Here is a 144,179-nt window from a genome sequence, read left to right on the forward strand (position 1 = left end):
CTGACACACATTGCTGCAGTATTTTTAAATTGTTAGCACACAGTCAGCGCACAGGGTCTTAATCATTTATTCCACATTATCACAATTAAACTGTCACTTGTTTTTTTATATATTACATTTGTTCTATATTCTCTCTCCCTCTTGGCTCCTCTCTGTGTGTCAGTACTGACAGATACAAAGATTTATTAACCTTTTGTCTAGGATGTAATGTGTGTCAGTGAGAGCTCTGGATGGCAAATGACAACAACCCTGAGAATAGAGAGTGAACTTTAGTCTGATTACATACAAACCCCTGCATGCACATGCACATTCTCAAGGTGCCTGGACAGAACTGAGCTCACCACATAGTCAGTCTGAGATTGTGACATTAACCCTTAAAATCCAGATGAGAGTGAGAGAGTGAACGAGAAGATAATGAGTCAAACAGGAGGTTGTTGGGGAGAAAGAAATGTATAGGGTTACTTAGAGACCTGGTGGGGCATGTTTATCAGCAGATCTTAATCTGAGCAGAACCGCGTTCCCCACAATTCATCATCATTACCCACCCCATCTGGCACATCCCACTGACTGCCTCCCTCCACCGCTCCTCTCTTTCTCCCTGTCTCCAATTCATGCAAACGTCAGTGGGAATCTAGCTGGAGATCCACCTTGGGGTGGTCTGGGTGTCAGCCATGTGATCTGTTTTGCACACATATTCACATGTACATACCTGCAGGCAAGCATAGCAGTGCCACCTGAACTCACCTATCACCTGTCTGACAGAACCTTCAATATGTTAGCAAGCCTTTCTGCTCTGTCACTCATGACCACAAAGATCATGCAGATGTACAAATGTGTTTGTGTGTGGTGGGTAAGTTTAGCCCTTAGGGGCAGTAGAAGGTGGAGGCTGAAGGTGGAGTCTGTGAGGTCAGAGGTCATAAACTTTAAGCGTAATCAAGAGAGAACCTTCAGCACTATGAATGGCCACTGCTGATCTGGCGCCTACACCACCTAAAATTTAACAGCTTGTGTAGCTAAACTTCTGACTGGCCAGCAATGTAGTAAACCTAGTCAGAACACCTGCTTTGCTGGATTCAAATCTAGCCTAACAGTTAGCTGCTTACAGTGTCAACCCTTTCATGCATCTTTCATCTTTTTGCTCTGCCTCTATCTGACAGGGTGGGTGTCAGCCATTAGTTATTAGGAGGTGTAGCTTTGTTGGAAACAGGTTTTGGTTGTGAGGCTGTGAAAGCAGCAGGAAGTGCAGATTTGTTAGGGAGCTCAAACTAATATTTACGTAACCTGCCAAGCCCCTAGGGGTGTAGAGACAGAGAGGGAGAAACAGTACAGGTATGAATTACATTGTCTTGGGGGGAAAGGGGGATTATGACATAAAACATTTATCTTCTGTAGCAAAAATCATCCTCCTGCTCTCTACCCCTGAGCCTTTTTCCCCACAACTCCTCCCCACCTTTACCAACTGTTTCCTTTGCTCTGTCATTTCCGATAATGGCTCACAGTAACACGTCTGGTAGACATTACAGTACAGCTCTGCTGTGACAACGATACTCTGGTCAAATCAATTCTTTGATCTGGAAAGTTGTAGCAAAAGATTATCCTGCATTGCTGGAGCAGTACTCCAGCACTCACTCAGGCAGGTTAAACATTTCCTGTACTTCTATAAAGGCTCCTACTTTTGACGTACAACCGAATGCAGGCTGACCTCAATGAATTTTTCTTGAGTAGATACCCTGTGTGACCTGACCCGGCACACATTTGTCAGCCGTAATTACTATAACTCATTCACTGCTGGGCCAGAAAGCAGAATATTCAGTGGATCTACCTCACAAACAGTCACAATGAGGGTCAAAGAGCGTCAGTGCTGAGCCAGTGTCAGACAGTGAGACAGAATATCGCAGTGAATTCTTCACCGTACAAGGTGTGGGCTGTGATGTGATGAGGTTTGTATATGTGTGTGACAGTGTGAGTGTGTTTATCTCCCTCCCTGTGTGGGAATTTACAGGCACACCTCGCAAGGCACAAACAACAGTGACCTGGAAAAATAGTCGAAATTCCACCAACATACCAGGGAATCTGGGGGTTTGGGCTGACAATACACACGCAGGACAGAGGTGTGGGAAACAGGAGAGATACAGGGTCAGGGTCAAACTGTGTAGGCCTCACAGACACAGATACCAGTGAGTGATACCAGCTGACACACACTGATGCTGACACTAACAGTGATACCATGGCTACCTGAGTGACATTGATAGATAGTACTGAGACATACGGTGTGCTGTGCACACACATGCGCACACACACACAAACCAAAATGTTCAATCAGCATATGGTGACCAAAGAGATGTAAACTGCCAGACGTCATTTTAAAAGCTCAAAGATTGAACAAAAACTACTCTTTTTCTTCAGTGACATAGAGATGAATGGTGAAAGCATCTGCTGGGGCGTCTACCTGTACTCAGACATGTTCACAAGTGTGGGTTTATTGTTGGTTAGATGTGTTTATCACATCACTGGAGCCAATGTTCCTCTCTCAGTCTGCTAGTCTCCTCACCTTCAAAAACACAAACCGCTAACGATACACATAAAATCACTCATTCGACAAATCCCAAACTCAGACCACACAAACAAACACTCCTAGTGTGGAATGTGGAAGACTGTTTTGTTTGTGTTTTGAGATGCAGCTTTCTTCATTTCCCTTTTCCTCTTCCTGGAATATTCAGTATAATCTCATTTAAAAGACTTAAAACAACCAGACTAGAAATACACAAAACGTTGGCCTATCTTTACAATCACATGTCCTATTCTCTAGCTACACAGCGACAAATTTACACAAATCCCCGCTGGACTATGGCCTTCACCTACCAGCACTCAGACAGCTGATGCAGAACAAGGACACAGTACAGTAGCCTCAGTTGCTCAGTAAACACTGGTAAACAGAGCAGGCGCTCTGCATGAAATGGAGGAATATGACACACAAAACATTTACACAGAACTGCCACAGGAACAATATCATTTCAGTTTTACAATAAAGTGCTGGTGTAACAAAAACAAGAGCAGAGAACTCATGTGTCCGTCTCCCTGCCCAGAGTGAATTGTTTGTGCTGAGGCCTCCCACTCGGACTAAGGAGATAATTCAATCAAATATAATAGAGCTTTCACCAAGCTTAACCCAGCTGTAATGCTAATACTACAAGACCCAAATCTGGAGCCTGATCTCATTTATCTAGTATTTTATACTATTGCACAGGCTAGCCTAACTCATGACTCATATTTGAACTTTTATTATGAATCTACAGTTACTCTTTCAACTGGATAATACAGACATACATTATTAAAACAAAACAGATCATTGGAACCCTATAAATTAAAATGCTCTGTGTTGAATAGTGAAGTATCTATTTATAAAAAGGTGCGACTATAACTTCAACGGGCTGACTCCCCTCTCATCTACAGCCTTCCCAAAATTATATTGTTTTATTTTAATCAGTTGTTTTTTAATTTGGGTTTTATTAATCAAATATACATGTTTAGAAAAGTTATAACAGAAAAAAGAAAAGATTTCTGTCACATAGGGACTCTATGCTTCTACTCAGTGTGACTGGTCATGGCAATTGTTGTACACACTAAAACCCATAAAGAAACTGCAATAGCTTAAAAAAGACGACATAATTATGCAAAATATGATGAAATAAAATAAACTGCCTCATTGTAGACAGAAGGTCAAGAGAGAAGAGAGGCCATTGTGTAGTGTAACATCATAACACCATTTTTTGGTACACTCACATATCCAGTATGGCCAACTACTGACCGTGTTTTGATCCAATTTATAATTAAAAACTGCTCCTCCTGTGCAGATAGTGTGGGGGCCGGCAGCAGCACCAGCTTCACTGTAACATATAGGTCACAAATAGAACATGTGAAAAAAACACATGTACACTGCACAGGCAAACACATGATCGGTATGAATCACGATACCCAGCTATTCCAACACACACAAATACTAAATCAACCTTTTCAAAGACTGTTTAACCTCTTTTAAAGATAAATGTGTCAGTATAAAAGTAAAGAGTGTTAAATATGGTTGTGTTGCATGATTTTGTCCACACTGTGTCTGCTCACGTGGTACTATAATGATGCTCACATTTTCATTATTGGCTCAGAGCTCTATATCTATCAAGTGTTTGAACTGGGATAGTTTGGAGGAGAATAAACAACAGTCTAATGTGTTTATCAGACACTAAAGCACACACCAACAGCTGTTTACTGCACAGAGGTCCAAACCAAATACAACAACAACAACCATACGAGGAACATGATGCACGCTTAAAAGGGAAGGTAATCTTGAAAAGTGAGAGGTTGTGTTTTGGAGAGGTATTGAGGGGTCTGACAGTATATTCACCCAGCATGTGGACAGCCAGCTGAGGCATGCTAAGTTTAGACTGAGAAAGGGAGAGTGAGAAAGTGTCATACAGCTGGGTAAAACGTTTCACTCTCCTGGTATCAATCAATCATCAGATCAATAAACACACTTGCAGAAAAATACACAATGCTTGACAAAACTACATGCAGCAATACACAAAGGAACATTAACCATGTATAGAGTGAATGATATGACACAAGCCTAAAAGTGTTATAGTGCTTTTGCCAATGGTAAATATACTGCACAATTAAAAACAGAGTGTACAAATCAGTCACTAGCATCAACGTAAAACACTACTAACATACAAATGAGAATAAGTAAAGGCCTTATATTTCAGACAAGCAGCTGTGACTGTGGTAAGATCACTGCAGCAATTTCCAGCTTAATCACTATATAACAAAATAATGTGTTGCCTTAACTGTATTAAATGTAAATGCTAAATATAATATATATAGGCCTCTTCCTCATCATGTTTGTCAACTTAGAATAACTAGGATCTTTAGCGACATTTCTAACATCATGCCAATGACCCTTCAGAGTCTAGTCCTCACACAGAGAGGATAATTACCTTCAGAATCAAGCAGCTGACTGTAAGAATGATGTTTGCCTGAGGTGGTCTGAGTGTGGGACTGAGAAGAGAGAGGCCTCTCTGCAGTGAGTAGGGCAGGATGAGTGTGGCGCTCAGTGCTGTCTGGATCTGGCAACGAGTGAGATGTGAGAGGGGATGGTAGGAGATAAGTCCACTTCAGTAAACTCAACAGGATACTTCAGTACAAAAACAGTGGGTCTGAAATAAAACTTGTACAACTCTACTTGTTTAAGTTATTTTTCTGGTCTGAGTAGAAGCATGCACACAGTATGACTTATATCACAGGTAACACAGAGGTGGTCATTTCATTGTGTGAGGGGAGCTCATCAGTGTGAGATGTGTATGTGTACGTGTACGGTACATGTACGTGCACAGGCTGTACAAACAGTGACAAAGACGGATTAGGTGTCTGAGAGGGACAGATTGCCTTACAACCAACCTCCACTCACTCATTGAGTAAGATAAAGAGCAACATTCACACACACACACACAAACATACACACACTCCACCACTGGCAGCTAACCAATTGTGTTGAGAAATAACTCAACCCTTAACATGGACAAATAGGTGTGGATAAGGCCTGCGCTGGGTCTGCTGAAAATTGCAGATTCATCACAAATTTCAAACAAATAGATTAGAAGAAGACTGTTGTGGTATTCAAATGGTCTTATAGGATTTGTCCGTGTATACACTGTGTCGTGCTTTGTGAGATTTGGGAGGGTATGCCTGTATGAGAGTGTGTGATGGTGCCAATACAGTGACAGGCCATTCTTCTGCAAACATGTTTTCAACAAGCTCTTATCAGTCTTCTTCTCTCTCCTCACCCATTCCCTTCATTCTTCCTCTTACTTTTAGAAGAAATACCCTTTGATTATTTCCCTCACAGTATACTGGCAACATGCAGAATATGGTCAAAGACACCGTTTAATTATAGGTAAGACAAGAAAAGCAGAAACTGTTAAGGTGAGCTTCTGGAGCAAAGCTTTGCGTGTGTGTTGGAAGGTCTGTGTTTCCGGGTGACCTCAGTGGCCAAGGCTGTCTATTAGTGTGGGGGGCTATTAGACCATCAGAAAGTGGGAGCATCCCCTCTTGCTATGGTGATAAGATCAAGGCATTCCGACAGCCAAAGTGGTCATTACCCTGTGCTCTAGCCCATAATGTTCCTCTATTAAAATACCCTGTTACCATGGTAATGCAGCTGTGGTCATTTAAGTCATTTCTGGGCCCTGCTGTCTCTGGGTCATTGACACGCCTGCACACAATACATCGACGTGTTGTTTGATAAACATTTACACGTGTACATTGCTGTCAGGCGCACTGTCTTACTTTTACTCTCACACACACACTTACATGTAAGCTTAGGGTGTCATGCGCTTGCCGGGTCATGGCTGCCAGGACAGCAAGATGGTGAGTCACTATGACTGCGAAACAATCTGGTCGACTGAGTCATCACACAGTCTGACAGATTTTAGCTGCAAACACAGACAGATAGGAGGCTGACAGAACACTTAACAGATGCATGCACAGCACAAACACACATCAGAATAAACAAACACCTCTGGTTGTTCTGAAGTTTTTTTGTCAAACAAACTCAACCCCCTGTCCTTTTAATCCTCATCTGGCCACTTGCAGACTTTCTTCAGAGGCAATAGTAGAGACCTCTAACGCTCAGACAGAGGAAGACAGACAGACAGACACACAAGTATAATCTATTCTATTCTATTCTACACACACAAAAGCACTTCTAAATCTCCAGAATAATTGGATACAGTTTATAGCACAGATCTAATCTTTTTTTAATTTGCCATTATTGTGTGTTATTGATTGTACTGCTGCCTATAACACAATTATAAGATATCACATCAAAGCATATTTCATACTTTAAATTACAATTAAAGACAGACGAAGCAACAATTAGTCTACGTTTCCCTCTAGTGGTCAAAGTCTGAATACAACATGAGTCACACAGACCTTTTATATCTTTTATACACAAGCAGCTGTTTCCCTTCCAATGGTTCCTGCTGTGACTGGCCTTCTCATTTGCGTGACAGTTTCAAGACATTCAACAACATATTACACTCGCATGGCTTTGTAGGGTGAATTTATACTCAACAGAAAGTTAGACCAAAACAACTGATTCCATATTTTATGCTTTTGTTACATATATTTAGACATTTTTAGCCATGACTGCATATACACTTTTGAAAAACACTTCCTGTATTTTGATCCAGCAGTGGAAGATGTATTCAGATATTTTAGTAAATGTAAACTAAAATGTAGTAAATTTACTGTGTCTGTGCCTCATGGGATAAAACATTTGCATTTTCTAAAATCAAAGTACAGAAGTAGTAACAATAATACCATGTAAAGATACATGGTAAAGCTTTTTACACAACCTTCATCATGTCTAATAAATGTCATATAGTGAAATGTATGCTGTGAAATATGTGAATAAAATAAAAGCTGAACTGTGAAAATTGTTGTAAAGTTACCTGAATAAACAAGTACTTTCCAAAAGCTAGTGTGGTTACTGTGAAAGTGAACTCTGATAACTGGAACTGGAATAACTGGAATAACTGGAATTACCGTTTACACCCATCCACGCATATGTGGATCATTCAGCCACAATTTCAATTTGCATTAAACCGTGGTATTGGATCTTGGTTATATACATAGTTTCCACCATCTGTAGTGTCTCTACTCAACAGATTCCTCTAACTTTATATCCTGAGTGGTCTCAGACATTTCACTCATAATGTAATTTCTAACACTGAAACACTGAAAGAAGACATGGCGTAACAGACATACAATGAACAGAACATAAAATACTGTGCAGATGAAATGGTAAACATAGACCCTTATATGTTCCATTCGATCATATAAGGGTCTATGTTTACCATTTCATCTGCACAGTATTTTATGTTCTGTTCATTGTATGTCTGTTACGCCATGTCTGTCATGTAAATTTAGCCTTACTTTAGTTTATTTACTTTATTTTAGTTTTAGTTTTTATCTTATTGCATGTTAATTGTTATATGTTCTTTGTATGCACCAATCACTAAGGCAAATTCCTAGTAATGTGAACCCCCTTCACTTACATGGCAATAAACATGATTCTGATTCTGATTCTGATGTGAGAAAAATACACACATGCACACAATATTGATGCAATTTCAATATTCAGACCTGCATATATACTATATAGTATTATTAATGCTAGTAATGAATTATTAAACAGCTATATTTTTGAATCTGGTTTGAGAAAACTTTTTAGAGCTATACATGCAGCTTGGAACAAGACCTACCTGTGACTCAACTGCACTAATACTGCAAGGCAGTGAAACCTCACCAGCCACTGATGTGATTAAGGTTTGTGTGTAATGGCCCCACCTCAACTTTCAGTCTGCTGCTTTTTTTCTGTGCTGACTGCTGTTACCACTTCTTCCTTTGTAGGCTGCATCTCTGCAACTGACCCTGAACATTCTTGACACCCAAAGCAGGAAGGAAGTCAGTGTAATCAAAGCCTTGCAGCTGCAATGCTGTAGAGTCTGTTACTCCACTTTATTAAAGACATTAAACAATCCTTGTTTTCAATCATGTTATCTTCTTTAACAGATACCATCAATGTGCTTTAATACTGGGATGACCTTGTATGGCCTTCCTATCTAGGGCAGATTTTTCCCACCATTTCCAAAGAGCTGAGCCTGATGGTGACTGGAGGAAGGAGGATTTAATTTGTGGGTGTGAAGATATGCATTTGCCAGTTTGCAGACTGCAACAATAGGTTGTGATGATTCTATTGCTAACACACCTACAAAGCTTCCTCTTACCACATAAACAACACTGTTTCCAAATGTTTCCAATTTCTTCATTATTTCATAACATACACACCAAACAGCATGGCTGGATGCACATTTAACTTTGTATAAAACAATTGTGAAACCAAAACGAAGACTTAACCAAATGCATCATATATCAGATATGCCAAAAAGGGTGAGACTGAATAATTCAGAGAGTAAGACACTAATTCTTTAAGCTGTAGTTAGAAACAGGATGATAATAGTCACTGGTTAGTCATAGTGAAGCATGCCATGTGTATTTAAGTACAGTATGAGCCATTTTCTATTCAAGACAAGTTTCTGGCAAATGCCTCACAAAGCTCCTACTAGGTGTCATTTCATACCACACAAACCAGTCATTTGATAATAAAAATGTGCAACAGATGTTGCTGTTAATAAATGTATAATTTAATGTATAAAATGATAAGGTTTCTAATTTTTGCAAAATCTACTTTTTAATTCCTGTTTACAAAGTAACATATATCTAGTCTAGTATCAAGTGTTTCCTGTCTGTTATCTAAAGAGCTCTTCAGTATATTATAATGCTGTGCCAATGCTGTGCACACTGTGCACACTGTGAAAGGGTACTAGATGATTTTACCAGTGTGAGTTAAATAAAGCCAAGCTCAGACCTTAACCCTGAATTTAAGTTAAACTTCACTGTGAATGGTTAAAAAACAGGCAACTTTATAATGTAGTATGTGTTTTAATAACTAGAAGTGCTTATATTTCTATGTTTATGTTTTATAAAGTATTGTAGAAATCAAAGTGAGTCAAGTATGGTGAAAGTATAAAGATGTGTACGTTTTATTAACGTATTAATGTATCATATAACCATGCTCTGCAGCTCAGGTCTGTGACCGACAAAAGGGAGGCCCCCACCCCCTGACATTATCTTACCCTGTCCTCCTCTTTCCACTTACCCCTAGACCTGGCCAACAACCTATGAGACTCAAAAAATTGACATTTCCACCTTATTAGGCAGTAAACAACAGTGGGGATACCTCTGTCTGGTACGGAACTGGGTGGGAGAAATCTATCTGACCTTGGGGTAACCACATGTGTGTGTGCGGGTAGTAGGACCGCCTCTGGCCCTATATCAAAGTGTGAATACCATAGTGAGTTGTTTTATAATAAATTTTAATCTTGTGACCAGAAATTATCCACTTCATCAAAAGAATTCAGGGAGGAGACCAGAAGAATTCTAGGGGGTCCTCAACAATTGATAACCAAATAAACTCTCTGTACTAACTGGAGCAATGTGACAGACAGCAGTTTCCTCTAACCAGAGGCCTTTTGCTTTGTATTATATACACAACATAAGACATAAAATCTAACAATGGCTAAAACTATATTTTTCATCAGATTGCAAATGCGTAAGCAAAACTACAAAAAGAGTGTTTTGTTGAGGATGAAGAAGACTTAAAAGGGAATCTTCTGGGACATGTTATAATACACGCCTGCAACACCAGCTTTGCGTACCACAGGCTGCTCCAAAGTGTAAATACAGTTTAACATTAATATAAATAAATAAGTGCAGTACAAGAACAGGTATGACTGAACTTGAATGCAGGCTAATTGAGCATTTAAAGGAGAGCATGTGTTTCAGTTTATTATCAATGGTATGCCACTGCATATCAGCGCAGACCAGCAGCACTAATGCACAAGGCAAGCAGACACTGAGGGACAGCCTGTGACCTTCTGGGAAAAAAGTTTTTCCCACCAGTTCTTCAAGTTCCAGAAAGAAAAATATCAAACAGAATAAAACTAGTTTCCCTGACTGGCACCTCTGTATCTCTGCCATAAAGGCTGTTAGAGACAAAGTTGGCTAAAGTCAGCTACATAGAAGATATTCCCCATACCCTCTACAGGCCAACACTTTTACCGCCTTTCTGCCATAAATTATCCTTTTGAAGCAGACTACCAAACCAAGAAGGTATTCGTTTAATGACTCCAGAAAGCCAGAGCCACTTATCACAAGGCTTTAGTGTGCAGATGGGAGAGAGCAAGCAATAAAATCTGAGAGAAGAATGAATGGAATATAGTTAAACCTCATCATCATGATCAGCCCAATCTAAAATGAACAATTTCAACAACTGTCAGTCCCTGCTGACCAAATAACCTCTTTTTGGAGATTAAGCAGGCCTCCTATAAAACCATAAATGTTGAAGGTCTGGTGTGTGCTGTTTTTTCTTCCAGAACCATTCCTTTCATTCCTTTCTTTTCACTTGCAACTAAAAAACACCAAGATTACTGTGAGATTGATCATAGATGTATGGTGTCAGGGTCTAAATCTATAATCTGTAAGAATATAATATTATTTTATTTTGCAGTCTTTTTCAAAAAGCAGATAAAGCCGCGAGCATCACCACAGTCCAGCACCTGGCACAGACACGCATAACTCTATTATCTTATTTATTTACTTATTTAGCGGTCTATTTGCTTTACTGTGTGGTCCACTTGGTAAAACGAGTATATCATAGACCGGTAATCTAATAGTGTTTATTCGCCTGACTCATCCCGGTCACCTGCTCTATGACTGCTCTGATCTAATGCGTTTATAGTTTCTTCCTGTTGTTTTATAATTAGAGTCTCTAACACGTTAAGTTTCGTTTCTCCGGCCTGACGGACTGCCTGGGTGCGCCTGCTTTTAATCTCCGCCCTTGACCGCCTCAGCTCCGTTTAATCGAATATCAGTGAGACACCGCCCATGCTGACTGTACAGGAATGGAAAGCGATCAGACTTCTCCGGGATTTCCTGCAAGACGCACCAGCTGTGTGTTGATGAGAGTGCTATCCCAACTCGATCTTTTTTTTCTTTTTTGATAACTTTGATCACATTTACTATTGATCATGGTGAATATGTCAATGTCTTCACGATGCCAGATTGGGCTGGACTTCTTCGAGTTTTTAAAGGAAACAGATCGAACATCCATCAGAGACAGAATTCAACTACGAGACATTTACAACAACGAGTTCAGGAGCAGGTGAGTTCTCTATCGCATACTATTAGATGTCATTTATAAATATCAAAAGCTTATATTTATGCGATTTATTTTAGGAATGTGGGTTCCAAAGATCCGAACTTTGGCTCGGTGCTCTATGCCCTGAAAACGTTCAATAAAATAACAAGACGCAGAGACAACATAAGCTTCAACTCCACGGTAAGCGCTGCACTGACAAAGTGAACATTTGGGTCTTAGCTTCGCGGCTTAGGCTGCTGCCCCCGCGACCCCGGATAGGCAGAGGAAAATGGATGTACTTTATATTTTTTGTATTTTCCATAATCATCTAGCACGAGTTAAGTTTAACAGAAATACCTATCTTACATAACAGCATTAACCGTAGGATGGATTTAACATGTATTTATCTATTTAGAAATGTCAAATACAAAGTGTGAGTTTAGGTGCTTTGAGTCACTGTATCCATCACACAGGCCACTAAGGTTCATCACTAGTTGTTATTCTCCTCCCAGGGATTTTTTCACACCCCTGATCTAATAATGACACACAGGAATTGTTCTGGTGTGTGAAAAATATCTGCCTCAAATCTGGATCAAAGGACTACAATATATATATATATGTTTTATTATTTATAGATTTATCAGACACGTATAAGATAAATAAAAATGTACACCCTATTCATTAATGTTAGTATTTTTCATGACTCCAGAAAAAAAGATCTTTATTTATGTCGTAGCCATCATTAAACTAAACTATTTCTCCAGCAATTATGTTAAGTAGTGAACTTAATATTTGACATGGTCAATACACCCACAGTCAGAGAAGGACATGTTTAATGTGGACTTTTCTGACTGGAATTTGGACTTCTGTAAAAGAGGCTAGTAAAACATGATAATTAATCTTGGAAAGATTTCTTTTTTTTAATTACGTGAGATATTTCTGCTGTTGCATCATACATGGGAGGAAATGCTTAGTGGCATAAGGTTTGCCTTCAGGAATTTAGTTTTTAAGATCTGCCATTAGTGGCTATTAACAATAAACAAAAGCAATAATCAATATTAAAAGGCAAACATTTGGCTCAAGTACCAATGCTTTAGACGCAAAAAATGTGGAATATGTGAATATGTTAAAGGAGGAATTAGTAAATAATAATCTATTTGCATACAATATTTGTGGAACCATCAATTAAAACTGGGCTAAAACTGTCATAAACTAACAATCTGCACAGGTCAAAGCTCTTTATGTGGACCAGTGGCAAACACAGAGGAGCCGCCACCCACAGCCTGTCCAGAATGGAGAAGCCAGTCCAAGCACTGAACAAGTCTTAGTCTCTGCAAGTGAGGCAGACATGGGAGTGAGAGCCCGAAGGAAACTGGCCAGTCAACTAATGAACAAACTCAAGACAGACAGGTACTGTGGATTAGTTTTATGAAAGCATGTTTGTTTGAGTTCTGTTTTTAATGTTTATGGCAAGATGTTTCCAACAGGTCTCACGTAACATTTTAGGTAACTCAAACAAATGTAAAAAAAGAGCATGGCTACAGCAGTCTGACTGCGGTATTGTCATAATGCTTATCCTCAGAACAGTTGTCTGTTTCTGCTGCCTTCAACACATGAATATACTTTCATTTTTGCTCCTCCTTTGAAGTTGTACAGGTACAGCTGCCTCTAATAACAGTACAACATTTTGCACCTACAGAGTTCAGTTCATCTCTGATAAACAGGGTATCTGCATCACCTCCGACCAGCCATTTGAGAATGGAAAACTTGGCTTGTGTGTGGAAAACACATATGAGGTATTTATGCTCTGTAATACAAAATGTCTCTGCTGATATCCATGTTGGTGCATAAGTATATTTTTTTCCAAACAGTATAAGATAACTCTGACAGTGAAAAACACTGGCAAAGAACCAGTACATTTCACTTACTACACACCGCTGCACTGGATCAAGTACTTAGCCCTGCTGGATGATTACAAAGTGACCAAACAGAACCCTCTCACAATAGGACCAGGTAATGTGTGTAACACTCTACCTATGGGCACCATAAATCATATGATTACATAACTTAACATGAATGTTATGTTTGGTTCTCTCAGGTGACAGCTATCAAATCAAGGTTCACTTCCGGTGTGACTTCGTTGGTTTTTATGCAGCTACTCTGGCCTTTGAATTCAAACCAGATCTGCAGGCCCCCTCCAACGAGTTCTACATTGTGCGCTTTATTGAGGCTCAGTGCATAACGTCTTTAGGGTTAGAGCTGGCGCCTGTAGCCCCCTACAAGCCTACCTCCATCCCTGTCTGTGCTGCTGACACTGCTTACACAATTGTAGATGGACAGAAACCTGACGGGTACTACCAATGAATCCACACGCTCCTAAATGTGTATGACATACAGTACATTTTGCTTTACATTGTCTACACAACATTTTCCATTTCACTTTTCTTAACAGGCAGTTCATGATGAGCCTAAATTATGAAGTTATCCTAAAAAAGTACCTAATACCATCACAAATGAACCAGTTCATCAATCTACTGAAGCAGTGTCCTCACTACTCTGACCGAAGGTAAAGTCACTTCATTTTCCAGTCGAAGTTTCACACTTAAGTAGCAACTAATGTAAATGTGCCCTATATATCACCATTAGCCAGTGCCCAGTAAGTGGAAGAAAGCAGCAGAAACACAACAATTAAGTGTATGTATTGTCCATGCTACAACACGCAGCACACACTGCCATACACTTCTCACATGTCTGTTTAGAAAGACCATACTGGAGAGTCCCCTGAGCTGGGAGAACTACACAGAGAAGTTCCAGTTGCTGTTGTATTTGGAGGAGCTTCAGATGGAGGTGGACATCAGGAGATACAACATCCCCAACAGTGAAAGAGACAACGCTGTCATGACCAAAGACAAATCTAACAAGAAACTTCACATTTTGGAGGTGAACACAGCACACCCTCATCCACCCATCCAGCTCTCATTTAATATTTTAATGTTTTTTTTTTTTTTACAACACCTTTGTTTGTCTGATGGTGACAGGTCTTTAAATGGGTGTTCTAAGATAGCATTTCAGTGGCTTTGTTCTAAGTTTGTGAACAAGCAAAAGATGAGAAGAGAACAATATGCTGAAGCAGAATTCTGGTTTGGTCTCATGGTGGCAATGTCATCTCACTAACAATGCCTAACCCAGACACATTCATACAGCCTTGTACGTTGTCAGAGTAATGTATTTATGCTACAGCATTATTATGCAGCTCTCTAACTGCAGATGATCCTGGAGACAAATATACAAAATCTTGAAAAAATAACACCTAAGATGAAGATGACCAATGATGGTCACTGTAAGCCTTGCATATTCACAAAACTAAAAATAATTTCTTTTTTTAATTCTTGCTGACCTGTCAGCTACCTGGTGTGTCTGAGAACCGACCATCTGTGCTACGAGGAGATGAGATACTGGTGTATCCCCAAAAAGATAAATCGGTGAAGTACCGCGGCTACGTCCACAGTGTGCTGCTGGATCATGTTAAACTGGGCTTCAGTTCACAGTAAGTCTGAAATATACTATATATTTTTTTATGTTGGATGAGAACACAAAACTGTTTGTCTTCATTTCTTTGCAGGTTTCCCTTTATTGAGGGCATGAAGTTTAATGTTGAGTTTACTATCAACCGCCTGACACTGCGTCTGCAGCACAGAGCAGCAGAGTTTGCAGCTACACACAATCTGGAAAATGTCCTGTTTCCTGCCGCACCCCCCTCCAATTTCCAGCAACTGGAGCTTCCCAAACTCAGGTTAGGCACATTAGATGCATCTTTCTGCTTGTACAGTAGGGTTCCTTCTCTACATATGACCTGACTAATGAAAAAGAAAGACGGTTTTCCAAAGATACAGTTTACAGGTATTAGGACAGTGTCAACTTACTCCACCTCTTTCTTCTTTTTTTTTAACTGACAGACTGTTTGACTCCAAGTTGGAGAATAATCCAGAGCAGTTTCGAGCAGTACAAAACATTGTAACTGGCTCATCCAAACCTGCTCCCTACTTGGTGTTTGGTCCACCTGGAACAGGTACTGTAAGTCTGGAATTGTGCTACACCTTTCATCTTCTTTAGCACTGTACTGTTTAATCACTTTTAGCCATTACCCTACCGACTGCTCACCCACCTAACATTCAATGCACAAGACTTATTCTCTGATGTTTCTCTGTTAAGGAAAAACTGTGACAATGGTGGAGGCCATCAAGCAGGTGGAGCAGATGCAGCCCTTCTGCCACATTCTGGCCTGTGCACCCTCTAACAGCGCTGCAGACCTGCTCTGTGAGAAGATTGTGAAACATGTGGATATGCGTCATGTGTACCGCATGTATGCCACCAGCAGGGACCCAAAATTAGTCTCTGACAAAATAAAGGTCAGTGTGGGACACCTAATACTTGTGACTTAGTTCACTCACACTGACATTAAATGACAAATTGGCTGAAGTAGCTACAGTCTAGTGTATTACAGTGTGTGAAGACAAAGTGTATCAGAAGCACTCGCCCACTTTTTTGCTGCTTTGCTTCTTGGTGCTTCACATGTTTGATATTGTTCATAATCTCAGCTTCTCTAACCGTAATATTGTTTGTTTTGATTAACACTTTGGCACTTTACAGGAATGCTCTAACCTGGTAGGTGAGTGTTACATCTATCCTGCTAAAGAGAAACTGATGGAGTACAGGATCATTGTCACCACCCTATTAACTGCTGGCAGGTAGAGAATGACTCACACTGCACTTTGCTCACTTGCATCACACATGATTTGCATCCTGTTCGTGGGCATCCATAATACTAACGGCTTATACTGTGAAATGACTGACCCTACCTGTGTACTGTTTGGTGTCTGCAGGCTGATCACAGGAGGCATTCCTGTAGGACACTTTACTCATGTGTTTGTGGACGAGGCTGGACACGCTGTGGAGACCGAGTGCCTAATCCCTCTGGCAGGTAACAAAAACAAACAGCATCTTCTGTTAACAGTGATTGAGGTATTTTTAAGACTGATTTCCTCGTTCTGTGGTACAAAGGGCTGCTCAATGCTGTGTCTGGTCAAGTTGTTCTGGCTGGAGACCCCAAGCAGCTAGGACCCATTCTCAGATCTCCCTTTGCAATAAAATATGGCATGGGTGAGTACAGAAGCCCTCTTAAACTCATGCTGCCTTGTGCATACCATTATACAGTATGTATTAGACAGGGTTATAATTTAAAAAAATGTGTATAGTAAGTTGATTAGCTGTGCTTTTTGCAGGAGTGTCCCTCTTGGAGCGCTTGATGAATGATTTTTCTGTGTACCAGAAGGATGAGGAGGGGACGTTCAACAGCCGCTATGTCACCAAACTGCTGCGCAACTACAGGTGAGGAAGAAAAAAAGGTTTTGAACACTTGGTGCTTCATTCCCCAGATTGCACCATTTAGTAGTTACTTTTTCCATTACTTTTTGTCCCTCAGGTCCCACCCGGCCATTCTGAAGATTCCAAATGAGCTCTTCTATGATGGAGAGCTGCAGGTCTGGGCTAATGAAATGACTCGCAACTCCTACTGCAGATGGGAATGTCTCCCAAAGAAGGTAATGATCCCCCATTTAGGAAACGCTTACTGCACAGTTCTAAGATAAGATAAGATAAGATAAGATAAAACTTTATTAATCCCGAAAGAAATTCTTGTGCCAGAGGTATCAAGTTACATTAAATGCAGTACAGAGTATATTTTATCAGAACATCTTTGTTGGTCCAACTGTTGATGATAATTGATGTCAACTAAAGCTATGAATTCCTTTAAATATATAACTGAGTGACCTTTCTAAGAAACTCAGAAAGTCTGAGAAACCACCCACCCACCATAAACTGTCTCTGTTGCTAGGCCCGTATGTACAAGGATGGGACTATGCACAAAAAGCATTGAAATAACTGTATTTAAAAATCAGTAACAAAACTAAAAAACTAAATTACACGAGTTAGCCAGATAAATTGTTTAGTATATCAAAAAGCCATGCAAATAATGCAAATACTTTAACAAAACCGCAACAGCAGTGTCTTGATTGAATCATCATATATGGTGGTTGGCCATACCCGGATCAATCAGGATTAAACTGCAAATAACATTGTGCATTTTTTAATCTGTGTGCCAGGTCATTTTTCCTTTTCATTTTACACCTTTCTTGCATACCTTTCAGGGCTTTCCATTGATCTTCCATGGGGTGATCGGGGTTGACATGCGTGAGGCCAGCAGTCCATCATTCTTCAATGTGGCAGAAGTGGAGCTGCTGATGTTCTATGTGAAGAAGCTGCTGGAAACACAGGGCAAGAAGGGCCTGGCTACCCTCAAACCCGAAGATATAGGCATCATCGCCCCCTACAGGAAGCAGGTTGAATTATTTTCCATCTACAATCCAATTCAAACTATTGATGTTGCATTTGTTTTTGATCCAGGATAAAAACTGCAGCTGTGTTTTATAGGTGCAGAAAATCCGTAAAGCCTTGGAAAAAGTTGGGGCAGAGCTCAGAGTGAATACCATAAATGATCTTAAGGTAACAATACATTTTACACTGAAACAATATAAAATTCAGTGTAGACTATGTGGTTTCTGTATATAGTATATGTGTATGTGCATCAGGTTGGTTCAGTGGAGGAGTTCCAAGGCCAGGAGAGGAAAGTGATCCTTGTGTCTACAGTTCGGAGCAGCCACAACTACACAGAGATTGACAGAAAATTCAGCCTGGGCTTTGTCAAAAATGAGAAGGTAAACAGCATGACAACAACATGTGCATGTACAGACTGTGTATATTTACATGTTATTCTGACATTCCTTTCCTGTCCAGAGATTTAATGTTGCTGTGACTCGTGCCAAAGCTCTGCTGATTGTGGTGGGAAACCCTTTAGTGTTGCAGACTGATCCTACCTGGGCTCGGTACGCATTACATTGTTACCTTTAAATTAAGACCAATTTAAATTTAGTAGAGCGTTTATATTAACTGTGCCCTAACTGTCTCTGTGTCTGCTTATCTGCAGCTTCATCCAGTACTGCAGAGAAGAAAAGGGCTACACTGGCTACGAGCGTGCAGAGGAAGATGATGATGTGGTCGAAAGACTAGCTGCTCTCAGCATCAAAATTGAAACTCAAGGTCACAAACATACATTTATATTCATTACTATCTCACTATTGTTAACATCTGAAAAGAAAAAAGGTTCTAGTTATTTATCATTTCCCACCAGTGGAGACTGCAGAGAGTGTCGTGCAGCAACAGCTGGATCCAGAGTGGAGGAATGACATTTGAGCTGAAGGAGAGACTGGACTCCCATCATTAACACTGGGATGGATTCAGTGTAGTTTTACTTTGGTTTATTATTGGGGCACAGCCATAATTCAGAAAAAAAAAACATATCGAATGACATTTTTGATGTCACATATAGAAACTATACCAAAGAAGAAGCTGATTCACATTTAGAGTAGTTTGTCTACAGCTACCTCAGTGTGCTTCAGTAACACTGTTGTGCACTTGAAATTGTCTATCACACTGTGACAATGACTTGAATTGTCAAGTATAACTTAGTCAATTTGACTAATCATAATAGTTTGATTGTGGTAGTAGTTTTTATTCAGTCATAAATGTTTTTACATTTAATAATGGTCTGTCAATATATAAAACATACAGTGTCATTTGGAATCACTGTCCTTTAATCAACTGCATTTTCCAAATTAAAAATATTTTTCTGAAGTAAACATGGTTTTGGTTATCACTGTAGTTTAAAAATCCTGAGTACCTTCATCACGTCCCTCAGTGAGACACAGCTGGACCTGGATTGAATATCCAACCAAAAACCTACTTTGCAGCAGTCCCCAGCCAGCAGAGCTAAGAGGTTTAACTCTAAGTAGCACCACTGTTAGCCTTACCTGCAGGTCACTGAACGACGATTCTCTGAAAAGATGCAGTAGTCTCGAAACCCCTGCTGCTTAGTGTGCTCCGCTGATTTATTGTTCAAGGAGCAGGATAGACGGAGCCAGCACTGGTCTTTTTCTTTTGAGTTTATTGGCGGTTAGCAGCTAACTTCCTAGGTCCATTACCGCCACCTGCCAACATTGTTAGTGTTTTACGAACACGTGACGTGTACTTCTTACTCTCTTGATAGATTAAGGACAGACGACCTACGACTCACTAGCCCATCTAGTGGCTCAAAATGGTACACTACATGAGAATACGGTCCACAGCGATCTGGTTAGCATATTTTGCCAACACGGATGCGCGGAGTATGTCACTTTTCACTCGACATGCGTCAGTCTCGTAAACAAAAAAATTAGCACAACAGCTCAAAAGCAGCCAATGCGAACAGTATAGCTTTTCTTTCCTTTCTTGTACTTCAGTCTCAACTGCTTTCCGTCATTTAGAGCACTCAAAAATGGCCTCTGATTTCCAATTTTCCTGATGTGAATCAAATCTAACAGGTTTTAAGTTGTCTCAAATATCACTTTTTCCTCATCAAAACAGATCGGGGCTACGAGAGAATCGATGTGCACATGCGCGGCATTACAGAACAGACACTTGTCTTGACTTGTAGTTATGAATGTGAATTGTTAAGGCAGCCAATTTGATATGCGTTAAAAATCTTTTTGCAGTCATTCTACTACAAAATAAACAGAGGTACTTCCGGTTATGTAGTATTTCAAAAATACTTTATTCACACAGTTCATCTCATCCCACTCCTGTTTGTAAAGCGCCATCACAATCAACATGTTTTCTTGATTTATAGGGTTGTTTGACATTGAAGATGGAGGCACTGTCAGGCACAGGCCCACTGTGTTATCTGAGTGTGTAGGATAAACATAGTAGCTTGTAATAATGATCGGATGACCTTTAAAGAAAACTCACATACAGGATGTTCAGGGCTCTTGCTGGGCAATCACATTTTAGGTGTGGTAAAAAAAGCACAAACTAATTGCATCAGAAAGAGGTCTGTTTAAAGATACAGTGATTTCATGATTCCTGTTGTCTGAAGTGTGGAAGCAAGCAGTGACAATGTTTCCAAATTTGCTTCAAATTCTTCAAATCTACTATACGCAGAAAAATCTGAAAATATTTTAAAATTTATCGTTTCAGACACCATTCACACCAACACCTGGACACAGCACATTCTGTTTAAACTCTTTGGACCCTATTTGTCAATCCTTTAAATGGCTACTGGGTATTCACTACAATGTCAGTCTCTGTTTGTCCAATCACGTTTCAAGTAATGCCCTTATAGTGTCAAATAAAAGGGCGGTTGCATATCATTTCAAAACAGCCAACAGGACCCCTTATCTTGGTGAGCCAAACTGAACAGATGGCACATTTGGGCTCCCAGTTGAATTATGAATTGGGAATATTATGAAAACATTTATACACGGAATAGGCCTATGATATCAATATGGCTGTACACAGCGTGCTCTCGGAAACGTGAGGACTACAGTGTGCATTCATGCCCAGTTAATCTAGTACACAATGATGTGCAATGACTGCATACTGAATCAGAGTTCAGACAGAAGGCAGGACTTGGTGACGTCTGTGAGCATTGTGCCCACCACAATAAACCACTGTCTCCTGTGCCAGTTTAAGCTATCGCCATGGATGAGAGACCAAGGTGCAGTCCAAAACCTCTCCATACAAATAAGCACTGCTGCTTCTGTTGATGTAGGATTCTGTGGATTAATGCAGTGTGAACAGGCTCTAAATTTAGTCCATTGTGACAGAAGAGAAAGCTGTGGAAAATGGAGCTCTGCTGACACAGCACCTTTTCAGGGTGAAAAATTAATAGGAGGTATAACAAAAAGAAAAGATGAAGCTGATGTATAAAAAGTAGACCGAGTGGTACATGCACATTCATGAGAAGCAGCAAATCTAAAACTGTCTGCACCTCAGAACTGTGGGAGAAAGACAGCTTGTGGGCATGTACACAAGTCACACAACCCTTCACTGTAAACAATCCTAATACAGAGCCAGAGGCATGACGTATCTGTAAAGTATATGCACATATAAATACAAACATACATTCATACATAGAAAGGGAAAGGCAGATCCATCACACTGAGACTGGTGTGCTGGTGAAGATAAACAACAAAAAAAGGAACAAGCAATAAAAGAGTGAATAGATTTGTGGTGCTTTTTAAACAGGTGTGTCAGTCTTTCATATTTGTCTGTGGCATTTCTGCATCTGTGAAGTAGGTATAGTCCATGGAAGCCATTGATTTAAGGTTTCTCTAAGCCTCGCTCTGTGTGCCACACTCTGGCCTTTCACAGCAGCTGGCAGCGGTTTGTATTCTTGCGCTTGCGGACCTGCAGCGCCGCTCTGGTGGCCATCTCAAACACGTCCCGCACGCCGTCCTTGGTCTTGGCTGAGCACTCCAGGTAGCCAAAGGCACTGATGCGGTTGGCCATGTCTCTGCCCTCCTCGGACTTCACTGGCTCCTGAGGATTTCATATACCGACAGTGGGTTACATTTTTTTTTCCTATGCGTACATTAAGAAAATGATTTAACGCAAAAACACACACACCTGTTTCATCTTAGCCAGCTCTCTACGTGTGTGTTCATCATTCCTGAGGTCCTTCTTGTTGCCCACGAGGATTATTGGGACATTGGGACAAAAATGTTTCACTTCAGGTGTCCACTTCTCGGGAATGTTCTCTGAAAACATTAAAAAATACATTTTAAAAAAGTCTCACAGTACATTCAAAATACTTTGCCTTACAAGGACAGTTGGAGAGTTTCCCTTGTGACTGTGCATACAAACATTAAGAGGCCACTGACCCCTGGCAGACACGTGGTCCGAGCTTAGCCAAAATCAACAGTTGTGAAGTCTGAAGCAAGATGCCATGTTGTGCTATAGCAGGAATACCACTTGCATCACTGTTATCAAACGTGCTGTAGCTGGATCACCATCATAAATGCAGCACAATATATGCGAGTCTTACATTTTAAACCTATTAGGAAACCCATGGATTCATAAAATGTAGCCTCCATTCTGGTTGAATAAGTGTTCAGTCTTACCTAAACTGTCTGGGCTGTCTATGGAGAAGCACATGAGGATAACATCTGTGTCTGGGTAGGAGAGAGGCCGCAGTCTGTCATAGTCCTCTTGACCTGCTGTATCCCACAATGCCAACTCCACCTGAGAGAGAAAAGCAAAACAAGCAAGTCAAGCGGCTGCTAGCACACAGCATAAATCCAGTCACATACACACATACATATTTAAAAAAGGCAGGCAAATGCATTCCTTATTGACAGCAAGACGAGGAGTAAACACAAACATAAAATATGGACAATAAGAACAAAACAAATTGATTAAACAGGAAAAGGAACATTTATTCCTCCACCTAAAAAGCACCTCCCAGAGGCGGAGGTGGTTCTCACGAGCTTTAGGCTGTTAATCAAACTGCTAGCAGTCCCTCAGTGTCTGACCTGCTCCAGATAAAACAAATGCCTAGCAAAAGTTGCAGCACTTGTTCTAATGTTTAGAACACAGTAGCCTAGAAGTGTCATCTCATGGCTTTCAGTGTCACTGTCTCCTATCTGCAGATTTAATTTACTATCATTACAATCACAGCTGGAAAACTGTTTGTGCTTCTGCTAATCGTCCCCCGGGGAACAACTATAGAATCTCTGCAGTTAATCTGGACTGACGTCTCACTACACGTATGTCTTGCCAAGTCTTTCGTGTTGGCTCACAAACTACTTACATTGGCAAGTCTGGCTAGACATAACACTTTCTGACTTATAGTATACCACAGGCTGGGCATTTTCCATGGTACATGAGCTACAGCACATCTTCTGTCTGCAAATAAAACTTCACACCTTGCCGAACATTCATCTGCTGCTTTTGATTCCTCCTCCACTAGGTGTCTCTCAAGAGTCAGCCTCCTGACACTCCCGTTCTCATTTGCTGTAGCCACAAATTTAATGCAAGGCTGATAAACAGGCAGTGGCTGTAAGATTAACAGTAGGGTTTTGTTATGAAACATATAATACAGTTTTTAAAGCTGTATGACTCAGCTGAGATATCTGCTTTATATTTCATCAGCCAAACCTCAGCCAGCTGATTGGAAGTTTTGCAGTGCAGGAAACAGGAACAGGAAATAGGACATTAGTCATGATGTATGAGGAGGGAGATTTCTAACCCCGCACAGGAAGGTGGCATTGATCCATTTCCTGTTGTTGACTGGAGGTCTGTGGCTTTGTAACAATTAACTGCTCGAATATTTGGTCACAGTTCGCACTTATTTTCATTGGTTATGATGATGTGTGGTTTTCAATGGACGGGGCTCAACAGGGTCATAAAAACACAGTCTTTTGGAGGATTATCTCTCATTTTCAGGTGACCAAACCTTCAGTCAAATACCACAAGAACTAGAAGTAAAAGCAGCAAAAATAATACATTCTACTTAAGTTGTAACACTTTAATATAGAAACTAATAATATTTATTCCTTACCTATTAAATACACTGACACATGTAACAAACATTCGTCTCTTCGAGCTGAACAGAAAAATGTATCAGTACATTCTGTTCTGTTTGATGAAATAATTCATATTTTGACCTCTTTTGACCTCAAAGTATCGCCTAATTGAGACCATATGTGAAGTTTTGAGAGTGGACAATCTCATTCTAACAATGTATAAACATATGAAACAATGATCCAAAGTTATTGAACTGAAACAAGAAAGCTGATATTTGAATTACCTGTTTTCCATCAACTTCAATGTCAGCAATGTAGTTTTCAAACACAGTAGGGACGTAGACCTCCGGGAACTGGTCCTTACTGAAGACAATGAGCAGACAAGTCTTTCCACATGCACCATCTCCGACTATCACCAACTTTTTCCTGATCGCAGCCATCTGCAAACAGAACACACCCTGATTAGTCTATACGTTTGGAGACATAAGTCTTTTCAAAGAGCAGAGGGAGGTGAAAGAATGAAACCATAAATAGAAGCAGTGAGAACAAGTGAGGGGAAAAAAAGAGATGATCTGTTTTAGAGCCACACCCTTTTCCCTTTCCTGGGCTGCGTCCTGTGTGTGGAGTGAAAAAAAACAGTCGGGCTGAGCACCATTTAAGAAAAATCAGTGGGAGGTAAGGGATAAGGAAGAGAGCCACAGACTTGGTGCAGTGCTCCACATACTAACATGCTGCCTGACCCCTGTCACACATTCACATCATTAATGATCTTTAATGTTTCACTTCTACATCCCTGTGGTCAAGTGATTTACAGCTCCTACTGCTTTTGTCTGACACCTCTATATTGAACACATTTTTCTCCACATCTCTTTGCTTGAAAGGTGTGCATATGTGAGTGAACTGTGGCTTGCCAGAGAGAGAGAGAGCGAGAGAGAGAAAGAGAGAGAGAGAGAGAGAAAGAAGGAGAGAGAGGTGGCCACACACACACACAAACACACACAGATCAATAGCCATCTCCCACAGGCTGACAATAATGGAGAGAAGGCAGTAGGAGATGAGACAATGTGCTGGCTGTCTGCCACCAGCACCAGCTTCCACAAACCACCTGGAACAAAGATCAAAACCTCTGTGACCACTCAGACACACACATTTAAAGAAGTAGCACAGAGTGATCAACTCATAAAGAATTACAGCACTTCCCCTCAGCTTCAGTATTTTTATTTATAGCTGGGGTGGAGTGATCGCAGCTAATGTGATCTTTTATGCTCTCTGTGTTCAACCTTTATTATTAATGAAAATAAATATTGCTCTACAAATTGCTTTCCTCTAGTACTTGTAGGCACCAGACACATGATAAAATACATAACATTAACAGCTGCTAGCATCGACAAAAAATGTTAATAATGGTCACACATGTTGAATCATCTACTGCCAATCGAGTGTAATGGTGATAATTAAAGGTAGGGTAGGAGATTTTGAAAATTCAGTGAGAGTCAGCCAGATTTTGAAAGTAAACACACGCCCTTTTCTCTCGGAGCTCACCCCGAAGCCACGCCTCCCAACCAGTCTGTGACTTCAGCCATCATGCACGTACCTCTCTGGTGCGCGCAGAGCAGGAAGAGAGTGACAACCAGCCAACTAAACGCGCAGGTGCGCCTCGTAGGATTGGCTGATGTTTTTAGCATTTTATAGCTTCCACAGATGATTCATATTCTTCGTTTTAAAGCAAAACTGCCAAACTAATTGGTTGCTATCGGATTGTAAAGAGAAGTTACACTAATTTAACAAAAAGTGCATCAGAATGAAATATCCTACCCTACCTTTAAATGTAGCCTAAAAGAGTAAAATCTAAAATATATTATAGTAAATAATAAACATTTTACAACCTAAAACAAAATGTGTGTTTACTAATTTAATGACAAGAAAGCACTGAGGTCATTTCCTTTTGGATAAAAAGCAGAAATGTTCCAGAGAATGTGAGAAATTGAAACATCTATTTCAGCACTCAGTGACTCATTAGTATGCATCTTCAGCCTATCAAACACTCACACACATATTAACACAGGTCACACCGTGTTGATTCTGGATTGTAAACAGAATTTTGCTTCCACATGACTTTGTTAGCTAATTAAAGTCCACGAGGAAACAAATGATTCTCTTATTTAAAAAGGAGAAAATATTTATCCTATCCAGGTTCTGCCCGTTTACATCAGTTTGCGATTCTCCAGTGGGCTCAGTCATTCACCCTCAATCACTACAACAACAGCTACCATTTTCACCACAAGAATAAAAAGACAATTGTTCAGTTTGCTTTTTTACATTAATTCGGGCCAGGGTGTGTTGTCGGTTTGTCTCTGGAGATAGCCACCTGTTCTCTGTGATAGCAGGCTGCGACTATGCCATACATCATACTGTCATTGCCAGAGGGAAGACACACTGAAACACACGTGACTAGTAGCTACAGTGCCATCACAGAGCGCTTCAGAAAATTGGGTCTAGTCCTGCAGATTTTGTGCTGTGATAAAATAATGCAGCTTGTTGATGACATTGGCTCTCACAGCAGGCTCCCTACTGCACATGGCGCTCAGTGGGGATAATGGCCTCTTTACTTGGCATTAATGTGTCTGTGTTTGCACACTGTGCCAGGACAAGGACAGCATAAGAGCTGTGAAGGACTTATTCTTTTATTAAAGTTCATCACCGAGCGTGTTCTGCTGCATTTGAAAGTAGCATAAAGCTGCTCACTAGTATCTATATAACACAAAGGAAATATTCACATAACAGCACCGGCAATCCAAATCAGATTACTGCACCAACAAAAACTTAAATCCTGTGTGCTATATGAACTAAAGTTCAGGAAGGGTTCATATACAGACACAAAACAATCACCGGTATATAAGGAATCTTTGTCTTTTTATGACAACAATCTGTCATTCCTTTACACTTATCTATGAGACTTGGGTTAAAGAAGACTGGATGAATGTTCCTGCTGCATTGAGCAGGCATAATTAAAGTCTTGTAGAAGTGGACTATTTAAGTTTTGAGCCAACTGAGATGATGTGTGTTTCAGGAGGTGCAACCAAACAAATATTTTAAAAAGTTAATTTTAAGTTAATGTGTTGCATACAAGGTAACATCAGAAACAAAGACAAGATCGTTTCTGATTTCTGACATTAATGCAAATCTCACTGTGAAAGACAGAGCCCTATAAGAACTTACTGCACCTGCACACACACTCTTGACCGCAGGTAACTGTAGAGAAGTCTGCATGTTCGCACGTGTCTGAGGAGGAATGATCCTGCCTTGCATAATGTTTGTGCTTTTTAGGAGTAGAAAAGTACAAAGTTCTTATTCCCAGCACATGTGGTACAGCTACCTCGTCTGTCTCCCTCATTTCTCCTCCCTGGCATGTTGTGAGTTTCACCTACAGTGGTAACACATTAGCCAGCCTTATTCATTAGAGGTAGCAGGGGGTAGAAATAACACAGTGCACCTAAATGAGCTCCCCAAGGGGCAGCAAGATAAAAAACTTGTTCCTCTTTTTGAAGTAACAACGAGCCTCATTTAATATAGATCAGAATTTACACAAACTCTCCACTTAGTCACTCATTTACTGGCTAGTATGTACAAGGCATAAACTTATTATTGTAACAGTCCTCAATTACAAACTCCAGGTCAACAAGGGGAGTTCCAGTTAAGTCATAAAAGTGTGGGTCATTTAGTCTGATGTTTCAATTACATCAGACTTTCATAAAACATTCAGCTTTCTACTGACCCATTTTCTTGTAATGTGGCTTTTTGTATGCTAATAAACATGTGATTGATTCTGATCAGGAACTCCAGGGGTGGAGAGTGGCTTCTGGTTTGGAGTGTGCAGGGACCATTAACAGGCAGTGCATTATCAGTAAGTTTCTGAGTAAGAAAGACTAATATATACACCACAGGCTGTAGGAATACTCAAAGTAAGGCCAAAAATGAAATTCTGAATTACAATAAGATAAACAGTGTTTTAGCCACATGTTAATCCTCCCTGTCTTCCTTCTCCTTAGAAAGTGACACAAGCAGCTGTGCCGGGATACCCCTGCAACTGTAAACTAACTGTACGCCTGTGACGTACAGACAAGCTGTTATTAAAAGAAAAATATTAACTGAGTGTTTGCAGATCCGATATTGACACACTGATTGGTCAAAGAAGCAAAGTGCATTCCATGTGATGATTAATGACGGGTCACCAAGCACTCATACACAGCCCTGTCTGACTGTGTAAAAATGTGGGACGACATAAGCCATGAGGAATCTCTCACCTACTTTCAACAGCTCTCACCCTTTTCTTCTCAACACACACACAACATCCCTCCCCCACCGGCATCTCCTCCATCTTTTCTTTCTCCTGGTTGAAATATTCAGGGCACATCTTACACAAAGCTTACTCATTAGAGAACATGTGTTCAATAAACATTTATGCACATGAGACAACAAGTGGAACTTGTTCTTGTTATGTAGTGCAGTACAGTTGTTTTTCAAAGTTTTAATGCTGCATGTTAAAAATATTAACCCTAAACTCTGAAACTGAATGGGTGGAGCAGCATAATGTTACAAACAGGTTGTTTCTAGTCCAGCCCTGTGCTCCACCTTTTTAAATGCTGTTGATAACTAAAAACTGTAGCAGCATCTGTGTTTTATTCATTAAATGAGCCATGTAGACAGAGAAGGCATAGCTTCTGCTGCACAGGAAAGTGAACGCATTGTATGTGTGTGTGTCCAAACCAAAGTCCATACTGAGTAAAAATATGACAAACATACTAGCAGCGGTTTAAGAAAAATATTTAGGTAGATCCAGGAGGTATTGCGTGCAATGTAACAAGATGATAGTCTGATTGCTGCTTAATTAATTTTAATGTGGACCTACTTAAGGCTGTACATGTACAATGGAGTTATATAATGCATAAAAATGCAATATATAATTAAAATATATGCATGCAGGATCAGTTTCTAGAGTTTTTCTAGAGTCTAGAGTTTTCTCCATCCCCCCATTTTCTTAACCAAACATGGATTAGAAAATGTTTGGTTCAAAGTTACAGCCAAGCTTAAATTTTCAAGGTTGAATCAAACTCAAGACCAGAAGTGGCTGCTCAGGATCCAGGCCAGGGAGGCAGCAAAAGTCAGAGAACCGAGCTGGAGCCCAAAATAGGACAGAGCCATCGAGACTCCCCCAGCCCAATTTATCACAGTGCACACAGCTCAGCTCTGAGCAGAGGACGAAAGAGACAAATATCACAGAGAATTATTCCTTCATCTGCCTCTGAGCCTCCTGGTTGCAGCACAAACAGACAGATGGTGTGAAGGAAGAGGTAGAGAAACATGGTGGTCACAACTAAAACATGGAGGTAAAGCACCAGCAATGAAAAAAAGTTACAGTTTGTAATAATTTAGTCTTCGATTAATATTACATAAGTATAAATCATCATTAATCACGGGCTGTATTGAAACAGCTATTTGGGACTTTATGCTCTCCAAGTCTTTGACAAAGGCTGCTGTTACAAGATTATAAAGTGTGCTCATGCACAAACACACACCACCAAAGCTGGACATAGTGTAGCACCAGCTGACTTGATTGTTTTCCTGCAACTGTTTGCTCCTCTCTTCTACCCGTTCTCTTCCAGGCTCTTGTTCTCACTCTGTCCTCCTCTCATCACTTTCTTCGCTCTCTCCCTCTCTTCCTGTGTTGCAGTGTGATGTCACCATCAGGGAGCTAATGGTGCGTATCCTTAGGGTGCTGCATCCCTCCTTTTCCGATTCCCATACACAGCACAAATGAAAGCAGAAAATGAAAGCTGACTCACATGCTCACAGTCTCAATAGAGTCAGATCCTCCAACACCAACACTGTTTTCCCTCATCTGTCCATGTGTGACATTGTGTGAAACTCTAAGGCACATTTAGCACACCTAGTGCTTCTTGTCTTTAACAATGTGAGTAGAGCCCCACCCTGCAGTTTATCAGACCTACTCAACTAACTTTTTATTCTCATGTTAAAACACACGGCAGATTTGGGAACATGCCACTGCCCCACCTTATAATGGTCTGCTAGTCCCCACAGAGGAAATACACCCATGTTTTATTAATAAAAAGAGTAAGAAGTCAAAGAGTGGGGGGGGACATGGTGAGCTTCACAGCTTAAGGACCCAGGTGTTCTGCACAACACGGTGCAGAATGAAACCGGATATTTAAATTATCCTTTTAAGGCTACTTTAAACTGTAAGCCCTAAGATCCAAAGCGGAAACTCTTGCAGAGATTTTCTTAAACCTTTTCTTCAAGCTGCCCGTGTGTGATACACCCCACAGCCTACCGACACAATTTTCCATGTTTGTCAGTCACAGATATATGGCTAGAAAATGGGAAGGGCTAAGAGCCTCAACTCAACTGAATTTTCCTCTGTTTAACTGTGTAGAACAAGCTGCAGAGCTGCATTAGCTTTCAGAGGGACACCGGCCTCCATGGAAATCACTGCTGATGGAAAGTTGCCCACACTAGTCTGAGACAGGATACAGTGAAGCATGGTGTTTAAACACCTCAGCCGATAAACACCTATAGCTTAACAATGGACAAACACACAGCTCTCCTAAGAATATGATTATAAGCAGGGCGGATGGAAAAATCCCATCTGAGCAACCACTCTCCTGTCCACACACTACTTCCTAAATCAGTACTAGTGTATTTCCTCAACTGTAATCTGTGAAAAGTAAAATACGCCTTATAGGTCAGTCACTTGCCAAAATAGGATGCAGCACCAGGGTGAAATGGCCTTTGGCTATCAAAGCATGCATGCAGCTTTTGATCCGTTAACAGTCTTTTATGAAGGCTTTGACCTACTGTGCTATTCATCTGCCTGACCTCAATACAGAAAGAAGACAAAAATGACACCGACTACACTCATCATCGACACACATACACTGTAGTTATACTTTTGACATTAAGGACTAATTAAATTACTTGTGATTTTCTTGTATTACTTAAAGTCCTATATGATAAAGCAGTTCTTAAAATGGCTACATAAGGCCTAAAGCCTAAACCTCTGGTGTCACCCTATTGGGGACATCGTGCATTATTCATCCCACCACTTATTGTACTGTATGTGGAAATCCTACAATTAAATGTACTAGATTTACAAGCCACATACAGTCTACATCTCTCTAATTTACAACACTTACAGCCAAAGATGTAGTTTAGATTGGGGATTTCCACTGCTCAGTCAGCTGTTCAGTCACAATGACATCATATTTTTCTAAACATATATTCATATACAAGGGAGGATAGAGGACTACATCCTGCACACGTGTCTGACCTGCAACATCCTGTGTGTGTGTGTGTGTGTGTGTGTGTGTGTGTGTGTGTGTGTGTGTGTCAGCACAGAAACAGAAATAGGAGTAGTCATTTGAAGCATGCCAGAGTTTTGCAGGTTTGACTTTGGTTCACACTAGATGACAGTTTTGTTTCGAGTATGATGCCAAACCAAAAGAACAAGTCGCTGTGACGACATGAGGGTCTGCGCTACGGTAGCCGAGCAGCACAACAAGGGTGTGGTGACTCGGGGAAAGGAATTTCCTCGGGACTGACAAACGTTTGAGCTGTTTGACACAGGCGAAGAATACACACTTGTTTTGACTGCATAACTAAATAAAAGATGTCACTCCCTCGATAACTGAATAGTGCTTTGATATTTTAGCTTTCCAAGAATTCCTGTCAAGAAGGCAAAAGAAATACACCCGATACTATCAACACCCGCTGACTGGTCGAACAGGTTCCTGTAGAGAAAGACACGGCAAAAGTTTGTTTGTTTTTTTGTTGTTGTTGTTTTTTTACAGCGACTAAAGATCATCTCGTTGTGTTTCTACAGCTAAAGTCCAATAATTAAATTACGCGATGAAGTATATTATGGACAGATACAGGGCTGGGTTTACCGATATGCTCCACATCCTCAGTAGGAAGGAAACAGGTGTGTCCATAGCGCATTTTTATTCAAACGTCTTACCAAGCAGACCTCGAAACGCTGCTGGAAAAACTTCTGAAGCAGTAACAGGTTTCAACTCACCGAGCTGCTTCTGGCATCTCGGATCATTAACGAGCGGGGCGGTGCTGCTTTCAAGTACTTTTACTCGTATTGTTATTTCCACAAAAACACTCTAATACATGTTTTGGGAGAAAGAGTAATATTATTTCCTTACCTGGACTTAAGTAGTAGTCTGCTTTCAGATACCACTGAGCTCTGTGTTTCCCTCCTGCCCTTCCCAGAAAGCAGCTGTAATCAGAGTGAACCACGGCCGAGAAGCAGTCAAGATGATACTCACTAGACCCTCCCAGTGTGGTGCATTCAGGGTCCCTACAGAAATAACTACACCCGGAACTATTAGTTCAGTTAACAATTAGTCAACCCACTATTGTCTAAATAATAATAATAATAATAATATGAGATCGGAACGGCTATTCCGTTTAGCATCATGTGACAGAAAAGCATCAGACTCATATCTGAGAGTGTTGTTTTGTTGCTTTTTGCTGCACATGTTGATGTTTTTTCTTATTTTTTATGCATTTCTGTAGTAGCAAGGCTGTGTGCTCTGTCGCCAACAATAGAACACATTTTTATGACGGGTAGCCTATTTTCCGACTAGCATCTACTTTGCAACATGTTATATAAAAAAGTAAATCTCTAAATCTGTAAGTTTATCCCATTATTATCATGCATTTTCAAGCTGTGAAGGGCTTATGTGGTGTGTAGGAAGACAAAAAATAGTTTCTATAAATGTATTATCATTAAGAGAGCGATTTCACAAGATCAATCAACCAAGATTAGACACGAAACCAGCTTCTTAACTTAAAGCACTTAGTTGGTGTATAGAAGTGAAAAACTCCTAACTACACATGAACGCACCACAGAGCCTGTGCAGTTTGAGATTTCAGCGCCTGCTCCTTATTGGCTGAAAGAGTTTAAGCGTTTAAAAAGCCCCCTCCCCCTTTACGGTTAAAGTACAATGACATCATATATATAAAGACGCTGTTTGAATGCTGATCTGTGTTTTATTCCTTCTCTGTTTTTCTCCATCATTCTCTTGTTCTTCTTCTTCTATACTTCTGTTATAAGTTTTTCATTATTCTCATCAGAGTCATTGTTTTCTGTGTGTTGTTGTTTCACTTCTTGTTGTGTAAGGAAACAGACTTTGACCCAAGTGCTTTTCTCCCACAGTGCAACAGGAAATCACACAACAGGGATTTGAGCTTTTTAACATGCCATTCCCTCAGTGAGGTCATAAGTTCATTCACTGCAGAGTGCAGTTCACTGTACAAAAAACACAGCAGCACAAGCTCTGGGGTAGAGAGAACATTTCATGACCTACAGTACGGTATTAGTAGACCACAGTAGCTTATTATAAGTACTCACAATCATATCATCATTCTTTTAAAGTTAAACCAGTAAGTTTTATTGCGCCCAAAGAAAAACATCTGGGAGCACATTTCTAACATAACAAAGACTCAGTTGTTGTAAGACTGGAACCACAAGCTTCTACAACATGCCTGCTGTGTGCGCCTTCTCTGCATCCTCCTGGCTCTTTGATAGTCATTTGGACAGTCTTCTGCAGTTTCCATGGTAATACCCACATACTGTACTGTTCAAATAAAACACTGCACACTGGCACCTCTCAGTGCCACAGAGGTACTGATGCTATTTCTGTGTCGCTGTCTGGAATTAGAGCTTCTGGCTGATGTGGGGCCATAGTGGAGTATAGGATGAGTGTTTGAGGTGGAGCCACAGTTTGTAGATTTACAACACCGCAGTTACACTGTGTTAGTCTCCTGCTGTCTCTGGATAAACTGCTAAATTCCACTGACTCCTTTAATTTAACGGCTGTACATTTGGAGCTTTTTTATATGGAGTCAGGTTTGTAGGACCAGTGGGTGGATTTGGTTGAAGAGGTGAAATAAATTTTGTCAAAGAGTTTAACTTTTTGGATTCTTGCCATCAAACAATGGTAATTCATCATGACCATGCTAAGTTCTGTGGGAGCTAGAGGGTACTGAGTATACACACTAAACAAGCTTTTGGCTCCATATAGGCCTATTAGGCAATGTAAGTACATTTTAGTGTGTGACATGTTTGCTGCTCTTTAACAAAAATGCAAAATATTTATTACAAAATACAAAGTATCTGCTAGTTGCAATAAAATACATATGTGCCAGACCTCAAATATTTATTGAAGAGCACAGGCTGAGATGGGCCTCTTCTTTTTGTATAGTTTAAAAGAAATTCCTCCCTCGAACTCTGTTCAGATAAGAATACAAACATACCAGTGTAGACACTTGAGATGACAAAATTATAGAATGTAAACATATGAAGAATATGATGCAGGATATCAGAGACAGATAAGAACATAAACCCTGAAATGAGTCCATATCTCAGGTCTGCAGTGTGGGCTCAGAACTATGAAGCACAGATTCATGTATGTCATGTCATTGTTACAGTTGCATCGTCATCTCCTTCACCTGTCTGCATGGTGATGCAACAGGCTCTGTTCTGTTATAACAGCAGGATGATTAATAATGCAGATACATGGCTGCACACACTGAATACAAACCAGAACCGGACTATAACTAATTTTTTAATTGTGTATTTTGTATTGATGCAGTGCACTTTGTGATTTATTATCCATATGAGGTGTACAAATGGGTATTATTTACACTTCCAGCCAAGTAACTCTGCAGATATATTTGTTTTACTTTTACCTTCTAGGGGCACCATCTGGTTCTGTTGTTTCTAAATGCTCTGTTGTGTGCATGCTGTGAAGTTGTGTCTCTATATCTGAAAAATGATGCCATGAGAGTAAAAAAAAACAGTAAACAGTAAATTGAAGCTCACTGGAAGCTGCATCAAACTAGTATCTCTTTTCTGTCAGTTTTTCTACTGTCACATCTATATTACAGATGGTGTAAACACAAAAACAAACACTAACGAATTATTAAAGCTTTGGAATCAACATCTAGATGATTTTCCTGCTAAAATGGTTAAACCTCTTTTGGTTAAAATGAGTCTTACATGTTTTCCAAAATGTGTATTCTTAGTTGAAGTCACTTAAACAGTCAGTTGTTAGATGATTTCTACACAAGACACAATCCTCTGTCGCTGATGTCCATGTTACATGTAAACCTTAGTTTACCCTCTAACAGTATTACACAAAATGTGAGTGATGGTTCTCAGTCATCCAGGTCATTTTTTTCAAGAGTTTGAAGCAAAGCAACTGAACTTTTTTAGAGTGCATCTCAGAAGATACCAGTTACCTTGCTTTAAACATTTGGGTATTACACGAAGTGCAGCAAGCTTGTTAGCATGCTAACTTTTAGTTACAATACCAAGTTGTCTTTGCACATCATGTGTAGGCTGTTGACTTTTTTTAGACAATGTTACTAAGTGACCTTTTAAAACAATTATTAGGAGACAACATCTATAGATTCTTGTTAAAATAAATAAAATTTCTTCTTTGATAAAAGTACACAAGAAGTTGAACACAGCAACTTTATCAAAGCCTAGATAATCCAGTGCTGTGGTCATAGTGTCAGCCTCAGAATATCGAAACATCAATCAAAGCCCAAACGTGGCATTTCTCATCTTTTTCACCCCAACACTGGGCTGCATGGATCAGTGAGCACACAAACAGGGAAACAAGCTCGAGGCTGCTGTGAACCTCTGAGTCACCATCTCATCCCAGAGGAAGTTTACTTGTGAGAGCAGAGTCAGACTACATGTCCTGACTTTACCTTGATGCCAATAATTCTGCTGAAATGTGAAGACACACTGACCCTCAGTGGTGTTACATGTGTAGTACAGCCAGCATGAAAATCATTAGAAAGTGTTGGAAGGATGAGGAATGCTGATGATAAGGGAGCAGAAGGGGATCTCATCATCCTCCGCTTGATGCTGCTTTTGTTGTTTGTTTGGCTGCTGAATGAAATCATTACAACCTTCTGACATGGTCTGGTTAGAAGAATGCCACTGACATCTGGGCTTATTTTCATATCAAACACTTTCAAAGAAAAGGTCCCACATGCTGTCCCCATCACAATACAATACAATACATCTTTATTCTAAATAGACAATATGTAATAACACAACAAACACGACACCTGCAAAAATTTACACATCAATGATTGAACAAAAAACATCTCAAAATCATACAACATGAATACAAATAGAAACAATACAGCTATATTTTCTATTACTATTTAGAGCCACTTATTAAAGCAGTATAAATAAAATGCACAATATTTATATGGAGGATCTCAGTACTGTAACTTACCAAAAGATTAAAGGGAATATAAAATAAGTTGTCCAATATTTTGTAGCCAATACTTAAAACCTTAGCATTTATCAGTGAAAATACAAACTAATTACATTTTAGGGGATTAACATTTATATTACTTTGCCAGCAACATCCAACCTTTAGTAGAAGTCAGTGTGTGTACAGGTGTGACCACTAGAGGGCTCTCAAGTCACACCAATGGTGATTTACCACTCCTCTGCATTACTTGTGTTTCTTAGAGACTGCATAATATTTTTTTTCATATATAAATTGGGTGTTTTATAGAGACTAATAGAACTAGTACTGACATTTCATGAGCCACCATTGCCTACTCTTCAGAAGATGTATTTAAATAATCATATTCAAATATAAAGAATCCACTCTTTGTTGACTAGGTGACATTTATAACCACCGATCCCATCTGCCTCCTCCTGCTCCTGCTTGGAGCTGATTTTTCTTCAAAATAGTCCTATTAGTAGCAGGGGATGTGGGCTTACCCGTTCTCTCCTCTCCAAAGTGTCTTTTATCTTGGCTCCCTCTGGTGTCTTTTTCCTCAGTAAGCTGGAGTCAGTTGAGTAAAAGACACTACTGGGAACAGAAAGGGAGAGAGAGAGAGTGAGAGAGAGAGAGAGAGAGAGAGAGAGAGAGAAAATTCCCTCTGCTGCCTCTCATATAAAAAGCTCCCGAATCACAGCCAATGGCCTGCATGGATTATTATTAATCATTAGAGGATGTTGTCATCGGGGGAGAAAACGAGCAAAAGAAGTCAGAGGTGGGAGAGAAAGAGTGAGGGAGGGATGAGATGGATGAATGAATGCTGTGTAGTCCCACTGGAAGCTTATACAAACAGACTGAATTACTTTCAGTGTCCGTGCTTTGCACAGCGATGCCTCCATAGACACACATCTGTATGGGTGGGATGGTGTGTGACTATCGGGCAATTGAAACCTGTATGAATGTGAATCCATGCTGGACCGACTGTTGTTTATGAGGCCGTTTCTGCAAGGAGTTAAGAAACAATTGTTCCTCCTCTTAGTCAGGCTTTACAGGGATGAGAGTCACGCAAACATAAAAATGAGGAATCGAGGAGACAGTAAAAGTTTGATCCCATTTTACTCAGGCCTGATATCCAGCTGCTCAAATATGTAAAGCTAAAGGCATGCATACTTGTGTTTGTGTCAGACCATCTAATCCAGCTTATGTACACTGAGCCACAGTGCAGCAGGGTGTTGGATGCAGGGATGGGTTAAGGGCACAGTATCTACTAATACTTTTCAGCCTCTAAACCCATGGAAACTACATTGTCTCTGCTACACCCCCACCCCCACTTTCCTTTAACTGTACTACAGTACAGTATAAAGCTGACAAATGCATCAAGAGAAAACTTTTCTAGTCAGCCTCCAAATGGAATGCTTTCTGTCTGATCCCATCCTGATAAGAACTAAAGCTGTTTACGAGATTTAGAGAAGGAAAGAGAGACAGAAAAACTGAGAATGTGAGAGGATTAAAAAAAGAATGAGAGGAGGAACGAGAGATATTCCTTTCCCTGAACCGCTAGCGTGGAACAACATAATCCCAGATTTTTATGGCTCTTGTTTTTCCTGAAAAGCTCTTGGATTATGAGTGGCTGTTGCATTCTAACGCCTGTATTTGGTTGTGCTCAGCAGGTTATAAAAATGACCTCATGGCCCCAGTACTCAGATGAATGGAACTTCCAGGTAAAGGTACAAGGATGGTCAAATGGGAGGTAGAATCATACCTGTAATATTTCTAATATCATACTGAAAAATAAAAAAAACAGGTTTATTTGCACTGTTCCAGCCTGATTACCTCCAAGTAGCGCCATAAATGTCACCTTCACCACTGAATATTTTAAAAAGCCATGGAAACAAGGCTCGTTACACCCTCTCTCGTTGCACCACCAGAGCTTTCCAGCTGGTGTGCATATCATCCTCCGTGTATGGGTTAACTGACTCCAATCCACACATGGGATATCTGATAAGTTGAAGGATCATCACAGTGTGTGCTCTCCTTGTTACAAAGTGACTCAGGCATAACAAGGTGTCATTCTAACAAAAACATCTTAGTGTTATATCTCTGGTTATGTAGTTATACTGACAATGGATGAAATGACAGTGCTTAAAGAATGTAGTTTTCCCTTTGTAGGGCTGTATAGTGACTTTATTTAGGTAATATGCCAGAGAATTAGCAGCAAATCCACAATACCAGCAAAAAATGGTAGACAGACATCAACAGCAAGTGGCAGGAAAAGACATTTAGAGACCAGGCTCATGTTGCTCAGCTGACACAACATCTGGTTGTGAAAAAAAAATTGTTGTTTACTAACAATAGGTTTAAAATATAGTCTCCCCCTTCTGACAGAGAGAGAGTAATTACACTAACACCATGAAAAGATCAGCTGAACTCCTGTCTGATAGATCACCATGACAGTCACCCTACATTCCAAAGTGAGGATGGTTGGTGATGTGTTTGGAGTGAGTGACACTAGCAAATTGACCATGTTAGCAAGTTACATGGCTTTTCCTTGTCAGTGAGTGTTACACAAAAATACACTAGATATAAAACTATACTACAAAATAAAGCATTGCAGCAATTAGTGCTGAGGCTTAATCAGTACTGTGTGAACATATTTGGCAAAGACCTGAGTGTAACAGGCTCTGAAAAGTGCATCAGGTTTTGGTCAAACATAATTCCTGAAAGGAAGACAGTTTGGTTTAATGAAACAATGATAAATGCTACAAAAAAGTCACACACTCTCCAGATTTGTCCCAACACTGGTCACAGGACTGCCTTGTGTATATAGCAGTTTTATTTCAGCAGAGGACAGCCTGTTCTTGCAGAGGTATCCCTGCTGCATTTCTGTTCTGTCTGCATTAGTGAATAGCCTGACAAGGTGGCATAAAGAAGTGTCATTCTGAGAACAGAGGAGAGCACAGCATCAAACGCTGACACAATTCTCTTCCTCCTCAGAGATGGGCTACAACGTGAGTACCATTTGTTTATCAAAGCCAGCTGGATGTGAAGACGTTGCAGTCCAGAGTATCCTTGAGCCTACACATACACTACATGCAGTGAAACAGTGAGTGTATTGTGTAGATTGTTGGCTTGTGCACCTACACAATCAATGGAAATGGAAAATAAAATATTATCATCACATTATTATATGAAATGTAAGATTTGCTTCCATATAAATGATTAAAATTGGTGAAGACCAAAAACAGCAAAAAACGAGACGACTGACTGCTATTTATCAAGTGAATGTGTGCCGGTAACGGCTTTCTGGCACATTCGATGAAGATGCCACTGTTGTGTTTACAGTTGGTTTCATTGGCTTTTATAGCTTAATTATCACTTTCTTTATTGTATTTTCATTATTTAGTCTATGTTTTAATGAACTTCCACAATAGTTCATGGAATAGAAACTTACACACACAGTGACATCACTGCTGCACAGTACACACACACGCACACACAAAATCTAAGTATGGATGATCTCCTCATTGTCTCACCATTTGCCACACAGTGATCAAACAACCTGAAGTACAGCTGATACTCCTACAAAATGCAGTTTGTGGAGATCCCCACTTCTTTTGGAAACCAGTGAATCTTATGATAGTTTGGAAAAAGGCCACATTTGAAGGAGCCTTGTTAGAGTGCTTGTCAGTATTTAAACACAGCCTTCTAGCTTTTGTCAAACTAGGATAGTATGATATTATTCTTCAGTGCAGTATGCTAGTCATCAGTCTGTCTGTTCTGGACATGGCAGGCTCCCTGAAAGCGGAGCCTCCCTGTGTAGAACTGAACGGCTCTATCTAAGCTAATGGAAACACGGTGTATGATTACACTAATGAAAGCACAATTATGCATACTACATTCAATTTCTGTTAATAGATCCCCTAAATCCAAGACTCTGGTCCTTTAAAGTGAATGAATTACACTGAAAGGGGATCAGTATAAGGTGTGTCTAGAATGTCTGTAATGTAATTTTAATGGAGCTAACAGTAGTGTAGTTACCGCTAATGAGATTCTCAAGTAAGACTCATCGAGCTTTCATGCTGAGATGCAAGGCCATCAATTAGGAATGAGGGCGGAGACTGGCCTTTCATGCTCATCATAGCTTTGAAGGAATTAGTCCGTTTGAACATTTACATCTTCCAGTGAAAAAGTGAAGCATACAAGAGGGGAAAGAGAGAGAGAGAGAGAGAGAGAGAGAGAGAGAGAGAGAGAGAGAGAGAGAGAGAGGGGATAGGTTGCACCCTGCTGCTCTGTGAAAAAGTGTTCTCTGCTGAGGGCAGCTCTGCCTTTCAACTTAATTTACAGTCAGTGATAAGTGATCTACTGTAACTTTTTTACATCGTCACTTGTATTATTCTGAGTTCTAAGAAGCACCACTCCAGTAAGAAAAAGGGTCTTATCAGCAGTTTTAATTGAATTAGTGAAAGCACAGGATTTACTAGATTTAAGGAACTTTTTTTAGGAAATTATACAACACACACTAATTCAGACAGTGGAAACTGCATCAAACTGTATGTAACAAGTCCAGTTTCAACACTGATACACAATGAGACACACACTGAGAGAGGGAAAGCGGCAAACGTTAGCGAAGTGGGGGATAGCAAGTACAGAGAAGCTGCCATCAAAACGGATAACAAGTAACAAAAGCACTGACAGCTACACCTTCCAGCTGCTGTCTTTCATATGCAAATGGTAAAATTGCTGTCTGCCAATGCAACACAGAAGAAAATGTGTGTTTTCGTATATATGCGTGCAAGTGTTTGTGTGTGTTTATTCTAAATGAAGCAAGGCACTCCGCACCCTGTGCCACATATGGTATTGCTAATAAGAGTCATCTGGCAGGGCTTTGAAACGTGTGCACAAGTGTGTACTGTGTAAAAAGCTTTCATCTTCACTTTGTTGTTCCTACATGTGAAATTAAATGTTACACAGTATTATATTGTGGTGTGACGACAGTGAAACAGGTGGCAGTTCCATATAACTGATGTGACTGATCAACTAATCCTGCTAACAAGCAGTGATAATGGAGTCTATAATATGTATTCTTATAGTGTTTTCTCTTCTTAGATCATCATTATGATAAAAATATTATAGTATTTATTGAAGAGTTATACTTTATTGTTTCTTCATTGACATGAAGATGGGCACTGGAGTTTATGAGTTACATTTAAATTTAAATGATTGTTAATCTTGTTAATAAAACATGTTATTTTGCTAGTGGCAACAGCTGTATGACAGTCTATTATAATTAATTTCTCTGATGATGAGTTGTAGTTCAGAGCATGTGGCGACATCCTCATGTCTGTGAGGATTATCTCATGGTCCGTCTGCATTTGTCTCCATTTCAGCTGTTTTAGTGAGCTGATTGAAGTAAATGCATGACAAATGAATACGATTAGACAGTTTTAGCTGCTCTATTATTATGTCCGCATGCTGCTGTACGCGTGTGCTCCACACACCATGCCTCTCTCTAAGAGTGTCACGTGACCTATAAAGCTCCTCTCTGAGGGAATTGACTATCTATTCTGTGACAGAAATTCACTGAGGTCTCTGATTGGCACATGTTAAATCCCTGTCTGTGTCATTGGGAGGCCAACTGGAGCATGTGTGTGGAGGTGGTGCGGGATGTGTGTGTTTGTGTAAATGCCACAGATCCCAAAGGAATTAGGTTGATTTTCAAGCAGCCCTGGGATCTTGCTTGCATTTGTGTCTATTTGTTATCTTTCAGTCCACATGCTGAGTTAGACTGTGCTGCCAGAGAACAGCACAGCAGACGGTTAGGTTATCTATCCATGATTCACCTGTGTTACTTGGGAAGAGAGAATGAGAGAGTGAGAGGAATGAAATGACAGAGGAAGATGCTGTATACCAAGAGAATCAAATAGAGGGATCAGGGTTTGATAAATGAAAACATGGAAAGGGTAGAAAAAAGAAGAGAGGAGGGTGTTAAAGGGTGGAGAAGGAGAAGAGAAAGGAGAGGAGAGTCAGTAATCTGAACTCTTTGTCAGAGTAACAGATTAGCTCACTGGGTGAAATGATATATGACTGGCAGCAGGCCTCCTCACATGCACATGTGCACAATCACTCCCCCACTATGGATCAATTACCCTGTCATCCATGTGTGCAACCATACATCATCACAACGATTACATCTCACACACACACACAAACACATACACACATGTATACTGACTCCAATACGTACTACACACCACTAGAACTTTAGCTGAGTGTTTATGTGTTTAGTGTTTTACGAGCAGGTTTCTCTACTGCCTGATTTCTGTGGCCTTAATACCTATTACTGTCTATCGGTTTCTCTTTCCACCAGAGGACAAACTGCACACTTCATGAAACACACACACACACTTCGACTACAGAGCCATGGGGCTATACTTCCTCAAATGAACTGCACTGGCCAGAGTGACTGAGTCAGGACAAAGTCATTTGTTGTGAGTAAACTTCTTTGGGCAGCTCAGGTCATTCCAGGCAGTAGGACAGACACACACATACACACCCACATGCACACACACACATACTTAGGTCAGTTTGGTTGGCATGGTGTCGATCACCCCTCTGTTCCTGTTGGTGTAGTCTACTGGGAAATGCCTGTAGCTCAGCTAAAGTGAGTTCAATTTAATTTGAACTTCTCACAGCAGAGAGAGGGAGCCACACACATACACATACACACACCGTGGGTGAGTGGGAGAGAGGAAGAGAGAGAGAGAGAGAGAATATTGTTTTGTCCTTCTTGAAGTGACACACACATTTCTGATTTTCCTGTTGTCCACCATCCAACGCCCAAGGGGCATTGCTGACGCATCTGAAGTATCTGTGTGTGTGTTTGTATTTTGTGCTGATGCATTGGCTCTTGCCTCTTTTTGTTTGACTGCCAGTCCACGCTGAAAAGATAATACTAATATCGTATGTCCAACAAGTCTTGGCGCAGTCCATATGGCCTTCTTCACATTACTGTACAGTATCATTTACGTTTATTGCATGCGCCTCTCCGGGCAGTAGTTTCCTCATCTTGCCGCTGCGGGGCGCTGCTCCACTTCAGAGCTCAGAGTCCAGCAGCACTCTCTTCCAGGCGCACAAGCAGAAGCGCAACATTAGTCTCCGTGACTCTCCGACCGCAGCGCACCTCTGTCCCGCCGCTGGGCTACTTTCTTAACATTTCCCGTGAAGAGGATAAAAAAGGAGATTCTGAGGGTGTAAAACAAAACTCGATTACAAGTTGGGGATTCCCTTTCTGTCGGCATGGCTTAATAACTAAGTTTCTGTGCAAAGGAGAAGAGGAGAGAGGGACAGAACTTTCAACGGATCTTTTGCTGTACCGGAGTAGTCGCGGGGGCAACACGCTGGTTTTACCCCAGGAGGTCACATCTAGACACCGGGTCTCTCTCTCTCTCTTTCGCGCGACTTTGGAGGTAGATGATATGGTATAACTTTTAACGCTCCAGCAGAACCTGAGCGGCCGGTGTGAGCGAGGAGCCGTTTCAGGGTTGTGGAGAGGGGGATGCGAGCCTCTCCTCCGTCTCGGATAGCAGAGCGGCTATGAGGAGAGAGGTTCACCTGCTGGACTAACAGAACAAGACCACACCGCACCAACAGGTATGGATCACCAGATAGCCTTGGGGGCATGAACAGCCTTTTCTTAACTGTGAGCGTGATAAAAGTCCACAGGCCCATCTGATTTGCCTGTACAGATGTATAACAACCCTCTGATTATTTGGTCTTTGACAGCCTTTTACGCACGAAATGGATTACACTTCATCCATTCCATTTTAGGAAACAAAGAGGGATTTGATATTATTAAGGCATAGGAGTTATGCAAAAAAGATTTCTTCTCGTGGTAACACCACATCAGCCGGGTCTGGTCTGGTCTGGTACCAGTTTTATTTACGCGGTTGTGGTTTCTAACAAAGACAAATGATTGCGGTTGTTTCAGGTGTTGCACAGCCTATGGGATTGCCCCTCTCTCTGTCACACACTCGCGCAAGCACACTCGCAGGTATAGCTGTGCGTATATGGGCATATGGCGCCGGGCTCCGCGCGCTATTTCGGGCAGAGCTGGTGTTCAGCGGTCGCCTCGCTTCTTCCTAATCGATTCTATTAGCTGCGACATTTCCATAGTTGTTAAATTAGTGTGCTGTCCTTTTATTTGACAGAGAACCAACTAAAAAGAGAGGGAAATTTCTTTCCCCCATGACGCACAGTCTCTCATTTAGAAGTATGTGCTCCGAGTAGAGAATAGTTTTGTCTCTACGTGGCAGAACGATTTTGTGCCCCTTTTTAAATCTTAAAAGCGAAGATCTCTGAATCCAGCAGTGGGCGTCTTCTGCGCAGCACCATGGATCATCTGATGTACTGCTGGTGTAGGATAACTTTGCGCTCATAACAGTCACACTGAGTGGAAGCAGTGAGCTGAATGTACTATAATTTTACCTGAACATTTTTGAATTAATATAGTTATTAAGTATATTTCTGTCAAAGTCTGTAGTTGTGTATAAAGCACCATATGCATAAGCTGCTACAATTCAAACCACGAGACTCACCCCACTGTGTATATACAGTATGTTAGACTTGCTGCTGCTCCATCTGTCTGTCTTAGTCTCACTACTGTTTGACACAAGCCTTTGTGAATAATACAGGGGAGGCGAGGCAAAGAAGTGTAGTGAGGGAGGTACAAAATAAAGAGGAAGAGAACTGACAGTGAGACACGACTGACAGAGGGAGAAAGATGCAGGGAGGTGGTGAAGAGAGCAGCAAGGGAGCTTGGAATGGATTGCTTGGGTTTATGAGAGAGAGATACAAGAAAGGAGGCCACTGATGTAGAAGAATGTTTTTCATATCATGTGGTTTAATACAAATCATCACACACTGTTAACATCACCAGTTTTTTCTAATAAACAGGTTTGGTGTTTGCTGATTACATCACAGGAACACAGATGTGATAAAGAGAGGAGGTGGAAGGTAGAAATGGAGAGACAGAGAGGAAAATGAGGACAGAGAAAATTCAGTGCAGCAGGAGATAACACTGTTTAGATTTTATTTATAACTAATTCGATAAAGAGCTGCTCACAACATAGCATCGGTGCAAAGCGCATTTTGTGCTTTGTCATGTAGGAAACATGCTGCAGCGGCCCACCCTTCCTGCAACATGCTCTGATTCCTTAAATATGAACTGCCACATTGGTTGAATCACATTACGTCCTCCAGTATGAGGTAACAAATGAAATCACATGAGAGATGGAGATATGGTGGCGGGAGCTGAACAATCCAACTACAAAAAAAAGTTAATAATAAAAAACAAGTAAATTAAGGAAACATCTTCATGAAAAACAATGCCTTTACTCAACACATACAAACAACAGCCAGAGTGTTCCTTAGGATCAGAAAAAAAGTGACTTGGTGACTTGAAGAAGTGAGTTCAAATGAAGTTGTTTTGGTTTAGTGCAATGTTGTGGTTGTATTATGTATTTCGATTGTTGCTGACTTTGCCGCTATACAAAATGGATGATATGGCAAACGTATGTGTGTGTTGCTGTCCTGAGGATTGAGAACACATATTTTCAGGTTCAAGGTTTTGTTTAGTTCATTTAAGGTTATGGACAAAGGTGTTGTCTTGATGTTTTGGTAATGCAGGAACAAAAATGAGCACAATTTGGGTTAAGCAAAAAATAATGAGCAAAACACAACTAAGACCATGGTCACTGACTTAACTTAACCTGTGTGCCTCAGGGACACCATAGTTTATGCTTGCCTTTTGGAAAATTAATAGCGGTGCATTGACATGAGCAGGGTGGCAAATAATAGGCTGTTAGACTACATTTTGTATTTCCCTTTATTTGGCCACTCTTTGTTTTGGACATGCAGGGGGTGAGTGCTGACTGTAGAACTTCAAATTGGACCATTTTACTTCAAATCCCTATAGCACCATGGCTAAAGGCGTGCACACAATAAGACACAAACACACACGGTCTTTCTTAACAAGCTTTGATGTGTCCACAGCTTTATGTCTCCCAGTGCCCCTTTAACACACATTGCCCCATTTCCGGCATCACTCTCACTCGCTTCCTTTATCCATCTCTTCGACCAGTAAACCCTCTGTGCCAGGGGAATACTGTCAGAGCTGCTGTCCACAGAGAGAGCGAAAGAGAGATAAGGAAGAAGCATTAGCAGAAATAAAAAGTACAGTATGTGTGCAATAGAAAGTGATCTTTTTTTGTCACCTCCTGTGTGTGATGAGACAGGCAAGACGCAGAAACAGGGATGAGAGGCAAAAACCAGACATAGCAAGAGAGAGTGTAGGGAAAAAAAGGAAAGATGCAGGGGATAAATAAAAATAAATAAAAAGCATGTGTCCTATAAAAGGGTGTTCTGTATTTCATTGGCCATCTCCAGTAGCTGTGTGTGGTGAGGTGAGGCCCTGGGGAGGCGAGTAGCCACTCTAAATGTGTGTAACCCACATAAAGAAATTGTTTCTGGGAGATCGGGCCCTGTAAATTCATTCCTAGCCGCCAGCCCTGTTCTTATCCCACCTCCCAAAGGTGAGCTATAACATCCAAACACATATATTTTTTAGATTCTTTCTGTCTGACTTTTTTTTCCAGCAAGAATCCACACACACACACACACACACACGTCTATCTGTATAGATACACCTAATTCTATATGCATGTTTTTGCTCAGGATGCGCAAAGACACACACACAAACACACACACACAGGCACACATTTTTGGCAATAAATACACATTCACAACATTGCTTTACTCCCAAACGGCTTGTGTGGGACAGTAACAGTGACAGCTACAACAACATCAGTACCCGCTGTGGAACAGAACAGAAACAGCAGCAGATTCTGCGCTCACAGCTCCAGGATTACCTTAGCCTGAACAAACTCCATTACTGCCTCTATTACCCAGGTATACAGAGCCCAGGAAAAAGCACTTTGCAGAACCACTGTTTACCCAGCACCTCTCGGCCACACACTGTTTCCCCCGACTACAGAGCAAAGAATGGGTGAAGACCAGAGGATGAGGGGAGATTTTCATGCAGGGAGACATGACGCTTATATCTCACTGCCTGTCTGGGACTTGTTCAGGTTAGGGTGCAGTGTAGAAGCAATTAGCAGGCTAAAATAGCAGTTAAAAGGGGAAAAATGACTTAATAGTCCATTTTTGAATTCATTACTAGAAAATTAATGCTAATATTTTGGATAATTAATTTTATTTTACCGTGTAAAAAGATCACCAGGTCACAATTATCCATCTTGTTTTCTTTAACATATGTGCATGAATTTGAACACAGGGGCACTACACGTGTGTTTTAGAGACTGTGATGATGAGAAGAAGTAATGTGCTTGGCTGAAGTTGCTTGCATACACATATGCTTCATCAAATCACCTGCCAATTGATTAGAGCTTGCAGAGTTGAGTAATTGTTTAGCCAGCATGTCCTGATTCTAGATTCTCAAATGTGAGAATTTGACCCAAACATAAAGCAACTGATGTGAACCCTTATGTTAGTCATTATATAATGGTTCCAAACCTGGTCCAGTTATAGCCACATTAGACATGTTTGGGATGTTTTTAAGACTAAGCTCTGTCATTCTGTCAGCAAATGAATCAATATACTGAAAATGATAAGTGATAGATAACAGATGATAGAGATTAATCTCAGACAGACAGAGGAGTCAGAGGTGCAGGGGGAATACTGCAAGGCAATGATCTCCCTCTCTGACTAATTAGAGTATGCAATCCGAGCAATGTTCAGTGATGCCATGTGTTTTCCAAGGCTATATATTTAATTGCAGTGCCAGCAGTACAATGCCAAAAGGCTCGTGCAAAACAGCATGAGTGGACATGCAGAAGGTTAATAAGGAAGAGGCTCTCAAGTGCGATTCTGTGTGTGGAAATACACTGTAAGAACCTGTGTGTGTGTGTGTGTGTGTGTGTTTATGTCTGCGGTGAGTGATGAACTGCCATGTATTTGAGTTGAAAGCCATCCATCTCCCTCATCAGTGACTCTGGGGTCCTGTCATTACATGTTTCCCTTCATTTACACCGTTAATAGTCATCTCTCTCGACCAAACTCCAAACTGTCTCAGCGCTGTCTTACTGTCTCACATTTTTCTTTTCCTAAGCAAAGCAATTGCTTCACTGTTTAAATGCATTTAGGACACACACCAATAAGAGAACATACTATGGTCTAAATGCTGTAATGTTTACATTCAGCAGTGTGATCTGCCTGCTCTTAGTTCCATTCCAATCAGTTTGACACAATGAGGTGATTGATATGTTTGTAGCTTCAGGTGGAAACATGCGCCTCAATTTATGCACATAGTCTCTGGCATTTGGGGCTTCCAATCAGTGTTCAATAGCAACAATATGATATTGTCATCGTCAAAATGGCAACTATTGAGCTCCTTGATTATTTTGAGGAAAAGGCACTGGTCCGAGGGGCAAATCTACATTTGTGGAAGCTATATGCCAAAGATTCCCCATTTTCATCCAAAGCTATACCTAAGGAGATCACACCAGATATATTCCCATTGCATTTCAGAAAATGCAAGAGATCTCACTGCCATCTATCTATAGATCTCACTTCTTTGGTTTAACTGGGAGCTGAAGACTCAAACTTTTATTTCTGATTGAAAGTGTCCCGAATCTCCTTTAAAAATGGCAGATTGTCCCTTGATCTGTCAAATCAACTCTATTCCATTCTATTTGGGTGTCCATTGAGCTGATACCTTGGTCATTTGGTTTAGATAACTGCATGGACATACTCAGCTCTGCTCCAATGAGCTGCTATTCACCCCCTAGAATATTGTATTTTGCAGTCCACTTGTTTGTCATGCTGCTAGACGGAGTCTCCTCCCCTAGTGTTCCCTACATGAACTTCCTTGAGGTCAAGGCAGCATATGATTCCAAAGAAAATTCAAATTTTCTTTGACTGTTTAGTTTTTAACATAAACACAGCAAAAGGTATTATCTTCAAACTTTCTTCATAATCACCCGGAGACTTGAACTGCACACACATGTAACCAGAGCTGTAAAACTCATCCCCTTCTAGGCCACCAACCCCTCATATTCATCATCTATTATTCATGATTGAGTTATCATGTAATGAGTGAGTCTATGGTTTTAATAGGCTCTTAACTGTGAATCAAGCGTGTGCTCTCAGTCGCCAGCGAGGGGAGCTCCACTGCTAAAGGCTATGTATTCTTTCAGTGAGTATTGTCAGTTAAGTTTAAAGTAAGTGAAAAAATGTTAAAAACAAAACAAAAAACAGTAAGTGGTACCAGTGAGAGAAAAAAAATGGCACCATGATGAGCTCCTTCATAATCACTCATGTCATTCTCATTTATTATTGCGGCCTAAAAACAAACAACACAGTGTCTTAGCACAACAGCACTGAAAGCTGATGTAAGCATTGCAGATATACAGACTCAGTCAAGACAGACTGAGTTCTCAATCTCTAAACTGATATAGACAGAGACCAATCAGGAGAAAGCAGCTAAAACAAGCTTTTACCTTAAAAACATACTTTATGTGCTTCGTACAGTTCGTACAATGCAATTTCAAGTTTGAGTCTATAAATTGACACTTGCTTTACTTTAATTCCAATGAGTTCATATTTTAGCCATTATTTCTTATGGTGGATAATTCTACATCAGTAAAGGTAAATTCATGTAGTGCAGATGTTGCTGTGACATGCAGCTTATTGAGAAAGTGATTTGATTTGTTGACTGTTGGCGTAGTTACAGCTCCTGCTAATGAGTGTGCAGTGACAGAACTCTAAATAGTGTGTGTGTCTGTGGGCTGGAAGGTGGTATTACTTTCAGCAGCCATTATAAACGAAGCAATGCAGACACTGTATAGCTTTGGCAGTGGTGTCAGAACTGACTCATTACGACTGATAGCAAAGAAGAGCTGTTGAGCTGTTAGCCAGAAGTCAGTGCTACACTGCACATGCAACCCTCTGGCAGCTTTCTTCATCAACAACTAGACAGCAATCACTGTGGTCATTAGGCCAGCAAATTAGGCCTTGCCTTGCATGTCTGTGCCTGTGTTTGTGTGTCTTGTCTCTGCTCTCCTGAGGCAGGATTGTGAGATTCTTTCCTTGGTCAGTCTTACACTGATGAAGTGAAGTAAGGAGGAGGAAAATCACATCCCCAAGGCTGTGACATGGGAACCACAGAGGCACTTACAGTGCCTGATGAACAGAGTGACTGTTGACAGAGTATAATGACAGCATTAAATTCACTCTCCCTCTCCCATATCTTTTCTTAAATAATTTCAACTCTTTTTATGCCTGTGTGTAGCTCTGGGCTTGTCTTTCTGGCTGCCTGTGTTTATCTGTGTGTGCCCTTTTATCTTGTAGTCTTTGATTATGTTCTTATAAGTGGAACCACTAGCTATTTTACAGCAGCCTCATTAGGTTGTCAGGCAAGCCCACAGCCCATGCAATTATATCTAATTATGCAATTATAAATTCAGTGTGAAGCATTATATACTGACTAGTATGTTTGAGCTGAAGCACATGCACAGCAGTAATTAGTGCAGTTTTGTGGGTGGTTGTGGTGTCTGTGTGTATACCTCACTAATGGTGGAGATAAAGGAGATGGTAGAAAAATATACAAGTGCAACATTTTAACACTTGCAAACTTACATGCAAAAAAACTCTTTGGACGGAAAGGACCACATCAGAAAAGTCAATTCTACTCACACACAAACACACACACACACATGCATTATATTTGTATCTATATTTCTGGGCTATTATTATGTGCCTTTGTGTATGTTATGTTTGGTGGATTGTTAGCACAGATGCAGGTGTCACAACATTTTAACAATAAGTTGTTAACACAAAGCTTAAACAACTCAGACTTGGTCACCTTACATTCTGTACACCGGCCTTTGAGCTGCTTAGAGAAGCTACACTGTTTGAAATCTGGCTGCTGTTGTTTATAACTTGTAACTGTCACACTAAATGCTGTTTCTATTCAGCATGTTATTTTACAGTATCTGCAAATCTTCAGTTTCAGTTTTTTTCAGTTTTTCCTAAAACTTCACACTGGAAAGTTAAAATAATAATAATAAAGGCATAAAGCAGCTGATCTACTTTGAACAGTTGGAGCCAGCTGAGCTGGTTCAGGCATCTGATAAGGATGCCTCCTGGGTGCTTTCCCATGGAGGGTTTGTGGGAACACACTGCTGGGATGAGACCCTGGGGTGGCTCCAAAGTTTGCTGGAGGGATTTCATATCTCATCTGGCCTGCAAGTGCCTCAGGATCCCCCCAGGAGGAACTGAATAGGGATGTGTGGAGCCTGCTGCCACCACGACCTGACAGTGGATTTGCAGTAAAAAAAAAATTCAATTTGATACCCACCTATTCTTATTCTGTGACACCACTTGATATAAAAACATCAAACGGCTTGACCATTCAATCATTCTCTTTATTCCACAGAGAGAAAGGAAAACATTTTAGAGTTTAAATACTGTACAAACATTTAACTTAAATGGACACATGGATTCTTAATTTTCATGGACAGAATAAAAAAATGTCCAGCTGTAATATTCTGCCTAATACTTTGCCAATGCTTGCTAGTGTAAACATTTAAAGCCCATATTTAATTTTTTGGATATGTAAAAAATATTTTTTGAGCTCTTTGACATTGAATTGATTTGGCTGATATCCACACTGTATTTTTAGATACATACTGTACCCTCATACTGTGATGTTCTTCATTGAGAAGTTTGTCACCTTGACTTCATCCATAAAATGACACAGACGGAACACCTTGTTAAGGAGCTTCTTCTCCTAATCTGCACGCCTCAACCTTCCAACACAGCTGCAGCATTTCTGTTTTTCTACCACACACGTTTCACACCAGCACTTCAATAGATGAGATAAAAACGCACACACACCGTGAAAGAAGGGAATGAGCTACAGTAGGTGGTGCGCTTCAGTGTGTCATGTTTCTCTACAGATCCTATTGAGAAAAAGCAGGCAAGGCTGCTAGGCTCCCAATGTGTGTGTGAGACAGGGCTGACAGTAATACAAGCAGTATCTGGCACCCCCTCCCAGGGATCACATCCTTAAGACGGTTTCTCTTACTAATCCCCTCCTAATATGACTAATATTATGACACTGCCATTAGCCACAGCACTCCAAGGGCACATGCAGGCAGGAAACTATTGCTGAGCAAATGTGCACAAAAACACATGATCTTTGAACAGGTTTCTAGGTATTAAGATGCAGCATTTTCATTTAAATAATGCTCTACCTCTGATGAAAACACAGTAAGGTGTTTATGTTTAATATTACATTTAAGTGATTGGACTAGAGGGCAAGATTGATGTCCTAATGGAAGAGCAGAGTTTACCAACAACTTATACAATATCTTATAAAAGTCAAAATTAATCTGTGTACTGGTGCCCCTGTTATAGAGCAGCACTCCATTTGTGTCTAGAAAACAGAGGCAATTACCTCAGATCTCAGGGTTTCATGGACAGCCAGGTGTTTCAATGGTTTGATTGTTCTTTCAGCTCAGGTTGAAAGTGACAGACTCAAGTCTCACCCACGGTTGGTGAAAACTATTGTCCTTGATGTGTTGTGTTGAATTTTCAGAAGCTCCATGGATAATAAGCCCTTGAGACTGAGGTAGTAGATGACTACACAAAGGCTGATGTCTGTTTTCTCAGATAGTGTCAACTTGAATTTGTCAAAAAAATGAAACACTGCAAACGTTTTTGACTTTTAAATTTAGAGTCCAGACATTCAGCACCAGTTTGGCCATTTCTCATACAAATTGTGACCAGGAAGACAAAAGAAGACAAAGATTCAACAGAAAACACTGATTAATCAACAAATATTGCAACTTTAACAAAAAAAAAGATTAACATCTGCTAATTTATAAAACTAAACATCAGGAATGTGTGTGTGTTTGAAGAGTTGTTTATGTGTGATTAAAGTCAAATAATGCCCCACACATCCGTCTGTCAGTGTGTAACACAACATCCTTTCAGGTTGAGCCAGGATAAGACTCTGGTTGTGTGGGAGAGACAGAGAGGGGCTCTGAATGCAGAACAAGAATTCTAATTTTAAAGCCATGAATTACCAAAAGACTGCTTTCAATTTGATTGAATCCAACTTTATTAGCATTCCGCTTGCCTTTATGTGATGAGGCTGAGTCGGCCTTGTGTCCTTTCCCAGGCTGCAGCTGTGGCAGTGAAGGGCACAAAGAGGAGCTTAATTTGGGATGCCTAAGGCTTTGGGGCTTTCAGCTACAAGGAATTACTTTGTCAACAATTCTTGTCAAAATGTTTTCTACACATTTTTTTCTCTTATCTTGTAAAGAAATGACTTTTGTTTTGACCCGTCGTTCATGTCTGTCATATTGTGTAAAAATCAAACAGCAGCAAAGTACTTCTCTTTTTAAAAAAAAATCATATCTTGTGAAACTTAACCAGGCAGTTAAAGGTTTGGAATGACAATGTGTTGTATGTATGTAACACATAATATTATCATATGTGGTATTTATAATTTTTTTATTTGCAAAGATATACATATTTGCAAGCTAATATGTAACTGTAATGAGCAAAAAGGGGTTAGGGTCATATCATCATCGTCATCATCATCACCATCATTGTGTTGTGTGCTGGAGTCACTGCTCAAATTAAGCTGATGACATTTTTCTTAATTATACTTTGCTTGGAGGTGTAAATATTCTGCAGTCTCCAAACACCTGATTGTACTAATGAGGCACCTGAGGGCCCTGGGATCCCTCTGAGTATATTTGTCCTTTATTATTGGACTGCACGACATTCAGTGAGGAGCTGTCCATGGCGCTGACCTGTGTAGCAGCAGTGTTCACTGTGGGAGCTGTCCGTGGTGCTGAGCAGTATAGGTTGGAACATAGCAGCAGTGGTCACTGTGGGAGCTGTCCATGGTGCTGCAGCAGTACTAATATGTAGGTTGGAACATAGCAGCAGTGGTCACTAACATCAATTCATCAGATCCTTTCTCTTTGTGCTGAATGTGCCACATGGTCACCCACATGACAGTGCTGCCCCGACCAAAGCAGAGGTGGTGAGGTTCGGCTGCTTTAAGGACAGATCTTTTTCACAGTTACGACTTCCCTGTGTGGAGGCATGGTGATCTTAAGAATCTCCTTGACATAGCATGGTCCCTCTCAACCCCCCAAAGGTGTTTGGAAAAGAGGAGATAATGCAGTGAGGCATGGTGTAGAGAAAATCCATCTGACGAGGACTTGTTTGTTCATGGGGAGAAAGAGGAGAGGAGAGGGCAGCGGGTCACTGCAAAGGAAAAACAACAGCTGAAAAGGAAACACAAAGGAGAGACAAGAGATGAAGCCCTGTGTGGTTTTCCTCTGTGTTTTGTGTAGCAAAAATCATTGGAGTGGTGTTTTTAATAGTAACTCTGTGTCGTCCTGTGCCATCTTAATTCAATTTCATCTTTAAAGCATCCTGTTTAAATATTAAAGAACTCCTCTCCTGCATGCACTCTGAATCTGTGTGTGCGTACGGGTAGGATTGAACACGTGTGCATGTGCTGAATGCACATGGATGTTCAAACTTGTGTGTGGCACCTCATTAACAGAAGCTAAATTTGACCAGACAGAGCTGTGCTAATGGTGGTCTCTCAATTAACCAGAACTGCTTTGGACTTGACGGCTGAAATGGAAGTTGGGGATAGGGTTGATTCGAGGATCCTGTGTGTGTGTGTGAGTATACATGTGTGGGTGTGTGCGTGCAGGGTAAGCCTAGGGGTAAGCTTTTAGAGGTCTGAGCAGAAGGGTGTGAGTGAGAAGGGGAAGACAGATTTGAGCAGTTATCTCTCCCTGCAGACCTCCTGTCCTGCCTGCCCACATATCCACAAACATACACAGACACACACCAAATACACAGACACACACATACACCATTCCCATCTGTAATCATGTTTAGCATGACTCTCTCAAACACACATACACACACACAGAGTCCTGTCTGAATGGACTATCACATCCAGCTAGAACAGAATGTCTATGCAGACCAAATGAGTCTTGCTGCTCTGTATTTGTTGTGCAGCAACAGCAAAAAAAATCTCTCCACTGTACCTCCTATTGCTCACCAGAAACCAGCCCAGAGCTGCAAGCAGACAGAACATTGCCTGGGATTGTGGGGTTGATGCTATTTTTGTAGCCAGTGTGATGAGGGATGTGCGAAAAGAAAGCTTGGCTCTGTTCCCCTGCCGGATACTTTAATTAGAAAGCTCACACTTATTGCTCTCTCACCTGGTTGTTACAGGAAATAATACACATTAAGGAGAATGAGGTAAAAGGATAAATGGATAGATAAGCTGGCTTCAAATACAATTTGCACTCACTTTGTATTTTGCAGAGCCTGATTTGCAAAAAAAAGCTGCTTTCAGGACACGTGATGAGTGGGTAGGTAGAGGTATGAGTGAGTGAGTGTGTGTGTGTGTGTGTGTGTGCACATATATGCAGCTCAAATCAATGCAGAGAATACAGCGGGAATTACTACAACAGCCTGCAAGTGAACCTACTGGAACAAACTAACTAATACATGAATAAATAAGCACAGTGAAATGGAGATGTGTGTGTGTGTCTGTGTGTGTGTGTGTGTGCAGACAGGTCTGTAGATCGTGGACAGTGCTTCGCAATGCCAGCCAATTAACGAAGTGTGTAAACCGACCTCATTAAAGAAACACAGCTTTGGCCACCCACACACACACACACACACACCCACTTTCATAAACAGAATCACACACATGGTTCTCAGTATCAAGTCAGACTCTCTCCTATTTCAAGAATACCATGTAGAGGAAGTAAATCACATGGCCTCAAACAGAACAAAGTGCCTGTTATTGTCTGCTTGTTTATAGTTTCTTTTGTGTGTATGTCTTCTGTGTCCATGTGTGTGTGTCTCTCCGTGGGTCTGTTTGGACAAGCTGTAAAAGATTGATTTAGAGTTTGTTGCTTTGAACCAACTGCCAAGTGCTGCCTCACTAACCCTCAGTGTTCAGAGAACAAAAGCTTTTCAAGGTCCCCACCTACAAACTATTTCTCTGTCTCTGTCTGCCCTCCTCTCACCATGACTCTCTGCTTCGTGCTGTCTTTTCTTGTCTTACACTCATCTATTTTAATCTGGGTTCTCCATTCCTCTGACTCTGTCCCTGTTTTCAAATGTTGGACGGGCACAGCACAAACTCATGCTCTTTGCTTCCCTGTGTGATAATACTGAGTCATGAAGATGCTGTTTTGTTGGAATCTTGAGTGAGCACAGCTCTCTATCTCTGCTCAACAAGACTGCGAGAAATCAGCAGCCAGCAGACTTAAGTGAGAATATTTTCCCTTAAACTGCTTAACCATGAACAGTGTAGACTGTTATTAGGCCCTCCGCTGGGAGAAACTGTAGTGGATTTGATCAGACAGTGACGGTTTGTGATGTGTTGAATGGTGCCCATCTCTCCGTTTTCTGCACCAGACACACGTATCTCAGTTTAAATGAACTCAGTTTAGTCTAATTTAATTCAGTGTGTGATTTATTGGCATGAATATTAATGAAGACAGTTTCCCAAGCTTCAAAATAAGATTGCAATTATAGATGGTGTGTATTATTAAATATTGAATAAAGTACACCAAACCGAAGACATGTTTGATCGTTTATTATTTATTTACTAAGTTAAAATATCAAATACTTGTTTGTAGGTTTTTGTGCTGGAAATGTTTGATTCATATCACTCAAGTTGAAGACTTTTAGGGGAATGTTTGTTGGTCAGATCTTTTGAAGAGTTCTTTTTGTCATATCCAGATTGTATCCAGACTATTGTTGTTAGATAGTCTGAGCATAAAAAGGAAAACCACATGAAATGTTATTGATGCACACAAAAATGGTAGGTGGGTTGAACTGCCAATTGGATTTCTGCAGATACTACATCACAGTCCAGATGCTCTGAATGCTAAATGTGACTTTTGCTTCACTCACAATGCAACACACAGATAAGGTCAAATCCAGAGTGACAGATGTACTGTGCAGAATCCAAGCTGCAAAAAGAGAAGTGTTATTGAGAACAACATGGAGCACACAGTGTTAGAGTGACTGCTCAGTGCGATCGCATGACGTACGAGGTGATGGAACTCACACCTCTGCATCCAGTGTAGATGTATAGATACATAGTTAGTGATACTTATGTTGTTACCACAGTGGCCCATGCAAAAGTCTCATCTGTGTTTGGTCATTGCCTGCAAAAAAACAGTGTAGACAGTCTGTCCGAAAGATCTGATCAGAAATAAAGCTCATGTGGCTGCAGGCCACTTGCAGTCTTTTTTTTCACTGACTTTAATGTTGTATACTCTTCTGGGAAATAAGCATTTGTATTTGAAGAAATGATACTAGTGGTATTCTAAATGTCATTGTTACGTTCCCCAGTTAGTCCAGGGGATGAGGGGAAGCAACAGTAACAATAATGTTACCCAGGCCTGAGGAAGAGACAGCAGTCGGAAACAGTGACTATTAATTAAATTTATTAACTTAAACGAATAACAAAATAATAAATCAAACACAAAAGCAAAACTAAAAGAGATCAGCGCTGAATATCATGCTCTAGTCCCTCTGGACGGAGCAAAGACGCATGGTGTGTGCATCCACAAGTTGGCCCACACTGGCCCTGGCCATGTGCACACCTCCAGTTGATATACTTCTGTTGATGAGGACCAAGTGGACTCAGGTGTGAATCATCCACTTGGTTCACTGGAAGCACTTGGAAACCTGCACAGAAAGCAGAGACACAGACATACACACAAGTACCGGCACGTAACAGTCATTTGTTTTATATATATATATATATATATATATATAACAAATTAATAATTAATAAAAGCTAAGCTTATTTTGCAGCCCTAATTAAATTGGTTATATTGTTTTGTGTGCTGACATGGAATAAGGAGTTTTCGTAGCAAAGCACTATGAAGGCTACTACTTTTGTGTTTGAGATGGCATTCCTTGTCTGTTTGACTGGTAGATTCATACACAGTCCACATATATACGTACATAAATATATGTACATAACATTTATGTATTTTTGTGGGTTGTAGACAGTGTCTGCATATTTTGATTTGTTCAAAATGAAGCTAAATGCGTCAGATTCTAGTTGGTTATGCAATGGTGCCTAACTTAATATCCAATCTGATCTTTATTGTTTAAAAAATCAAGCAAAATCATTTTTTATCAGTCTTATTGGAGCTAAAGCATACATGTCTAACCTCACACTCCATTCAGAGACATAAAACAAGAGCCAAGTGGGCAGCCAGGCCAAAGTGCTAAGCCCTCTTCCAACAGATGGAGGATTTGACTACAAGCTACATGCTATATTGCTGAAGGGGACTCTAACAATTGTGTCATTTTGAAAAGCCTGACTGCAAACTGGTGGTAATCAAAGACCCGGGAGCAAATCCTCCCCTGAGGCAAACGATGTATTCACACACACTTATGCAGCAGTATAGCCTGCGGGTCACCCGTGGCTCTGACAGCACCCAGCACACAGCAGAGCTTATCGGTGAACTACAGTAGGTGATGCGTTCAAACAGCTTCAACAGACACAGGTTCAAAAATAGATTGCATGTCCTATGGATATGAGTGTGCTCCATCCATCCATCCATCCATCCATCCATCAGTTTCCACTGAACCCTCAGCACTATAACAGTGGCAGTTGGCAGATTGTGGGGCTGCAGGGCTTGGTGTGATGCCAGTAGAGACAGGTGGTGGGAATCTGTTGGAGATTAAACTGCTTGGTGACCAGCTACCCAGCTCACATTGGCCCTGACAGACGTGGCTCCCCTGGCTGATTGACCTGCATGTCAGGTGTCAGGGGTATGGGTGGCTGGTTAAAGCTGGCCCTTATCTCCTATGTATACTGGCCAGGGAGAACTTTGGGGAGGTCAGGCAGTTTGGTAATGCTGCCTTATGATTAAAACACTATAATATCAATAATTATGATGCATACTGCAAACCTTCCCTGAATACTCCCTTGCATCTTGAACAATTTAATTTTATTAATCAGATTAGGAATTTCACACTTCTTTCACACTACTGGTCACATGCAAAACAGAAACAGACTTTCTATCAGAGGAGGCAATGCAGGTCTGCATGTCACCATTTATTTGTGCAGATAGCTAATTAATACATTAATACATGATTATAAGTGGCCATGAATGGATAAATGGAGTGGATATGCAAAAAACTGAAAAAAATGAGCTGCTTGTTGAAAAATTAGCATTTTAACAAAAACATAATGACCCCTGAAAGTAACCACACACTGACAAAAAGTGACAGTGAACTGTAACCACTAAAAACATAAGGAAAGGAAGGAAGGCAGGGAAAAAAAAATCAACTCACAAGTGTCTTAGGTGAAGGTCAGCAGATTTACTGTATGTACAATAGCTGCTTGCTAATTACATCCTTTAGTCACTAGCTGTGTTCTCTTGCCTTTTATATTCTCACTGATACATGATGATGCAATCACATTCCACACGTTTTGTGAATCTGTTAAATGGGGCCTTGAGTAGGGCCAACTATTCAGCCCATTGAGGACCCATTGTGAGTTTATGAATATACATTCGAAGCTGCAATAGACAGAATAGTCCGGTGAATATGTAGATACTCCGAGGTGAACTTTTGCTAGTCTCCCATTGCTCTTTTGAAAAAGATGGGAATCTGAATGAGGGATATTGAAAAGAAAGAGGGAGAAACCTACTTTTCTTTGTACTTAATAGGTTTATATTCAAGGACTCCATTTGTGCCACTGCTCTATCTCTGTCCTGTCTCTCCTTTGCTCTTGTGTGCAGTATCAAATCTATGCAAGTCACAGGGGAGCTGTAGACCTTTACCTGCTCTGGTCTGGCTGTGTTAAAGGTCAGATATGAGAGGATCTCATACACTGGTCTCAGATGTCAACACCGCCCACCTCCTACTGCTTGGATTAAGAGGCAAGGAGACAATGGCTGCCAGGAAATCACTTGTCCTCCAGCCTGGCAGGAACAGTCTGTATCTCTGTCAGGGGTGGTGTGTGTGTGTGTGTGTGAGAGAGAGAGAGAGAGGGTAAGAAGTGCATTTGCAATATCAATACCCCACTGATCTGCTTCTCCCTGCTGTGAGTCTCTACACATCTCTGATTGCCAGATGTGTTTATAGAGAGAGAGGGATTGTGTGTGTGTGTAGATTTATGTTTGTGTGTTTGGGTGTGACGCCCAGGTGTGTGTCTGAATCTCTAGCTTGCAGTGAGAGGATTCTGTGTTGACAGGGCTGATGCTGTTTATTTTGGCAATATGCTATCAGGGGCGACGGGATACTGGATGTGTGCAGTGTGTGTGTGTGTGTGTGTGTGTGTGTGTGTGTGTGTGTGTGTGTGTGTGTGTGTGTGTGTGTGTGTGTGTGTGTGTGTGTGTGAAGGAATGGGTGTATTACTGGTGCAGTAGGGTGTGCTTTGCTGAAATGTACATGTAAACTGCTGTCACATGCTGACTGTATGTCTGCAGTCAGCTATAATCAGGTGAATGGGTGTATATCTATACACTGTATGTTTGTGTGTGAGTGAGTCTAAGTTCAAGGCATAATTACAGACAACCCCCCCCCACACACACACAAACACACGTACAAACGTTTCATTCAGCTGTGCACAAACTGTATCCAGTACATTGTTTTGTTGTGTAGCTAAGGAACAGACTGTTCTTGTATTTTTTCGCATCTCAGTGATCACTTAATTGTTTGTCCGCTGTTGCTCTTGATGTTGTCTTGTCTGTGAGATTGCACCCTACAGCTATCTACAGCTGCTAGATAGTAAAACCAGTGAGGGGGCAAATGCAACACTGTCATTTATTGGCACCACAGGGAATTCCTTTAGGTGTCTGTTGTTTAAGGCAAGTGTTCAAACACGACACATATGGTGCTGAAAAAAACAATCTGCCTGAATAAACAGGTAAAATAATCCTGATAAAGTGAAAAGCAAAAAAACAAAACTTTTCCAGGATTATTTTTAATGTCCAATTTGTACCAGCTCAGTGAATCTGTGTAACTGTGGATTTTTCCAGTTCAACCAGCCATGAGCCACAAATCAATGTGAATGAGATGTGAATGTGTAGAACAAAAGGCCAGTCAACTAAACCCATTGTTCTTCGAGGGCAGTCTTTTCCTTTATTTAGTTATGGCTATGGCAGTTATGGCTCCTAGGGTCTTCTTGTAGCTACTAGTAGCCCAATACATACAATAATTCATCATGATGAGAAAGTAACACAAATGTCCTTTTAAGGCCATGTGAGTGCATGCTGGTGTCTCTAAAGAAATTAGTAACCCTGGTAACCAAGAAAATGGGGGAGAAGACTGCATAGCGCCACTTTCATTACTTATAAATGATGACTGCTCCTGAACTTATTGGTTGGTAGAAGAGGGCCCTACTGTAGAATGCCCGCGTAAGAGGCTTCCAGATGTTTTGGCTTCATTACTGAATAAGCACCCTGCTCACTTTTTGGTAAAAATTGAAAAATTTGCCTTTGAAATGTCTGAGAGGCATAAAGTTGGTAAAAACTTCAACATGCAAAATGTGCAGGACTGCAGCGTACATCATTCATTTTACACATGCTATCCAGGAAAAATACAAAGCATGGTTAGAAATCTGCAAGTTCTATGAAACTATGGCTGTTTAAAGATTTACCTGTGAGGGATTCTCTGAGTGTTTTCTGTTGACTTATATCAATGATAATAATCCATTCTCTCTTCTCACTTCTGTCTCCATTCTATTTCAGTAACGCACATCTGTGTGCAGCAGATACTGTAATTTTCAATGGTTTTCGACCTGGCTTGAACAAACCTTCCTCTTTTGCCTGCGAGTGAAACAGCTTATATGACTGACTAAAAATGAACTGTTTGAAGTCTGCCTGAAAATGTAGAGCGGTTTGACACTGAGGCTCACAGCGATAAGTCTTTGATGAAACATAACTGTGACCTGCAACAAAGGATGAGAAATAACTAGTTGCCTCAATTACCACACATATCACATGATACAATGTTGGACTATGATGCAAGGGTATCTCTCTGTTTTCAAACGGATTGCCAAGCTATCTATAGGCAAGATGCTCCCAATGCTTAAAACATTCTGAAAATTAATCCATGCAAATTTGATTAAAAGGCTGTGAAAACAAGTATTTGAATAAGAGGGGTTGTGTATGGCAAGCGTGAAGATGAATAACATGAATACATTACGGCTCGGGCGACTGACACATTCCAAATCACCTGTGATGTTTGAGAATTATAGATTTGTTTGTCTAATTTGTCGATGCAGAGGTGACAGCACAGTCACTTAGAAGACGTGCCATAGTGACTTTTGCTAATGTTTTAACTGACTGAAAGCTGTCTGTGATGACTGGTGTGTGCAGATGGGAGGGGGGGGGGACTTTTTATTAAATTAGTTGCGTTGCTTTTTGCAAAAGGTATTTTTGTGCACAATATGTGTGTGCATGTATTTCACAACTATCCAATGTATGAGTGATGCACGTCAAGCGCCACAGGAATGCAAATGGGGGGGAAGAGAGGGATAGAGAGAGATATGGTAAAGGTATCAAATATAAAAAAAAAACATATAGGGAGAGAAATCCCAAGTGTGAAAGCAGCCTGTTCATTAGCGGTGTAGGGACGTGTGTTTGTGTGAGTATGCATGCTTCTGTGTGTGTGTGTGTGTGGGAGCAGCAGAGTATTAACTGGGACACATTTCCCAGAATGAAGCAAAGCCAGATTTTGAACAGGATTCTTCTTATCTAAGTGTTTTTCTCGTCACTTTTTTACCTCTGCGTGAACTGCTGTGTGATGCATTTCTCAGCAGATCAGCATGCAGATCTACCTCAGCGCTGCTCAGCTTTTGTGTGTGTGTACACAGCATACACAGTACTTTGAGTTACCATGCTACATCTCTAGCTTGTCAATTACACCATCACTTGATAAAAGTGAGCACATGATAGTGTCCGTCTCAGGACTGAAACAGGCAGGATGTACAACCTGGCAGCCATTTGCTTTTTTGTTACCCCTCTCTTACCCCAATTTTAAAATGTCGACCTCTTTGCTTTCCCCGCTGAATATTACATGTCTTTTTCTCCCTGCTGCTTTGTATTTGCTGCAGCATTTGTTCCTCTTTGTTTTCAATTTTTTTCTAAGCCAGCAATTGTTTTATCCATCCCCAGGCAGATTTCTTCTGCTGGTTTTTGTGCAGGACTTCCAAAAGGAAAACTCTTATATATTCATAAGACAGTCATACTCACCTCAGATTGTTCCAAATTACATTCATGTTCTTGGCTGCTCATGTTTTTGGTGTTGTGTTATAAGTTAAAGATTGAATTAGACTCAAGAAAGGGAATCACTAGCAGAGAAACATAAAGGATGAGTGTGTGTGCATCTATGTGCTGCGTGCCTGTGTGCATCATGGATAGTGTGAGGGAGGGATGTGTTCCATTTGAAGAGACCAGCTTTCTGTGATCACAACTCTGATAAGAATTGTGGGAAACCACACTCACAACAGGCCACCCTGGAATATCAAGTAGACATGCACACACACACAGATTCAAACATAGTCAGGCATGCACTCAAGGGCATAAAGATGCAAACTAACACACGTGACAGGAGTGTGTCCATGTTTACCCTTCCTGTAGATGTAGCTCTGAATTTGATTAGGTGGCTTGGCTAAGTTTTCTTTTGCATATAATGCATCCATGGCAACACTGTGTGTGTGTTTATCTGGTGTGTGTCTTGCAAGCACACTCGTGCATGAGGCAAGGCATTATAAATGATTTACTGAACCCACAGTGATAGTGCAGGAACATCTGCCCTGATTAACCGGATGTATAGAAATCATTCTCAAACACAGACATAAAATCCGTTTAACTCTCTCTATTCCAGCTTATTCCAATGCTTCACTAATGCTAACAGAGCAGAATTTGTGGCGGTTTTGTAAACAGCAATGTGTTAAACCACAAAGTTGTTGTTTGTATTATTGAACCCACAGATAATTGTTTCCTGAATCTGCAGCTCTAGCTTTACTTAGCTGAGCCTCAGCTCATCATGCAACTGTCCAACTCACATCCTGACCGTGGGTCTGTAGCACAGACACAGTTAGTGATTAGCGACGGATACATCCACAGACAGATCTGAAAGGATAGCGAATATTACTTTCTGAAGTCGAAGTGTATGATAATGTTCAGTAACCGCTGGACATGCTGTTTAACGAATATTGAGTCCTGTCTACCCTCAGTCCCAGGAAAAAGAAAAGAAGAAGCAGTACTGCTCCTGTACAGTCTATTCTAATTCACATTCAACATGGAGTAAGGATCAGTGGGAGTTTTACTCAGAAACCTTCCAACAATTAACCTGTCTAGTAACTTATTGCTCATTCTTGTTGCTTACTTATGTTGTCACTGTGTATGACAATATAAAAATTGCTACTTTTATATGTGTTAAATTCAGAAACATCGCAGAAACAAGAGCACTCCGATCTAGACTTCGCTGTGGAGATACAAATTCTCAAAGTCTTTCTCTCTCTTTCTGGATTGATAAACAGCTACATTTATGTAAATAAATATTAATAGGACTATCTGGTTTAACTGCTCTCTTCCATTTTACTCTCCACTGGTGAGGTTGAACCAAAGTAGACATAATTTAACCCACCAGAAACACTAAACTCTCTGTCTGTCTGCTTCTCATTGGTGCCAGCCCAGCTGCTGAGCTGCCTGCCACATGGCTCCTGGTCTCCATTATCGTGTCTGATGGAGGGATGTGTGTTGAAGTCAATAGCTCACCGTGATCTGTTGGCAATATCTTACAGTACGATGGGAGTTCTGGTGTGCATGTGTGTGCCAAAAAACACATCTGCCAGACCTACTTGCAGTGTAAAGAGGTTCCTGCTGATTGGAATGCGCCATGACAGGATGGGTTCTAGTTACATGTTATGTTAAATAGTTACTAGCAGGCGTGTTAATAGCTGCTGAGTCAGAAATGGTGTAACTGGAAGACAAAAGGACAGAGTTACGTTTTAACAGAGAGGATGTATTCCACTTTTATTTCTGCTACTTCACTGAACTATGAAAAATGAAACTTGAGATGGTGGTTTTGAGTGCATGTGTGTGGATTTGCATATATATGTGTGTGTGTGTGTGTGTGTGTGTGTGTGTGTAACTGGAGTCCATCTGTTGTTGTGGATGCTGATATGGCAAGTGCATCTGTGGGGAGCTGACTAGCACATTAGAGAAAGAAGGTGCGCACACACACACACACACACACACACAATACTGCACATACTGGACAGTTAACAGTTCATTTGACACTGTAATTACAGCCAGTGATCATGGATCTATTCATCAGCGCTCTTCCTCAGGGTGTCGACTGACCTCCAACAATATCAGGATAAGACAGAGGGAGGGATGGAGAAGAGGAAGTGGAAGAGGAGGAGGGAAGAGGTGAACAAGGATGGAGGGATGGATAGAGGAAAACAGACAGGAGGAAAAAATAATGGGTTGCAAGAAAATATAGGCGAGGGTGGATGCAGCGTGATATACAGGCTGGTGGTGTTACATGTTTATGTGCCTGGAGGTGTGTTTCTGGTGGATTGATGTGTGTGTGTGTGCATGTGTGTGTGTGTCCACACAGTTTGCCTTTCTCACCACAGTCTCTCGTGTTGACCTTACCTGCTGCTTCACTGTTGCATTATTAGGATGAGTTATACACCATTACTGCTCTGCTACTATCTACAGCTGCTAGCTGCAAATGCACCACACACACTGAGACACACAAACACACACAAATAACACACCAAATCATGGCAACCTGTGTGAAAACAGCATGCATAAGTTATGTGTACCAGGCTGCGAGTTGAAATAGAAAAAGATATGGGGAGTCAACTAGGAAGGAGAGACAAAGAAAAAGGTGAAGTTTGATTGTATTATTTATGCTGATTTAAGGCATCATGAAATGTCATAAATACCTCAGTAAGAATATATTTTAGTGCACCTCTTGACCTGAATACATTTTGTTTGCAAATTCACCAATTGCACACTTTTTCTAGGCAACTTCAGTAATTAAGCTTAAGTATATACCATAATATTTAACAGATCTGCTCTGCCCACGCCTCTTACTGCCCCAGAAGCTGTTTTGTATCGATGTAATTTTCTGTTTTAAATAAATTTAACTTGTGCTTTCATGTCAATGCACCAAGAATCATGTTACTATAGAAACACTGACTTCACGCTTCTGATTTTTTTGGCAGATAAATATTGACAACTACTTATTTGCTTTTGTTTGCAACATTTGCAGCTTATTATCTGTCTGAAAGCTGCCAGATTATTGTTCGTTGGTTTCCTTGGCTTCTGTACCAGACTTGCACTGAACAAATGTGCTCTTGATAAAAGGCCTTATCCTAATTTAGGAAACCTAAAAACAGATTTGTTTCAGGTGACACTGCAGCCTTCCTTTTCGGCACAATGACACATCGACTCAACAGTACAACTGTTTTTTATATTGTACTAAACTATATATTTTTCAACAAAGCATTAGCTTAAAGGGTGATGATCTGTCAGTTTCAAACTGTTTTTTGGACTCTATGTTGAACTATTTTTGACTGTTGGTGTGTATTCCTGTGCATGACAGCCTCAGCCTGATACATATGGGCCTACAGGGACCACCCAGGCAGATGCTTCGTTTACAGAATTATGCATTTAGGGCAGAGAAATAGGTCTGAACTCAGGGAGTTTAGGAGAGTTACAGAATGAGACCAGAGCGGACTGAAGCCATCAGCGAGATGCCCCATTGTTACTGCTGCGTTATTCTGATAAAAATTCCATAATCTGTCAGAGAAACAGAGACAAGGAAGGGAAAAAGAGAGAGAGAGATGTAGGATGGCCTTTTACCATCGCAGACTGTTTCCGCTTTTTAGGTATTCATTAAACTGAAGCACAACTTTCTGAGGGCAGCTTGGACACTAATCATTACCTCCTGCCTCTCATCAACTCACATCACTGAGTCTTTGTCTTTTCCTTCACACACACGCACGCACGCACACACACACGCACACACACACACACACACACACAGGAAAAGAGGATTGTTGTCTCTTTAAAATGTATTTTTCATCCGCTCCATCGCTCTCACTCTTTTAACCATCTTCTTTCATATAAACTGTAACCAGCACAGCTCTTCACTAACACACATGGAGACTTCAGTTTTTCACACCTAAACTATGTTTTTAAGCTTTCCAGCTAAAAGCAGTTTCTGTTTCAAGTCAAGTCAAGTCTCCTTTGATTGTATAGCACATTTAAAAAAAAAAGACAGAATTGGACCCTTTCCATTTGAGGAAAAGAGCTGACACTGCACATATAACCTGACATGACTGATTCTAAAGAAAAAATGGTGTGTCAGGCTGTCACATGTGTTGGCTTTCTATTGTAGCAGGTGTTGATTTCAGAGTGTCTGAGTGTTGCCCTGTAAGGAAGATCCTCCGATCCTCTGTGTGTGTCCTTACAGCTTTAGGTTTCAAATTTGAATATTCAATGAGAGGAATGCAGATCTAAAGCCATTGTGTTTAAATTCATGAAATGGTGTGTTTTTTTTATATGACACAGGCTGCCAGTGAAAAAAACTAACAAACAAGCAAACAAACAAACAAACAACCACCCCCCCAAAATGACATGTTTATGTTCAAGTAACAGTGCTCGTCTAGCCTTGTCTATCTAATCCAATTTTTTAAATGAGACCTCTTTGCTTCAGCATTACTTTCTTTTAGTGGTCAAGTAGAGACTGTAATTTTTTATTTTAATTTTTTTTAAATTTTAGCTTAAGCTCAAGCTGAATTTGGAAAGCCTGGGTACAATAAAATGTATTTTTTTTTACTTTTTATGTCAGCTGTCAGATTATTTTACTGACTCAAAGCTAAGAGACAAACCATCAAAGCATATATCGCGCTTTGATGGTTAGAGATGAAGAAAGCAGCGATTCGCAATAAGAAACAGAAATGAAAGAGGAGGAGAGTCACAATCTAAATATACCAGCTGAGGGTGGTGGAGAAAAGAAAAAGCTCTGGCCTTCTAGAAACCACAGTGTGATAAAAAATTAAGTTGGGAGAGAGGGGAGTATAGACAGAGGGAGAGGGAGAGAGAGAGAGAGAGAGAGAGAGAGAGGAGCAGACGGGAAAGGGAGAGCAAGTGCTTTTACTGCCAGTCGCTTTCACCTGTCTGTCTGGGAGATAGACGGATGAAATCACACTCCCATTAAAGCGAGCTGGAAAAGTAGAACCTACATCCTTCCTCCCTCAGTGAGTCCCAGAAACAAGCGAATAGCTGCAGCCATTCTCAGAGGCTGTTATCCTAAAGCGCAGCTCCTTCTTCTTACTCCTGCTGAATGAACCTAAATACTTAATTTTGCTTGTTCTCACCACTCCTTTATACAAGTCTGTGTTTTACTTTTACTGTTGTTCTTACTCTGCTACATTTGTCAACAAAGGCTTACAGTATTGGATGGTTTAATTCTTTACTCATCTAGTGCTATAATAATCCCAGCCAAGAGGCTATAGAAGTCAAAAAAACTGGATTGAAATTGAATTAAAGAAAGCATTTCTTCCCCTTGCATTATTTTTTTTTCGCATCTATGCTCTGCCATGCCTAACGCTTCCTTTCTCCTTGTGTCGGGCCACACACTCTGTGGAAGCCATTTGCATTTTGCTTTAATATATTTCTTCAATTCCAAAGCTTCAAGAGATCCCCTACTTTGCATTTGTTTATTTAGTTCAAAGTGTTTTTTTCTGTTATTGCCCAAGAACCTTACAGAAAACTGAAGTACAGTCAAAATATGATAGATAAATATGAAAGTGGTGCACCGTGTTGGGACTTTGATGTTATTTTTGCAGTGTTAAACCAGCTTATAGTAATGCAGCTCGCACCTGAGGACTGGAAATTCCCATTTTTCTTTCATTGTCTCATGCTGTTGGACTGCTGGGTGATAGAAAGGCTCAGACAACATTACTGTGTTTACCACCTGGATCTGCACTGTCAGCAGATGCGATGTGTTGTTTCAGAGTGTGTGTGCTTGACCTGAGGATGTTTTAGGGTTGGTTGTGCCGTGTGTGGAAGATGGATCCGTAGTGACATCAGGATTGTACCTTGCGGTGCAAAGAGTTCCCCAGGTTAGCACAACGGGCGGTAGACAGAGACAAGGGATGAGAGAGGAGGGAGATAGATGAAGTGTGACACCCTTGGGTCGAATCAGGCTTTGGGGATGTGTCGGGGACACACATGTAGCAGCAGCAAGCAAAAACCTGATTTGAAAGATGGGAATGTCAGGACTGTGATGTGCTCTCTGCTGAAGTCATAGAGGACTGTTAACAGCAAGAGACTGATAAGAGGCTCAGGGATGGAAGAGGAAACGACCAAAAGCTTCCCACTCCTCATTTTCTCTCCCACATCTGTCCGTCTCCCTTCCTGTTTCCACTTAGTGCTGAGTTTCTGAAATGCTTGGAGCAAAATTGGCGGCCTAATTTGGAGCCACTGGCTTTCTCTACAGGTCACACAGAGCGAATTTATCCATAAAGGCCACACTGTGCATTTGATTAATGGAACACACATGAAAACCACACACACACAAATATGCACAGATTTCCTCTGACAAATCATCACCCCCACACTTTTCTTCTGCTGAACGTGAACCTTAATGTGATTGTGGTGTCAGGTGACACACTGGCATGTTTTCAAGGCTGATTTTTCTTGCAGTTGAAGTTACCTCAAATAATTGTTATAAAGGCTTTTTCAGCTGAAAGGACAAATTCAGCTAAAAAAATATTAACGAGATGAGGAAGAGAAACTTTCAGCGAAACAGAGGTAGATGGATGCTGCCACCTTTGGCACATACTGTGTTGTGGCTAACAAATCAGTAAAGTCAGTAGAGTGTAGAGTGCTTTACATGAATGCCTTCACATATCTGTATAATCTGCTGATTTATAAAAGAGAGAACAACATGAAAGAAGTTAAAAAACGTATCTTTGACATGAATACCTCCTACTCATCCAAACCTGAACATTCATTGCTCTATATGATGAATTATCTGCTTTTTAAATGAATGTGTTGTTCAGGCTTGCACTTCTGCACCTTAATCCTTCTATAGACTTGTTTCTTACATTTTATCTCTCCTTTCTATTATCTCTTTGTCCTTTGAGTTTCTATTTGCTACCTCCTGACAGTATCAGACAACATCTCCCTTTTGATACGCTGACTTTGAATAGAACAATGATCTTCTGTGGGTATCCTGGTGACCTTAGTCACAGCGTTGCACCACAGGAGAGTGACAGTGATCTCTCCACTAAACTGTCAAGATGAACAGAATCCATATCTATTCTTTCTAAGTGAGGGACTGGCACACCTCCTACTCAAAGACAGGAAATAAATATGAGGCAACAGCCTGCTGAGCTCACAGATTTTACTCTGTTAATTGGTACATAATATTTTTCTTACTGATCCATGTCAGTGTTTATGCCTGGTTCAGTTTTCTGTTCACACTTTTTTCCAAGCAAACAAAGAGATGTAATTATGAGGTCATACATTATTGAATATTTACACGTGGCTCCGCTTATTTATATTTCATATTCCATATGAAATAAACACAGTTATTGATTTATGTGCTTTCACGCCACAGTTAAACTGCACTGGTTTAGAACAAGGCCAAAACTCAGCTCGTTTTAGGTGATTTTGTTTGGCCAGTAATTACTGCACCAACACCTTGGAGTGGAGGTCATCTATATGATGTTCCAAAAAATCTGATTTATCTGTGATGGGAATGGGTTCTAATTGTGCTGTCCACCCAACTACTAGGAGCGCTCTGCAAGTTAAACAGCTCCTTGCTTGTTCAGTCATCTAAAAGAGGCAAATGATCCAAGCTTATACACAAATTAGCTAACGAAAGCTAACGAAAGGTTCTGTGGTAATATCTGTCATTAGTGTTGTCACTCTGAAAGCATTTTCCAAAATTAAAAACACTTGTGGAGAATATCTAATATGTTTAAATGATAGTAAAATCACTTCCTGTTGATTGCTGCAGAGACTGATGCAGAGTAAGAGCATCCCATTTTTCAAATGGTAGATATCTCAGAGAATGGAAACTCCTTGAATATTAATGTGTTTCCACTACATTTTTCTTCTCGACCACTGGGAGCTCAACCAGAGCTCATATACCCGTGAGATGTCTGTCCAGCTTAAGCTAAGATGCATACAATCACACACACACACACACACACACCAGCATGCGCACACACACAAAAACACAGACTGGAAATATGGAGGGGAAACTGATCAGCCGTGTGGAGCAGGAAGGCATTCCAATGGGACTAATTAAAGGGATGGAACAGACTGCAGAACTCATTGGAGACCACCACTCTTTCTCCAACTCTATTTCTTTCTGCTCTCACTCTCTTCCCTTCTCTGTTGCTTCTCTGTGTTCTGCTAATGAAAGCTTTATCATCCAAGGTTACAAGCCCTGCTTTCCTACCGGTATTTATACAGGGAGATAAGATCAAATGGTATTACATACTTGGTGGCTGCTTGGAACACATGTGCATGAGGGAGCAACGCATGTAAACAAGCATAAACACAAGCAGTTAGCACCCAATCCACTCAAAATTAACTGACTCCCACATACATGCCCAGATTCTTGGTTTATCAATGCAGAAAAGCTGTTTGCAAGTCTGAGCAGTTTGTGTGTGCTGATGTTTGAGTCACCGATGTCTGCTGAGTATGATACTCAAGCTGAGAGTCAAGCTGTTCAGATGCTATTGATCAGGACCTCTTGTTCTTGAGCAGTCGGAGACACACACAAACACACATGGCTGCTTCTACTCCTCTTTTATTTCTCTCCTTCTTCTTTCTGAATCTGTTTCTATATTACAAACACACACACACCCACTCATTCTGCTGCAGCTATAATGAAGTGACACTGCATCATCACAAACACTGCTCTGTGTCTAAATGAGATGGAGAGGAAGCCGGCGGCGTCTGCTTTGTTTCCTAATTATTTAGCACTAGCAGAGCACAGGTGAGAGCAGGAGGAAAAGGGTTAGAGGAGGAGACAGATATAGGAAGAGTAGAAGAGAAACAAGAGAGAAAAACAACAATAAAAATATCTATCAATGTGATTCTGTATGTGTGTTCATATGTGTGTGTGATGCCCTCTAACCAGAGAAAGCCTTGGCTCAGCCTGTCTGGCTTTGCAGCTTCTCCTGGCTCTAGAAATGCCTGGCTGCATAGCCAGATGACTCACACACCGAGCTCAGAACTCAAGCCAGGGCTTAACACACACTTCCTCATGGCAAACACACACTCACACTCTCTCTCTCTCTCACACACACATACATGCCCGGATATGCACACAAATAAACACATCAGCTCATAGCCAGATTCAACCAGGTGTGTGTATAATCTCATCTGCACTGAGTTAATCTGCCCAGACTCACACAGCAACAGATCCGTTCAGAAGTACCTTTTTCCCTCTGCCTCATCTTTGCTGCTTTACTCGAAAACATACACTTGTCCCATGAAACGTATCAAAACAGTAAATTATTTTTTAAGGTTTGTGAATTATGTATGTAATACAGCCACAGTATTACACTGTCAGCTGAGCAGTTTTTAGTAATCATTGCTTATCTAATCAATTCTTTGCTAGCAGGCATGTATTCACACCATCATGCGTATGTGCAGCTGACTGAAGAAAAAAAAAGTTTTCCTGATGTAAAAAGGCAGCTTGTTTGTCTGTTGTGGAAGTTTCCGTCCTACTTGGTGCAGAGAATATAAAGCGCTTTAATTATATGCATCCCCTCACTTCAATATAAACACCTGCCAGCATTTGGACAGGGTGAGACACACAACAAGAGATTCCCTGTGTTTTGAGTGTTTACTCATCATTGTTTGCTTCATCCACAGAATATCCACTACAAACTTATACTGAAACATAAATGTTTTGTTTTTATTACAAAGTTTGGATTATTATTTTATCAAGGGGTTTATTGCATTTTTTGTGTGTAAGTGTGTTAGAATGAGTAAGATAAACTGCTATGGTCTGAATTACTGTATCTTTCTTCTAGCAGGGTTAGTGTGTGGGTGTTGTACAGCGACTCTGGGCTGTAGGTTTGAAGGTCTGTGCCACTTTGCATCCAGTAACAAACACCACTCATGGGTTGACCATAAATGTGTAAGCATTGTGTCTCCGTCCTTGTCCATTGAACTATAAAAGACTAAATCTAAATTCTGCATTTAGATTCCTCTTAGGTACATCTCAGGATTTCAGATGTGTAAGCAGTATAATGTAGCGTCTGATAAATCTTTGTTTTCAGTTGCATTACAGGTGCGCCAGATGCGTCTGCAACAAAAACCTCAAACTGCTCTTAGCCTGCTACCAGCACATCATGCAGGGTGACCTTATTTATTACATGTAGGCCTACTCTGTAAGAAACTGTGCTAGCAATATGTATGAAGATGCTAACATACCTGTGGTGTGGGGGTATGAGGGGAGCAGAAACACTGCATGAGGTCCATGCTAGGCTAAAAGCAAACAGTCAGCTTCTGTGTTAATCCTGCTATGCAATGACTGCTCGTCTATTTTGTTTACTGTTACATTCATCAACATGATTGTCAAGACTATATACTTATTGACAGTAAAAGACGCTTGCTAACATTGACATAACATTATAGCTTCATTTTTTCACATTCTATTGTTAATTGGTTTTGAGTGTTGTGAATTTAATCAGGTAAATGCTCACTATGTTAACACTTTTATCGTGCATTCATTTGCATTTAATTGCCATATCATTTATTTATGATAATTTGCAATATATAAGGTACTAGAGAAAAATGACACTTTGCCCTGAAGATGTTTTACTCAACATGACAAATGTCAACCTCATAGTGGCACAAGTAGACATGTAAGGGATGAGTGGGGCTCATTATCTGGCTGCAATTATATCATGGATTCAAGAGGTAGGTGTTTAGCTATTTCACTGGATAAGCGAGTATTCAGACCTGCTGGTGGCACTAAAGAATTTAAAAATAATTATGTGTTAAAATGTCATATGTCATATTTAAATTTAAATCGCACGAACAGCCGAAAAAAAAATGTATACATATTCTAATGATGTGTTTGTTTCCTCCTGGCAGAATGCGGGAACGAGGTCCTTGTATTTGTGGAGTAGGTGTGTGGAGTCTGCTGCTATCCCTTTGTCTGGCCTCCCTCACACATGCACACAGGAGCCACACAGGTAGGTAGACATGCATGTGTGCCTGTGTGTGTGTACAGTACACACTCCTGTCAGTCGGTATGTGTCTGCTTACAACTTCCCCCATATTGGATCTATTGTAGATTACCACTGCAGGCAGCCTCTACAGCCAATTTCTTTGCACATGCTGTACAGTCCTAGTGAATAGGCTGTGTGCTACCCGAGGGAATGCAGGGGTCGGATTCACAATGAAATATGAGACCACAGAGGCAGGTTGCCAGGAAGAACACACAAAAAGTTCTTTAATAAAAAGAACGGGGAATACAAGTAATCCAACAAGAAGGGTCTTCTCAGTTCAGGGGCTTTTGCGTCTTTTCAGTCCCATTGGGGTGGGGCGAGGCTCAAAAAATGCCTGGGGGTTACAACACAGACAGTGAGCAGTGTGCTTTGTGGATTAGAAATCCCTGGCTGTGTGATATCCTTCCCATGTGGGCCAAGTGGCTGAGTCACTGGCATGATTGAGCCCAGAGGCCTCTTACTACTTTTTTCAGTTCATTTCTCATATGAAGGTTGCATAGCTTCGCCACCTTTATTCACAATGATCACCGAGGTGTGACGGTGAAAATCACATACCTCTGGGAAAAGGGATTTAATGGGGAGCACATTACTGTATAGCTGCTGAAATGTATATGAAGAAGAGCTTTATGTGCCTGAGGCCATTCTGTTTGAACAGTGCATTGTGGAGGTTTGATGTTACAACGCTGGGACTTTTACCTTTCTGAGGTGGTGACACTTTAAGTTTATTTTTATTATGACATGATGACTTCTTCAGTATATGTCAATAGAATATAGTTGATGCAAAACCTATACAGAAGAGAGTACAGCAAACAAAACTGAAGCAACTCACCAAAGCAGCCTCATGCTACATGGACATGAGTCCAAAACACAGATCAGCTGCTGATCTCTCCAGTTGTTGCAAACATCTATTTTAAGACACATGTTCAAGACTTGTGAAGCAAAATGTCTAAAGCACGGAAGTGACTTACATTTTAAAATGACAAATGACAAAATCACCTAAGGATAAAACAAATAAGTGATGATAGTAATGTTTGTGTTTTGCTTTGACTGCTTGTGATCGGCAGTGATGGCTTGAAAATGTTAAACTCTGCCTTTGGCTTCCATGTCATATGGCGGGCACCGGCTGCCCTTCATCTGAACCGGTTGCCTTTGTTTGTCATAGCTGTTACTGCGCATCCCACATCTCTGGTGCTGTAGTCAGTGTACTGTGTGTCTCAACATCTGCCTTGTACAGATTTTCAATTAGTATAAGACTAAAAGAGAAAATGATGAATCAGTCCTTAAAAAAAAAAAGAATCCTGCATCTTACACAGACAGACATTAGTCCTTTGGCCTCATATATGTTCACATGGGGATGACAGGGGTGTGAGTTTCTGTGTGTGTACAGTAGACGGGCATACCTCCCTGGAATGTTAGTGTCTATAACCATAGCTTTGTGTGTGTATTTGTGTGTAAGATTGACTCTCCTATTCTCCGCTGGCAGGCATTATCTCCTCTTCTCACAGAGAGATTGTTGACAAGGCAAGGGCAAATATTCTCAGAAAAGGAAGGATGGTGAAAAGACATGGAGAGAGGACAGGCACTCTCTTACTGTTAGTGCTTCACTGGGCTTTCAGTGATATGCTGAGGTCTGCACAAAGCAATGAAAACACTAAAAAACAGCAGGCCAGAGATAAATGTCAAAAGATGAGAAAAAAGTTTACCATACCTTCATCATACCTTCATGTCACTAAAAATTCAGTAATGTTTTTTTTTGTTTTTTTTAATTCTTCTAAATTGTGGTAGTATGGTGGTGTTTCTCTCCTGTGTGTGTGTGGGGGGGGGGGGCGGGGGGTGTATTGTGTGAATGCTCCTGTTAATGTGTGATTGATTGTAGAGTAAGTTGTAATCAGGGAGTTACAGCATTATCCAGTTGCAGGTTGTCTGAGTGGGGAAAAACAGAAGAGTAATCAGATAATTACTGAATATAATCCCTTAGGTCACTTCAAGGTTGATGCTCACGCTCATACAAAGCGCACACACAGTCTCTTTCCTTCCTCACACACACACACAGAATCACAGGCAAACTGACTTCTGAAGGAAATTTGATTGTAATGTTAGGCGTTGCTGTAATTTAGTTCTGTGGCTCCTGCAGTGGTTGACTGATGTCGTCCATTCTCAAACACTGATGACGGAAATTTTTAATCACCCACAACAGAAATATTACAAAAGTGTCATGTAACTCAATAAAATAAACTTAACACACATACATTGTGTTTGTATTATAGTCAACACTGTTGCATTAGTGTGTGAGCATGTGTATCTACATGGTTTTGCCACCAGCTCGTGAGGCATGTGCTGACAAGACGGCGACCTCAGGAGGGAAGCTGATGGGACTGACAAGTGGCAAAAGATGTCTTAACATATGTGTATGTACAGTATGTATGTGTGTGCCTGCTGTTCATCCTCTATATCCTCCAGATCTTCATCTCTCAAGACAGAAAACAAAAAAGATGCCTCTTCTTTGCCATTAGTGCCTTTCCATCTGTTAAGCCATCTATCCCCTGTCCTGTCTATGTCTCTTACTCACATGCTATTATACACAAAAGTAACATGTGGAAATGTACAGGCTTTACAGACTGCAGAGCCGTAGCACAGATCTACAATGAAGAGATCTTATTTGAAGTCCGGACCTCGGTTAAATGTCTCAGTAGTTTTGCCAATAGTCTTGGAGAAACAGCTTGGCTTGGATTTTGAAGTAAAGCGGAACAGCGATTACGCTGATCACTTCACCACACACTGTCGACTCATTGATTCCCAGTCTATAGGCTGCAATCTCCATACATCGCCACTGATTAGAGGCAACTAAGAAGTTAAGTTACTTTGAAAGACATTGTGACTGCCAAGGAGGGGAAATAGAGATGTAAGGACGAGTACATATATATAGGGGCTTAAACCGCTCTCCCACAAGCTCAGAGGGACATGTGCATTCAGTCAGGCACACAGACGGGCCTGCAGTAAATGCACACACAAACACATGCGCGCACATCTCGTACATGCATGCACGGTCAAAGAGGCTCTCTAATGTGATGTGCGGAGACAGGCTGTCTGCCCTCCTTAGTGGCTGCTCCACAGTAACGCTGCATTCCACGCTTGGTCTACAACACGGCTTCATATGGCTTGTGAAAAATGTAAGCAGAAAATTACAGATGTGACATTTTTTTCATGCTGACAAACATCCTAGCATTCCTTTTTCTCTTTGAATTCATAGGTCAAGAGACGGACTTTGTTAAATTCAAGTAATTATTGACACTGGAACAGATGGTCTAGATTGCAGTTTGAGTTATTCCACCATTAGCAAAACTCTGAATACTTTTATTGTGATATATTTTTTCTGAGGTGCTGATGAGGAGGTGATTCTTTCTTTTACTGCAGACACTTAACATTTTCTGCATTCCTGGCAGTTCAGCCTTTTGCTAGTTCATGGCACTTGAAATAAAACTCTGGTTCATTTTGCTGTGTGTAGTAGTTAAGACTGCATGTTAGCACTGCACAAAGGTAATGGGCAATGAATGCATACATCACATTAAAGATTTCTGCCTTTGTGAACAAAATGAAAAAACTTAGCTTTACTGAATCTGAGTAGGTGTTTCTTTATGACAATTTAAAGACCATTGCTGCCTGTACACACAAAAGGCTATTCAAATAAGCAAATAAACTTCACTTAGTGTCAGAAAACTCAACTATACACTATGAAAAGAACAACAGGAGATAAGAATTTTAGCTTTTGTAGTTAGAAATTTTAAGTAGCAGTAAAGAACAGTGACAGATTTCAGTATAAATTCCAATAAAGTGGAATGTTATGTGCCTGAGGTACAGTTTAAGAGACTGTGTGATATTTTAAAGTGGGTGTGACTTGGTCAATATGGAGCCTCAAAAGCTGCCCATCAGTATCATGAATATGAGATTAATATTTCCAAACACCTCACCATTTGTGGTCATAACGACATAACATAAAGCATGATATTATATGTGTTGTTGGGGCTGAGACAACAACATGTATTAATCTTGTATGTATTCTACATCTCTCGTGGACCAGCAGCACTGCAGGAGTTGATGCGTAATGGTGGGACTGCTCAGGCCATTAGGTGGCCAGCAGTGTAGATCAGAGTGTCCTATTTCCTTATGAACATAGATACTGTATGTGTTAAATATATATGTCCATGACTATGATTGTTATATTCTCTACAGCCTTAGGCACCTTCCTTTCAGATGTTCACAAATTCCAAGTTGAATTTGCATACATTCACCTTCACCAATCAGTGTGTCCTTGGTAACATGTGTTGTTTTAACCATGATGTTATTATCGCAACAGGACTGTATTCGATAACTGGCTACAGGCGTCCTGGTCTTCTGTAGTCTATCACAGGATTATCTCCTGTGCTTATTCCTGTTCAGACATGATTCAAACATTGCATATTCAAAGGACGTAGAGATGAGAAATATATTTCTAATGTCTGTCAGGCAGGCTGTCTGTTTGCTAAAATATTGAACAAGAATATCACAAAATGGTTTTTCTACCAGGGGGAAGTGTGTTTAGAGCTGTTATTTTCTACCAAGTGCAGAAAATGAATATCTATGAAAGTAGAAAGGTGATGCCAGGCAGCAAGATGCACTCTGCTAGGAGGCTGTATGATTCATGGTCCATGCTTGGCGAACCAGGGTTACAGATAAACAAAAGTGGACTGCAAGGGTGTGACTGGATTACCAAGGCTTGGCCGGATGTTGTGCATATACTTTATCTCACTATGTATATACGCAGGCAGGCTGCAGCTGCTTTTTGTTAAGAGATGAGTTCATGAGATTACAAAAGAAAGTTTTAGTATATTCTGTATGCATATAATGCAATGCAAATGTGAAATATGTTTATTGATAGGTGATCAAAAACCTGAAACAAATCTGTTTCAGTCAGGTTGTTTTGCAGGAATTTGGCTGATGTGGTCAGAATAGTTGATGATGGCACTAATATAACAACAAGGATACAGTTAAATGTGAAAGACATGCAGAAGCCTGGTCCAAACGCCAGCAATCCAACCATGCATCAAATAGTTGGCTTTGTACTAGACAAAATGTCAACCGTGGTTGTGCAAAAGGAAACTCAGTTAAGCTCAGCCACAGGTATGTAGGTGTTCATAAAGACCACATGGAGTCTGTGTTCCATGCATGCACAATAATATATATCCTTAGGATTGTACAGTCCATGTGATAAATACCGAAATCTTTTCTTATAGTCTGCTCATTTAGTCTGAACTGCACAGAGGCTGCCACAACAAAATTGGAGGGTACAAGGATTTTGGCAAAGAGGTTTGTGTTCACTCTAACACTAAATCTAATGCAATAACAGTACAACTTACACTACCGTTTAAAGGTTTGGGGTCACCAAGCCAGTTCTATAGCTTTTCTGATCAGCCTAACAGTTCAGCTGAGTTAACATAATTTCACAGGAGTTTTCTAATCATCAATTAGCCTTTTTAACACAATTAGCTAACACAATGTAGCATTAGACCACAGGAGTGATGGTTGCTGGAACTGTGCCTCTGTATACCTTTGTATATATTCCATTAAAAATCAGCCTAACTAGAATAGTCTGTAGTCTAGACTGCATGTCTGATTACTTTAATGTCATCTTCATTGAAAAAAAAAAAACATTGTTTAAAAGAAATAAAGACCTTTTCAAGTGACCCCAAACTTTTGAACGGTAGTAGGAAGTGGCTGGAATATCTGTATTAAATTCATGTGCGATCCATAGAGTAGCCATTGGAATGGTTCGGACCACAACGGCGAACCTACAGTCATGCTGCTAACAGGGCTAAAAAATACTAAAAATAATACACTCTAAAGTGCCATAGATGTTCTAAATGTTTCACACAAACATCTGCCTTTACAGAATTTTGATCATTTGCAAAGAAAAAAACCTGGGACCCATCCTGAGCTTTAGTCATGCATTCATGATGTGGTGCCACAGGAAAAGTTCAGCTCTCTGAGCCTATAATGAAACACTTTACTGTATGTGTGTGTGGGGGGTGCTGTGGTCACTGTCTGATTGCAATAATTGGTGTAAATGGAGAGTTTCCTCTGGCTGCCTGGTGAGATTACCTCGTTGGGACCTTCTTATTGCTTTCATTAGTACAAATCGTTACCTGTTAACTCAACAGCCAACCCTGCATAGGCCCAGCCTGATACATCCGTGTGAAAATAAAGCCCCTGTTGAACCACTGTACAGAATTATATTATATCTAGATCTGCTTTGCAACAGAGATGTCAGCATTAGTATTTTATAAAGGAACTACGGGTTCTATTAAAACGTTAATGAGTGGCCTGATTGCAGTTTTTACATGTCATAAAGTAATTCACTTTCCATTAAGCCTGTGTGCCTGTTGGTCTTTGAGTTTCTAAGGCTCCCTCTCTCTCCTGTGTTGTTCCACTACCACTCCTTTCCTCTCTTTTGCCCCCTGTTTCATATTCTCTCTTTCCTCCTCTTCCCAACTTTTACTTTATTTCACAGCTATTAAACCAGGAAATTTCAATCAGGTAGCACAGCGTGAATTTCTGCAGGGGCAGGAGAGAAAGAGTGAACTTTTATTTAATGCAGCCGTTCTTTTTTTTCTCCTCTCCACCTCCATCTCGTCTCTCTTTCTTCCAAAGCTGAACTCAACCTTGGGTCTTTATAGTTTATGATTCAATTTCCAATTTGTCCTCCAGAGGTATTTGCCTGGTGGGTGGTGCAGTGCTTTTGTTCTTATGTGTTTGTACAATACTCGCCTTTGGTATTCATAGGAACACAGTCTTACAGACACATGCATTTGAATTTCCAATTCTGTATCTGCAATTATTTTGGCTTGTTTTTACATGAAAGTCACATTGAGACAGGAGTCGCCCTTTCAACTATAAGCTGCTGGCAAGACATGAAATATGAAATAATAATATGCGCTGAAATATGTATAACCAATACATACCATTTCCAGATATTAGAGTCAAGGATGACCAGAGGAGATTGTAACTTATTTTGGGATTTACACTCCTACAGCACTTCAGTGTAGAGTTCAGCTTGTCCGACATGAACTGAAGGATGCAATTCAACACATCCTCACACTTACACAGAAGAACAGGTCTATTGCCTATGCTTCCTAAATGTATATCTATGAATAGTTATTTCAAACAGGAGAAGACAGTGGTATGTATGAATACATCCAATCAGAATTGCTGCTCCCAGTCCCTGTGACGGCAGAGAAGTTGGCTGGACCCTGCTGTCACTTAGGGTTCATCAAGATTTCAGTGTAAGCAGTGGCTAACTGTAAAGTCTCACTAAGAAAGGGGCGTTGCACCTGGCTCAGCAGGGATCCCCTGCGGCTCCTATTATAGACCAGCAGGCTGTCCAAGGTGTCCAAGTCTGTACAGCAGACTTCAGTCAAAGGTTGCATGACTGTTTCCAAATACACAAACACAAATTCACTCCCTCCCAGCCAGTTCCACTCAGTGCAAACGCTATTGCACCAATCAGAGCGGTTTATCTGAAATGGGATGGGCTTTCGTCAATGACTGGCTGATTGCTTTGTTAAAAATATTTGCAGAATTGCTAATAACGCCTTAGCTTTTCAAGATTTATAATGAATGTGACAGCAGGTATCTACTAGCATACCTACTCCGCTACATGCTGTTTTGGATGTCTTTTATTGATAAGTCATTGATACTCGTGTCACATGCTTCATTCTCTGATTGGTTAAGTACTATCCAAAAGCATCCAGAGGGAGTTTATTCTGCATCTGCAGTTGGTACTGCCCCCTGGAAATCCGACTCTAATCTACAGAGACCAGACCAGTTCTTTGACCACAACAAAAAATAATTAGGATGGCTGGCCAGGCTAAGAAATGGCAGGACACCAAAACAGTTTGGTATTTATTATTGAGGAAGGCATACACTATCTGTCCTCACCTGCTGCTGTTGTTATTGTATTGTCCAACACTACACAGTCATTGACTGTTTATCCAGACGAGGGTTGCTTATATTTCCCATCATACTTTGGGAACAAGGCACTGTGCAGTCTATATCTGAACCTAACATTGCGTCTAAATCATCATTTTGGGCTGAAAACTTAGCAAAAAATAAAAAATGGAGAAAAACATGTTTCATTAAGTGAAAGGTTTATTATTTGGACAGTTAGGAATTACAATTGTATAATTTGTAAACAGCAGTGCTTTAAACACATCAAAGCATTTTATGCTCCTTCTTTGGGGTCCATTTGGCCCCCATTTCTCTCTCCTTTCAATCCCCATGTACACAGATTCTCAGGGGGTTCTCCAAATATCCAGGTGTTTGGAAATCGGGCAAATGGCTGGATGTCATGCCATTTAGATATTTAAAAAGCTTTTGTTTTCTCATCCATGTGCACCAAGAATGATCTGGATGGATTAATGCTTACACTGTATTTGTAACCCAGACTTCTACAGCATCTTTATTTAAGATACGTACAGATGCTTTCATGTCTTCTGTTGGATGGATCTTAAGTAAAATAGCCTCTTTTCAGTTTTCCCAGGACAGCTGCATGCTTGAGGCTATGTGAATAATAAATGCTTAACATATATGCTTATGGATCTTCATATATGTTGGCAGAAACAAAAGTTCATTAGTTCATTTTACAAAGCAGTCCATTAGAGTAAATAGAAAATAAGTAAAATTAAAGAAAAAAAAAAAAACCATCCGGGACCAGGATATAGTGTTCATGTGCTGATGTAAAGGACAAATCAAACTATGGTGGAATAGAAATGTGCACAAAATGGAGCTTACTATGACATTGTCTTATACTTGTGAGCCCATATATTATGTGTAAATTCTTGTGCAGCAGATTATACATTTAGTTTGGTTGCCGTATTTGCTTGTTGATATAGAAAACATGCACATGATTTAGCTTTTGTGCACGTTTGTGCACAGCTTGTGTATTCTCACCGGCAGCTCCAGAGTCATGCGCTGATGGATAGGCTGCTCTTTACTTTACTGATGTACTGTGATCAATGCTGATGCAAGGAAAGACAGTGTGGTGGAGAGCGATGGAGAGAAAGAAAAAAAGAGAGAGGGAGGAGAGAGGTAATGTGCTGCCTCTGCAAATCTTTCTTTCTCATTCCCTCTCTTTCACAGCCTCTCCCTCTCTCCCAGTCTTTTTGCATTAATCCTCTCCTCTCTCTCGGTGAGTTTCCCACTCTGTTGATCCTGTCAGTATGTGCATATGCTGCACTCTCACTAACATCATCGCCTTAACTAATATGACACAGTGTTTCCAAGCTCTGCATATGCTGCAAGGGGCAACTTTCAGCAGATTAATAGATTACAGATTAAGTACAGGAAGTTGTGTGAGAATGTTTTTTACACATCCTTTATCGGCGCAGGTTTTAAAAGAGGACACAAGCACCATGTTTATGTGACTGTCCTGGCTGGCCTCTCATGTAGCCTAAATGTGTTTAAGAGGCTTTTATTTTTAGCCTTTTGCTGTTGTGAGTTAAATAAAACAGCAGTAATGCAGCTTTACTAATCCTCTCACACAACTAATCCGTGCAGAACACCACTGTAAATACTCTGTGGGCTGCATTAAAGCACAAATCACTCAATCCCTCACTGAGTGTTTTATGCTTATTTTGGGTCAGATTAATAGAAACTCGTCTATTTTTCATCTATGAGAGAGACATCACAGAAAGAGCGGGTGTTCCTCTTGGACTTTTGATATTTTTTTTGGTCTGTATTTTTAAAGTATCTTTGTACGCACATACTTGCTGCGAGAATCAATACATGACTCTGCGTGCTTTAGATAAACTGCTGTTGTAGAAATGGATCTGAGATGACCTGTGTACTGAACAGCTACCTCTTTACACAGAGGTCACAATACCCTGGATTCCTGTCTTTTTAAGCTTGTGTGGGTTGTTTTAAACTTTAGTACCAAGTAAGACGTTTGCACGCTGCTCAGTTCCTCGTTTGATTTTATTCATTTTGATTTCAATTTGTGTTGGATTGCATTTGAACCTAATTAGCTTAATTAACAATCTCCAGGAAATTGTGCCAATCTCTCTCTTCGTATCCTCTCTATTGTAATTAAACTACCAAAATACCATACACAACATCAGCAGGAATTTAGATTACCTTGAATTTCATTGTAATCAAATTATTCAGGGAAGATTTTAATGAACAAACTGTGTGTGCAATTTAAGTATTACATTTTCAACTTATTTTTCAAAAAACAAACATGAAAAGTCATGATTGCACGCGATTACATGGTTAGTGCTGCTCACAAATAACCACTTTCAACACAAACCTCAGTCTGAGTGTAAATAAGATGTGGCCAGGGGAGCAGGCTTAAGAATTTTCTTACACACAGATAAATATGTACACGCAGCCAACAGCTTTCCTCAAATCTCATAGAAAAATATCACAAAAGCTGCTGTTAAAACTGAAGAAACACCGAATGTGTATCAAATAAACAACGTTAAAGTATTTTGTATTCCTTTTTGCTTTTGAAAATGAAACTCTGCAACTGAGTTCTTTAATATCTCCCCTGGTGGGTCTGAAGTGAATTATACAAGCAGCCTGAAGCAAATACAGAATATTTGTTGTGCTGCGACAACTTTGCTATTATTTCCTTTAGTGAAAAAAAAAAAAAAAAAACGTTTGCAAAATGTGTGGCTGTGTGAGCCAAAACAGATATGTGAAAAGTCCTCTTTTAAAGGCAGTGCACACCCACACAGGTGTTTGCAGCTTTTCTGCTGATTAGACCTCTGCTCAGGTTTGGCCAGAGCTGGAATTATAAAGCTGTCCCACCTCATGTTGCGACAGGAGAGTCAGGGAGCTGTCTGTCTGCCTGCGCCCACACAGGCCTGAGAAACGATGGAATCAGGCAAAGGTGGGTGTTATAGTGGGAATGTAGTTCACCTACAGAGGTGTTTTCTATTACCCCAGCTAATTAGATCTGCAGAAGCTGTTTCACTCTTTGTACTAAAGAACAAGTTGCTCTTTCACGATGGACATTTTCACTTGTCAGAGCAGGAAAAAGGCACAGTTTCGCTAACGATTGCTACAATCCAAAGTGAGGCATAACAGTGTGACAGTGATCCAGCAGGCACAATGCACATAAATAGAGGAAAGTTGTTAATGTCATTCCTGTTGATTGTCAGTTTGTACGTGTTTCCAAGCAGTTAAACAAGAGGTAGGTTAGGTAGACTGTAATGCTGAATTCATGGAGTGTTGGCAGACATAGGAAGAACTCCAGATATTTCACACAGAAGGCTCAGATCTATGACATGCCTATATTCAGTTGAGAATGCTACTGGGCCAAGATTTGTGACCCTATCACCTTTAGAAAAGAGCTTTTGTTGGTTATAGTTGTGAAAGGGTGCATTTCATCCAAGGCCCATACCAAGGATTATTGTCTCCTAAAGCTCGAGTAGCAACATAAACAGATAAAAAAAAAGGTGTCACACATAATGAGAGGAAACAGGAAGAGAAAGCTGAAGTCTTGCCCTGCAGTGCATACTTCTGTTTCTCTGTTAGGTGAAAGGCCTGTGTGTAACTGGATTTAATCATTCCTCCAACTCAAACTCTAACTCTCTCGTCTTCACTCAAACCATTTACAGTCAGAGCAGGCTGTGTTTTCTTCTCTCTTCTTTTCTCTTCTCTCCTCAGTCCTTCATCTGCTCTCCCTCTCTCTTCTCATCTTTCCACCTCTGGCTCTGCTGCCAGCCAGCATCCAACACACCAGGGTTTCCCTTTCAGTTGGTTGTGAGGGATGGGATGAGAGACAGAGAGAGGCAAGGGAGGAAAGGAGTGGATGGATGTAATGATCTGTCCTGATGAATGCAGTTAGAGAGAAAATGCTGACGCAGTGGAAAAGAGGCTTTAAGAAGAGATGTGCTTAATGCACCAATCACAGAACTCATTAGATCACCTGTCAATGTTCAGCGGCCAATGAAGAAGCTCAAAATTGAACCAAACAAACACATTAAGAAATTACGTGCTAACATCATTTATGATGAACAATCCTTCATTGGTCTTGATTTTTAATAACTAAATAAATGAGCTCAAAGATGCTGTTGATTCTTTTGGTATTGATTCCGTGTGTCCTGTAATTTGTTTAGTGGTGCAATTTCAACTCTATTTAATATTATTATGGAATATATTGTTGTCATTTAGTGGGCAAAGTTAAAAGGGAGCATATTTATCATGTAAGCAGCCAGTAAAAAGATTTGTGCTTTCTACACTTTAGACATGAAAATCTTAAAACTTACAGTATTAGTATTAAATTTGGAAGCATATACCTGTACCACAGGGATTAGTGTAACAGAGTCGGCCAATGGAGACAATATGGGACAATTTATATGGACTTGCTTACATGACCAAGGAGAGTGCTGGTTGTTTCAATCACAGGTTTCTGAAGATCAGAGTCTCTGTGGGATGCTCCACCCGTCACCATGTTGATAGCATGGTAGTCCAATAAAACTCCCAGTTAATCCAAATTCAAACAAAGAGGTGGAGCGATAAGATGGAGCGGGATCTGAATTTCATGATGTTATCTATACAAAAATTCCACAGTTTTCATAACAAAGTACAACCTAATGTAAATCTGTCTTTACTTATTTTTACTCCAGAGTTTAACACATGCGTATTTCAGCAGTGTTTAGTTCAGTCTTCCTAGTCAGGTTGTGAGATAATTATTAAGAAATCTGAGAACCTTCGGTTAAAAAAAGCTGTGACAATCTCATGATAGACTTGCAGTGTTTGCAGATGACAGCAGCAGCATGCCGTGAGCTGACTGGTGATGTATGGTGTAACATATGGGACTGTCCAGTCCTTCACAGAAAGTAAACAGGATGATAGCAAGCCATTTATCTAGATGTGTGAGACGACATGGCTACAAGAGATTGATATAGGCAGCAATCATAACTCACATACACACACACACGTGTGTCTGCACACAAACACACAGCGTCCTGTTAAAGTGAAATACGCTGTGGTTGGCGTTTACGAGTGTCCGTTCTTATTCCTCTGACAAGGAGAGAATTCCGACAGAATGAAATCCTCATCAACATGGCTGCTGCGCTATAGATCTCTCCTTTCCGTTGCTGACTGACAAGGAGAACACTACAGGAATGGGGGTGTTTGGACTCAACACAATCGCTGTGCTTGTGTCTCTATACTGGTCTGCCAGAATGACACAGAGAAGGAGAAAGAGAAAGAAAGAAAGTGACACCAGCTTCAGCCAGAGAATTGAAAAGAAGCTGGCATGGCTCTGAGCTCCCCCATAACATTAGAAACCGCTGTAGGGAGCAGGAAAAAAAGATCCAAATACTCCTGTGTGCTGGTTAGATCTAACCTCTGAGTGGGAGAGGGAGGAGAGAGCGAGCGGGGGGAGACAGAAATACAGATGCTTAAAGAGACCTGGACATTCCCAGAGGGGTTGTGAGAAGTCACCATTAGTCAGCAGTTAACAATTAACACTGGGTTTAGGCACACACACACACACTGCCCTAGGTTAATGGTTGAGTGGGAATGCTGTTAATACATCTGAACATATTAACAATTTATACCCAATTCACCACCCTAATATCTTGCCTGGAGCACAAATTAGTACAAATTGTCTGCAGTGGGGTGGCAGCAATGATGGTGGTGGGGTTTACTAATATGTCAGGACATGCCATGTGTCACCAAGCTAGCCCTGTCGCTGTAGGAATATGTATGATTTGGCAAGACAGTGGTGCTGGTGGTGGTGTAAAGAGATAATTCCCTCATCTGAGCTGCATTTAAACTGCATGGAAGAACCAGAGGCATGGTCTGTGGGCCTGGGAAACAATCTGCTACAAGCTGGTCTCAACCCGGTGAAGATGATTAGCATTGAGTTGATGTAATTTGACACAATAGTCACTTTGTTGAGGTGAAAGAGAGCCAGTTGGGTGGACGAACTGAAAGAAATCAGAAAGAGATATTATCAGTGTTTGATGATGATGATTGTATGTTGCTGTTTTCTGTGTGCTTGTTTTCTCTTGAGTGTATCTAAATCGGTTGGATGATTTATGGCGAGGCATATTTTCTGACAGCGATGATCCCCTCTGTGTGGACGCCCACGGTATTTTGTTTTTCCTTTCAAATCTAAATTCCGATGAGCCAGATCCTACTGTTTCTTCCCCTCTCCTTCACTTTTTATTTTTGTCACATCGTGAGCAGGAACTGCTGCTGTGAGCAAACACTTTCCAATTGTGGTCAGTCATTCAGGGATGCTGAGCTGAGGGCTGGGGTGTGCATAGACAGTGAGAATGAAAGCCTCTGCCTGAAGACCTGAATTCAAGCTGATGTTTTTTTTTTATTGTTTGTTTGTTTTTTGGTTTTGTCAAAGAGCCTTTGGTAATTTATAATTGTGCCTAACAGAATAGTTATTAGGGAAATTATTCAGTTATTAAACTAGTCATTTATTTACTTTAGGCCTGCCTTCCCATAAAGATTACTCTGTCAGTACTGTAGCAGGCAGAGATGGACAAAGGAAAAGAGGAAATTACTCTGTTGTCAGGTTATTGATGTTGCTGTGTTTTGCTTTGGGCAGAATAAGAGAACATACACACAACAGAGAAAAAATATCAACTCTTTAACACATAATAATACTTCTTACTTTAATGGTTTTAAATCTTAGCCGTTTGTAGCAGTTGTTTAAAGCACTGTGCAACAATTAGCCAGAGCTGTGCTGTAGATGTGTTTTTCAGGCTACCCAAGTGTAAAATTGATCCAAACTTACTGTGTTATTTAATTCCTCATAGCCTTAAAAATGTATTAAAATCTGATTAGTTGAAAATATTCTTCCACTTAGAGGAGCCTGGTGTACAGCTAAAAGAATAAAAGTATAATGAGATGTATATCTCTCATAGCTGGGCTACTCGTTTTAATTTCATTGGTTCTCTCTCTTTCTTTAAGGCATGGCTTGTTGTAACAGCAAAACGGTGCTCTGGAGGATGGATTTGAAGGTGAGGGGTTATCATAACAGAGAGACATTACTGTGTGAGATAGTCAAGCTCCTCAGGGGGTTGCCATTGATAAGTTCCTGTGCTTCAAGCCCCATATGTCTGTGAAGATTCTCTGTCATCCAGGTCATGGAGGATCTAGGTGCTAAAAGGAAGGCAGCTGAGCTTAGCTGCGTGTGTGCTTGGGTGTGAAGTAAGGCTGTGTGATGCCGGAAGAATCATAATAATGACTGAAGCATGAAAAAATGCAAGAAAAACAAGTTAAACTTTAGAAATAATTAAATAGTAAAACATATTGTGAACATTAAACTGTGCAAACATGCTCTGTCTGCCTTAATTAGACATAAAACCTTTTATTATAAATTCCTGTAGCTGTGCAGCCGGCATCTCAAATGGCTCAAAATGGTTCACAGAGGGCCTGCCATATTGAAGTGATAGTCGTAAAGATGAGACAGTTCAGCTTGTGTTTTCTGCCTCAGAGTTTGCACCAGCAGTCCAGCACTTTGATCAATTTCCTGAACATCTTCCCTAACTTTGCTCAAAGGCACTCATTTGATGTCTTTCCCATTCTCCACCTGAAGATCTAACAATGGTTTGCGATATGCACTTGCACATGCAAGCAAGCCTGCAGACTGATGGGATGATGTCATGTTTTTTTCTGTTGTAAAAAAGATCTAATTATGTCCCAAATATCCAGACATTTATCATCTGATGTCTGATTTTTTTTTCATTAACCTGGTGTGAGATGAGCCTGGAGTGCACTCGGGAATTCAGGAGAATCTTCACAAACACTGCACCCCTGTGCACTTTAAACCCAGTTATTCACTGAGGCATACGCTTATCCACCCTCAGGACAAAACACCCACAGGCATAAGCACAGCAATGCAGTGAGGAATGCACAGACCTCTACACTGAGGAAACACAAGTGCATGGCACAACATAGCATACAGCAGGTCAGTGAAGTGGCCAGAGAAGAGTGAAGGAAGATATTTATGTAAAACTGGAGCAACCGTCTATTAACAGACCTTGAGTTGCCACTCATGAGGCTGCATTCAACAAAAATCTGAATCTTTATACTGGTCAGTCAGAAATGAAGGAGCGTCTTCAACTAATTAGCTAGGACACCTTCACTGAAATAGTTCTCCTAGCACTAACCCTTTACTTTAGGATGGTGTAACTGCAGATGACAGGAGACGTGGGCAGGAGGTGGAGAAAGCATTCAGATATGGCAGAGAATGGAGAACACGGTTGAGGAAGAAAAGGAGGGTAGTGTTTGAGTGTGCGTGCCTCCTTTCTTTCCATGATAATTTTCTTGGCAGACTCTTAAACAGAATTTTAATTTGCTCTGTGTTTATGATTCAGAACAAATGGTGCCATCTCAGAGGCCAATGTAATCTAATTATTAACGCCAATGCATGGATGTACATGCACTGATGGGCACACACACATGCACCAAGAAACCTATATTGTAATATAATTAACTTGGCAAGCATGCTGAACTAATTTTCCATTAGAAAAATATGCTCTTTGTGAATACAATGCTATGGGTCTAAAGAAAATACTTAAATATTCATCATATAAGATGAACTGTATATAAAGCATATATTCCTAATGCGAAGTTCCAAGATGACTTTTCACTGTGTCTGTTACCCAGGGAGCTGGCCTAGAAGGTCAAATCACTGCAAACCTTTGATAAATCAGGGGAAAAAAACAAAAACAAAACACACACACACACTTGATTTACCAGAAAGATGCAGCTGTATCTCAGTCTTAATGTAGTCAGTACCGTGTGTAACCTGCTCCTACAAAAACAAACCAAACCAGAGGGATGTGTATCCTGCTGCTTCATTCATTCATCATGCCTGTGTATTAATTAGAGCTGATGAGGGATTGTCGGCTCCTGTAGCTGCTTTGCCAGCACACCTAAAATATGTTAACTGTGACAGCTGCTTGGTTTTAAAGACAAAGTTGCAGTGCTTAGAAACTGTCAGAACATAGTACAGTCAGGACAGCATTCTTTCGTCTACAATACAGTGACGCTGTTACTGCCACACAAACTGTTTTTGCTTCCATAGCACTATATATCTGCTTTGCACAGTCAACATAATACAGTAATGCTACAATAAAGAATCTAAATATCCTATTCAGTCTAAGTAAGGACACACACACAAAAGGGTGCCCATCATACAATCAGACTGTCACACTGCAGTATCACCAGGAAAACATGTCAGTTAAGCCAGATGACTGGAAACACTGGATGTACCATGATGTGTGCACCTTGTCATTATGATGTCCATGAAAATGGCAGTGAAGCTTCTTGCAGATAGATTGTTTGTAATAATATCAAAATGTCTGTTTTAGTAGTGATGCTTCACATTGGGTAATGAAGCACTTAAATAAAATAAGGCCACAGACGTAGAGCAGGCATGAATTCCAAGTCACCATCCACCCCTCAGCCCATAGACTAAACTACATCAGGCTGATTCCTGGATTTGCCAGTCTAGCAATGTGGCCTAACATACATGACCATATGTTGTTTTTGGACTAGGTGAAAATTGACCCATTCTGGTGCTCATGTATGAGGTTGAATCTTTATATAACTCACTTTTAATTATGTGCAGTTGAGTAGATCGGTTTCAAAGTGATTTCCCTTGAAACTGATGTGGAGCTGCCATTCTGACTGCAGCCACATATTCAACACAGTTTTTTTGCACTGTTGCTGGAGGCTTTACATACAGAAAGTGTCAGTTTCTATATTCCTTACATTTCCTTTGGTTCAGTTTAAGTACCATCTAGTGAAAGCATAAGAGAGAAGAGAGGGGAGTGCTGGCAGAGCTGAGAGCCAAAGACAGGCTTAGTGCCCGGTCAGAGCAGAAAACGCCACAGTGAAAGTCAAGCTGGAGGCTACGTGACATGTGTCCATGTGGCTATAACTGGTAGCTTCTGGTATGGAGCTTGTTTTGTGATGTCACACTGTGAAATTAATTAGCAATTTGAATAAAACCGACAAGTACAAAGTTACAGTCAGTTTAAGATGCTTCTATTAGATTAAGATGATTATGTGCATAGTGTTGCTGCCATACCTCGGTGCAGCCAAGCTTCTACAAACTGGAAACCAGCAATTTATTCTCGCTTTTTTTACATTTAAGATCTGACAGAGCCTGGGCTTGAGTATTTACAAGTTTACAGTGGTTAGTGGAAATTTTCCTGAATTTATTATGCTAATTTCCACAAGTTCCTAAGACTTGATGCTCTGCATTTGTGTCTATGCATGTGAGAGAGAGTGTGAGAGAGAGAGAGAGAGAGAGAGAGTTTGAGGATCCCAGTGGTATGAATGACATTTGAAAGTAGCACCCTACTGGGACCAAGTGATCTCAGTGTTTTATGTGGTAAAATGGCAGACTATGCACACACTCACACACAAGTCAGGGCAATCTGTCCATCTATTAGTCTGTCAGTTGCACGTCATTCTTAATAAATGGGGTTAACAGCCACTGCTGTGTTAAGAGAGCCAGGGATAACACATCCTTGTGCCAAGGAGAGAGAGTGAGTGAGAGAGAGAGAGAGAGAAAGTGATGGGAGCGGCAGAGAGACATTGACAGCGAGGAAGAGGGTGAGAGAGAGAACACATCATAGAAAGTGTAAAAATTCTCTGATAGGGCCCGTGATTGAGGATAATAGTTTGCTATCCTGCTGAGTTTGCTGTGCTGAGCTAAGAGCAAGAGAAAGCAGGGGAAAATGGGGCCCTGGAGTGGCTAAGAGAGACTGAGAAAAGGAGGGGGTCATTTATGAAATAGCAGTAGGTACGATGGGGGAGGGGATGGAGCAAGCGGAGGAGAAGGCAGGAGAGCAGAAATGGATAGATAAGGTGTGAAAAGAGATCACCAGGAAGGTAGGTGCCATTTATGAAATAGAAAGACGCTTTCAGTCTCTTCTATGACTGAACTGGATGCTTCTTTGTATAATTTAGCATCGCATACTGTGAAACAGTCCACAGTGAATTTCAATATCTCTGGAGATGGCATCCACTTTTCATGATGGCAGTGCATACATCAATGCACACGCAACCTCTTTTATACGTGTGTGTGTGTGCTTCGGTGGGTGTCATGTGCTGAGTGATGCCTAATTTAACAGGGTATTTATCAGAGTTTAGTGGAGTCTGTGGCCCCCTGCCTGACTCACTATCTGCCAGACTGGTGTAATTATTAACATCTTAGCACAACACTGCCTCAAACCACAGACACATTCTATCATATTATGAAGCTACGAAGCACACTGAGTACATGAATATCTGGTATCGTTTGTTCACCAAATATTTGCCATAAAAAAAGTAAAATAACCAGTATAAAGTCATCATAGATTTTCAAGCCATGCAATAGCCACATATAAAGGCCTGTGGGTGTGTCCACCTCTCCAGCAGCAGCAGCAGCAGCAGCAGCAGCATCATGTGGAACAGGTGTGCATTTAGGTGTTTGTTTACAACAACATTGCCAACATCAGCAGCAGCTACCTGCTCTGAAGAAACCTTGGACACACGATGCGGCTAAAAACACATCCTTCCTCCTTCTCCATTTCCTCTGCAAGTGAAAGTGCTCAACAGAAGAGTGAAGGGCAGACTCAGAGGTCCACGTTTTCTGAATGTCAAAGTGGAGACCTTTTCAAGCTACTGCAAGCAGAGAGGTAGTAATGTCAAAAGTCAACATCCTTACTGCATTTTACAAATTGGCCACAATATCCTGAAAGAAAAAAACTATAAAAATGTATAAAAAAAGTCATTTTAGGACTGAAACATCACTGCCATCTGTGATTTAAAAGTCATTAAATTAACTTTTCACACCTCAAACAGGCTGCAAATGAGAGAATCCATAAAACTGAGCAGGACAATCTGTGCACTGCCAGAGGAATGACTCCACCATGCTGCTTCAGCTCATATTTCTTTTACCATGTGGCTCACACTGATAACAAATACAGCCATCTATTAGCATTAATATGTGTAATCAAACCTCAGTGAACTTTTACATTCGTTCAGTAAAACTCTCACCCCTGCCTCCTCATTACTCCTCCTGCTGAGCTCAGTGTGCTGCTGCTCTTACTGATGCTGAGTCAATTACTACTGCAGGTGCTCTTCCTGAAATGGGCCCGGGTTGTGTGTGTGTGTGTATGTGTCTGGTCCCTGCTGGGGGTTGGGTTAGGGTGTTTACCCTGTAAATGTGTGCAGAGTTTTCTGAAATGTGTACTTACCAATTGTGTCATCGAGCTCACAAGAAGGAAGAAACATCAATGTGTGTTTAACCTCTAGTGTTTATTATAATGTTACAAAACAGCTTTAAAGACATTATGATCCAATATTTGTCATATATATTAATAAAAAGAGACTTATGGGTAAGCCAAGTTCTTCTAGTTTGGGGCAAGGTGACCATTAATTGATCTGTGTACATGCCTAATAATCTGACCCGTGCTTGAGTCAAAATAGGCAGAGACCCTGGGGAGCCATAAAATGCAGACAGAGTGCATTACAGAGGGGACAAGGGGTCAGTAAGGTCTGTCCTCTGTCCCCATAGTAGTTCATCAGCTGACCGAGGTTTGCCCAAAGTGTAACTAAACATAAAGTTTATAATCCTCTGGTAACGACTGTTTTTACAACATATCTAGAATTAATTCAATACATCTACAGCTGTGAAAGGCCTCTTTGGCCTACTGAAACATTCCGTTTTGGAGGATTTCTTTCTCACGTTTGTTTACTGCCTCTTTTTATTTCAGCTTGATCTTTTAGTCACTGCTTGTTCATCTTTTAAAATAGACAATGATTTTGCTAAAATAAACCCTTTCACAACAGAAGCTACCAAAAGCGTAATTTTCAAGATTGTCAGCAAGAAAAGTTACAGTAGCTGGAGAAAGTTGTTTCCTGTTGACATGTTTTTGTAAAACTTGTTGAACTATAATCTAACCAATAGTTTTATTGTCCCCACTCCTGTTCACAGACCTTTATCTTTGCCTTCACAGCTCTATATGCCAGATTTGTCTTTTTTTCCCCCCAACAAAGAACACATGAAGTCAATCCTATTCTGTGAGGATGGGAAATGTACTACATACCTACTGGCAGCCTGTTCAGTAACTGTTCAGATATCTTTTATTTTATCAAAATGTTGGATTGATGGACAACCAGATGGACATATCAATCAACCATTATCACTGCCTTTTGGCCCCACTGCTAAAGAAACAAAAAGGGAAATCAGAAAGAACGATGAGAGGCAGACGCTCAGTGGGTGAGATATCAGAGTGTGTTTTTCACACAGTTGTTAATTGGACTGGGCTTTGCAGGATTGCTGCTTTGTCTTTTTCTCATTAACAGAGCAGATTAAGAACTTTTCAAATCTTTGTTAGTCTGCTTAACATATTCATACTGGCTCTTTCAGCTCAGCTTGCCTCACTTTTAAATACTCTTTAGACAGAGCAGAGTCATTGTTTTGTGCTTTAGTTTTCATTGCCATGCAGCGTGCGCCCTTTGTTGTATCGTGGGTGGACTCTTTGTAATGGAAATAACAGGAACTTCCAACAACTGTTTGAAAAACCAAAACACACACACACAAACACTTTGACTTTTATAACTATGAGATTGCACATATATGTACTGTATATCACACAGGACACATACAGACAGGCTTATATAAACACATACTATATACTACATGTACACTGTCACACACAGGTTCATACACACACACACACATGCAATTTAGACAGTTCTCCTGACAAGGCTTATTGTTTGTCCTTGACATTTTCATGTATTTGATGAAAGGCTGGTATGAAAGGGCCATGTGTTGACATCACAAATCTTCAAATGTGGAGTGATTTCTTTGTTCCCCCTCTCTTAGCTGACTCAAGGGACTTCTGTGCTCGGGGTGGACTTGTTGTTAATTAACCACAAGGCTGCTTGATTGAAATATGTGTGTGTATAAATTTGCACACAAAGTGGTAGCTCACAAAAGAAGTGAATGGGGCATTCCACATCCACCCTTCATTAGTTCTGCAGCAAATTGGAATGCTACACTGAACAACCAAACAGTCTACTATAATGTAAAGACTGGTTATCCTCTTCTTCCAAGGAAGAAGGAGTTATGCAGCAAACTGTGGGACATTCTGTTCTTATGAGTCTGTGTATGAGCAAATTACATATATATAGATTCTTAGTTTTAATTTTGCACACACCAGTTGATATATCAGTGCAATAAATCACAACAATAACCATTGTGCAACGCTAACAACCAATACTTTGACAATGCTTTATGTTAGATGCATCAAAAAGTATAAAGGCATTTAACAAATAACAGCACTAAGGCGCTTGTGTTCTGCATCTGTCTCTGTCACAGTGCACGTGAAGGCAGGGACGTGTGAGGTGATCGCTGCCCATCGCTGCTGCAACAAGAACAAGATCGAAGAGAGATCTCAGACTGTCAAATGTTCCTGCTTCCCTGGCCAGGTCGCCGGCACCACGCGGGCTATGCCCTCCTGCGTTGATGGTATGTCTGTGTTTGTTTTTATTAATAATAATGGTATTAGAGTCAGGCCCATAGTTCAGTTATTTGAAGCAAAGCACTAGCGTCAGGAATTAGCCAGTACAAAAAGAAATATTGAGGTATGGTATATACTGCTGGCTGACATTTACACTGCATGAGCAGCAGTCTATTTATACAATGTAAGCCAGTATGTGTTGACTGATAAGTCACAGAAAGAGAAGATGAGTTAACTTTTTTCTGAGGTGTTATCATACCTTCTGTTTGTTGCTCAACACTAAAAACTCCAAGAACTGATACAGAGGAAGACGGAGTCTGTACTCACTAGTTGTAGTTCTGTGAAGTATTGACAAAAGTACTGAAAACAAACCAGACAGACCAAAGTCTTTCTCTGGACTGTCCTTGCTTTTCCGTCTGGTACTTTTTCTTGTATGTTCAGCAATTTGATTTATTATAAACTTTGATGTATTTTTTGTGCTGAATCAGAGGAATTACAAAAATGATGGATGGCAAATATTTATGGATGATTACTCTGTGCACACAATCAATTTAGAAATAAAGAAATGCCTACCATAACTGTTCAAGGTACACAAAAGAGAAATCTGAGCTATTTGACTGAACAAATGACACATTTAGCCTTGTCCCACAGAAATGAAATTACTATACAATTTACCTGCCGCACAGGAGAATGTAATTACACTCAGATTATCAAAGGATAAGGAACATATTTGGGACATTTCAGACTGTTGTTCACAGGCAACTCAAAGTTCCAGTGGACTTCAAAGACTGACCTCCTTTAAGTTTGTCTTTATGATTTTTTAATGTCAGTGGGTCAATGTCAGATTTAGTAAAGAAAACTGGTCATGTACCATGTTTTCACAGTGACAATTAAAGAAAGGGACTTTCTTGTTATATTTTGGGGATTGACTGGCTGGTTGTCATCACATGGACAGGAAGTATGAGTTTTAAAGATTTAGTGAAGCTCCTGAGAGATGGAAATGTAGGGTAGCTTAAAACAAACAAACAAAGAAAAAAACAACCTAAAATTCCATGTATTCCACATGGTTTTGTTTGTTTGGCTAAAACGTGAGAATGGAGAATGAGCCAAACTGCTGTACTGGACTGAAATACCTCTGTAAAATGTGGAAAATTTAGAAAACATGGCCAGGGAAAGCTTTATAAATACAACACATAGCCTAGAAAACACAGGCACGAGATTAAAAACAAAAGAAAATGAAGGCACATCATCATTGCTCTCTCTCTTAGCCTCCATCGTAGCCCAGAAGTGGTGGTGTCAGATGCAGCCATGTATGGAAGGAGAGGAGTGCAAAGTTCTTCCTGACCTCACAGGATGGAGCTGCAGCACAGGCAACAAAGTCAAGACCACAAAGGTTGGTGTTCACGCTGTATTCCTCTCTCTCTTCAATATGTGAATTTCCCCGTCTCTCTCTCTCTCTTTCTCTCTCACATCATCTCTCTTATCATCATGTTAACCCATACATGCATGCACACACATGGTCCGACCCTCCACACAATGACCTATTTCCACCTCTATCATGTTATACCTCCCTTCCGTCTCATACTGTTTACTGTCTCCATCCCCCACTTCTTTCTCTTCTCACCCAATTTCTCTCTTTACTTTCTCCTCTGGCCCCATCTTGGATCTAACATCAAACATCCTCTGATGAAAAATAAGGCCAACAAGAACAAGGCAAATAACACACACACACACGCAGTCACATTCACACACTTACTGAACATGAACATCACAATTCCCTTCTCTCTCACTTGCCCCGTTTCCCTGCGCCTGACTGGCATGCCATCTGACTCAATGCAAAAAGAACTCGACACGTTCATTACAGTGAATGTCCTCAAATAGTTTTTTTATGCTCGGATTCTTCATGTGCACGTGCTTTTCGTTTCGTCTCTACTTTCATGTTCTGTGTATGAGGATAGGTGTGGATTATATATCTTTCTGCTCAGCTTCCACCTGCACCTGTTGGCTTCTCCTCAGTGGTTTGACCTGAGCAGGCTCTTAGCTGTCTGTCATAGGAGAAAAATTTGTGCGAGACTCACCTCTTGTCACTGTACGCTTCTGTTTCTAACCTCCATCCTTCTCTGTGCCTTCTCACCTTCCATTATTCATGGCTGGGTGCAGACCTTTGTTTTCTGCCTAAATAATTGATTGAAGGCGTGGCCAGAAGAGGGAGACTGCATCTTCTTGGGTAAAAAGAGAGGGATAAGAAGAGCCTGAGACACATATGGTCCACTCTTCCTAAAGATTAAGAATTCTTTTCCTGCTTCTTCCTCTGTTCACCTCTCACCTAGCAAAGTGGATGACACCCCCTTGAGTTTCTGCCTCAACAATTCTTATTATTCTCAACCTGATATATTTTTCTGCTAGTGCTAGCTTGACCTCAAGTATTACACAACTTTCCCAATTCACTCATAAAAAAGACGGCAAAGAGACACAAATAGGAAATGAGTGGTCTTGGTGATTGTAACATTTAGAAATGAAGAGAGAGGGTTGATCAGATATGAAGATGATGTCGTTTCAGAATATGCGAATGTCATTCAGAAGATGATTCTCATATCTGATCTCATGTGTTTAGTTTTATCAGCTCCAAAAGTGCATATTTATAATTTCCCGAGGAAGATCAAAGAAACCCATAGCAGCCAAGCCTCGCTTTATCATTGACTCTGTCATAGTGTAAAAGAGCACAAATATTTGCTGTCTCTTGCATTCAGGTCTTTGATCAATGATCTGTGTCTGCTTGTGTGTCTGTTTTGTGTGTTGTTGTGTGTACACTATTTGAGAGTGTTAGTGCCTGTGTTTGTCTGATGATTTTTTCTCCCCTCTGTTGTACGCTGAGGTCAAGACGCGCAGGCATCCAGATCAATAGCATCGAACGTTCTCTTATAGTCCCATTAAGGCACGCTCGTAAATTGAAATTGACGATGGAGTGAGAGAGAAAGAGGATGAGAGAGAAAGGGGAGGAAGAAAGAGGCAGGTGGAGATGGATGAGAGAAAAAATAACAAGTGGAAAGTGGAGAGGAAAAGATGAAGGCAGAGGTGATAGGTAGATAAAGGTGTATAGTAAACACTTGAAAACAAGAGCACTGGAGCTGGTCAGCTGACAAAGGAGCAGGCGACAAAGGTTTGGCTTTTTATCCCTGGTTGGGAGTACAAGAAAGGAGGAGAGGAGGAGGGCAAAAGGGAGGAGAGGGGGAGGAGAGAGAAGACAGCTAGATCAATGCCAAATAATATCATATGGATGAGTAGACAGACAGTGCCGGGCTGCCAAGCCACCGAGCTGTCATAGACTGCAGGGCAAGTGCATTTGTGTGGACGCACACACAGTCACACATTAACAAACAAATGATGAGGTGTCAGCAGTGCATGTATGTTTCACTAGATAGCTTACATCATGCTAAACCGATGTGGCACTATAAACTCCTTAAGCAAAATATTCTGTAAACACTTTGATGGAAACAATACAAAGACTGAAGCAACACCCATCAAATATTTTATGCAGATCCAACTTGATCCAGCTTGTAGTTATTAAATGATAAGAACAAGCTGGATCAGAAGTGATGTTTTCATAATTTCTTTCGTGGGACCAAGTGAGTCATAAAAACAGAGTAAAATGTGCGAGGGGACATCGGCCTTGTGGCTATATAAGCAGTCACTCATGTGTAAAGTGAATAAGCAGTGGAATATGTGGTATAGATGGGCCCAAAATGGCTTGTAGAAATGACACTCAAGCACTTCTTGTGTGCTTTGTAAATTGAGATCTAAGTACCTAAATCCACTTTCTAATTAGACACAGAAACTGCCACCTAGAGGCATATTTTAACAGGCAAGGGGATGAACACCTAAAGGGACTTTGACTTTACACCTTGAAGCATAACAGGCACAGAGATGCAGCGGTGTGCGTGTGGAGTGAACTGGGGTGACAACAAACGCCTGCAGACTCTTTGATCAGGCACAGGAGTAGACGCCTGAAGGCAATGGGAACAGGCCCAGGAAGGGTGGCCTGGAGCCATCAAGAGCAGATACAGTACAACAGTTTCAGCTGGCAGCTTGTAGGAAACACAGCTCTGAGCTCTCACAGTGATGGCTGGCCTTCACACTTTGTTAGGTGGCACCTGGGTCGAACAAAAGGCCCACTTCCATAAAAAGGAAATACAGGGGGGATGGGATTTGTTGGGGCTAACAGAGGAAGCCACTAGGAAACACAATATGCAGGAATACAGTCTACCCTCAAACAATCTCGAAGAGTCTGGTCCTGGTCTGTTATATGTTCCAGCATTGGCAGATACACAGAGATTTGTGCCTGTTCGGTCACTGGCTGATACAAAATGTCTCCTAATGGCTTAAAATAAACCAAAAGTAAGTGTAGGAGGAAAGAAAACGGAAAGATGGATAGATGAAATAAGGAGAGCATGTGATTAGAGCAGCCGTCTCGACAAATAGCCAAAATGACGTGGCAGCGGGCCAGGTGCTGAAAGTGATGTACTGTGGGCTGACTGCCATGATTCAAGCTGTGTCTTGTTTAGTCGCTTGCCAGAAGAGACGGAGTCGGTGCTCGACCAATGAGAATCTCTTCCCATTATTTCTAAATAGCAGCCAGTCCTGAATTATTTACAACCTTTCATTGACATGTAGCACTGCACTTTTTTTCTTGTTGTTTCAGTCTTGTAACTTTCTGTTGTCAGTGTAGTTTGACCCACTTCTTCCCTCCGTGTTCTAGGTGACCCGGTAGTCCTGCCACTCCGAAGCCTAACAGCAGAGGATGTCGGTGGAAATACACATACGCAGCACAATGGACCCAGCAGGTTGTGAGGAAATGCACTCAGATAGACTTCTAAAAGGAACCAATTATTGTTTCATTTTTTTCTGAGGAAACCCAGGAATGGGCGGCTGAAGAAGAGACAGGACTCTGACACCGCCGGCCACCACCTTAAACACAGCTGTCCTCAGTCCTTTACTGCAAAGGGACTGCATCACCCACAATTCCTTTACTGCTACTACAACAAAGTGAACTTTGACCTAAACAGCACTCAATGAGATGGAAAAAAAACAACTTACAACTTTATAACCATCTATATTCTTCATCTCTCTTCTATGGCTGAGTTGTGTTCCATATGCATATTGGGAATAAAGGGATCTGTATTACAAACAGCACAAAAAAGGAAGTGGATCCAGAATGCTTGCCTCATGTAGTCTGGATAACACGTTTAAATTCAACAGTGCCACATATGACACATTTGATGCTGTCAAAAATGTTCTCTGATCTGAACCTTTGTTTTTTCTCCTCCAGGTTTCACCTCCATAAGAGTATTTTATCTTAAATAGTTTGTGGCTTACCACATGCCATTTTTTAAAATGCAGAGACAGTTTGTCAGTCTTCTTTTTTCTTTTGTTTTTTTTTGACAAAGAACAAAATACTTTCAGGGGCAAGGTTAGACTAATACCAAGTAGATGTTATGGTATATTGAAACATGTAAACGTGTAAAAAAAAAAAAAAGGTCCATGGAATCAGAGGGGCTAAAAATAAATTGATGCTCTAATGGTTTTAATATCTGTGTTTTTAAACGCCTGTTAACTGCTATTAAGTACATGTGTCAGTATTATATGAAATGAATAAAACCTTTCAAAAGGAAAGTCTTCCACAGTAATTTTGTGAAGGTTGACTTGAACTAAGTGCTCCGGTTCAAGACTCACAGTAACCAACATATTTTATGCTTTGAATAAAAAATAATACCAGAGCGCTGCAGTGTTTAGCAGAGGGTGCATGCAGCTGTTAACACTGCTGATGAGTGTGAATTAATTTCCCCAGAAAGCCTCAACTATCAGAAAACAAAAAATAATGAATCTGTAGCTAATGGTGTTATTTCCTGCTGCAAATGAATAGCTCTGAATATGTTTTTCTATTGATGAGAGAAAACTACAAAAATGGGGATGATGTGTGATTCATTAATGCTGTTACGACAATACAGTTCTCTGACCATGTGTGTGTTAAGCAGTGCTTTTCCTCCACAGAAATTCAAGCAGGTCTAGAAGAAAAAGGGGATATTTGTATGACGGACACGTCCAGCTAGACTAAGGCTGGTAAACAGCATTTTGTGCAGGATGATGTGGCTCTTTTGTTTGAAACCCAACAGGTTAGTTCTTTATAAAATGATAGAAAATTGGCAGTGATATTTTGTATGTTAATGACATGTACATGTTAAACAGCTTTTGGCATTGTCATGTCAGTGTGTCCCTCATCCTTTGTTTCCTTTTACCTCTCACAGCAGAGCTGGTCTAATATCTTAGGTATGATGATTCTCTGTGAGCAGATGTCTTCTAGATAACTGATCACACTGGTTGTTAAAACACCTGCTCAGTTCATGACTGTGGCATTCCTCAGCCCCTCTGGCTGTTGTTCTGTTGTGTACCATCCTTGTTATTTAACAGTGCTTGTAATAGTACATCGCTTACTCCAGCGTGACTGATAACATCAGCATGGCCGATATCATCAGACAGGCTTTTGCTCATTATTCTCTTGTCGTTAAAAGACTAAAAATGGCAACATCTAAACAATAATTAATCATAAGTGAAAAAAATTCAGCAATTAAAAAAGAAATACATGCAAGGTTCTTTTTAACCAAGAAATCATTTCCATTCTGAGCAGTTTAGCTTTCATGAACTTGATAGTTCATGGTCACACAAAGTAAAATTAGACTTGCCTGCTCAGTGTGCCTACCAATATATAAATATATATGGTAATATAAATAATAATAAGCTGTTTTCTGAGAACACATACATGGTACACAATCAGTTGTGCAAAATGTAAACAAAAGAGGAAACAGAGCACACTCTGAAATCGAATGCGAGGTCTAGTCAGTGTTTTCATCCCTGAGGGAACTTTCAGAAAACTGTGTACGTGAGTATTATTATTTGGGACTGTAATTGCAGAAAGCATGCTGTATTTGCAGGTTGTATAACTCACTCTGGCAGCACTGTCTGTGCACCTGCAGACTAGAAAAGAAAAGTTTCCTGTAGCTTTAGGACCATTTGTATGAACTTCAGGTTGGTCACAACATTAAATTAAATAAATATGCATACTTGCCAGAACAAATTTCCTCACATCCAGCATCCATAAACTTGATGCAAATGCTATGACAGCACCACAGCTTGCATAGCTTCAGTCACGGCACAATGGCTCGCCATCAAACGGAAACATGACTCGTGTCTACTGTTAAGTACCGAGTAAAAAACACTGCATTTTGTGCTGTACTGTATATGTGCTCTCCATCGGGTTACACAAGGGTATAGGCCCTCTTCATGCTTTTTTCTCCTTCCTTCTATCCCTGTTAAGCATCAAGTTTGACAAGAACATGGAAAATTCTTTTCAGTCACAACTCAGGAGAGCCAAGCACTGTAATACTGGTTGATGTGGCTTTAAATATAGAACACTTCAGTGAGAGTACAGTATGCTGTGAAAAGAAGAAATCCAAAAAATGTTGGGCTGGAGGGTTTTTTCCTGTTGCAAACCTGATGATGGAGATGAAACAAGAAGACTCGGTCTCAGTCAAGTTGCAAACAAAATGTTAGGTTTGTGCACACAATCACACACATGGACACACAATCTGTGTTGCACTGCATTAAAGCTCCATTTCAGTAAAACTCTTTTCTGATTTGGCTAATCTCCCAGTGGATCCTCTCAGGGGCCGGGGCCTTCCACTGAGCCTTAGTCACTGTGTGGGGCTGAATATGTGTGTCTGTTTCATGGCCTGGGCTCTTTTTGAGCCTCAACCCATCGTTAGTGCATGTCATTAAAAGATTACAGAGAATAAAACCCATATAAAAATTCTCACACATACACACACAGGAGGTGAGAGAGATGGAGCAGACTGCTATAATTACAGCGAGAAAAATGTGTATTAGGGTTTGACATCAGAATGTCAGTTTTTGAGGATTCGTGTTAACTGCTTGCAAGGTGTTTCTCAAGCTGCGTGTGAATCCAGTCACGAGTCAACCATGTGAGGATTGTAGAAATTCTCCCACAGCACCTTTAATGCCTTCCCATTCTTAGACAAAACATTTACAAAACACTGGTGCTGAGGAGTGGTATCAGGTGCAACAGTCTCTCCATCATCAGCACAGCATTAATCTCTTCATCTGTGACTATCCTCTGAATGTACAGACGTTGCTGAGATTAGTCAGCATGCTTTCTGGTTAGCGTTGGCGAGGAAATGGTTGCTGCTAACAACAGATGCCAGAGCAGATGCTCCAGCCAGCCAAACGATGAGCTAAGCTACCCTGTGCTGATACATCATTGCAAGGGCGATGATTATGAGAAGGTGATGCATCAAATGTTCAATGACATGCACAAACTATGTGTGCATGTGTCATAACTGTTATAATGACCTGCTTAGTGTAGTCAGTCTGGGTTTAGTTTTCCAAAATGGTTACTACTCACAAAAGAAGTGACAAATTCAACACTATACTTTTGACAAAAAAAAAAACGGGGTTCAGCCTGTTTCTGTTACATCAACAGATTTGATTGTTGGAAGTAAAACTATCTTCACCTCAGAACATGTTTCTGTTCCCTGTGGGCTACTGAAATGAAGCTGGAAATTGCATTATGGCTTCAATTTATGCATACTTAAAGGTGAGGCCACTTTGACTGATAGGTGGGTGCTGTCACAGGTTGCTATTTACCAAATGAGAGGGTTTGAAGCTCAGTATGGTGGATTCAGTGTACCATACTGAGCTTTTAACCACTTGTCAGAGAAGCCTATGAAGGGGTTTTCTATCATTAAATACAGTCCATGATTACTCTGTAATTTTCTTCTTTAAATCCAAAAGGTTTGGGTATATGACCCTGCTTTTTCTTGCAGAGTCCTGCACTCTGCTCATCATTAAAATATTCTCAACAGTATTTCTCAGCACAACTCCTGCATCTTTTATTCTTAATGTAATAATGATGTGAACCTGCAGCCCACTGTTTCCTCTCCTCGCATCTGTATATTTTAATAATATCTAAACCTAAACTACACACTCAGATGCATCCACTACGAATGTCCACATGGTACTATTAGCTTTATATTCACATTAGATTTATTTTCTCTGGATGGTGTGGCTCTGTTGTATATTAACATTCTCATATTAACATTCCTATGGCAAACATTTCGACCAGACAAACAATAAGAAGAGTTGTAATACAGATGTAACAAACAACAAGCCCACACTATTTAATTGTACACCTTGGGTGTACCAGGCTTTCCTGGTAAACATGTTTATTCATGGAGTTAGCCTAGAGTTTGTCTCCTGTGGCTGAGTCACACAAAAAAAGCAATTATGTCACAATTAACATTAATTGGGCTATTATGAAATATTTAATTATTGTAGTGATACCAATTACAGTTAATAAATATCAGCATGATTTGGTGATAATGAAAAGGACAGGCGTGTCATTACCTAAATGAAAATATGTTGATAACGTGACTTGGTTGACAAGCATGAACATGCAGTGATGAACTGTAACGCATCACGTGCCAACAGTGTCGCTATGAGCAGCCTGCAGCACACTGATGTGCAAAATGAACAGCTGAATCTCGTGTTACTTAAAATGTAAATCTGCTTCTGGACTCTAGAGAAGCTCTGCTTTATTAACCAAGTATTAACACTATTTAGCTTAGCATAGACATGGTATTAAGAACAGGTCTACATGCGTATGTTATAACACTGAGGACAATGTGTGTTTACATAGGAAGGCAGGAAATGGATGAGAAGCTTGTTGCAGATGAGATCAAGATGTTTTAAGAACTTTACTAAACAAGACCCAGATGACCCAGACCCAATGTGTGAGTTCTGTTTAATACCTAACCATAACAATTTCCATATCCACTACATTGCAGTATTAATGTTGTGTGCTGTGCAGGCATGCAGGCTGATCCTGACATTTGGATGAAGACAGGAGAGGATGGTGAGCGCAGAGAAATGAAAGTAGAAAGACAGGAATAATGTGGGGGGGTGTTGGAGTCCTATGATGGTAGTGTGAAGTGATGGCCTAAAAATAATACGGCTTCGTCGTGAGACTTGGAGAACAGAGCCGATCTGAGCAGGTTACAGATGAGCTCAATAGATCACTGTGACATATAATTCAACTTAGTGTGTGTCTTTGTGTGTGCAAGGTGGATGGCATGCAACAAAGAAAGAGTGTGTGTGGGACTGATAAGCCGCACAAGCCCAAGGGGTTCTTTACATGCCGGTCTCAACCTGTCACTTTCCTCAAACACACTTCCTGATATCCACACTCGCACACACACGGAGGCTGATAACCCCAAGCCCGACTGTGTCATTCATGCTATTGGAAGCATAAAAGGAGGTGTATGCTTCCCTTTCTTCTCCCTTCGGGTCTCTCCTGAATGAGCGTTAAATATGAGTCACAGTGATTAAGGCTGGACAGATGACTCACACAGATAAGATGACCTCTCATCTATACCTGCTGCAAAAAACTGTCTGTGCTTATCTGTACGTGGTCTCGAAGTATTCATTTCAATGACACCTCGACACATTCTGTCAACAGAGGCACAAAGTCAGCCTACGCATTCTTTTTTTAATTGTGCTTTGTTGTGACTGAACCTAACCTGCACCAACAGGGTCCACTTGAAACTGAATGCCAATAGTCTACATGGTAACTGCTGCTGAAATCTCCCTCCCAACTCATCCACCGTAGTAGTTTTTGGTAAAGTGAGAAATAAATAATGCCAACTATAATGTCAATCAGCTGTTAATGAAACTACTCACACACTTTGGATGGCATTTGTTTCCACCTGTACAGTTGTTTACAGAAGTCTTTTCATCGTGTAATGATACTGGAATGTATCTCTGTGCAGCCCTGTTAATAATCAATTCTCTGTCTAGGCTTCTCATACTTTGGAGACATAAAATATAATCCTTGTTAAGTGAGCAGTGCAGGCTTCCATTAATTAACAGCACTGCTTATTTGGAAAGTTGTTTCAGGTTTAAAGAAGCAGATGAGGTGCAAACTCTTTGACTGCCTCTTTACATGGCTGTACAAACTTGGAGTCTTGTTTCAAAATGTCTGATGTTTAAAACAGTCCATCAGGAGGAACAGGAAAAAAAATATTCTAGCAAACAAAAAACAAAAACTCACGAGCCCCAACATGAAAGTTTCATTTAGATTGTTGGCCTGAAGGAAGGACTGCTGCTCATAGTTCCAAACATATTTCTGCAGTTTTCTTTTCTCACATTGCGTCTGCTGCACAGTTTGCCTCAGGATAGCTTAGCAGTACACTAAATTCCCTACTGGGTGTTGGTTTGCTGAGTGAGCTTATGTAGTAAATTATGTTGTTAGCACCATGGTGGGCTAAGCAGAGGACTAGCCATGCTATGAACACTAGGTGGTAAAAGAAGCTTTTTTTTCTCCTGTGGGGTGCTTTTTTCCGCTATTCAATAAATTATCTAAATATCTGGGCCATTATTTATCAATTCTTTTCTCTCATTCCATTTGCAAAATTTCAGTGCAAGGTCTGGCACTACACAAAACTTACAAATAACTGAAACTTTGTAAGAAACTGTGAGGAAGTAATGTGTACCTTGGCATGAGGTGAACAGGGAAGAGGCTCTCTGCTCTCAGAGGGTGGAGATGCAGAATATTGTAATAAATTACTATTCTAATATTGGTAATTGGTAATATTTAAATCTGTTGCTAATCAGTCTGTGGAGGGACACACACACAAACAAAAACCCTGTCTGGGATAAGATTTCAGGAGACAGAGGCGGGTTGCCAGAGTAGTGATGAATATTCAGTTGTTGACATTTAGTATGGAGCACAGAGGATGTGAGGGAGGGATGATGCCAAGTTAGAGTAAGAGCATTACAGAACATGGAGGAGATAGAGAGGATGAGGAGCAGTAGAGGAGATTAGAGGGAGACGGGGACAACGATTGAGAAAGATATCTCCCTCTCACACACTCAGCAGACACAGGGGACTTTGTTTGGGTCGATTTTCAGAATGGAGACCATGAGTGTCGCGATGTAATTAATGAGACTTGTTCTTGATGATTGTTACTGTCAGTTTGGTTTTTGCAGGCAGCTTGGTGACAGTCTCAAAACTAGATCTGGGTCATGCTGCCATAGTCTACTCATTAAACCCATTCAAGCTCCCTTGCTGCGCCATCAGCTGTTTATTTAGCTACTGAGACAGTGCGGATGTTTTCTTCTCTGAACTTCAGACGCTTCTCTCTAATTCAGACACTCATCACCAAGACTGAAAGACCACAGTGTAAAGTCTGGAGAGGCATAGAGGGAAAAGAAGTAATAGATAGAGTGACATAGAGAGAGAGAAAGAGAGAAGGGAAAAGTAGGAAGCAAGGAAACTGTGTCTTTGTGCTGTTGTTTACAGATGCTGTTTATTAAGTTAATGACCTCTTTTTCATAATTACAGTCACATACAGTTAGAGACGGAAACTCAGTGGAGTTTCTGTTCTAAACATAGGCTCAACCAAAGAATGCATTTGTGTTAGTCACTGAGATAGAAGAATTTATATGTGTATGTGTGTGTGTGTGTGTGTGTGTGTGTGTAAGGAGGTGTGTACTCACTGAAACTAGACAAAGCTAAATATGATACCTCCAGAAGTGATGCTGGTAAAGGTGATGGAGTTAAAGCAGAAGTTTATGCATTAACAGATTTTGTGGGACACTTCATTGTCAGAGGTTTGATGTCTGACAGACAAGAACAAGCTGTTGAACCACACAAGTCAACACCAGAGTACTCAGCAGTACAACAGAGAGCTGCTGAGAGAGAAAGACTGAGGGCAACGGTAAAAGCTTAACATGACCCCATCAACTGACGGCGATGCACCGAAGTACAGAAGAACTGGAGCTGCATCTGTGGTCAATGCTTAGCAGCTGAGGGGCATTATGCAGCCTGCACTGCAGGAGCTGAAAGATCACTAAGATCTGGGTAAACCTTCATGTGTTCGGAGCACTATTAATGCTGTGCTGGCAATGATGAACAAACGGTGATGACATACAATACGTTCTGTGTTCTCACAGGAACTATTCTTCAGACACCGTGAAAGTGATCATCCGTCTGTGGACTATTACAAACCCAGAATGAACTATTGTTTTTCAACAACAATGGAGCCCCACAGCACAGAAGACTAATATAAATCAAGCTTTGCATACACACTTGTTTGTAAGATTAATAGTTTTGCTCTTTTCACTGGAGTGTTTGACAATAGAAAAATTTGTCCTTTAGAACAACATAAAGAAAGGCTCTGTATCCTCATATTCACAGAGACTTATTCCAACTGTGCATTAGAGACAAATCCCAATATGTTGTTAGATATAATAAGTATACGTTTCTAAATTCTGTGTGAACTACTTTGAATTATGCCTCTGCAACAGTGATATCTCAAGAACATTACAACCACACCGTAACCCGGATCACTTGTGAAGAAAAAACACCAAGTTTAATGTGATAAAGTGGTCATTAAGTCATCTAAAAGGTCAAAGGTGAACCTGACCCAGACATGATGTTCAAAGTTTCATCGGATTTTCATCAGGTTTGTATTATTTTAAGTAATCACTACATATATTGTATGACTGTAGACTGTCAGGATGTAAACTGTAAGCTGACTGAGTGACTGAGGTGCCGTCATGAGGTGGCAATTTCCATTTAATCATTCGCCTCCTTCTTCTGATCAAACAGCCCTGACAAGGTGCTGTGATAAGGCGTGGGTGGAGGCCAATATTGTCTATATGTGCATATCCCTCTGAATATGTTTGATTTAATTTCTCTTTATAATTAAAGCTGCATCCACATATTCCATTTCACTTGTAAATACTGAATGTAACCGTTTTTAAGGACCTTCAACTTCACTTTACTGCAACTTTAAACATCAGCTCTCAATGATTACACATTATTCAGACAGGTGCACACACACCTTGTTGAATATAATGCAGACACGAACCTATATAAAAAAAAAGGAGCATGCAAAATTGTACACACTTGAGTGGCCCCCACACAGACTAATGAATACATTCCACAACACTTTAGAGTCAGTTCAGATAATGAAGTCTATTTGCATAATTAAGGGGGATGAATCAAAAGGTAATTTACAGTACCCTCTTGTCCCCTGCTAAAACGTGGGTTGAAAAGGAAGAAAGAGATGGAGGGTGGGAGGTGTTGCATACACTCGCTGCTTCTGCTTACCCCCAGAGTGTCTTTTTGAAGCAGTGAGGAGGGGTTTTTAAAACAGGCATTAGAAAAAGAAGAACCCTTGTATCTCTGCATGTCACACATAATATTGATGCCATCACACAGGCAGAATACACACACACACAACTTAACAGGGGGCGTAATTTCTCAAACGCATGAACACAATAACAGTTCACCAATTTCCCTCAATCAATTTTTTCCACCTTTACACCAACCTCTCCTTCATTTCTTTCTTCATCCACCCATTTCTCCATCCATCCCCCTCCAAAGCCTCCAGTCAGCAGTCACCTATAGAATTCCATTATAGCCTAGTGATGCAGCACTTCAAAGAGGGAGCTGTGTGTGTGACTGTGGGAATGTGTACACGTGCAATAAAGTGTAACTGAGAGATCATTTTTTTTGCATTGTACAGGGAACTTCATGATCAGACACACAACAGTGATGTCCCGGCCAATATTTATCCTGCTGTGTGTGCAAGTCTCTCTTTTCTCTTCATCTAGAAATGTGCTGTAAGCAACTTGGGTTTGGCTCCAAAGCCTAAAGTCCAGCAAGGATGTTTGCTGTAATAGAAGGTGTATCTCCATCCAAATATTTCATCAAATGCAAATTTTGCCTCAAGTTTGAACAGAAAAGTGTGAATCAATATGCTTGACCATGAAGTACGAGTTAAAAAATATTCTAAGTGCAACTTTGCATTCATTTTTTTCCCTCCGTGTGCTGATGTTTTTGTTCAAGGATATTTATGTGTTTTGACTTTCTAATGAGATTGAAATGGGATCTAGCAGCAGCATAAACATAAAAAAATAAAACCAACAATAAATAGGTTTTCGGGTTGTCTGTCATTAACTTTAACTTGTGTTACAGATACATTAACTTTAATAAAGTCAAATGTAAGATATTAGAAATGTACCAAATGTAAAATCAGTGAAAATAAATTATTGGATGGCTAAAAAAAAAAAAAAAGATAAAAAGATTACACTTTAAACTAAATTGCTACCTTAAAAAAGTCTTCACTAGCTAAAAACTAGTCTTTGATAATTAAAAAAAGAGTCTGTTTGTAATCTTCTTTAAACTCTCTAACTTCAAATAAATAAGACTTTGAAGTCATCTGCAGATGTGCGAAAACTGAAATCTATTTATTGTTTTCCTTTAAAGCATACTTGTGTAATTGGCCAGATGCTAACTGGGAGTTAAACAGCATTCGACTCAGATACAAACAGCCCACGTAGCAGACACATACTTACTGAAAGTACAAATTTAAGGATAGCTCTCAGATATGTAGCTCACAGAGGAGAAGTCATTAAGGTGCTGGTAATTGCATACAGCTGCAGATTGCGAGATCTGAGAATACAAAACAACACAAGTGCAGCAGAATCTGACCACATCAACCGGAAAACATTTATCTTATAGGAAAAGAGTTTCATCTCCAATAGAGTTCCCTTCTCTTCAATTAGATTGTTCTTGCATTTCCATTGGTAAATAATTTACAGGCAGAGCCATCAGCAGACAGGCATGGCTGTATAAATGTTTTAGTGTGTGCGTGGGGAGGGCAGTGAGTGATGTTTGAGATGGCGGTGTGGGGTCTAACGATGAAAATACTTTTTAGTGCTGTTTCCTGTGCTTTCAAACATTTCCTGCTCTGTCTGTCTCTCTGTCCTTCTCTCTCTCTCTCCCACTGATGGACGAGATGAGGTTCCCTTTCCATGTTTTCCTGAATGTAAATGGAAGAAGTCAGCTTCAATGCATGTCAACTAAAAAGAGCAGAAAACAGGCAGTTGAAAATAGCTGCAATGTGGGTTGGACATCTGTAAGACGAGAAAAAGCCTGCAAGACATTTAGCAGTCTTGTGCTATTTTTCTTTATGTCTTCACTAACCGTATGTGAAAAGCAGATATTTTGTATGCATATTTTTTTGTTGGTACAACTTTGTGCGCTCTCTGTGAGACAGACCTTTTCTGGCCTACAGTGTTTTGTTTGTTTGTAGCATGGGTTTTCTCGGGGAGACACTCTTCACTCCCGGGGATGTTAACCATTACAAGTTTGACTATGAGCACTTTACTCTCTCAAGCATCTCTGCAGATGCATGGTGACGCTTCAGGTGATTGACTTATATTGCCTGCAAAAGTCTGAAGCACTTAAGTCAAAGTGATGCTTTGCAACCAATGCCATATAGTAGATATATGCATAGATTCTATTTTGCAATCTATACATATATCTATTAAATTAGATGTATATATTATGAATAAATCAAATCAAATAAGTCACCACACATTAAACTGCCTCAAAATCAGCACCTGTGTTGCACGTTACAAACCTGGAGAGCAATATTTAACTAAAGTAACAGAATCCAATCATCTGCAAAAAAAAGAGAGGCCCTTCACTAGGGATATGTCTCTTCTTCGCTATGCCCTAACATCCTTGAAATCCAAGGAAATCCTGAACAGAAAAGGTGACAAGAGGCTAAACTAGTGGTGTTCCACTTCCTGCCAAGAACACAGACAAGGCTCAAACTACAGCATGAGCACCAGATGGTTTTGACTGTACCTAAGAGATCCTAATGCCCCATAGTACTGCACTAACCTCCATAGTCCACAGCACTCTCAAATCGGATTGATCATAAGTCATCTTCAAGTCTACAAAGCACATGAAAAATGTTGCAGAACCCCTCCACTGTAGTAATCCTGCAAGGATGAAGTGCTGGTCCACTGAGTCTTCAGATTCTGCTTCTTCCCAAAGGAGGTGCTGCTCAGATTAATCACCCCTCAACGATATCCCATCCACCCAACATTTATTCATCCATCTTATATTTTGAAATTCTTTTTCTAACACATCCTAGAGGTAAATGACACAATTTGTCGATGGCCAGATGAAAAAAAACATATTTATTATGTTAATCATAACACATTTTAGACGGAGGAAAGTTCCCGTCTACTGCTGCCATTTTCAGCTACCATGGTGATGAGTCCTGTTGTAACAACACATGATATGGAGACAGCAGATATGTGCACAGTGGTCGTTTCCAAGGGATAGAAATGTTGACATTGTGTTTTTTTCCCCCTTGCTGCACAGTCTGTGTCAGGCTGTGCTTTTTCTTTATCACTGCACAATACTGCACATCTGTTTACCATTTTTTTAGTGCATGAATAAAAGTTGTCCTAAGGCAAACCTGTCTACTGCATGAGAGAAAATTACAGCAGATTTCAAATCTTGTGAAAAAGAAAATGTGAAAAAGTTACTGGGTATTTCAGAAAATTGTTGCAGTCCCAAGTTAAAGGAGGCAATTTTCTTTTTTTTCTTTTTTGAAGCTGTGTGTCGTTCAGCACTGCACAAAAAAAGAGGACTCTGAGATACTGAGAAATTGAAACTGTGAAGCAAAGATAACTGATTGAATGCCGATCTAGTTATGAGGCCAGAAGGCAGAGCAAGACTAACCAGGGTTTGGCTGTAAACGGGGTCCGATTCACAAATTGACAGGAACAACATTAACCAACACCATTCTCGTCTGATCAGCTGTGGCTATAAAAGCTTCACACAGAGGGGTTTGCTCAAGTTCACAAACAGTGGGAGATCTCACTCAAACATTACAATCCAGGCTTATCTGGACCGTCATTACAGTAAATGTTACTTTCTCTGCACATCTTTACAATGTTTGTTAGGTGTGGCCATGATGGGACACCCCTTACCTAAGTACTTTCAGTAAAGGGTTAATTCACACAATAGACAGCACGAGCGGTTTGTGTTTCTCTCTCAACCATGAGAAAAATAATGGCAGCTGAAAAATGTTGTGATTTTCATGAGAACACAAATATGATATATGGAGGCTGCAAAATAAAAAGATGACATGATTCTTAGATAAGTCATAGTATACAACTGCATGAACATTACATGCATGTTTACTACTGGTAAAATTAGCGTGCCCTTCTAGTTTGTATCAGCTTTATGTCCAAGCCTGATCAATTTCTGGCCTCTGAAGCCTGACTGACACCTGCCCTGTGCTCTAGTTGCTGGAGACACGGCTATTTGTTTCAGCTGACAGGAGCCCAGAGCAGCCAGGGGATAGAGGAAGGAGAGAGAGAGAGGGAGAGGGAGGGAGAGAGAGAGAGAGAGAGAGAGAGAAGATTTCACTTTAATTTGACAGAAAATTCATACATTTAACTTTCGCAAAAGGAGGTTAACTGAAAAATTAGAAAAAATGACATCAGCTTGCACCATGTATGCAGCAACAGTGCATAGCTCACAGGTCTTCTCTCATAGAACATAACCAGACCTTCAGCCTGACACTTACAGTGCTGAAGTCAGTCTGTGTATTGATGCAGTGTAATTAGAGAAGCCAGTTAACAGGCTGGAGTTTGATTAGTCAGAGGCATGAGATGGAGGCCCGAATGGCTGCAATTTGCCATCACTCCCCATGAATTTAACATTTTAATGTCTGCTATTAAAATGATAACAGTAAAACAGGCTATGAAAAAGAGTTTAAACCTTTTTTAATTGCATTGTCATAAGTTCCCATTATGGCTACCTGGTATAGCTTTTCAAGAATTAGAGGAGACGTTTAGAATGAATCCTTCAACCATTAATTGTGACAGATTGTTGAATCATTTTAGGTGGCAGTATGGGTATATTTTTTATGTAGAAAAGAACAGTTAATCATGAAGAATGCATCTGCCAGTGTGTTAGTAACTGTCTGTAAATCGAAGACATTGATCGGAGCAGCTATCTCAACTCACTGCATGTCAGCTGCCTGTCAAATGGAGATAGAGGGTATCTGATACACTGCTGAAATTGAATTGAATGAATGAGACACCCATTTAACACACACACATAAATACTTCAGTCAGAACCTTCTGTGTGAAACTACCTGTCACTCTCAAGTCATCATCCCCACATGTAAATATATATATTTGCACAGAGGACAGAAAACAGTGATGTTTACCTCCTGTGTATATCATACAAAAATATATGCATCTGCCTATATCTTTGTTCCACATCGGCCTCATCCTCATCATGCTGACATCTCATTTTCACCCATCAGTTTGTCTCGTGCTGATTGAACACAGCTGTCAGGCGTGCCGCTCAACACTTTACAAACATTTGTCCTTCATATGTCGCCTGTGTGAGTGCAGCAACCTTGAGATTTAAGATGGGCTGAATGTGTCTACTTTTTTTCTCCCCCTCTCACACACAAGCATTCACATACACAGTCACACACAAACTCACAGGCATCTGTCTGCCTTCTCTTTCAACTTGTGATCTGTGCTAAAGTCCCGGGGGTGGTAGGTGAGGTGTCAGCAGTGATCTGATAGAGCTGAGGTGGTCCAAATGCATCATTCCTCTTAACCCTGATCCTCTCACTGCATCCATCTTGAAAATCCCTTCCCTGTGTTGTCCGTGCAGCTGTGGAGGATGAACCTATAGTCCCCAGGTCACGCGCTTAGAGCAATGTGCGTATTTTTTTTTTTTTTCACTTTAAGTTGTTTTGCAATTTATATCTGGCCGGCATAACTTTAAACTTTAAATACAGCCATTAAACTAAAGGACTTTGTGAAAATAAGTTTTAAAACTTCAATTAATTCTAATCATTATTCTTGCTGAGAAATGACTGCCCAGGTCGACCGGAGCCTGAAGGCATGGTCTGTTAGGTCTGAAGAATGCTTAGGATGTAGAGCTGGGAACAGAGAGGTACCCTGTCAAGTGAACTCTGAGATGTTGCTGCTGTAAGTTTTAATGAAGAGGTAATCATGCGGAAATTACAGATGAGAAATCATTGATTAATAACTACATGTTTTACAAGGAGGTCAGGGATTGGTGAGGCTACAGTGGATCCCTCAGATTAACCGCCTTGATTGGTTCGGTAAAAACTCAGCCAGCCGAGTGTGCAGTGACTAGAGTTGGATAAATGGGCTCATAACTTCCCTAAAGTTCCTTTTTTCTCCACCCCCCCAACCCCTTTTCTTCATTTGTATGCAAAGTCAATCCCTTAGGCTCCCTTTTCCTTCTCTTTAATTTTCAGCCATCTTTTTTTAATCAATTTTCTTTTATCTCGGGGAAGTTATTTTAATACTCCTACATCTTATTTCATTCTCAGCAAGACTGTGTGGGGATATCAATTATTCAATGGAGAGGGAGCTGAGGAATATGTTAATATTGATTAAGCTTTCGCCACACCTAAGAAGATTACACTCTCTTATCACTATGCTAGAGTGCTGCATTAGCCAGGCAAATTAAAGGACACATAGATACACTGTGTTAGATATACAGTGATGTAAGAGCATTTGTGTGTCTTCCATGTTTGGATCAGAGATTAAAAGCCTATTTAGGTTCCATGACGAGCAGTGAAAAAAAGACAAGCCCTGCATTTACAATGATTCATGCGTCGCTTTGAAGCTTAACCCCTTAATTGCACCAAAGAAGTAAACTTACAGATTACAGAGCCGGAAGTTAAATAAGTTGTACAGGGCTAAAGAGATGAGTTAGAATCAAGGATGACCTCCACTCCTGCTGTATGTATAGAGTCATGGAGATTTCTCATGTATTTTGTAGTTTTATTTCATCCATTGTCGTATCAGTACCCCAGCTGCTGTTATATGGCCAAGGGCTACAGGAATGGTTTTTGGGCAGTGATACCGGAGACACTGTGGCATTTGTATCTCATTTCCCCAGAGCCCTGTAGTGCAGCCAGGAGCTGTATATTTGTCAGGGTACAAAGCAGCCAGTCAGAGGGCCAAGGGAAAAGGGACTAGAACAGAGGTGGGCGGAAAAGGGGACAGGATGTCATTGTGTGTTGCAACAGGGCTGTGAGATATGCAAGCATTATACCTGAAGGAGGCTTCAGAAGTCAAAGTGCTGTTTGGGATTCATAAATGCAGGGATGTACCTGTGTTTTCATCCACACCAATATAAATCCATACACGCAAATCCTGGATCTTACACTGATAACCCCCCTCTGTCATTCTGAAAATATTTCATTTATTTTGCTAAGTGCACACTTAGTCAGAACTTTGTCTCATTTATTTCTAAACACGGAGAGCTTGGATTCATAAACACACACTCTGTATAAACCTGCACAGACACACACCTCATGCACAGAAGATAATTATTCAACAGCTCTGCAGTGGAGTCTCTTTTACAGCATGTTCCTAGGGCAATTAGTCTGCTTAGTCATTAAATGTGTGCATACTGTGTGTATTAATGTGATTCTCTCTCTCTCTTTCTGTGTGTGTGTGTGTGTGTGTGTGTGCTGAATGAAGAAACACCTGTTTTCCTAATATATATATATTATAATATAGGTAATAAATGTGTGATGTTCAATAAAAATTCAGGAAAAAAATCAAAGGATTGTCACTGAACACATCAGTCTGCTGGCCATGTTTCATCAGCCTGTCTGCAGAGTGCGTGCTGGTGTTGTTTTGTTGTTTTTCACTAAAAGAAACACAAGAGAAGGGGACAGAGAGAAGATGAGAGGGGAGGAGAAGGACAAGAGAGAGACAGATAAGTAAAGATTGAGACAGGAGGAGGGAGAGGGAAGGAGAGCCCCCTGCTCTGCATTAATTCTCTGTTTGCCAGTCAGAGCATGCTCTTTCCTATGAGATTAGACTGATAAAATGCATGTGCGTATGACCATGTGCACGTCTACAGACACTCTTCAGTGTGTGTGTGTGTGTGTGTGTGTGTGTGTGTGTGTGTGTGTGTGTGTTTGTGTATATGCACTCACACCCTTCCCTGTGAGATTAGGCTGATTTGTCAGTGATGCAGGAGTTCATCCATGATTAATAGCCCAGTGTGCTGGAAACAATGTTATTCTGTATTAGCTACCTGTGGGACATGTTTTACAGCTGCATGTGCATGAAACAAGAATATCAATTCCAACATCTTGTTCCATACGTGTTGATGTTGTAAGTATGTAGGTACACATGTCAACTATGCATCACTACAGCAGTGTGTGTGTGTGTGTGTGTGTATACCCTTGAAGGTGTGTATTATTCATGAGGACCCCCGTCTTATGTGACTCTGACAGGTTTGACAAACCTTGTGGAAAACCAAAGCAATGCACAGGTGTGCCTATCACCCCTGACACCAGTGGGCATTCCAGGTTAAGTGATTCAGGAAGGTGAAAGAATAGCTGCCTCTTATATCACTGCTGACACATAAACATAGGCCTTCAGGGAAATAGAGGCCACATTTACTTCCTGTTAAACTCATTACATTAGCATTCTGTTCACTATAAAGATAAATCTAGGTTTGGCACATCCACAAAGGACGGATAGGACTACATATGTTTGTGCGAGTGTAATAAGGCAAGAAGCCATGTGTTAAATCCCATATTTACAAATTATACATGTCAACAGAATCTTTCTAAAACCCAACTTATACATGAATATCCCACATATCTTCATCAGAGCATGCTACAGTGTGTTTAAAAAGATGGCCTTTTCAGGAAATCCTAATGGAGTATCTTGAGTATTTTACTTCACCCAGACAGACACTGTCATATTCACATCAGCATGTGAATATACTAAGCTGCTAAAATCAACTCTTTAAAACAAATGGCAAAACAAAAACTACTTCATTTCAAGCGTTCATCTAGTTCTTGTGAAACATTGAACACTGAATTATTGTCATAATTTATATTCTCCTGGCTGAATTATACTATAAAACAGGGTGAATTGTTTAGAATATACAGATTTATTTTGAGAGATGCCAACGAGAGGTGTAAATTATATAGACCTACAGGGTTGCCTGTGACAAATTCTGCCCAATGTAATTTTCCAGGGCTTCACTGAGAGGTACTCTTTAAGTGTTTGTGTTCTTCAGGGGGTGTGTGTGTGCAGGCAGGGCCAACTGATAGAGACACTAGCAGTAGATGGGATAACTATGGGAAGCAGAGTCTGTGAAGCCAAGGAAGGAGGATCAATACAAAATGTACTTTGTGGAGACTGAGAACTGAGAAACTCCGCAGCCAATTAAATAGAAAGATCAGGGACACACACACACACTGAAAGAGGGAGAAAGAGTGTGTGTGTGTGTGTGCGTAATAGTAGAGACCCACTGCTGAAGGTCCATTATTTTGACTGTGTACAATACATTGATCTGAACACACCCTGTTGTGACAATAGGTGTGGTTATGTGGTCTGAGCCTGTCAGGGACAACAACCTGTGGAATCCTGAGGTCAGATTTTGCAGAGCTCATTTCTCATTTATTTATTTGATAGTAGTACACATGCTCATTCCTTCGCTCACTGATGTGCCCCTTAAGGAAAAAGCCATGTCACATGATTACACAACGCATATAGACATCCACACACTCTCGCGTGCGACCATAGAAACGCAATCATACAGCACCTAAAGCCATCACGTCATCCACATTTCCTACAGCATGGCTTGACTCAAAGCCCTCTGTCACTTTCATCATGGGAGTGTATCTATCAATACGACTAACTTCTCCCTTTTCAACTTCGGCTCCTTTCGGTGGACGCATTCATTTTTCAGAGCTGGCATGAATATTTCAGCACTGAGTGACAGATCCAGTGAAGAATGAAAAGAGAAGAAGAAGCAAAGTGGGATGGGGAAGGAGGTCCAGGGTGGGATGGGTAATCACATTTGGTTTTTGCAGATCTCATAAATGACTTACACCCTACAGATTTCAATCAGACTACCGTAGTCTTCGTCATCTTTGTCAATTTTTATCTGCTCTCTCTCTCTCTCTCTCTGCGTTTCCCTCTCCCTTACTGTCGGCCCAGTCTCTTACAAGTCGATGATGAACCAGAAAAAAAAAACTTTAGTGCAGGCTGGGCAAACCTTTCCAGTGCTGCAGTGGGTGTGTCACTCATCAGCAACGTCTGATCACCAACTCCCATATCATCAGCCCACTGGGATCAACAGCTGCAAAGTTTCCTACGACATATGAAGGCATGCAAATTTGAACTTAATTCAGTAAGCGTACAAGTCGACTGATCAGAATTTTATCCAGTAATTTTAAGTCCCTAAAGTTAGGGAGTTGGCTACAAAGAGAATGGTAACTAATCGTGAAAAATCTGAGAGCAAGGTTGAGGAAACTCTTTATAAGCGACAGGGAATATATTTGGGGTTTTTATGTTGCTATTGCACTTAAATTGATTTATTCCACTGGAGATATAGCAGCAGTTACAGGAAGAGCACGTTCCCAAGTCAGGCAGGTAGGGAATCTGAGGAGTTATAATCTATATTATTGTGCTTTTACAAATACAGTCAAGGAGATAAGAGTAATACCCCCTGCTTTCTTGGAAATGGAGGTCTGATTCACAAACACACAACTGATATAAAATTCATTTCCCTGGAAATAGAGGGAATAATCTCTTTCCCGTTAATGCTGCAACAAAAGAAGCTGTGTCTGGGGGAAGGCAAATAGACCTGTTTGTTGGCTGCTGTGTGAAGTAAGTGTGTGTGTGTGAATGCAATGGTGGGGCCCCAGAGAGTTTTACAGATATTTGGCCCTGAAGGTTCTCACAGTAGAAAACAGCAGCGAGGCTGATACACACCTCCAGTCAAACACATAAATACATACGTGCTTCTTTGTACCCATTAGTCAAGTCTTTTGGGGTGGTGTTAACCACAAGCAGGGTCACTGTTCCATTTTACTGGCTATGAAACAGTTCAGGCTTTTCAGGGTTTGACTGCATAAACTCAACGTTCATTCTGCAAGCTGTCATTGCATGTACTTGATCCTGAATTTCTGTGACAGTTAGCAGATTAGCGAATGTTAGCATAATAAGAAGTAAAAGAAAGGTAACTAATGTAATAAACATACATCATTTGCCCTCTTCAGATATACAGTTTAACATTCCTGGCTTCATAAATCTGTTTAAGTGACACTTCAGATATTTACCCATGACTTATTTGTTCAATATGTCCCTTTAAAATCACTCCATGGATTATTATATATTGAAGTGAAAGATGCAACAAGTTATATACCTATAATCTGTATCTTGTAAATGACTGGACGAGCTGGACGAGCTAACCATCAGTAACAGCGAGGACAATCACTACCAAGCAACATAAAGCAATGCAAGCAGAGTCGTACTACATACAGTAATGAAGATAAAAGACTTATAAAAATGAAGATATCATTAAAGCGTATGTCTGCCATGTTTTTATACAGTCAAACACAGAATCTAATCAGTTTATGAAATGATTAATATTTCGTCACTCCAGCATAAAAAGAACTTGCTACTATAGGATTAGGAACTCGATGTGATCTGACAAGGCAGTCGTACAATGAGCACAAAGCCTGCAGTACCATCCAAAGATCCTTTTTTTTCCTCTGCAGAAGAGATCTCATATGTCCTCAAAGCATCAGAATTATCATTTTTATTCAGTCCTTTGATAGGAATGAAAGATCTGAGGGGAAAACAGCATACAAATCAAATTAAATATCAGATGAAAGGTCCTGAGTTTGTCATTTCACAGCTCAGTCTTGCTGAGCTTTGAGTACTTCGATTTAGATAAAAAATATTTTTGGTGGGTATAAGAGTTTTTTGCGGTCTGATCAGTATAAAAAATGCCATTTCCACTGTCCACTTTTAATGAGTTTCTTGTCTAGTTATAAAAAGGAGGCAACTTCTTCTGGCAACAGAGCAAAGGAATCTACATTACATACACATCAAATGTGCATTATTGGCTTGTCTTTGAAAATGTCTTGATATTAGTACAGTATAGCTCTGCTCTTGTTTCATTCTCCTTAACAAAAACATGGATCCAAATTAATGTCCAAACACACAGTAAACACAGAGGAGTTCTACTAAACTAGCTGATATAATGGCATTAAAACTGTTCAATTACAGAGCTGCAACCACAGCTGAGTCACCTGGAGACAGTCTGTGCGCTGTGGGAGCAGGTGAATTATGATCAATATTTGCTGACTCTAGTGTTGTGCTATAGGAGCAAAGACACGGATTTTAAATTATTTTAAAAGGTGAAAATCAAATAAAATCAGCAGTTGAAATTAATTAACAGAAAAATAAGTAAAAATGTGATATTCATATGGTTCACAAAGCTGCTAGCAGAAACAAAGAACATTTGAGCAGATCACACAAGTTGCAGCTTCTCTCTGTTGCCTGTCGGTGCTTCTAATGACAAAATTGCAATTCTACTGCAGCCACATCAACTTAAATTGTAATTAATATCTCCTGCAAGCTGCTGTCTGTCCCCAAAGTTAAGGATCTCAGCAGGCTGTGGGACTTTATACTACCAGGTCTCCTCCCCAGGAATATCCTTCCTGCTGGTATCTATCAGTTTGACTGCAATTTTTTTTCTAACCCTGGTTTTTAGTTAATTGGTATTCTTTGTTTATTTCACAGTTTTACCTGTTATCATCCTCCCATGAGTAGGTCTGAAACTTAAAGAATCCACTAATCCCAGAATTTGCAGTACTAAAGAAAAAAAAACTGTAAATTTTTAAATCACAACATCACTCTAACCTTCAGTTTATGTTGATGTCCTTCATGCAGACAAGGATACAAGCTATGACTCTACTTGTCTTGGGACCTCTCTGTACATGCCTGCCTCAACATGTTTTGGATCAGAATCTTCATCATCCGGGACACTCGGCTTTTTCTCTCTCTCTTTGTGTGCAGAGTATCTGTGAATGGCGTGCTGTAGCTTGCCTTATACTCTGTCCACTTTGCAAGCCTTCATGGTGGAGATGAGGACCCAAACTCACTACCAACTTGTCACACAAGGATGCTTGGTCAAGTTTCCTGAACAACACGTCCCTGTTTCTGCATCAGTGTGCAGGGCATGCTGCAACAGAAGTACCTAAGTTTCTGGAATAAATTCTATGAAAATATAACCAAACTGTGCTGTCTCCTCCTATATCATGTGCTTTTGTATTTGACCTGCAAATATAAGCATTAGAATGTACACACACAGTCATCATGAGTATTTATGTTCAAAATACCTTTCACTTAGACCAAAACAGACCGAATCAATGCATTGATAATGGAGGCAGTGCAATTGAGAAACAGTCAAGAATTAGCAGTGCTGTCTCCATGGTAACTGCTCAGCGGATTCAGCAGTGTTTTTACCAACCAAAGACCTGCCTTTGACATCATGCCCTATGTAGTTAACCCTTGATCTCAGAAACACACACAGAGGCACATTCAGATGTAAAAATCGCACACACATGTGCACATGCAGTCCGCACACATTCACATTGTGAAAGCTGAATTGAGCTCGAGTTGACTGTGAGCCATCATTAAGCCTCTGACATGTAGCATGCAGCACTCTAGTATTCCCGAAGGCCCTGACTGAGGTTAACCAGGCTTTTCACACTCAGCCTTCCACTCACAGAAAGGGGTAAAGGAAGAACTCTGGTTGTGCAGAAACAAATGCTTCAGTATAACCAATTCACTGAGAAGGAAAAAAGTCCATATGAGATTTTCAGAAAAAGAAAGAATGAGGATTGTCTCGTTAGCTAATAATATAAAAGTAGATATTACTTGCTCTCTCCCTGCACTGAAATCTCACAGAGGATATTCTTACTTTTAAACATTTAAAAAGTATGGTTAAATAAAAAAATGTGTGCACAACGGGAGCTGTTTGGAAAGCTGAATGTGTCTCTGTGCACATCTTTTCTGAAAAGACTTTTATCCTGAGCTGCAGCGGCTGAGTGACGAGAGAAAGGTTACCTCCAGCCTTTTGTTCTAGCTGAGCTCATTGGCTAAAAGTAGCGTGTAAATTCAGGGAGGATTAGCATATATTAGCATGTGGTTAGGGACATGACCAGCGATCGGTGCAAACTTAGACTGTAGAAGAAGGAGACCTAACTTGGTGGAATAAGAACCAGGTATGGCAGGTGATGGAAACAGTTCTGCTGTTGTTTTTTGCTTAGAATTTGTTAAAAATACTCCTAAGTCTTCGTCTGATGACAAGACATTTCTAAAATGGCAGCTGTGACAACAAATAAATCGTATATTTTTGCTTCAGTTGTCTGCTAATTTATAACAACACTTTATAACATGCAAAAACACAAAGCACTGAACAGATGGCGTTGTCATGGTAATCTGATTTCACTGTTGTCTACCAGCTGTCCCAGTGCTGATGTATTGTTGTAAAAAAATGTGGTTAGTGCCATGTTGGATTTCCATGTGTTGTTCTTTATCAGCTGCAGAGTAAACTTTGTGTAGAATTAAATGAAGATTAAAAGTTTCAGTCTTCACTGTAGTTAAAAGCTTCTGTGACCCAGAAGAGCTACATGTGGTGTTCAGAATGTTTTGGAAATGGTCTATAATTTACATACAGATAGTGATCATTTATCCTTTGTGCAGGAAATGCTGGCAACAAGCAAACACACTGAGCTCCTCACACCTTTTATTTCAGGAAAAAAGGCCTTTCCTCTTTAATAACTGTTCACATATTAAGACAAGCTGTCAAAAGAAATTTGACTCAGTCTTCACATCAACACTATTAGGCACTAATAGAACGCTGACGTCCCCATTAATAGTGTCTCACTAATGCAGTGAAAGCAGTGGGGAATTATGCCAGGAGCACTAAAATGACAGTGGCTGAGGACTGTGAGTGACCAACAGAGTGACCAGTTTAGGTCGGCTGCTGTTTCCAGCTAATCAACAGGGAATTCAGCTGGAGCTCAATTTGGCAAAAGAACAACAGTCAGGCAACTCAAGTGACTCAAGGGCGGACATGAACTCCACCCTCCTGTGTCAAATTCTTGAGCAATTTCTCAATCTACCCATTCACCCTGTATGCAGAATTATGTATGTATTATGTTCTTTCTCCAACTCGTATATGCATGTCAGCCAGATGTCTTGTTAGCAATCTGGCTAAAATAGGATTGTATGTTTATTGTGGAGTCAGAAAATTAAGCTATTTTAAGAGTCTTATGAAAAGAGAAGTCGGGTCAAGTGACAGAAGATTGACAACAGTCACTGAGGTCAGCCAATTCAAAATATTATATAAACATATATATAAATATAAAATTGCTTTTTTGTTGGATTCTTGTGGATGGAAACAATGACACTCATTTGCTGTGGAGACCACCTGTGTGTAACAAAATCAACAGTAGTATCCTAATCCCTATAGAATACCAACTATAGAATCACACAGAGAGTTTTAATGCAGGAAAAATCATATAATATATATATTATATTATATATATATTATTATATATATTATTATATATATAAATAATATAATATAAATCATTGGTGGTTTTACCACTATGAACATGGTTTAACCTGAAACTTTCCCCCTCTGAGATAGTAAGTCTCTGGGGCAGTCTGGTGGAAATATGGGGTAAGAATGTGGGTCATGGAGGGCGCTCAGTGCCTCTGCTTGTTTGCATGGAGAGAGAAGCTCTTGAATATTATCAGAGCACATGCATCTCACAGATGCTGTAAATCAAAAGAAGGGAATAAGGGAAAGAGAAAAGTTGGTGCAATTAATGTCTGTCAGTCAACAGAGCCTCTGTGTGGCAATAATACCCAACTTAAATGTCACGACCAAGGCACAAAGCTGTGCAAACACACACGCACACTTATAAAAGGGAGTAAATTATCTCTGGGTGGGTGATATTCAGCTGACAACTTTATCACTGTGCAACCTCAGAGGATGGGCCTCTAATTCTGGCAAAGAGCCATGACACCAAAAACTCCCATAATGCTTCCATATTAAAGGACGTAACTCAAAAGCCTTGTAAAACTGGTGGACATCAGCATGGTGGTGGACAAACTCCCGCACACACACATACACACACAGAGGGATGCAAACCATGTTGTGTTGGATTTTAGATGTTTGTTTGATGGTTTAATGGTGCTAAATCAAGCTGCATGACCCAAGTTCAACAAGCACACAGCTTCTAGTCTCTGTGATTGTCTCAAGTGAGTCATGATCGGAGTCCTAGATGCACAAAGTATAAAATGTTAATGGGCTCTGAGAAGTTTTTTTTCCCCCAGAGTGCAGTCACATTACTTCTTTAAGGTCTTGCTGTGTGTGCATGTAATTGTTTCTCCCAGTCATCAGCACTGTTTCTGCAAGTCATCTGTTAGCCTCAGATAACTAATTCTTTATTGGTTTAGCCTTTTACCACCACCTATTATCATCAACAATTCTGAAGGGATTTTAAAAAGCTCTGTTTAGCTGTTAAAAAGATTTATTTTAGGGTCAGGGTTCCTTCTAGTAGAGTTAAAACAATGAAAGGAAAGGAAAGGAAAGGAAAGGAAAGGAAAGGAAAGGAAAGGAAAGGAAAGGAAAGGAAAGGAAAGGAAAGGAAAGGAAAGGAAAGGAACGGAACTCTGGCTCTATTTTACTTCACCTATTAAAGTAAATCCAAGATGTTAATATTATGCCTCCATTCAATTAGATGTACTTGAGGCTTACATAATCTCACATACAGATCACATCAGAGCTGTTACAGTGAGTGGATTGTTTGAGCACTTTTTTATTTTATTTTGATTCATGTAAATAGCGATTCAGTTTTGATGTGAAGATCCACAAGGACAGAAACAGGAGGTAGATGATGAACACAGTGAACAGTCATACTAAACACCCCCACTGTCAGGAACTGGGTTATGCATTTCTGAGTCACAGCCTTGGGACACATGTGAAGTGTAGGTAAAATATGTACGTGCCTTGTCTGTGGCGCAGCAGCCACACACTCGACAGGATGTCTTAGAACAGCATATGGCCCTGAGGCTGACGGCAAAGATTGGTGACTAAACCGCACTCTTCCCTTGGTCTGAACATCAGCTGTCTGCAAGAGAACTGACTTTATACTTTTGACGCTTTTGCCATTTTCTTCTATCTGTTCATTTTAAGACAAAGGCAGTACATTTTGTACCCTTCCACTATAGACATGCACATACACACACTGACAGGCACAAAAGGTTAGAGATTCTGCAGCATCTATACAAGTTCTAGAACCACAAAAGATTTCAGTCACTATGGTACATGGAAGGTCAAACAGCATACACACACTAAACTTTTGTTTAGTGTGTGTATGTTAACTATTGTTAACTTTATAGTTGGTTTGTTTGGTTATAGAAATCATTTTACACTTAAATTGTAAGGTTATCTGCTGGATGAGCTTTGTCATCTTTGTGCGGGGAGCCCGGCAAGAAGCGACAAACATTGCAGGCCAGTCTTCCTCTCCATCCCGGGATTCGGTATTTGCTCACTAGACATTAAACTGAACTACATTCAGCTCTTGCCACTGACATTGTGTGATGATTTTACTAATTTTCTGTTAAAACTTTAAGACAAATCTATATTCCCCATAAAGACACATCAGAGAGAAAATTTCTCTGTAGGTTTTGTTGCACCACATGTCCACCACATGTCCACCAAGTATGCACCACATGTCCAGACTACACCCTTAATACCACTTGTAGACAGATTACAAACAAAACCCAGTGATTTTACTTATATATATAGAAATCCTGCATAAGATGTCAAACATATGGTGATAGGAACTGTATATATATTACGGGCTTCTTTTGAGAGTCATTCCACCCACTGACTGGGTTCTGCACGGTTCACAACAGGCAAGGAATATGAGGCATTTGTACAGAAAGGCAGGCTCCCTGAAGGGCAAACACAGCAACCTCATAATGTTGCTGTTTTAAAGATTCCATACACACCTCTGCACACCACCTCGTCACGCCTCGCAAATGCTAACAGGAAGTGACTTCAGTGGATGCCAAAAGTAAGCAGATGCAAAAACAGCACCTTTATGGAAAGTCTTAGAGTTAATATTACAACCTTCAAACACTTTTTTATTCTTTCTCTAAAAAGGCTTTAGGAAGTTTTGATTATGAAATAAGTCATAAGCACCTACTGCTGTACATTTTTCTATACATACATTTAAAGTGGGATATGCAGCACATGTGTGAGAACATTTAGGAGAGTACTGTGCAGCTAAGCATGTGGAAAACGTACAGTTAAAGCCTGTGAGAAAGTCACTGGTTTGTGCTTAATGCCCACTGAAATGTGTGCTCATGATAGTGTTTCAGTATTGATTACAGAGCTGGAAAGGCGTTCCTGTTATACAAGTGACTGTGTTCATAGGAGAGGAAAAATGTAACTCACAAAATCAAAAATTCTTGGCTGATGGTTTGAATTTAAGTGGAATGAACCCCTGACTAAAACGCTGATGCACACAACGGAGCGCAGATCACATACTTTACTTCATCTAAACAATATGATACTAACTGAATGCAGTGTTATTGGTACATGCATGTTTTAATGCATGTGTTGATTCACATCTCACTAAACGATTTCAGTACATGATGTTCTTTATGAACTCAGCTGCTCCTCATGTCATGCTGTTTATACTCAGCTTATCAATCACATTTTGCTGCTGGCATGCACTGAGGAGAGGGTGATGAAAGGCAAAGAAAGATGAGGCGGTGATAAAAAAAGATGGTGAAGAGGAGAAGATTATCACCCTTCTGCCCTGTAATGTTCTGTGTGATGACTTTTTTTTTACCCGAGGATATATAAATACATACATCCTCTGTCTAATACTGACAATCTGGATGATGTTATGTGGGGTTCATGATGGATTTGACATGGGTGTAGACAGAGATAGGTTAAATTCATCGTGTCAATCTGGCTCCAGGAGGAAAAGAACATTTCCATATACAAAATGGAAAAATGTGTACATAATAATGATGCACCAACACTCAACTGAAGTAATGACTCTCATATACATGGAACGCTAAAGTGCAGAGATGTGACCACCCACTAAAGAGAGAAGAGACAAGAGTGACCTTTTTTCTAATAAGAGGAATGGAAAGGCTTGGCAGGCACTGTGTGTGTCTCTGTGTTTGTTTTGTGATGAGGACTCTTACCATCAGTTAGCCGCCTGGTGCAGACAGTGCTCGGCAGCTGAACTACGGCCAGAGCGATTTGGGACCTGCTTTGACATTTTCAACTTGATTCATTAATTCATGGTTGGCAGCCTTGGTGACATCCATGCTACACACACCCTGGCTGTGCAATCACTTGAAATGCACAGTATGTGTTTTATGAAGTTGTTGACAAAGGCTGGTAATGCGCACGCAACCTGCTCCATGATGGAAAGCTTGAGCGTAAACTGCTAGCCATAAATACGTACAATCTCCTCCCATTTTTAAAATCCCCTCCTTAAAGGAGATTATTTATGTTGAGACCCTGTTATTGAGATGCCAGACAATCTTTTATAATCTTAAATGACAAAATAAATCCTTCCGCATATGAATGTGATTAAGACAACCGTTTGCTTCCTGTGTTGGTAATATTCCTGGGGCAACCACATTGGCGCTAAATCCAGATTTGTCCCTAGGGGTTCTCCCTCTAAGCCATAGGAGAGAGGCTGGTGGAGGGCATAACTTGAGGATAACTCCTACTGCTGTTGTATTATTGGAGCCGGTTCATAGGCTTGGGTTATTGCCCGTGATTAACAAAAGGTAGACAGCTCACTGTTAAGCTGAACATAAAGGTAGTACCTACTTTACCTACTTTACAATGCATTCCTGATTACTAGAAATTACATATATTTACATTTTGAAGTATGCCATCTAGAACATTTTTGATTAACATCAGAATAATATCTGTCAGTTGTCAGTTTTTTTACTAAAATCCACATTATTTATGACACAATGTATAAAAACCACAATTTATACCCAACCAACGGATATCTAAACCTGAGAATACAGGTATAATTCCATCTTTTTTCAGATTGAATTATGGAAAAAGTGTCTGGAATCAATATAAAGTAAGAACTGACAGCATGAATGTCAGTCCAATAATGCCCTTGTTTTTACAGCCATCCTTTCACATGTACCAATTTCTGTAAAAACAAACAAAAAACAAAATAAGAACACTATGTTTATCCATCTTCTGCTGCATTTTCCTTCACGAAAAAAAAAAAATGCATTAGAAGAGGATTTTATCTGTACTCAGCATTAGTCTGTGAAAGCTTGTCATTTTGTTGCCAGAATTAGAAATGCACAAATACAAACCGAAACGTTTAGACATAAGCAAGCCTAGTGTTATAGCATTTGTACAGAGTTGGCTCAAAGTGGAACTGTAGTGCTCTGTCATTCCTTGTAAAGGGTACAGAGGATGAATGCCTTAGTATTTTGTTGTTCCTCTGAGCCAACACTGGCCATAGTGAGAAAAGGCCAGGGACACCTATGATTATACAATGCTGTTTTTTGAAAGAGTTTATTCTTCTCTCCAGATCTTTTTGTATTTATACTGCAATAGCTCAGTACACTACAGTTATACTCAGAGTGTGCTTAAAATAACCTGTGCAAAAACAACCAAACTTAGCATCAGTTTGAAAAAAAAAAGATTCACAGATTATTGCTGTGGCACACGGTAAAAAAAATATGGTATAATATACACTTGAGTGGCAATTTGCTTGATTATATTACTACATTATTACAATGCAGCTAAATGGTGGCACTAGGTGTATCCTCTAAAGCCAACAAAACACAATAACCTTCATGAAGGTAGGCTTTATAATGAGTATTACGCAACATTAGTTTCAGCCATGAAGTGCGATCACCTTATTATAAAATAATACAATCATGCTACACAAAAGGAAATGTTCAAATATCACTGGGTAGTCTCTGATATATCCATTACTTAGTATTCATACAGCTTTCTCTTAAGGCTGAATCTGAATCTTGGGTGCATTATGTGCAGCTTAAAATGTTATGTGCATCTATCATTCTGATATGCTGACATGAGGACACATACAGTCTCCCAGCCTGCCGTGCCACACACATGCACGTGTGCCTTTTTGTGTGTGGTGCTCACCGGAGTTTTAAATCTAAAAGTGATTGTGGAGACAAGAGTCATAAATCTCTGTCCCCCTGGGTCCACATCAAGAAGAGATATATAACCACAGGCCATTACATTATGCGTTTTACAGTGTGTTTATCTATGTGTGTGTGTGTGTGTGTGTGTTTATATAGTATACACAAGAAAATGTGTGTTGTATGCACATGTGTAACTGGCAGGAAAATATACACCTCAGTTTTATCTCTATACAGTCTCACTTATCTCGACAAGTCCCTAATAATAATGACGTTATAGTCTCACAGACTCACTATTCCAGCCACAGGAAGCTGCACAGATTCTCTTCTGTTCGCTGGAAAGAGTGGCTATCCTGATTACAGCAATTATACTGTGTGTATGTGTGTGTATGAGAAGAGTGGACACTTTTAGAAGAAAGAAAATGACAAAGTTGTGCTCATACATAGAGAAATGTGCAGAATTAAACTCACCTTCTTGTCAAGTGAAAGATGTTTATCATCACTCTAGACACTAATGCATGCCCTTCTTTCATATTCATTCCCTTCCACGCGCTGTGCTAACTGACTGAGAGGATGGACATGATGTAGCCAAATGCCACCCTGAATGAGCAAAGTAATTAGGCAGTGCTGTAGGCACCATTAGCCGATTACCTCGCCGGTCATCAGTCATCAGATGCTACCATCCAACAGTACACACTCAGTAAGGGTGAGTGGCTTAATTGACATTTACAGAGCTCTCAGATACAAAGTGGTTACAATGCTAATAACAGCTTTCAGCTTTGATATAAAGCGCTATGTGTAGACACCTAACAGGGCTTGTATCAGAACAGTCAACTAGATGTACAGAGGTTTTTCAGTCACTTACAGATTCATGTTAGTGGATGGGCCACAGCAACTAAAAACTTCAAGTACTCCTCCAATAGATTTTTCCCAGTGATAGTTATGGTTTAGTCAAGCAGTCAATGGATTGTTGCTTGACAAGCTGTAGTTTATCTCTGTATTATCTCCATATAACGAATGTATATGATATCTATTTATAAGGTATTTTTTACAGAATATGATGTAACATTGAAGTCCTTCAACAAATTAGATATAGTGTCATCATCATCAAATTCTTATCAGCATTTCCTTGATTCCAATTCAGTGCCAAGTGTGAAGTAATCCCCACAACACATTGCTGACAGTACTTTTATAGAGGGGAAGTTAATAAGCTTTTGTCAGAGGACAACACTCCCTTAAGGATAAAGATTCAGGGAGCAAATGATGAGTTTGGAATGTGTTTGTACTATTGAATTAGTGCTGTAGAGATAAATATTAAAATCACTATTTATTTCTATACTTGTATACATCACACTTCTGGCTATGATTTGAGACTACTATCATCTAAATACTGCCATTAATGGTTCAGTATGTTTATCATTCAGATCAGGGTGTTTTTCCAAAAACCTCTTGCCCGTGGTTAGAGCTCAGGCAGAGCTCATGATAAGGCATAGGGCAGATGGTAAGTGTGAGTTTGGGATTGGACCCCAGCAAAATAATTGGGATAAGTTGAGTTAGGAGGCTCGGGTAAAGGCAGGAGAAGCTCTTACCAACCAACTTGCATGATAATCTGTTGAAGACAATCTGACAATCTGTTGAAGATATAGACTAGATTCAGGATCACTGTCACTGCACACACCAGCACTTGTACCATGCGTTTAACACCATAAAACCTGTCCTCCAGAAGAGGAAGCACCTGGACATGCAGGTGGATACCCCACTGGTCACCTAGATCACTAACTATCTCACAGGTTGACAATATCAACACACTGTCTCCACATTAACAACAACTTGGACTGGTCCATAAACACAGATGTAGTGTACAAGAAGGGACAGAGTCCTAAGAAGACTTAACATCTGCCAGACCATGCTGCAGATGTTTTACCACTCTTTGGTCTCCAGCACCAACAGACTCAACAAGCTCATTAAGAAGGCTGGTTCAGTGTTGGGATTTAGGTTGGAGTCTGTGGTGGAGGTGGCAGAGAGGAGAATGCTGAGGAAACTCCTCAGTATTCTTAACAACATATCTCACCCCCTGCATGACACCCTGCTGTCCTACAGGAGCACATTCAGTGGTAGACTGAGACTACTGAAGAGCACCACAGAACGCCACAGGAAGTCTTTCCTGCCAGTGACCATCAGACTGTATAACTCCTCCTCTTTCTGTAGGGAGAAGAGCTGGAAGATCAGATAATGTCATGTCTCAGTGTCTCCACTGGTCTATATTTGTATTTTATTTTAGCACCTTATCGTCACTTATATCACAGCCATACAACATATATTGTGTACAGTCATACTGTTTACCGCTCAAGTGTACTTTTGATTTGGCTTTTAATGAGTAACTTGTAACCTCTGGCAAAAGAATTTCCTCTGGGATTAATAAAGTTAAAAAAAGTAAAGTTATCTTATCCTTAAAGATGTGTATAGATAACACAACAAAGCTGGGGTACACAAACAAAACATCATTTTAATGTTGTTTATGTACATCAAACAGCAGATACAAAATAGAAGATTTTAAATTAAAGATTTTATGGAAATGGTATTTATATTTGTTTTTACTGACATCAATGAGATTTTCTGCAGCTCTATCACAGAAATCCTGTGCTTCCATCTTCATCTCAGCAAACTAAAATAAAAGTGTCAGTCAGAGAAATTCTTCAATAACACTGTGGAAGTCAAGCACAGCATCTAATCATCCACATCTAATTTCGATATGTTTGCCATCTCCGTTTCTATCTTTAAGCCGACCTCCAGGCCACTCACACAGTCGGCGCAGTGAACAGGGAACAGAAAAATCAAGGCCCTCCCATTTGCTGCTGATATGTGTTGTGGCAGCGGGAGAGTGTTATTTTCATAATCTGAGCCTTGTTCATTACTGAGCAAGCTGGAGGTGAGTGAGAAGTTCACAACCATAGATCACATAATCAGATAGATGATGGCTGGTAGATGAGATTTAAAACTCCCCTGCTGAGACGCACATGCACACACACACAAACATGCATGCACAAAGGTATGCACAAGGACATACTTCATCAAACCTTATCAAAAGTTCCCCCAAGTTAAGAACAGACACATTCATACAGTATGTTGTGCACATACAAAAACACACAAATCCTGAGAGCAGACCGCATACAAGGAGAATAACATCCAATTCAATAGAGTAGTGTTACCGAATGGAGACTTCTTTGGGTACCAGAAGGATGCCTGTGCCCTTATTACTGAGGTATGGACACAAAAGCACACTTACTCAAAGAAACACAAACACGCTCACAAACGTGCATGTGAACAAGCACTAACAGACACAAACAAAGAAAAAAAAAAAAAAACTGACTTAGGAAAGAAACTAATATCTGTCTCACAGTAGTTATGTAAGATCTAGATTTGATGGCTAAGGTTACGGGTAGCCGCACTTTCTGTCAAGCCATATTTTAAATAATGGTAAAAAGTTTGATAAGAAAGAGAGCAGACAGAGAAGAGGCAAGGAGTGGAAAGAGGAGAGTTCTTTTCAGGTCAGCTCTCAGTTGCCAGCAGGTTCCTGCATTAATTAGACAGGGTTGTGTATGTGTGTGTGTGTGTGTGAGAAAGAGAAAGAGACAAAAAGAGGGAAGTAGAGAAAGAGACCGTGGTACTGCACGTGTGGATATTTGTGCAAGTGTCTACATGAGCATGCTAAAGTGTGTGGTTAATTGGACAAGGAAGCAGTGTGTGCAGAGGGCACAATGAGGCCTCTCTTTTCCTCACATCGTCCCTCTCAGCCAGACTATAGTCATACATCCAGATAAGGGCTTACTTGACAACAGCAATTGACCTTTTCCTTCATTTAGTCCCCAGCGGAATACTGACAAGAACGCAAAGAGTGAAAGATAAAGAGACAGACAGACAGACGAACAGACAGACAGATAGAAACATGTTAGATTGTACATACACAGGTTAAGAGCAGGGCCCTGCTTTCCTTTTAAAAAAACATTCCCAATAGCAAGAAAATGGAAAGAAAAGTGGAAAAAAATGGTACCCATGCTATGGTCACACAATTTTTCTGTCTGCATGTCACTGTAGGTCAATCATTTGAGATGAACTTTTTGGCATGAGCAAAATAACAGCCAACAACATAACATGTACAGTATAATACATACTGTACATACATATATAATATACAATACATACATCAGGTTTGATCAGTCAGGTCAACCAAGTTATGTGTCTGGATCATTTTTCTCTGAGACATACACCATCTACAGCAGACTGTGTGCAAAAGCCGTTAAATAAAGACCTTCATGTTTTAAAGTCAAAGTGCCACTTAAAAACTTTGGCTTGATTTTCAAACACAGCAGGACATGAACACTTTTCCAAAGCAAGGAGGACAACACACAAAAGACACACAAGAGACAGCCGCCTCACTCAGAGAGAGTGATCTTTAATTCAGCAGCTGTAGGTGGATATCCTGCTGTCATTGCATCAGTTTTCCTCTCACATGTCCCATATTAACTGCTACAGTCTCTCATCTAAACATACAATCGGCTCAGTCAAATGTGGGACTGACAATACCTGGAATGATCAGCCTGTCAAACCATATAATGAAAGCAATTTGGGTCTGTGAACAAAAGGAACAATGTGTATACTCAGGCTCTGTATTTAGACTAAATACTTCCTGTGAAAATGTTTGTAATAAACTTTGCAGAGAACTAATCGAGATATAGTGCATGCAGTTTGTTTTGAATGGACTAAAGTGATTATAATTGAAGGGCTAGAGGATGTAATTCTTGGCCAAGACCTTTAAACCGGCATCTGGTACCAACACCTAAAGTCAACAGAAAACATCTTGAGCATGCTGTCCAGGAAAACAAAGGATTAGCTAATTGGCCAACAGTTCAAACCCACTGATTTAGAGACAAATTTGCTGTGATGAAAAGTGGATTTATGAAATGAAAGGGGCAAATTGTGAAATAAATAAAAGCAGACTTTGTGTTTTAAAACACAAATTGCTAAAAACTAAATTAAGAAACTCTGCTGTGTGAAAATAAACAAGAGGAAAACAATCATGTAATCTTAAAGCATATTTGCAAAGAGTGACAGAAAGTATAAATTAAAAGATGACAAATTAGAGAATTTAATTTTAGAATGTGTAAAAAGTCTTTCGTGAACCCAGACAGACAAACCAACATTTCTTGTTTTGCTGAGACGTAATCTCATTCACACAAACAAGGAGTGAAGGTAAATCTGTACAGACAGAGAATGAGAGCAAGTATTGATCTAGTCACAGAGATGGAGTTGTGTTTATCCTCACAAGAGCTGACGCAGATATGCATATACACCGGAGACGCACTAAGACAAAGGACCACATATCCTCCCCACCTCTATCCGTGTGTGTGTGTTTGTGTGAGAGAGAGACAGAATCTGGCAGGGAGCATCTGGCACTAGATTCTTGCCCAGCATCAAATTAATCTGATTTTATGGCACCTCATTACACTGCCTATCATTGATAATCAAACCCAGTGTGATGGGTCTCATATACACACACGTGAGCACGCACACATACAGTATGAGGTAGTAAAGGTGTACAGAGGTGGATCATCAAATGAGAAAAAACAAGACACATATTGAAGAAACTGAACCACCTGTATTTCCTCAGTGTTTGCAACATCATTAATCTAAGTCATTTATGCTTGTCGGGTTCTCATGAAAAGTGTGTGTGCATGTTTGTGTGTCTGTGTGTCCAGTTGCAGACAGCGCTGTCATTACTAAGTCCCATCAGTGCTTGAATGCCTCCCAATATTCCATCCAGATACTGCATAGTAATAATATTCAAAACATGCATTATTCCATCTATCTGCTTTCCCCAAGGATCATTTCTTTCTCCTGCCAACACACACACACACACACACACACACACACACTTACATCTACCTTATAGCACTAAACAGAGTGCCACTAAGACATTAGTTAGAGTTATAGGGGACACCTATCCACTGCAGCAGTGAAATGTTATCAGGCCCGCCATAGGCTAATGATATCACTGTCTCTCTATATGTGATATAGACCTGTACACACACACGCATACACACACAAATAGGACCATTAGCCCTTGCTGCATCACCTCACTAAGCAAAGAGCGGAAACGAATGGCAGACCATTAGAGTTTCATTATGGGGAGTTGGCTGGAGTGGAAGGTAGTACGGAGTGAGAGGGGAGGGAAAGAGACAGACGGAAAAGAGAAAGAGTGATATATAAAGAGAAACCTGGTGAGAAGATGGGACGAGAGCGATAGTGCGGGTATGTTTGTGAAACCAGGGTGGGGGGGGGTTTGAAATGCGGGAAAAGTGAACGACTGCAGAGCTATTTAGTATGGCATGAGGTCTGTGGATGTGAGAGTTGTTGTCCATGACCTCCTCTCCTTATTTGCAGAACAGTAGTCAATTCCATTGCCTACGGCTGTTTTAATATGTCCCACCTGTTTACACACACATTCAGCAGACTACAGCATTATGCAATGACGTATCTGCAAACAAGTGGTCCTCCTCTGTTGTTTAATCCATCTGTCTCACCCTGTCACGGATCCACAAAAACACGCACTGGCCAACCTATGCATTTGTACACAAACACAAATTAACACCCTCTCACTCTCCTCTCGTCACTCTGCCTCACTTTCAGGCGCACATACACCGAGAAACACACACACAACCACACGTACACCTCCAAGGTTAATAGTAGCTGTCATGGGCAGGGTGAGCAGTAATGGAACACACAAATGCCCCCGGGAAAAAGCAGTCTGCGGATAGACAGAATGTGGGAATGATGAGGAGGAGGAGGACTAAAGGGGGAGGAAGAGAGAGGGTGAAGAAGCAAGGAGAGGAGAAGAGGTTTGTAAGCACATAGGAATGAGGTGGAGGGGCAAACTATTCCTGTGAATCAATTACCCCCCAATGCAAATGAGGAGATTATTTATGTCTCCATTAGCACTAAATTATTCACACTCTCCTAGTATTTGTTTGTGTGTGTGTGTGTTTGCATGCACATGCTTTCGTTTGGTTGATTGCAGAGGGAGGAGTGGGATCAACCTGCACAAGGAAAAATGTGCTAGCAAATTGAACAACAAGCTATTTACATCTTTCATCAGCCATGCTTGTTCCTCATTAGTTAACACTTTTGAATCAATACGCCACCCCCTCTCACTCATCTCCACCTCATCTTGCACCTCTATTTTTGCATGCCATCACTGTCTGGGGCGACTGCTGTATTTAGGCACACATTGTCACACTACAAGAACATCACTGAAGACAATTTGAAGACTGAGGAAAGTATTGTCATGTCAGGCAACTTGATACAATGCAATTCAAATGGCAATGAAGCAATTACTACAGCTACAACATGCAAGAAGTAAAGTTAGACTTCTATGTAAGAATACACAAAGACACATCCCACTCACTGACATGTAGCATGAAAATCAGTGCTAATCACTTCACCTATGAGTCACAATGTCATGGCTGATTAGTGTCTGAATGCTTCATGGTACAATGACCATGATCCTGAGCTTTTTTTTTTCCTGTTAATCTTTCTCTTACTGCCCACCTCACTGCATTATTCCTATTCAAAGAAGCACTTTCACTTAACATTCACTAAAGAGTCAAACTTATTGCCAAATTATATTAAAGAAGTTGACACTTACTGTTGTATTAACAATCTTATTATAGTCAAATATGTGAGTATTAGATACCAGCTGCCTCTGTGGCACGTACCTTTAATCATGGTTGTGCAGTATGATTATTTTAGGACACTATTCTATACATTTTACTTGTATGTGCTACATTGAAGTCCTTTATGGCAATTATAGGTTACCATATTTAAAGCCCACTGGTCCTGTACAGGTTCATAAGGGGTTGGAGCTTAGCTGGACAAGTCACCAGTCCACTGCAGGGCCAACACAGAGAGACAAGCAACAATTCACATTCAGACCTACGGCCATCTTAGAGTTCTCAATTAACCTAACAAGCATGTCTTTGGTATGTGGGAGGAAGCCAGAGTACCCAGAGAAAACCCACACAGGCAGAGGGAGAACTCCACGCAGAAAGGCCCCTGCTGGATTTCAACATACAGAATAAAAACATGCTAAATATCACATTGTTTCTCTTGAAAGTGGTAGACATAGAAGTGCACATGTAGTTCTGTTTCCCTGGTGTGGATTATTTACCATGTTTGAGTTTGTGCAGACTAATGAGAAGCTACATTTTCACATGTAAGAGGGCTGTATAAGTACAGACCATTTACATTTTCATCTGAGCACAATAGGAAGTGAATCTAATGTACTGCATTGCTGAAAATTCCATTCACAAAGCAGGAAAATGCTGCCCTACAGGGATTCAAGCCTGAGTCGTGAAGAATTTACACTCAAGTATTCTATTATTTAACATTAAAGAATGCCAGAAAAAAACATTAAAGATTATGAAGACTTAAAAAAGCAGCAAAATTACCTCATTAATACACAATAACACAATAACATAATACAAGACTAGAATTTAATAACTTCACTGACCTCAAGGTTTTCAATCTTCACTGTACAAGCAAAACATACACAAACCTGAAATAAAGCATATTTAATTTGTCCTGGTTCACATAATTTTCTCCATGGCAACAGCCACAGAGGCTGATGGGTACTGTAGTATTGAAAGCTGCGAGACATAATAGATAAAACATAACGCCTGAAAAAGAAATAATTAAAACTGGTGACAAACTTCATGAAATATTCTTTTTAAAGAAGATGTTGGGCAAATGAAAGAGATCAAAACACAGTGAGGAAACAGTGGTATAAAGATGCGCTGCGTTCCAGGCATCACAGGTAAATATTTCACTATATCCTGAGCATCAGACACAAAGCCTTTGATATGCAAAATGAAAAGTCCGCCTCTCAACCCAAATAAAAAAAGAGAAGCACAGATTGGAACAAGCAACAAACACAGCAAACACCTTCCACAGACCAACATATAGCATCACATACATGCACTAGTTTGGACTGCAGCTCTATTGTCAGGTGGCAGAATAACAGTATTTATGTAAGGATAGTTCTCACAATCCAATTGTCAAAAGTTGCTTAATATATATAATCAGGAGAACCCTACCTAAAATCAGCTGCTTGTTTGTATTATGAACAAGTTATGTTTCCATCAGTAAAAAATGGATCCTTTAATATGAGTGCAGACGATAGAGTGAACAGTTCTATGGTTTGGCAACAGGTTGCTTAAAGGGGAACCACACAGGCTGCATTTTATCTTTCATCTTCGTTTACTCAAAGCCTGTGTAATGTTCACAATAAAGCTGTAACCACCAGCACTGCCTTTCATAATACCACCATTCTGTGTCCTGGTCAGTTTCATTCATGTTGTTTTTCTTTTTGCTGGTGTCTTCAGTGTGCCTGTGATGAGTTATCTTTGAGGTATGCACAGAATGTGTAGAACAAACGCCTGTCTGTATCTCGTACACAGAGACAACAGTGATTACAGCTCATTATTACAAAAGTTCCACTTGGTTGTTGTGTTGTTTTATTGCCATGACTGGTAACTATATATATATATATATATTTACCAATTACTGTGGAGTCAAAGTCTGTCAGAGGCTTTCACCTTCAACCAAGACATAAACATTAATCATAGCAGCAGTTGCCCTGCCAGTCTTGTGTTCTTGGCAATGAGCACCAGACAAACTGTTAGCAAGCCAAAGTAGCAAAAGCAATAAAGTCATAGTTTTAATAAATGGTTGGTTAGTGATCGATTTATAATGTGTCACTATTTTCTTGTGCTTCACTTCAAGTATGAGTCTCAGCTGAAGCTAAATTACTGGTCACATGACCACAGGACTCATACTACACCTCAAATCTGATCCTAACACCAACAAAGACTTAAAACTAGCCATGGGAGAAAAGGATATGATCTTTATCATTGACTGCAGATCAATTTGAAGCACAGACAGCCAACATACCTCAGAACCTTTACAGAACAGTTAGCCACATGTGGTTGGGTGAAAAAAATACCTTAAAAGCCCTGCACTCTAACAGAGTTGTGGGTAAGAAGGGTTTCTCTTACATTAGCGTTGCAATAAAGAGGCAGTTCTCCTCTGGTGGAAACTGAATGTTGGTAATAACAGCACAGCACAGCAATCGGCTGACAACCCCTACTTCTACTTTTCAAAAGATATTTATCCAGAGATGTTGCAATAAATGACATTTTCATTTCATTATTCCCAGACAGAAGACTGAAATATTTTCAAGCATACAATAAAACTCTTTTCTGCGCTTTACTCCATCAGACAGTGAAAATAAAAATAAAAATGAAAAAAGTGTCTAAAAATAAAAGTATTTAGCCAAACTCCCAAGTGTTTTTCTATCTATTCAATCAGGTTCCGACCATAGAAAAACACAGAAAAAAAAATGAAGCCACATTTCCTGGCTCAAAAAATAAGGGAAAGAAACAGTCAGGACACGGAGGTAGAACCTCATTTCCGACAATGCTGTTAGGTCAAAGACAAAAATCTTTTCTGTGTGCAGGAACCATCCACAACACATTAAAAGACACTAAATACCTCCATGATCATCCCATCCAATTGGTTTTCTTATGGTTTCCTGATCTGGACTTCGAGTACCATCTGTACCAAGAATCTAAAACTAAAAGAAAGTAAAAACAGATATTTATTTCATGGAAACAATGTGTCACAAAGACACCCAGAACAACACACACACACACACACACGTCTGACTGCAGTAAGTAAACAGACTTAATGGGGAACCAGGGACCTGATCTAAACAGAGGGTGAACCGAGGAAATGTTTGCTTGTGCATGAGGAGAGCTGTTGGCCTATACCTCACCATGCTCTGCTAACCCACAGCGGAAAGACAGTCTTCTTCCTCCAGCATTGTTACTGGAGAACTGCGCTCCTTTATAGGCCACTGGGGCACAGTGAGGTGAGTGCTGTGGAACAGAATGTTAACTTGGTCCATTAAACAGAAAGACAATTTCTGTAGGTGTGTAAGGTGTTGTAAGTGTTGCTAAACTGTGACTTTGAGATACTTTTGTGTACTGAAATTAATTCAAGTAAAAAACATATATATCCTATGCACCAGGATCCTGATGTTGGAGACTATATAATGTGCTTTTTACAATCAGAACTGTCTCTATAGGTGCTTTACAGAAACCCAGAGCCTAAACCCCTATAAGAGCAACAGTGGCAAGAAAAAAAACTCCCTTTTAACAGGAAGAAACCTTGAGCAGGACCGTCAGCCTTTGAATGTGAAAAGGTGTAAGAAAGGGTTAAGTAGCCCTTCAGAGCAGTGTGGTTTTTTCAGGGTCTCTGGATGGAACTGTAGGGTCACAAGAAGGCCAAGCACACAGATTACTATGCAGCGCTGTTGTGAAGTGGTGGGAGTCTGTAGCAAACACAGCTCTTTTTCCACATGGCTGCTCGGCCTGTCAGAAGGCTGGAAAGGCCTTCCTCATCCTTACCCTTTTTTTTTTTGCAGTCGTTGACTCACAGACACACAACTATCCTGGACAG

General features: G+C 40.4%; 3 protein-coding genes across 3 annotated transcripts; 2 read left to right on the forward strand and 1 right to left on the reverse strand.

The window, feature by feature from the left end:
• The first annotated feature begins 11,525 nt into the window (after window positions 1-11,525).
• On the forward strand, window positions 11,526-19,566 carry LOC114438944 (putative helicase mov-10-B.1). The gene is made up of 23 exons (XM_028410596.1): window positions 11,526-11,836; window positions 11,911-12,013; window positions 13,041-13,222; window positions 13,512-13,608; window positions 13,684-13,825; window positions 13,911-14,163; window positions 14,265-14,378; window positions 14,572-14,752; window positions 15,217-15,359; window positions 15,435-15,605; window positions 15,769-15,881; window positions 16,025-16,221; window positions 16,463-16,560; window positions 16,696-16,793; window positions 16,874-16,972; window positions 17,095-17,200; window positions 17,295-17,412; window positions 18,019-18,210; window positions 18,302-18,373; window positions 18,460-18,585; window positions 18,665-18,753; window positions 18,855-18,967; window positions 19,059-19,566. Exons 1-23 carry the CDS (start codon window positions 11,703-11,705, stop codon window positions 19,118-19,120), a joined length of 3,003 nt encoding a protein of 1,000 aa, XP_028266397.1. The 5' UTR covers window positions 11,526-11,702; the 3' UTR covers window positions 19,121-19,566.
• A 1,539-nt stretch (window positions 19,567-21,105) lies between these two features.
• LOC114438945 (rho-related GTP-binding protein RhoA-D-like) lies at window positions 21,106-32,626 on the reverse strand. The gene is made up of 5 exons (XM_028410599.1): window positions 32,493-32,626; window positions 24,552-24,707; window positions 22,864-22,984; window positions 22,370-22,500; window positions 21,106-22,282 (listed from the first exon to the last, which is right to left on the reverse strand). The coding sequence occupies exons 2-5, from the start codon at window positions 24,705-24,707 to the stop codon at window positions 22,109-22,111; spliced, it is 582 nt and encodes a 193-aa protein (XP_028266400.1). The 5' UTR covers window positions 32,493-32,626; the 3' UTR covers window positions 21,106-22,108.
• An 11,186-nt stretch (window positions 32,627-43,812) lies between these two features.
• On the forward strand, window positions 43,813-102,815 carry LOC114438743 (protein FAM19A2-like). The gene is made up of 5 exons (XM_028410271.1): window positions 43,813-44,261; window positions 74,894-74,994; window positions 97,421-97,570; window positions 98,831-98,955; window positions 102,319-102,815. Exons 2-5 carry the CDS (start codon window positions 74,895-74,897, stop codon window positions 102,328-102,330), a joined length of 387 nt encoding a protein of 128 aa, XP_028266072.1. The 5' UTR covers window positions 43,813-44,261; window position 74,894; the 3' UTR covers window positions 102,331-102,815.
• The last annotated feature ends 41,364 nt before the right edge of the window (window positions 102,816-144,179 follow it).

The sequence above is a fragment of the Parambassis ranga genome, chromosome 7 (assembly GCF_900634625.1).
Source record: "Parambassis ranga chromosome 7, fParRan2.1, whole genome shotgun sequence".
Taxonomy (NCBI): domain Eukaryota; kingdom Metazoa; phylum Chordata; class Actinopteri; family Ambassidae; genus Parambassis; species Parambassis ranga.

What these genes read in the sequence shown, in the direction of transcription:
- LOC114438944 (XM_028410596.1), top strand. Translation starts at nt 11,703, where the DNA reads ATGGTGAATATGTCAATGTCTTCACGATGCCAGATTGGGCTGGACTTC. An exon ending in AACAACGAGTTCAGGAGCAG is followed by an intron (nt 11,837 to 11,910) that starts GTGAGTTCTCTA and finishes GATTTATTTTAG; the next exon opens with GAATGTGGGTTCCAAAGATC. An exon ending in AAACTGCTGCGCAACTACAG is followed by an intron (nt 17,201 to 17,294) that starts GTGAGGAAGAAA and finishes TTTGTCCCTCAG; the next exon opens with GTCCCACCCGGCCATTCTGA.
- LOC114438743 (XM_028410271.1), top strand. Translation starts at nt 74,895, where the DNA reads ATGCGGGAACGAGGTCCTTGTATTTGTGGAGTAGGTGTGTGGAGTCTG. An exon ending in TGCACACAGGAGCCACACAG is followed by an intron (nt 74,995 to 97,420) that starts GTAGGTAGACAT and finishes TCTCTGTCACAG; the next exon opens with TGCACGTGAAGGCAGGGACG. An exon ending in TATGCCCTCCTGCGTTGATG is followed by an intron (nt 97,571 to 98,830) that starts GTATGTCTGTGT and finishes TCTCTCTCTTAG; the next exon opens with CCTCCATCGTAGCCCAGAAG.
- LOC114438945 (XM_028410599.1), bottom strand. Translation starts at nt 24,707, where the DNA reads ATGGCTGCGATCAGGAAAAAGTTGGTGATAGTCGGAGATGGTGCATGT. An exon ending in AGACAGCCCAGACAGTTTAG is followed by an intron (nt 22,501 to 22,863) that starts GTAAGACTGAAC and finishes TAATGTTTTCAG; the next exon opens with AGAACATTCCCGAGAAGTGG. An exon ending in AGCTGGCTAAGATGAAACAG is followed by an intron (nt 22,283 to 22,369) that starts GTGTGTGTGTTT and finishes TGAAATCCTCAG; the next exon opens with GAGCCAGTGAAGTCCGAGGA.